This window comes from Aythya fuligula, chromosome 17, assembly GCF_009819795.1.
Source record: "Aythya fuligula isolate bAytFul2 chromosome 17, bAytFul2.pri, whole genome shotgun sequence".
Lineage (NCBI taxonomy): Eukaryota > Metazoa > Chordata > Aves > Anseriformes > Anatidae > Aythya > Aythya fuligula.
Genome location: NC_045575.1, coordinates 4,517,219 through 4,661,397, shown reverse-complemented (window position 1 = coordinate 4,661,397; position 144,179 = coordinate 4,517,219). Strand labels below are relative to the sequence as shown.

The following is a 144,179-nucleotide window of genomic DNA, read 5'->3' as shown; positions in this document are numbered from 1 at the left end:
TGGCAGCACCATGCAGAAACCTGTCTTCACACTGATGCACAGCTACCAGGATGCTGTTGGTGGAAATTGCAGTCTGAAGCCTGACCATAAAAGCTGTATCTAAACCTTTCCCCGGCAGAACTGCAAAACAAGGACGTGTTTTACGGTGCTCACTAAAGGATGCTGCTTTCACCCAAAATATCAATTGGTTGTGCACACAGGTCACAGAGCCGGAACACAAAGTCCTAACACTGGGGGGTCAAGGTGTGATACAGCCCCAGCTGGAGGTATCTGAGCATTTGCTGCTCTGCACAGCTTTTTGGCTTTGCTGGTTTTGGCTCAGAAGGGTAAAAAGTGCCCTTTTCCAGGGGACAAGGGACACCTTTGCAGAACAGTGCATAGGAACGCATGCACTGGTGGTCAGTGTCCTCCACTCCTGGGCTTTCAGAGTGGTGACTTTTGCTACCATATCAAGTTATTTACGGGGATAAGCTCCCCTTTCTGAGTTAAACCCCCACTGAGCCTTTGGCCAAATTTGATATCCTCAGCTTAATAAAAGAAATAGAGCTTTAAATGATGCCCTGGCAGTGTGAGAACCTCCACACAAATTCCAAAATGTCATTTTGTAAGTTAGTACTTCATCTTTTTTAGCTGTGAAGGGTAAAGATCCTCCTCAATGCAAATTAGTGCTGCAGCAAAGATGCCAAACCTTTCTTTCCTCCCCCAGTCATGGTAAGATTCAAGATTGCTGCATGATTAAGCCCTGGCAGGTTTCCCTTCCCTCCTTTTTCTAAAACAAACATTAAATTATGAAAATAAATGTAAAAAAATCCCTTATGCTACTGAAATCTGGATGTTATGGATCAAATGGACTGAAATCAGAATACAGAAAATCAAAAGGTTACAGAGAAATATCAGCTCTTCATCCTTCATTTCACAGACTATAAATCAGTATTAAATGGTTGCATTAAGAAGGCAGAATATTAGAGAGGAAATTGGCTGAAATTTTATAGGAATACTTTTATTCAGTGAAAATGTAAATGCATCAACAACAAAATGCTTTTCAAATCCACATTTGTTTTACAGCTTGTGCATTTATTAAAGACACTTGGGCAATGTTATATCCTTTGGTTTCCAATAAAAGTGTTGTGTTTTTATATATATATATATATATTTGGGTTAATTAAAAAAAATAAATAGGATGTTTCATTTTAAAATCAAAATGTTTGGATGTTTTGGGGTTGTCAAACAAATTTTGACTTTACCCAAAACAAATTTATATATGAGTTTCTGTTTTTCCAAAATTCCCAGTTTCAGTTCTCTGTAGCCTTGAAGAAAATTCTCTGATTCTGTGAAAAAATGGGTTTATACATAAGCTAGGAGAGAGTTAAAGTTTCTAATAGAACCACCCCCGTTGCATTTTCTAGTTCTTAAATTTACATCCTAAATCTGGGGAGCTTTTAACTTTTATTGCTACATTCTATTTTGGTAAATATTTAGTCAGCAAATTAATCAGAATTCATTTTTCTTCCTTCTCAGGTGTGAAGGGAATTTCCATTAGAAAATGGGAGAAATCACATGTCTGTAAGGATGAAGGCAAATTCCTTTAGTGTTGAAGGACATGGAAGGGGATGGACATACTGCTAGCCAAAAGTACGTGCAAACACCGTGCTGTGCATGGTGATGAAGAACTCTGCAGCCATTGAGTCCTGCAGGGAGATGTGAGTCCATTGTGAGGAGCAATGGCTATCATCACTGGCACTGCTCACAGCAACTCCTGCCTCTCCCCTGTGTCCCTCTCTCTTCTGGGGAAGAAGGCTGGAGAAGCATTTTAAAGCAAGGCTGAAATAGGTGAATATTACTACCTGAGAAAAAATCTGCAGCCTTTTCAAACAAGGATGCTGGAATTATGAGAAGATGCAGGTATAAAGCTATTGTGAGTGGAACATTGACACTGGAGCTGCAGAAGATGGTGTCTGTGGTCAGGAGTAGAGCACCCAGGCACATGTGTGTGTAGATCATACCCCTTGCACCTGCACCCAGGGGCAGGGCACCAACCAGTGCTGTTCCAGTCCTCTGCCCAGTGTCTCAGTGGTGTTTCAGTAAATTTACACAAAGAGTAAAGCTGGAAACTAGGGAAGGAGCAAGGGAAGGAGGGATTTATCAGCCCAAATTTATACTTTTGCAGTCTAGACTCATGCAGTCAAGCTAGAGAAAAAATACAGGTTTCAGCATGCAAGTCACTGCTTTTGCCTACTTAGATATCTCCCTGAAAGCAAGACTGATGGCTTTCTGGCAGACATGATTTCTCACTGTTGACCATAATGGGGCTCTAGGTGATTACTCAGATAGAGACATCTCTGCTCTGCGTCACTGCTCAGGCAGATGAAACCTGCTAGGGTCCCCATCACATTGACACCTGCTGCACACCAGAAAGGAGCTCTGCCTCACATGACTGATGGCTCGGCATACTAGTCGAGTTCATCAGTATGAGGTCCTGTCCATTCTGCCCCACAGCACAGTATAGGTTGTGTCTGTCCAGCCTGTAGCTCTCTCTAGAGCCACAGGTACACTGGGTTTACATCTCAGCTCCAATACAAGGAAGGTGAGCAGCTAAGGAGTAAAATTCTCCCCACATCCCACCCTCAAGTTAGATTAGAAACCACTCCCCTGAGATAAAACAATTCACCTCTTGTCAGAGGAAGTGTTTCATTTGGTATTTTAACCCAATATGTTCTGTTTCACTTCACCAAAAGTTCTGTAATGTGGTTTTGGGTCAAACTCAAAAAATTATTTTTTTTCTTGATCACTGGCCAAATCAAGAAAACAATTACTTGCATATCTCTGCTCATGACAATCAGACAAGGCAATCTTGCCCTCCATTTACAAAAACAGCAGAAGGAGGCAAAAGATCTGAGCCATCACTAACACATATGCAACATTGCCAGCTCCTGCCTTCCAGGGCCCAGAAAAACAAGTGATTTTACAGGAAGTGGTAAAGTTAATTATTTCTTCAGCTCCTTTCCCTGGAGCAGTGCGGGAGAGATGGAGCTGTGATTCAGAGAATGTACGTGGCTTGGAGATTCACAGAAGCATGCGCTCTGGTGCAGAAGTTAACAAAGAAAAACAAAATGCATCCCTAGCACAAGGCACTGTCGTCACTGATGTTTCCAGGAAAATGAATGCAAGTGTAACCCTTGGAGTAGGCATGAGCTGAATGAGTGTCCTGCACCTCTCTCAAGGGCTGTTCCCAATTAGTTTTGTTACAACATGATCTAATCAGGTCTGATTCTGGCCAGAAGCTGTTGATGATTGAATAGTTATCGTTTCTTAGAGATGTTCTGCTGCTTTTTTTCTTAGTGCATGCACTGGAGGACAGCTGTACTCTTGTTGCTGACATTTCTTTTAGTAAAAGTGCATGTAAATCAGAGAAATTCAGAAAACAGGAAGGAAATATGTTGCAGGTTCACCGTTGTAAATAAAATATTTCCAAACCTGTTAGCTGCAGGTTCAAATCTTCTTTCCTTCCAGCCCTTCATTTAAAGGGAAACACAACTTCAGACTGCACAGATGATGCACTGCATCTGTTCGACCCACCTATCACCTGCAAAGCAACGACCAAGGACATATAGGCCAGGCAAGATGCTAGGGAACTATATTTTCTTGTTGGCTGGCTGTTCTTGGGGTGATTTCTATTGTGGTTTCCATTATGTCCCGTTGGTGCAATTTCGTTCTCCAGGGACAGAGACAACCTGTGGAAGCAAATTACCTCTCAGAGGAGGCAAATTGCACAGCTGTCTGCAGTGGAGCTGCAAGGCTGAGACAACATTTCTGACTTCCTTTTGTCCTTGCTTTTATATCTGGGATCTGTAGCTAATTCCTCATGACCTGTGGAGTGATGATACTTCACAGCAGGCTGCACCCTGGGAGCAGGGAGTAATGGGATTTGGAGCAAGAGAAGCATATCCGCACAGGCCAGCCTGACCTCCCACACCACAAGGGCTCCCATCTTGCTATTTCTGCCTGAAATGTGAACTTTGGGCTTAGCATTTCCTCCTTCTTAGAACCAACTAAAGAATTAGGGTCCCCCAAGGTAACAACCAAGGAAACATGGGGGTTGGACATGCCTCTGGGTGTAATGCAGGTGCACACATCCTAAATTTCAGTCCTAGAATGCCATCGCAGGATGCTAACAACGCTGCTGTTTTGGACACCATGGAACCACCAAAGCCTTGGTCCACAGAGCTCTGGATTTCTATGCAATATCCAACACTTCTGATGTTTACACCACAAAGCACAGCTGCAATGTACCTGATTCTTTCATGGTTTTAACCACAAGTCCAGCACTTCTAAAATCTCTGATGTAATCATCAATTGCAGTTTGTACAGCATTTTCAGGATCATGCTTCCGTGCTTCAAGGCAGTGGGCAGAGGGTGGTGGGAAGCTCAGTCTGATGGGTGGGCAGCCTTGGTGGAACATTGCTACCTGACATGGATACAACCTCATCATCCATGAGCTATCTGGGACGTCACTACACTATGGGGGAAGCAAATGACTGCTTTAGCAGCTTCCTCATCAAGATGAGAGGAAGACTTTAAGTGATTCCTGTGTGCTTTGAGAAAGGAGCTTCTGGTTACTACATAATAGTGTTTTCCTCTGCTGCCCTTATGTTTTCTGTTCTCAGTGAAGTGTGGGTTTTGTCTGAGCTCTTGATTCTTCCCTTGTGAAGTCACAAAGAACCTGGCCAGTTTTCTTGCTGCTTCCCAGGCTTCTGGAAGACAACAGTGCCACAGTATTATTGACAGCTAAGAATTTACACCCAGCCTTTGGTGCTGCAATCTGGTGCCTGAGGTGCTCATAGGGCACTCCTTTCTTTCTATAATAAAGCCATCAGAGCCTCCATGTAGGCTTCCTCTGTTCTTCACCCAAACTAGGGTGGACAGGTCTGTTGTGTTTACCACCCTGCTGTGCAGGTGTGAGATTTGGATGCTGTACAGAAAACATCCACCAGCTGGAGAAAAATGCACCAAAGGAATTTCTAGTTTTGCTCTGAATGCAATAGCAAGACTGGCTGCCCAGCAACAACATTTTGTAGTTTGCTGAGTGCATCGCCACTGAGGAATGATTAATGAAGGCCCAGCCGCAATGGGACAGACACATGGCTTAGGTGGACAGAAAAACACCCCAGCAATTCCAAGAACTCTATAAAAAAGTGCATGTCAGCCAGGTCTTTTGAATTACCATCTGCAAAAAGGGAACAATACAGGAACTACCTGGCTTGTGCAAAAACACCAGTCCTGGGAAAGATACAAGCACCTACCTCAAAAGGTGCAGCAACAGGGCAGTACTGCTCTTTTCAGCTGCACGGGATCCACCTCAGCAACACCACTGCTAAATCAATCTCTTGGGGTTAGTACTGCACTTGAATAGTATTTTAAACAAAACTCAATCCCATCAAGAAAGAAATAGGCTTTTCAGAAGAATACTTCCTGCAGAGGGAAGCAGAGGCTAATTGGTTTGCAGAAGGCCCCATAGCCAAGGCCAAGCACGACTTGCCCCTGATAGGTGAACCACAGGTCAAGCAGCAGCTATATGAACAATCACAGAGGTTTATTATCCACCTTACGGGCTCCTCCTGCCTGGGGTTTGCCAGTGGAGACCATTGAATGAAGCAGTTGTACTTCCCAGTTACAAACTCATAACCAGAGGGGACTGTTGTGTTGATCGGTTCCTGTTCCCTGCTGATCGCAGAGCATTAGCCTTCTGGCCCTTGTTTTAAGGCTACAGAAGAACAGATACTCCAGTAAGATGTTAAATCTTCACCTAAATACTGCACCTGCACAGCATCCTCCAAGTTCAAAGGCTGTGAGATGAACTTTGTACTTTGTTAGGGAAGATGGGAAACATCCTCTTTATCCTGGGAAGCAGGCCTTACTGCCCAGAAAAGAGATGGCACGCTCTGCACGCGAAACGTTTACACTCTGGCCAGACCTCAGTTTCTAAATCTTCTCATTAAATGTGAACATAAAAGAAAGGCAGAAGGAAGGAAGAAAAATTAGAAGGTTCAGGGCATGAAACAAGATGTTTTTGTTGGAAAAAGAAAAGAAAAGAAAAGAAAAGAAAAGAAAAGAAAAGAAAAGAAAAGAAAAGAAAAGAAAAGAAAAGAAAAGAAAAGAAAAGAAAAGAAAAGAAAAGAAAAGAAAAGAAAAGAAAAGAAAAGAAAGAGCAACTAAGTATTAATTCCCACAGAAGTTGAGAGGACTAAGGAAAGATTCTGCTGCTCATCAGGGTGAGAAGCTGAGGATTTTGTTAGGTGTGAGTTTTCACTGGAAAGGACTGCCACTGTGGGGAGGCTGGTTTCCCTAGTAAATGCTTGGATTCCTGGTTGGATCATGGAAATAATAAGTTGGCAAACAGTCAGATAAGCTGGCTAATGTTCAGTTCCATTGATAGTGATGCATTTTAGCCTTCAAGATCCAAGTGAAATCATCTCACAATCAGCAATAGTTTTCTGTGATACTGAGGTGTGTAGGTGGAATATTGACAGAGAGGGGAATATTGAAGATAGCATTATAAAATATGAAATAAATATTAGATCCAGGCTACCAGAGCTGTCCATCTTAATTTTAATCCCTGGGGAAAAAAAGAAAAAAAAAACGGGCGGGGGGGGGAGGTGAATAAGCCAAGAAAATACCTGTAATCACATAGAAGATGATAGGTTGACGAGTAGTTAATAGTTCTTTTGAGAATGAATTGGGTGAAACCAAGGTATATACAACCCATTGTAAGTTAAAAGCAGTTCTGGCTGAGGAAGTAGCATGTGTTGTATTTTTGACATGGACAAGACCATTGTCATTGCCAAACACAACAATACCATGACTCAGTCAGGTAAACTACTCTGAGAGAGTAAAAAAAATACTGGAAAGCCATTCTTCCCTGCATGGTTGTGACTGTGACACTTTGAGGGCCCTTGCTGTGCCACCACAGAGAACCATGGAGGACAATCAAGTCCAGCATAGGGAGGCTCTACATTCTTGTTGTTTGTATGGCCAGGAGCAATTTGTGGTGTGCAGGGTGCACAGGATGATGATATTCGTGCTGGTATTTTCTCATGCCTCATGATTTCCAATCACTTTCTCAGAAAAAAAAAAAAAAAATGCATTTTGGTGGCTTCCTTCTACCCATCTCTCCAAACACAAATAATGTGAGTATCACAAGCACGTTTAATTCACATGAATAATTTATGCAAAATAATAAGTTCCTAATACCAATAAACAGAATAAATACAACTCCCAGAGACCACATTACAAACATGAATTCATTTTTACACAGATATAAAACTGTTATGATCAAGTAAAGGGAGGAATAATCTCTATCAATAACATTTCCATATTTCTTCATTGTTTTATTTGCACACTGCTAGATCTCTGTGTCGTGTACAATCCATCCAGCTGTCCTGGGGATGCCTACAAAGCTATTCCAGTAGGTATTATATTAATCATTTCTCATCACCAGACAGACATTGTTGGAGGCTTTTCTTGTTTCACTTACAACATTAGATCACTTTTAGCAACAAGCAGAACCATCTAAACATATTTTTCCCTAAGGATGCTGAGACACAGTCATATTTGTAAAATAAGTATTTCCACCCTTAATTTCATACTGGCATTCACTGCATAAAGCATAAAATGCCATTATAGGACACCAGTAGCGTTTCTGAATTCAGGAGTTAAAAATCGGGGAAAATACATTGTGTCATTGGGAGTTTGTTTTGATTTTTGCAGATATTCTTTTTCCATCCAGGTCCAGATATTCTTTTCCCATTATTTCCCAGCTTCCACCATTTCATCATTCACTAAAAGATTTGAGAGTTCAACAGAAGCATTTTAATGTACTATCTACTTAGTATTGTTACATCTATGGCTGTATTCTGTGGACAACCCTAATATCCCTACCTTTCAGCTAACATTCCTTACCTTAAAAAATCCTTTACTAGGTAACTACTGTCCTTCCCCATTGTTTACCTGATTTTCTGAACCACTTAGGAGCTCTGAAAAGTAGAGACAGTGCTCCAATCACCTAATATTCACACCTGACAGGAATTTGGGATGTCAGTAAGTAGGTAAACATGCTGACTTTTTAATGCTGTGCAACTTTTTAGACTTCTACCCAAATATAGCTAGCTAGATTACAACAAGGACAATATTCAGCTGCATTGATTTAGCAGCACAAATTAGCTCCCTCAGTGGGAATCTCTCTCATGTTCAGCATGGAAAACATCAGGTCCCTTTGGAGGGGAAACACCTACCTCTGCAACTCTTAATTGCAGCCGTTAATTGTCAGGCTGGAAGCGCTGGCTGGCTACAAATGAGAACTGTAAATGATGAAGAGAAGATGAAAGGAGAACAAAGCCAGTAGCCAAATGCAAAGCCAAGCGCTTTGAGGGACAAGACCTTGGGGATGGGCAGCCTGGGGACATAGGAGGTCCTGGCAGAAAGGCCAGTTGGAGGAGAATTGAGAAATGCATCAGATTGTATGTGGAAGAGCTGAGTATGGAGAGAAGAGAGAGTGTCAGCTTGGAGTGAGTACAGAGCATCCCTGAAGCCATGCTCCTTGGGCTTCTTGCACTTACATGATTTCTTCTCTTCTCACACCTTCAAACCACAACATGCATCCAATATTGGATTTGGTATACACAGGACGTTCTGGAAAGATGAGGAAGGAGAAGTTGGTGGTTCAGCCCAGCTGGCTCTGATGCTGGAGGACCCACGTGGTGAATGTATGGAGCTGCACATGGCTGGCTCTGCTGCACAGGGGGAGTGAAATGTATTTTCATGATGAAAGCTACTGTGCTACAGCAGGCTTGTACTAAAAAGAAAGAGTGCCATAGCAATTAGGGAACGTACAGATCTTTGCCATGTTGTACAGGTACGGGGAATAGATTTAACTTGGTTCGTCTTCATTACCCATCTGAGAAAATCTTCCAAAATACCTCAGCAAAATAATTACATTAAAACTGCTAAGAAAACTAAGTGATTGTTTTCTCAATTACTGGATTTTCAGGAAAAAATAAAAATAAAAATAAATCTCTTTAGAATTACTGTCATGGGAAGATTCTGGTTCTCCACACAGAGTTTGTGATTTTTCCTCTCATTACATCTTTCTCCAGCTCAGAAAGAGAAAGAAAACCTTGGGCAGGTAGAAGAGATCTTCTTATTTTAAAAAGGCAAAGATTTTGGTTTTGATTTTGTATTTGTTTCTTGTTCTTCTTGTTCTTGTTCTCCTTCTTCTTCTTTTCTTCATCTAATTCTTTGTGTTTTTGGAGAGAAAGCCATCTTGGAAAAAAATCAAATTTTTTCAACTACCATGAACTGGAAGCCAATATCCACTGGGGAGAAGCTAAGTTTTCTCCATTCTCACTGGCATTTCAGTGACTGAAGAGAGGAAAAATCCACACACTCAACCCAGTGCACGTCCAAAATCTTGTAAAGAATTTCTGCTTCTCAAATATTTTGCTTTATAAAAGTGGAAAATGAATAAATAATTGAAAATTAGTGCCAGTCCTTGAAGAGCAATGTCCTTGATAGCAAAACTCTTTCCTGATATACATATATATCAAAAGAAAAATAACAACAAAAATGTACATATATTTGGAAATTTTCATGCTATTCCAGTTATTACCATCTAAACAAACACTCTTGCTTCTGAGTATATGCCAAACCTAGTCAAATCCCCACATATTGTTCTTACCACATTGCTATGGCTCTGGATATAGATCTTTCCTGTCTTCTAACAAATCAAATGTCATTATTTAAACATTTCAATGGCAATTTTCTTGGGAGAAGCATATTTAATGACACACTTCAATGCAGAAAATACTTTCTTCTTAGGCATTTGCTGATCTCACTACTTTTCTTGACATGGTCAGTAGATATAGGTTTAACAGCTCCTGCCATGGATTTGTTCCACGCCAAACTGAGGACTTTATCTGGACAACGGTTTTGCTGTAGAGCCCTAGAAGCAAAATTGGAGGAAGCCTTGGTTCTTACAACACCAGATGGTATTTGCAGTTTGACCTTGAGTTCCTTTATGCTGACTTTGAGACACTGCCTGCAAGCAGTACTTTTATCTTGAAATAGGTACTAAGAAGGTCCATACACCATGTCCTCTGGAAGTTCCTGATTCTCTGGGTTCCTCTGCAGAGGCCAGTTCAGGTTTGTGTAGCTGCCTTTAACACTCAGATTGTCAGCAGGATAACTGTGAGGCAGCAGTGCTCCACTGCTCATGCACAGATATTTCAGCTGTGGAATGTGAGAGGGTATAGTTACTGTCTCTGGACAGGTAAATAATCTCCATTTTCTGAACAGACGTCTCTACACCAGTGTGAACACTGCATGCACTCCCTCCTGGGATTTGGTTTCTACCAGAATTCAAAGCTGCTTTTCTTGCTCCACAAAAGCAGGATCAAAGCTTCCTTTCCTCCCTCCTTGAGCTGACTCCAGCAATATTCCTCATCAAAAAGCAAGAGAAAAAAAAAAAAGCATATTTGCCTGTGGTCGTCTTCTAAATAAATCCCCCTATCTCAGGAGGCTTGGGGCTGCTGTCTCACCTCCAATCAGCTTCAATTCTGTTGTTAAGATTTGTTTCTCTTCATCACCTTCAGAAAAAAAAAAAATCCTGCTATTGTAGGCATTTGAGATGTTTACATCTGTTTATCTTTCTTCAGATCTCAGGAGCAATAAAACGTTTCATCTCCCTCTTTAGCTGTATCATTAGTTCTGCACAGATCACTGAGAAAAGCCTTCTTGCAAAGCTTTGCCTCTGAAACCATCCCAGTGCCAATACCCCAGTGAGAACATTTCCATCTTCTTCTCCTCTGGCCTCAGAATCCTTTTTTTTTTTTTTTTTTTTTTTTTTTTAAATCTCAGTAGCTTGCAAAAGATGTCACACACTCATTTTACTAAGCTACCTCCATTGCAGTGGTTGCAGCCAAGACCCCTTTCCTCCTGCACCTCCATACATGAGGGAGGTTATGTCCTCTGAGCCATGCATGCACAGATCCTGTAAAACACAAGATTTCTACTGAGGGTTCTCTTTCAGAGGAACCTGCACTATTTCCTTTCCATGTAGTCATCTGCCCTTGCCTGTACTGAAGACCTAAGTCTGTGGCACTAAATACAGTTTCTTTTGATTCATGTGCTAATCAGAGAGTGTGATAATCCAGCTCTAGCCTCACAGCTAAGCAAGTTGTGCCTGGTGGGACATAAAGTCCCTCATGGGACATTTATAACTCCCATGGAGCAGAAGCAGGTTAAAACACCCCCACAATATTGCAGGGAGGCCAGGTGCCCTGTTGCACACCTTTGGCCAGGAAGTTCTTGCTCAGGTGCAAAATCAAAAGACCTAAATGTAAGAGAGCTGAGACAAAACAGACAGCACGAAAGCCTTCAAGGCTAATTCTGTAACAGCCATGATGGGTGTCAGTGAGATGATGCTGAAGCACTGACTCCAAAGGATGTTACAGTCCTTGAGCCCACCCCAAACAAAGTAACAGCAAGCTTGGGTGTGTTGGGTACTGGCCTGCTCCCATGGAGTTGGGTCATTGTCCTGTTATTCCCAGTCATGGAAAAACGAACAAACAAACAAGAAAAACAAGCAAACAAACAAAAAAAACCTTTATGTTAGGGGTCTGGATACAAAGCCATACTTTTATTGGCAAAGCTACCCATCGCATAATTGTTCCCTTATGTACTTATAAGACCACAGACTCCTCCTTCTTAACTGACCTTGGCGCCTGCAAGACTTTTCTCACTCCTCTCTCTCTCCCAGCTGTTGTTTCCCAGCAGTTTTTTTTCCCTGTCTTAAATCTGCTCTCACAGAGGCACAAACAATACTGCTCATTGGCCTGGATCTGGCTGGCAGCAAGGCCCTTATCTAACATGGAGCAGCTTCTGGATTCTCCTCATAGAAACCACGCCTATGGCCGCCCTGCTACCAAAGCCACTACAAGCTTACCCAAATTTGCCACCATGGGAATGACAGCCAGCCTGCTTGCTTTCAACATGTCCCTTTCAGAGCTGGTGCCTTTGACAGCTCATGTCTGCCCTGCACCAAACCAGCAAACACTCATCTGCCTGTGTGAAAACACATTTTAATTGAGTGGTCCTGCTCACCCAGGAATTTAGCTAAGTCTGTAAAGCTGCTTGCTCTTGTCTCTATATGCAACTCTGCCAGTTGATGCCATCTGCAAATTTTAGATTTATTTTTAGATAATTGATAGAAATGTTGAAAAGCACCAAGGCTTCACTGCTTCCTTGAGATCCCAACAGAATGTTCCCATTCAGTGACAGATTTGTGTTTTGTAGCTTGTGGTCATTTCCCAACCCATTTAACATGGATTAGGTAATGCCCAATACTAATATTTAAAAACAGAATATGATGTCAGATCACTTGCAAAACCCTTCTTTGGGCTATATCTGTCAGCTGCATGCTGAGGGGGACTTCACTGCCATAAAGCCTGAGTATTTCGTCAGTGTGTCCTGTTTTAATCAGGCAGTATACAATGAACCTGGTGCCATATCAGCACAGAACGAAAATTCAGACTTCAAGGTTCCAGGAACGTCAGTCCAAAGAGGAATTAGCTCTGTCCTGAGGACTGGCCCTGCTGAAGCAGAGTTCCCATATTCCCTGTCGCTGCTCCTCTGAAGGAAGTCTCAGCAAACTCCAGCAATAACCCAACCTGCCTGCAAGATGCAGACCTAATTCGGCTGCTTTTCTCGGCACACCCCAGTGATGCTATGGGCACCCACCAGGAGATGGGAAAGCAGCTTTTCAGATCACCAGGCTTATTGTTGTCCTGCATCTTTATCATCCTGGCTCTGACCAGAGAGCAATGCAGCATCAAGTGAGGCTTGAGGTGATGCCTCCAGCCCTATAGTGCCCTGCCTGGTCCCCTCCCTCTGCACAGCTCCACTTGAGAGGGAGTCCACCAGCTCTTGCCATCCTTGCCCACCCACCAGGATGAAGGGGAGCAGCAGCTCTGCAGGTTGGTCTCATAATTAATTCTCCCTCCTGTCCACTGACTCTTTAAAGGTGTAAACACTGGGCTGTGCGAGTGCTTGGCAGCAGCCCAGGAGCAGCTCTGTTTGTCAGAATGCAATAGGCACTTGCAGCGGGGATTTTTGTTTACTTTTTTTTATTTATTTTATTTTATCATCAAGCTCAGCTACAAACAAACCTTTAATTAATTCCTCTACAAAGTTCTGCTGAGCTTGTGGCCTCCAATTCTTTTGGGAGGCTAATTAACCTGATCCTCTCCCTCCATGCTCCTTTCTCAAGACTGTCAGTTTTCACTTGTTGAATCTTAATGTCTTCTACTGGTGTAACAATCTGCTCTTCTTTACCAGATGCCTCTCGCCCCCGGTGCACAGGCTACATTTCTATTTTGCCTATATGAGCTCATGCTACAGCTGCTTGTAAAATAGCACAGCTCACACTTTTTTGCTGGAAAAAATCAACTCTTCACAAAATTTCCCCTTAGCACTGGAAAAGGAAACCACCCAGTAATTTCACTTTTCCACTAAAATTTACAGTTTTTAAAAACCGTTGGCTTGTGTGTGTCTGTGTGTCTGTGTGTCTGTGTGTGTGAAAGTTAGCATGCTATGGAACATGTTCCTGTTTCAATGTTTTCAGTGAAAACTTAAGGAAAAGGAAAGCAAACTGATATCTGCACAGATACAGACATACACAGGCATTTTGGGCAAAAAGCCATTTTTCGGGGGAGACTATTTGACTCAGCTCCATCTTGATCAAAAAGCCATTGATTTCAGGCATGAGGCACCCAGGCTGTTTTTGATATACATCTCCAGCCTTGAAAAATCCATACTCTTAAGCTGAAAAAATAGAAGCTTGTAAAAGTCATTGAGATGTTTTGGTAATCATTGAGTTTAGACTTCTTGTGACTCAATTCCTCAAGACTGATGTTGGAGTGCCAAGCTTTCCAATCTGCCCCAAGGGGTGACATTGCGGGGGAAAAAGTTTGCTCAGCTTCAAGGAACAGGCATGCATCAGAAAATGGTGGCTCTGAAAATGCTGAAGGTAGAGGTGTGGCGTCCAAGAGCAGAAGAATAAAACAGCACCTCAGAACCAGGGAGTCAGTGTGGCATATGGCATCACTATGGGATATGGGTGCCAGATCCATGCTTGCACCCTGTGGAAGGACTGCAGCCACCTACTCACTTATAAAAGGAATAGTGGGGCAAGGTGCTACAGCACTTCCAAGTCTCCCAGAGACCATCATCTGCAGCAAAATGTATCAGCACATTTTCATGGGGAAATATGTTTTGGTGCTGTAGCCTAGGGACAGCAAGATCCATCTGGGAGGGCTTTCAGCACAGCAAACAACAAAACAGCACAGCAGGAGAAGGAAAAATGGGCACTTAATGGTACCTTTCTTCCTCTTCCCTGGTTGGCCACTGGTGAGATTGCTCTACCGAGGGGCAATTGTACAAACCTCTATCAAGGAGGGAGTCAGACCTGCATTCCTCATCCTTGGCAGAGCTCCCAGGAGTGGGCTGATAGGAGGAGATAGCCACTGCCTGACTTGCTCAGGGACCAGTGCCTAAGTTCAGGTTGCTATTTTCCAAGCTTTTGCTTCCACTGTAGAAACCTGAAATAGAAAAATAGGATCAGTTTAACAGATTTTTTGTTGAACACACCACACAGTTTTATTCTTTTCAGTCTGACTGAAGTTTTCTTTGGTGGTGGTGGTGTTTTTTTTTTTTTTTTTTTTGATTATTATTATTATTATTTGTTTAAGGAAAAACACTGACATTTGTCTTGGGTCCAAAGTTTTCCTTCTTTTTACCTCTTAATCCCTCAATGATTTACATTTATTCCTTTCTCAGTAAAGGTGTATGGGCAATTCTGGGCAAGGAAAGCTAAACAGAAAGGAAAAGTAACATTTAAAGAAAATATTTTTAACCTGTGTGGCATCCTCGAAACAGACAAAACAAAGAAATTCTGTTTGTTAAAGGGGAGAAACTTTCTGGCAGCTTTTGGTTTTGATATGCCAAATCCCATGTGTGTTTTGACCTGATGAGAAGGAAATAGCACCACATTCTGCTCTCCAAATGCCTTGCTCTGCAAGTACCTGGAGAGCACTGCCTACGACAGTGTTAAAACAATTTCCCTATTTTACAAAGGTCCTAGAAATGTTTAGAACCAGTGGGGAAGCACTCAGGTACCATAGCAATAAGCACCAGGCCATTTATAGTGCTATATTCAGAGCAAGGTAAAACAGGCCACACATTAAACAATGCCTGTAGAAAAAAGACAGCAGTCACTGCACCCCAGGCTGAGCAAGGTGAAACCTCGTGAGAAAACCATGAGATCATTTAGTTCATCATCCAAAGGACTGCAGGGATCATGCTCACAATGATTTCATGGCAAGACTGCATGGAGATGCAGCCCTGGTGTTCCCAACTCCATAGCATCACTTTACTGCAAGGCCAGGCTAGTGAGCTACAGCTGCCCATACTGTGTATGGGGATAGGACCAATGCCAAAATTGACTCCGACCTGCCAAAGTCCACCGTTGCTGAAACGTGAGACTAAATGCAAAAGAGCAAACAATATATAAGTGAAAAACAGTTTTCAGACTTATTTAGGGATGATGCTGATTGTTGCTCAGGTAAGAATTTAAATTCTCTTCATATTTCTTCATTGAGCCCTGACAGTCCAAAACCCACTCCTACCATCACCTGTTAAGGCCACCTGGGACATTTTCCCCTCTCAGAGCTTCCATTTCTCCCATCAGTAATAATAGGCTGAGCCCTTCCTAGAGAAAGTGAGGCCTGTTGAAGAGAAGTACTTCATAGGAGCTCTACCATTCTTCATAATTCTTGTGACACAGGGGACTAGTGACTCTGCTGACCTCTATGCTTTGCTTATCTTTCCCATTGCAGGCCAGGGCAAAGGATGGGAAAGGTCCCTGAAGTCCTAACGTTACAGCCTGCCTGCACAGCAGCATGGTCCTGGGTCTCAGGATGCAAGCACTCTTCCTGGGACTGGCCCCTTCCCTGCTGAACCTTCTATAGCCAACAAAGCAGTAGGACTCTGCTTCTGCAGGTACTTGGTCCCAGGGCAGGAGCAGCCTGGTCTGCATTTCCCTGCAGCCCCCCCAGGCAGGAGCCATCACCTCCAAGTGTGGATCCCAAGTGGGCTAACACAAGGCAAAACAGACCTGGAGGAGGGAAGAGGGGGAGGACAGACTTAAAATAAGATTGTTGGGGAAAGCAAAAAAAAAAAGAAAGACACACACGCCCTCTCAAACTCACATGCTTTTGAAATGTGTGAGTTTCCCTGAGGCTGCAGAGATGACAAACAAGGAGTTCCAGGGAAAAAGGAGCTCTAGGAAGAGTGCTCAATTGAAAGGAGAAAGCCCCACAGAGCAGCACTGCTTTGAAAGGCCCTGCAGGGTGGGGAGGGATGCCAGTTATCGCATCACAGCATATTAGTGCATTTTGTTTCTATATTATTATTATTATTATCCTCCTGTTGCTACAGCCGTTAAAAACTGTCTCTAAATAGCTCAGCATGGTGATTTACTGATTGAGTTAACTTGGCTGCAGTGGCTCTGGTGCTGAAGGATGTGGTTTGTGATTAGATAAGACCATTGCCCCTTTCAAAATGAACAACACATTAAGAGGTTTTTCTAGGTCATCTAGACTGCTCAGCACAGCACTCTGCCAAGCAGTGCAAAGCCCAGAGCCTGTGGCCCTGACTCAAAACAGACAGTCATTACAGCTGACAAAGGGCTATGCTCTCCTTCCTATGGAGGAGGCACAGAGCTTGAGAAAACCCCAGGAGAATCTTCAGACTGGAATCAGTCCCTTCTGCCTTAAAGTCCAGTTAAGACTTTAAAGACCAGCTCAAGACACTTAGAATTTCCAGTTCCTGGTGCACAGGGGGTGACTGGAGGGTCCCCATGCTCCCCAGTGACACTTGTGCTCAGATCTTTGCATGAGCTGAGACCATACTTGTAGACCAGAGCACACAACACTGTGTCCTGATGGTCTTTCAGGGTGAAAATATACCTGGTTCCTCCCATGCCTTCATGCTATGTCTCCCCTCAATCCCAGGATGCTGAGAGCTGGCACACACCAACTCCAAGGTGGACCCAGGAGTTCCAGTCTGTCTCACTTGTTCAGAAGTACACACGCAGCTCCCAGGCTGCCCAAGGAAGACTTGGGCAGTTGATGGATCCTATTGCTCTGCCACACACATGCCTGTAGCACTGGGTGAGCTTGTTCTTCAGTTCACATGGGGGCCAGTCTCCCTGGTTGTCCATGCTAGCTAGCACTACTGAGCATTTAGTTCAGCTTTATTGAGTCTTCCCTTGGCAGGAAGACAAAGGGCTGCATGGGGCTCAGTCACAGCAATCAGCTGCCCAGCCTGGAAGCCAGCAGTGTGATGCTGAGAATTTACCAAATCTCAAGAGCCTTGTGTCCTGGAACTGGGGCTCACAAAGAGGCAAACGCCACGTTTCTACTTTGCAGAACTCCATAAAAATATATTCTTATTCCCTCCATAGTACTGAGGCTTACACCTGTGCTTCTGACACTGCCCCAGAGGAGTGACCAGGAGATGGGCATGGAGGAAAGCTAAAGCTGGGAAAGGGCTGTGGACAGACCATGAGGACAGGCTACTGCAGTAGGGGTCCAGGAGCTACCCTGCCTGTTCTGCACATTTTCTTGCCACTAAAGCAGAACAGATGCAGTCAAGAAAACCTCCCACTGGTGAGCAGCTCCTGTGTCACACCTGCCTACACCTGCATTGCTTCATGGTGGTGACACAGCTGCTGAAGCTGCCCAAGTCAAAGAACAAGGGGAACTGCACAGCATTGGAAGAGACAAAGCTGGTCTCCTCACAGCTCAGGCACTGGCCAGGCAGGGGGACTGGAACATGAAATAACACCCCATTTAACAAGAAGCCAGAAACTTTTTTAAAAGTGAAATTGTCTCGCATTGAGCCTAGTTCCCCTCTGTCAGCTGAGAGCTTCAATTGGCAGCCAGACGAGCACCTGTCAGGGCTGGGCTGAAGTCATTAGCAAGATCAGAGTCCTGGCAGAACAGCAGGAGGGTGGACTAGATGACCTAATTTGCGTCCCTTCTAGCTCAAAAAAGTCTGTGATGTATTTTTAATGAAGCACACACAATAAACTGCTAACATAATATTAGAGGCTCACTTCAAAGCTCGAATAGACAGGGAAATCAAGGTGAAAGTTTCTGAATTCATCATTATTATGTGTCACTCAGCTTTGCTATGACAACCCCTGCGTACAGCAGATGCTTTCTTTCCAGTTTTTGATACAAGGTTTGGGACCCACCTTTTTTTTTTCTTTTTTTTTTTCTTTTTTTTTTTTTTTCAAGCAAACCAGAAAGGGCCTGGAAAGTGTAAAGCTTGAATGGACACCCCTTATATATCTATGCATTGTTCCAGCCCCACAAAGGTTTTGCAAGCAAGAAAATGGAGTGACTCTGGAGGAGGCTGGGGTCATACCTTAAAAAAGCTTCAGGCCACCTGGGTTCCCTTTTGTCCTGCTGGTCCTTGTCACACAGGTTGGAGTCTGTAAAGTTTATGATTTGTTGAGATGTGTCAGAGAGCAGCAAGAGCAAGGCTGCTCCCTCAGTGAAGGCAAGACAGGGGCTGAGGGAGGTCCACTGGTTTTCAGGGAACCCACCAGCCACAGCCTGTACTAAGCGAGGAAGAAAAGACCATGTGATGGTGTCAGGTGTCCAGCCAAGAGTCCACATCATAAGGCAATTCCATAGCAATGAGACAACGCCAAGCTCAAGCCAGGAATTCATCCACTGATCAGGACCAGGATGAGGCAGGTCCATAATGATGAGGTAGATCTAAGGTCAAGCCAGGAAATCTGCCTGCTGTTGAGCTCCAGAGGAGCAGGGCTACATAGCCAGGCTGAGGCATTATGGCTGAGCTGGAGACCAGCCCTCCTCCAGCATATCTCAGGTAGGGACTGAAAGCACCAGGCTGAGCTGAAACAGAATTTCTGGGCCCATGGTTTGAGTGAAGACCCAGAGTAAGGCTGGTCAGGGCCATTTAGCCTATTAGCTGACTCAGGGCTCTAGCAAAACATACGAGCTGCACCAGTAATATAAAAGCACACAAAGAAAAATGGGATTGCCATGTGTAACAGTATTCTCCTTTCCAGAACTGTTAGACTATTCTGTTAGGGGAAAGCAATTGCTTTTTCCCACAAACCTCCATTCCTTCTGGGACATCCTCTGATTCATGTTGTGCTTTGGAAATGATCTATTCAGGTTGTTTAAAACCCACAGGTGTCATAGGAATAAGTAATAGACTCCAAGGGCAGAAGCAAATCAGAAGTCAAATGATCCTCTGACTACACATAAATATTCCTGACCCCTCCAGTTTACAAAAGTTGTTTACCAAAGAGCTCCCCAAGTCCAACCAAATTAATCCTGCCACAAGGACTTACCCACTGAGTCCAGAGGACCTTAGTACTTCAACCCCTACAGTGAGCTGTAGCTGTTGGAAACACTCCTAAAAACAACCTCAAAACATGCAAAGTAAAATTAACCACCCCAGTCTACCTTCCATCCCTATCTCCTAGAAATTATGCGATCGTTCTCAGATCTCCTTGGTGGGGTGATTTTAAGCAAACCAGAAGGGACCTGGAAAGTATAAATCTTGAATGGACACCCCTTATACATATATGCATTGTTCCAGCCCCTGAGGTGATTTCCCTTTGCTTTCCTTTCAACAACCCTCATCCCCAGCAGACCCATCCCAGTGAAGCCAACTGGACTGCAAGGGAGAGACAGTGAGGAACAAAACAGCATTTAGCAAAATGCAGTATTTAATAGCCTCACTTGGAAGCCTTGATAAAGTTTCAACTTTTTCTGCACAGAGTGAATTGAAACATTTAGTCCCGGCATCCTGAAGTCTGACACAGCCAGGTGATGAGCATGCCTGTTATCCATTGCTGTTGCATCTTATTTGAGCTTGGTCTCTAATTGTCATGCAGAAAGAGATTGAGCCTTGCAAGTAACCTGGTGTTAATTGCACTGCGGGATGGAGGGGAGGATAGTGACAACTAATGAACTAGCAAAAGTGATTGATTCCTGTCTCAGTGTCAGGACACTGCACGGCTGTTTGTCAAGAAACAAGAAAATGTCACTGGGATTTGTAAGCACTTGTAACTATTACATAAAGCACTTTGACTAAGAATCACATAAGATAACTTTCCAAGACTGCTGCTCTGAGAGTGTGTTAATACAACCACTGGCTCTTCTTGACATTTCTGCAAACAACTTATAAATATTCCATGGGAGCGGCTGCTCCTGCTGCCGCTGTTGTTGTGGTCTGAATGGAAATACCAGGGGAAGAAAAGAGCAGCTCTGCCCTTATTTAGGAAGCGTGCAGCTAAATAAGAGTCCTCAGTCAGCCCACTCTAGGGTTTGCTCCAAGCAAAAACAAAACACGGTTGAGCATTGTGTCCTTCTCTTGCTGATGGAGAAGCTCGGATGCAAGGGAACAGTCCCCTACCACCATCCCCTCTGCACCCAGACGGGCACTGGGCAGGGTGTTAAATGGCTTGCCCGAGGCCACATACTCACCGAATGACACTCAACCACTTGGCACATGTACCAGTGACACTTCTGAAGGAGCCGTCTCCACTGCTTTACCCCAAGGCTCAGATGCTAAACACAGGGCTCCTCAACCCGTGTAAGACAGTGATGGGGATGCTGATGTCAGAGAAGCTGGGGGGCAGCTCCGTTGTATCTGGGGACTGTCCATGGTGGGTGCTTCAAAAGAAAGACATCCTGTCACTCGTCCCAGACGTGGACACACCAGTGACTAGGGCATCTTGTGGCAGGCAGCAGGGAGGATCCTTGGCCTGTTGGGGTATTGGGAAGGATCACGCAGAAGACCTGGTGACAGATGTCACAGTACTGCTGGCAGCTGACCGTGGGGACAGGCAGGTCCATGTCAGTTGTGCACACTGTGGAGCTCATTATCTTTCTCTAGAGGTATTGCACCAGACAAGTTTGTGCAGAAAGCTGAGCAGATCTTACTGCTCGTGTTGCAGGAGACACACACGCAGTGAGCTGCGGGAGTGTCAGTTTAAATCCCACTGGCCATAACCAGCCAGTAGGTGCAGCTTCACTGTTTTAAAATGTTATCTGTCCTCGCACATGGCACACCCTTCCTGTAATAGATTTTGCAGTCTTTCCTTTTCTGTTTTAAACCCAAGCTATAATGCTCAAAACCAGCCACTGACCAACAAATGAGAGTGGGAGCCAGCCCCAACCACAGCACCACGAAGGAGCTGAGCCATGAGCAAACCACCGCCAACAGACCTGGCCCACAAATAAACCACTGCAGATGGACCCTGACACAAGTAAACCACTGCAGATGGAGCCACCCACAACTGAAATACTGCAAAGAAACCCAGCCCTGTGACTCATCTGAGCTAGCACGCCTGTGTCGGTGCCATGTAGAGAGCAGCAGCCTATCAAATCTATGATTTCATCCCCAAAGATGCGCTGTTTTTATCCTTGATGACAGCTGGGCCTTTTTGGTACCTGCTGACCTAGAACAAGTCTCCCAGGCTGTACTGAAGGTGGGTCATTTGCAGTGCCTCATTGTTTAGTGAGTGGGCAGTGCATACTTTATATTCTGTCATGCCTCTCCTTTGCCAAGTCCCAGTTTTCCCTATTTATAGATGCCCTGGGAAGCAAATCTGTTAAGTCTCACCTGCATCAGCATCTCGCCGTGAGGTGCTCTAGTTATGGATCAAATCAGAGATTCTCTAGTTAGTGTTTCTGTCCCTACCCAGACTCAAATTTTGGGCCTGGCTTTATAAGGAATGTCTCTGCATAATTTCATACTCCTTGTCCTTCCTGTGGCTATACCCAGAGTCTGTGCTCTCTCCCATCTGCAACCATGACACAGTGATCTGCTATCAGCCCTAAGAAACTTCCTCCTCTTTTGCCTGTCCTCCCTCTTCTCATGCCCACCCCTATCTTGCAATGACTCTGCTTTTTGTATTCTCTTCTGATTTGGAGTGGGAGGCAGAAGGTAATAGCCCTTCTTCCTCACAACCTAACGACAGGGAGCTAATCCAGAAACACAGATTGGACTTAGAAAACCTTCCACCCTTTATTATTTCTATGCACCAAGTTTGCATCTAGAAAAAATAATAAATTCAGAGCAGAGAGATGAGGAAACCCCAGCTGCTAAAGACAGTTAGCAGATTCTATGTAACAGTGGTGCCATCAGCCCTTCAGTCACAGACAATGGGGCAACTGGCCCCAAGATCTTCTGTGATCTACTGGAGAAGAACGGGGCAGAAATGCTCAGCATTTTCTGTATCTGCCTGCAACCCACGGCCAGGGTTACAAGCAGGTGCTTGCAGACTCTCAGTCCTTGCAGCCTGTTAGTAACCAGGGACTAGTACCAGGAGCAGTTTCCAGTCCCTGGCCCAACATTGCCAGCCCTCACAGCACTGTCGTGAGCATTGTGAGATTTTGTGTTTCCCTGATGATCACCAGAGACAAAGGAGTTGCATGGGAACTTCAGTATCAGCTGAGAAAAGCTTTGAAACATGATCTTTAAAACCTGTATATGGTAAAGCAGAACCCAGAGGCACTTCATTAAGAAGCCCTAGGAATTTATGCTGACTTCAGTCCGGGGACCTATGCAGTGCACTGCTGTCTGGAGGTCCAGCCTGAAAATGGGAGTCCTCTGGTTCAGTGGAAGGGCAGGAAAGGTGATTTTTTTGTCCTTGCACATCCAGTGATGTCCTGGGCAAGAGATGAGGGAAGTGACTGCCATGAACCCACCAGCTGTAGACTCATAAAATCTGAAGCCAGGAGTGACCAGCTCAGCCTGAGCCTGCCTACCTCAGGGCGCTGCTCGTACAGATCCCTGCATGCAGCAGAATGACCATTCCTGAAACACTGCTGGGAAAAGCAATCTGCTGTGTGCAGCAGGCAGAGAACAAACTATCCAAGATCCAGTGCCTGGCCATGGTCCCAGCCTCTCCTGGTTATTTGATGGTGTGTTTTCAGCAAGCTCACTGCAGCAGCTATAGCACTGAGGATCAGACCCAGCCCTAGGAGGGCGATTGCACAGCAAGATCATCTTTTGAGGGCTTGGAGGCACATTGGACTGGGAAAGTGAGGAATCCTCAGGATACCCCAGCTTACAGTAGAACCACTTGAATTCCATGGATCAGAGCATCTAAGCCCTTTCCAATCAACACCTAGTATTTTTTATGAACCAGACCATTGGTGGGTTTCTTTGACACCACTTTACACCTCTCTTCTCTATAGCTTTGATCAAAAAAGTCTTGCAGATGGAAATGATGTCAAAGCCACAGAAGCCCTGTGTAAAGTTTTGATCTTGGTGAATCACAGTTACCCAGAAATAAAAAGAAAAATGAAAGCTTTCCAAAACAGTTTGATGAAATCACTTTTACATGAAATGTGTCCATGTCAGATGCTGCAACTTGGCAGGATGGGAAAGAGAGATGGGGGCCTCTGGAGTGTGGCTCACCATACCTGCACTAGGATGGGACAAATTACCACCTAAAGACATGTTATTGGATGCCACTTCCCTATCCATAGGCAAAGGTACACTCTCATCTTCCCACCCTCCACATAAGGATGGGAGGGCAGGGGCAGAAAATAAAAGCACTTCTCTTGTTACCATGAGAAGGGGAAGAAGAAGCATGTCTCTGACTGGCTTGGAGCCCAGTGTTGCTTGCAGATGGACCTGAAAATGTGGAAAAGGGAGTTTTCTTCTAGTACTGCTTGTTGCAAGGAGAAATGTGGAGCAGGCAGCAAAGGATGAGTGTGGAGCTGGGTCGTCAAATGCTGTCAGAGAAGCGAGCATGAACACAATGTCTTTCCACCACTGTGTTTTTACAGTGGGATCTGCATTATCGAGGGTCTGTGCAATGGTAAGGCATAGAGGACACTGTGTGCAGAGCTGTGCGACTCTATGATGAGGAGCCCACTCTTTCCAGGACAGCCTAGACTTCATTCCTTACGCACTCAGAGCCTGCCTGGCTTCTCTCTGTTCAAATGTGACTTTGTCAATTAGATTTCACCCCTGGCATTCAAGGACTTGAGCAGAAAATTGACTGTGACTTGAACAGCAAGAAAGGAAGAGAGAGAAGGCATCGTGATATGGGGAACAGTCAACAAGTTCCCGAGCCCTGATGGGTAAATTCCACTTAAGTCAGTGACATCTAAGTATAAAATAGATCTAGGCACATCTGGAAGTCTTGTGCCAGCCCCAGCAAAGCACAAAAAAAGAAAAAAAAAAGGAGACTGCCCTCTTCACACACACCCCACCCTCACCTAAGTCAGAGCTCACCCTCTCACTCTTCAAACATCCTACAGGTATTCCTGCTGTCCACTGCACCCCCTTCTTCAATAAAATGTCTTTCAAATGGCCTTCTGGTGTCTGTAAACAGAGAAATTGGCATCTGGACAGTAGGAAATCTAGGAAATGAGCACAAGGGATTCTTCTGGGCTTATGGCCAATGTATAGTCCTATGAGCCACTGAAAGCATGGCAGAGTCAGGCTCTAGAAAGCAGGAAGAGTGTCACTGGGTTGGCTTAAAGGAACTCCCAGTCCATGCAGGGTAAGCAATAGTAATGTGCTTGTCTGCTTTGTGTTAACCACAGGGAGCATTAAAACTGAAGTACCCATTATACTGATTTGGGCACAGACAACCCCAAATCTCAGTTCTGTTCAGGGCCCATTTATTTGTCATGGGGAAACGCCACTACGTGCAGCCATTGTCCTTTCTAGCTCAGGTTCATTCTGGCTTTTGCCACTTCATCTGGTTTCGCCATGCCCATAGATCTGTAGGTATCCATCCAAGCATTTTGACCGCAAGACTCACCGTTTACAAACTATTTCAAAAAGAACTGTGGTGGAACCTGAGGCTGTGACCAAAATGGAAGTTTCTACAATAACCTGTCACAGCATCTGGCAGTTCTTCTGGCTTTTGGGCTTTGAAGTGCTGCTGATCCTGTGGCCAAGCCAGGCTGAGCTGCTCTCTGCTACTGTGCTTCCACTTCAGCTGTAAATTTGAACCCCTCAGTACTCTGAAAGATGCTTTGGATGTGTAGGAGAGGATAGAACCTGCTTTGGGCATGCAGGACCCCCAGAAAACATCCAGTACTGGTGTGAAGGGGAGAAATCCAACATAGTTTGGCAGAGTGAAATTGGTGATGTAATGATCACTCACCCATGTGTATGAACACTGGACAAGCATGCAAGCACAGGGATTGTCAAGGCCATATCTAGCTTGTCAAGGCACTTGGGGATCCCAGCACAGGGCACTGACTTCTTGCTTCATCCTTCGGGTTGAACAATGCATTTGAACAGAAAACCACCTGGCTTATCTGCAGAAATAAGGTCATGGAGCTGGTATGGCAGCAGATCTGCTGTGATCCCAGGGCCATGCTCCACAGCATCTCTTGCCCAGTGATACACCTAGTACTGGCAGATCAGTCCCCGTCTCAGTGCCAAGAATGAGCTGCTGACCAGCATGGGTCTCTGCCACATCTTTTTGGCAGGCCCGGTGATGGATTTGGAAGAGACAGATCACAACTGCAACTGTTTGGGCATTGATCTTCCTGTCACTCACAGGGGTGGAAACTGGCTGTGGCAGACAGTGAAGGTACCCAGCAAAACCCTGTGAAGTTGTTGCAGGTGGGTCTCAGACACTGTCACGCCAGCTTAACAGCATGCACCATGACAGCCACCCTTGCTCCTTCCCATGGTTGATCTCCCCTCTTTGTGACTACTCGTGACTAGAGCAGGGCTTGGACTAAGTGCTAGCTGTACTGTTGTCCTTCTCTCCTGGCTTGTGATGGTCCCTCCCTCTTCCATGTGCAGTTGTTCTAGGAAACTGAGCACCAGTCCCCGTGCTGCAAACCTCAGTGCAGCCCAGGCAGCTTGGAGACCCTCATCTTCACTTACACACAGAGTCCTCTAGCACATGTTTCTAGGACCTTGACGCAGCTCTTGCTCTTATCTGGTTAACATGTGAGAACGAAGTATTCTTGTTTAGCATAGCATGTGCATGACAGATTGGTCTTGCATGTATAGAGAACAATACCACAACACTCTTCCTGGAGAGAGGAGCACAGAACAAAAGCCACAGTTTAATAAGGAACGTGAACTCCTGGCACACTCTCTGCACAACCCTGCCATAAGCTTGCGTACCTACGGAGTGCACAGTGGGCTGTCTTCTGTGCATGGAACACACAGCTAGACCTAAACAGGTCCTTCATGGCCCAGGATGTGATATGGGGACACCCAGACATCAGATGATTTATTTTCATAACATGCTGAGGTCAAAGATGGGAGTCATATAGAAGATGAAGTCACTTGCACAGCGATCACATGAAGCACCACTGTGGGCACAGCCACAAATGAATGCAAGCTCTCTGGCACAGACAGCGTGGCCTGAGCTGCCAGGCTAGGAGCTGCATGTCTGGAGTCACACCTCATTTCATAAATCCATGCCCGAGCGCTGCTGTGCTCTGCAACCACCTTCTGATTCATTACTCACAGAGCTTAGTCTAGTCATCTGTGCAGGCAGAAGAAAAATGTTCCTGTCTGACTTCTTGGGACAGTTTACCTCCACCTGCAACCTGGAGTCCTCAGCTTCGAGGGGCTGGGCTAACATTTCCTGCTATTCTGAGCATCTTGAAATATAAATGGTGTTGGGGGAGCATGTTGGACAGTTCAAAGGGAAGCAGGAGCATCAGCAGAGCATGTTTTGTGCAAAGAAACCCTTTGTTGGCACCAATTAAAGCTTGCATAACTGTGCTGGGTATATCTTATTTATTACTGTCATGTTAAATGCTCAGCCTGCCTTCAGATCAGGGATTACTCAACACCCTTTTAATTTTTCAGCTTTTTAGTCAGTTAGCATACTTCATCCCTTGCAGAAGACAACCACTTAGGAAAAAGAAATCTTTATTTTATATTTTTTGTATACTTGTACACAAGTAAAATAAAATGCATATCTATATATACTGCAATCTTGTGAAGGAAAAGGTAGCATTCTTTAACAAATGCTGCCCGTAAACATGGTGTGATGGAATGAATACGGAAAAACTGCAATATTCATAAACATAGGATTAAAACAGCATCAAATTCATTACCTCTGCAAATGGGAACCTGCAATATTGTTCAGTGTGATGTCAAGTTACAAACAAATTTTAGACATTCTTTTCAGAGCATTTCTTACACATTTTTTTTCCTGTAAATAAACCATATTTCTTTATCATCTGCTGTAGCAAAAGCTGCTTTGTGGGCAAGTGCAGTTCCGAAGATCAAAGGTATAATTCACAGGTTTCAGGACAAATAAATTATGTACATCTCGGTGTCTGTCTTTTGTGGTTTTTTTTTGTCTTGTTTTTTGTTTGTTTGTTTGTTTTTTATAAAGGCATCCAGTTAACTTTTGTGTAACAAAGCTTTCTCAGGGTGGATGGTAGTTTGCTTTTGTTTGTAACATTTATGGAGGTCAGCAAAAGTCTTGTATTAAAGTGTCATCAACCCAGGAAAAGAGTTAATTTTAGCAGAATAACAGTAAGCTCCACACCAAGGGAGGGATCAAAAGGCTTAGGCTGAGCTGTAACGTGGAGCTGTTTCCTTGCTGGGTGAGGCGGCACTGGGCCTTTGATTTGTTCTTTTTAGAGCAGCCCTGCCTCTTTTTGGTTGGGACTGTGGAAGGTTCAATAGGCTCTAGAAACTCCGGTTTCAACTTGGTCATTGGAGGGTCTACAATGCTGGGGAAGGTCCCAAAAGGGGAATCATTTATCTGCTTGTTGCTGCTGTTTTTGGAACGGTCTGTCTCAATGTACTTGGTTTTGGACATATTCTCCTTATCCTTGAGAGGGTTGTTGGAGGATGGTCGGCTGCTGTGGGAAGGACCTGACTTGCCTTTAGCTTCATATATAAAAGATTTATCCATTTCTGGCTGGCAGCACTTCACAGAGCCATCATGAGAGCTGAGAGGGGGGTTCCCAGTGGGCAGTTTACCAGACCTGGTCTTAGTGCTAAAAACACTTGTTCGAATCTGGTTGAAAGAGTCGACGCATCCATCCAAATCAGAGCTCTGCAGCCTTTTGAGGTCTCTCCCTGCCAGATGGGGGGGAAGGTGGCACTCTAGCTCCGAGGACGATCCTTTAAACTGCCTAAACCAATTCCAGAGGGATCGAGCCTGGCAGTCGCAGATCCACTGGTTGCCATTTAAGCGCAGGTACTGGAGGGACACCAGAGGAGCCATGGTTTCCCCTGTGAGCACGGTCAGGTTGTTGTTAAATAGATATAAGGTCATCACTTTCCCAAGGTCATGGAAAGACCGGCGGTGAACCAGGCTGACTCTATTCTGGTGCAGAAGCAGACGGTCAAGGTTGATTAGCCCACGAAAGACGTTCTCTGACAAGCTCTTGATTTTGTTACCATGCAAAAACAGGTAGGTGAGGTTTGCGAGATCTATGAAAGTGTCATCCAGCAGGTTCTGTAGATTATTATCCTGAAGGTAGAGATATTGCAAGGAAAACAATCCCCGAAAAAGCCCTGTGGAGAGCTCCAGGAGCCCACATCGGTCCAGATGTAAGGTGTGGAGGTGAACAAGACCACGGAATGTGACAGGATTGATAGACTTCAGGTTTGTGTTGTCACTGAGATCTAACTCCTCCAGTTTGCTGAGTCCATAGAAAGCTCCAGGCTCAATGAGGCTGATGTTGTTGGAGTGGATCCAAAGAATCGTCATGTTGCGACAGGAGGTGAAGCTGGTGGACCTCACAAGGGTTATCTTGTTGTTGTGCAAGAAGATGCGCTGGCTCTGGATGGGTATCTCTGTGGGGATTGCTGTCAGTCCTTGCTGCTGACAACTTATTGTAATCTTCGGTTCGCTGTAGCATACACACGCCCCAGGGCAAGACTCCACTTCTGACTGGATGTTCAAGCAAAGCACCAAAATCAGCAGTTTGCTTCCTAAAGGACAACAAAAATAGTATGCAAATTAGCCAGGGTCACGGGAGAGCACTTTTCTCTGCAACTAATAGACGAGCATGAATATCAACCTTCTAAATGCATTGACATTAACCACAAACAACATATGCCAGGGGAGCCAAACAGTTAAAATGAAGAATTAAAAATGTTCTACCGCTTAGCACAATAGTTAAAAGCAATACACACTCAGAGAGAGAAATCCTGAGCACTTCCTTGGCCTTTTGCACTTGGGAGACCTCTGACTTTGGTCACAAAAGTAAGTGATAGTCATTATGTATTTGCATCATAGGTCTTGAATGCATGTCTAAAATAAGCCTGGTTCTAAGGAGCTTACCTCTGAGCAAAAGGGCTGTCTCCTCAGGGGCCATTTGTCTCTGTCACAGGCACCTTTAGCACAGTCCGGGCTGTGAGAAAGCACCTGCAGTGGCAGAGCTGTGCTAGGCAACTCTGTGTCCCATCCAGTGCGACCAGCTCCTTGCCTGCCTGCACTCAAAATGTAAGATAAGGCTTCTGTGACTTTCCATGAACAATTTCTGATTGATCCAGTCTTTCTGCAAGAAATAACTGCAAGGGATTCTCAGAATAACTTACAGGTCAGACCTGCCTGCAAAGGCCTTGGAGCCAAGAGCATCCTTCAGTAGTCAGACCTTTACACCACACATTTGGGCTTCCCTTCCTCTCTCCTCTTCTGCCCTCTGAATCTGTGCCACTGAGGAAGAGGAGAAAAGAGAGAGTTTTCCAGAGGGCAGTGCTGTTCTTGGAGGAAATCATGTACAAGCCTTAATTCAGAGATTCCTCAAAGCTTACAAGGCAGAAGCAGGTTTTGTGCATCCCAAGAGAACAGGCAACCCAGTGGGGTTAAAGAGCCCCCGAGAGGAACATTTTTTCATGGTGATAACCACCTGCTTTCCCAGGAGCTGGACTGCAAGGGACCATGGGGCCTCGAATCACAGTGAAGTATTTGGATTCCTCACATCTGAGGCATGTTTGGGAGGGGCCTGCAAGATGGGCAGAGGTAGGGCAGAGGCGTGCAGCCAACACCAGCTTCTGAAAGGGGACCTGGGAAAGAGTTGGTGTGAATGAAGCCAGTTTCAACAATGCTTTACCAGCAATTAGCAGCAAGTAATTAAATCTCTGCCTCTAAACCACATACTGAAGCTAAAACAAATGGGCAGCAGCCATAGCAGCGGGATGCTCCATTTGTGTAACACCATGTGTGACCAGGGATGTGTGTGTCTCCTTCCCAGCTCATTACAGCACCTCTGGCAAAGGGATACACTCCTCCCAGTCACTGGGGAGCCCCAGCCCAAGCACAAACAGCAGCTGTGGGAGGTTTTCTCTTCCTTGAAAGACTGAAAATGTTTGTTTAGGCATTTTGATGCCTCATTACACTTTAAGGTAGAATAGCAGAGTTCAGAAATCCAGGAAAAAGAAGAGAAGACAAGATAGTAAAGTCACTTTTCTGTCACGAAAGGCTGGGATCTAGGCCTGAGATTCCTTCTAGTAAAAATAATTCATCAAGCGCAGCTAATAAATCTGTGGAGATCCAACAGTCCAATATAGACAGGAGACTCCTATACATCATCGTTCACATGGGAGAAAAAATAACAGCTCAGCATGCTGAGATAATTTGAGCCTGATATTATTAGCTGCTGAGCATCCCTGGAAGGCAGTGTGTTGAGAGCAGTATTATGACACATTCTGGCTGTCATGTTTTGACATATCATGTCCCACTGTATGGAGTAAAGTAACACGAGACAACTGAAATCCCCCGCTGGAGACATGTCACACCAAGAGGAGCTTCATGGGAAATTAAAACAATGTCAGCATCCTCCTGACCAGCACAATTCCTCTCCAGCTGATAATGAAAAACTGCAGCCAGAGAAACACACCTTTCCGGAGCCTCTTCCATGATTCAGATGATGGGGACCCAGGTGGTACTGCAGCTATGTGACACGCTCCAGCAGGACCACTTTTGGCCTGTGGGCACCACTGCAGACTCCATGGCTCTTCCCAGCTGCTCCTGGTAATACCACAGGAGCTGCAGCCTACTCAGGGAATATCCAACCACAACCCAGATGCATCCACACACCTTAAACATGTGATATGTTCACAGCAGAATGGATGCAAAGCACCATTCCTATGGGAGAGGAATCACAGTGACAGTACTCCTGGTCTAGTTCCAGACAAGGGAGGCAAGTGCATAATAAATATATGTATACATGGGGAGAGAAAGAGAGAACATGAAGAAGCCAGCAGAGAACAAGGGATGCATGTGAATATCACCCTGGCCTGTGCTAGCCCTTCCAGACAACCACGCTCTCCTCTTCCTCCACCCTCTGCATCACTTGATGGTTGTACGCAGAGTGTGCCCCTTTCTTACAGGCAGAGCTTCCAGGGCTAAGTAGCCAAGTTTTGTCTCAGCTTTTGGGTGTTTGCAGAGCTCAAGACATGCTACAGCTTCTCCCCAGCACAAAGGAACAGAAGGAAAGGAGCAAATCCTTCTCCCTTTTTTTCTCCCATTGCTGCTGCTGCCTCTGCAGCTGTCGGGAGCTGTGAGTCAGTGGCACTGATAGCTGGCTGCCAGTGGAGCAGCACAGGGAAATTAATTACAGTCAGGGCTAGCCTGTGTGCTTTAATTAGGGACCTGGTGTTCATGAGCTGCTCGGATGAGCTCTTTCCACCAGAGACAGTTGCTGTCAATCACCCCCTAAAGCTTTTTTCCAGTTTCCCTCCTGCTGTGCAGCTCAGCTGTGTCCTGGCTGAGCCGCGCTGAAGTTCAGTGCCCAGCAGGCACCAGAGTGTCCAGCCAGTGCAAGGCTTGAAGCAAGCACAGGTGTGGGTGCAGACCACAAGCAGCTTTGGGAAGTGAAGGCGATGCTGCAGCCCCCTTATTCCCAGTCCTGTAGCAGAGACTGGAGAGACTGTGCCTTGGCCTGTCCCTGCTACTCCAAGGAGCTTCTCCATCACTGGCGTTTCAAGGTCCAAACGGGTAACTTCCTCATGCTAGGCGTGCCCCATCTGCGGAACCCACCAAGTGCTGTGAGGCATGAAGACTTTGCACCAGGATAGTTTCACCTGTCCCATTCCAAGCAAATATTACCTGGGTCTGACTGCCCAGTTGCTAAGTGAGTGACTACTTTAGGAATGGGATGAGCACAGGGCAGGGTCCTGGGACAAGAAGATTGCTAAGACTTGACATCAGGACATGTTAATTAAGCCACACAGATTTAGGATGGCTTGGAGCACAGCAGAGCTTTTTACTGTCTGCCTGGACTACACCCATGTATTTTCAGGTAATCTCTTGCTTTAGATCAAGTCCTGCAAGACTGAATTACGCCAACTGGCACTGCTGGGGCTGAAGTCTATCAGCCTGAAACATGCCCCTATTTTGGGGCACAATGTCATAATACAGATCACAGACCCAAGCCCCTTCCTGCTGAGAAATATTCCCCAAAGACACTCTGGAAGGGACACAGCCTGACAGTGCCCAGAGCCTGAACACTGTCCTGCATATCACACTGCATTTTTTCCCTTGGCAAAAAATGGAGGGGAAGGATGAGGCTCTTCAGAGGGTGGTCAAGCAAAGACCACATAGACTCAGCTTAAAACTTGCCAGGAGTAGAGTGAATGCCGTGGGCTCCTGCTCTTCCTGAGACAGACCAAGGATTTGTGATGCTGAGGGATTCCAGTGGGTGCTACTCTGAGTATGAAGGTCACCAGATAGGCAGAGCCCTGGCTGAGGGCATAAGAAAACAGGAATCCAGGGGGCTGTGGCAGGAAAACCCCCACTATGCCTCAGCCTGGCTGACATGGGCAAACACCATCATTCATTTTCCTGGAATGTTGGGTTAAGCTCTGCTTGCCCCTGAGGAAAAGAATCTTGGAATAACATGCCTCTTAGATGAAAAGCCATTCCTACCCATTCCAGATTATGATTAAAACTTAACTGGATAGTTCCAGTCAAAAGCAGAAGATGAAAGAAAATCCAGTACCTGGAACCTTCAGTCCCTCCAAGAGTTTGGCTTTGAGCTTAGCATTTGTTCCTCCAGAGCTTTCTTAAAAGCCAGAAACCTCCTTCAGTCAAACTGCTGTACTTCCCCTTTGCCATCTCAGAAGTGTTATGACTCATGGAACTGGGAAGCAATTAAAGTGGGTCCATTATCTGTCTTTCCGCTAGTCCCCTGTGCGATCGCATTGTCAAACATGGCAATTAGAAAGAAAAGGCTCCGGGGGCCTGTAATAGATGCTTTGCAAACTTTTTAAGAGGCCAAAGCAAAATGCAATTTTCTGCAGTTTGCAGAGCCGTGGCCTTTCTCTGCCGCTCTGCACTTGTCTCTATTGATTTGGAGATATTATAATGCGGCTTTCCTACAGTGGAGGGTCAATAATCATTTGAATTCTCTCCTGGTTGGGCATAAAGGGAGTGCTTTACAATACAAAGCCTTTTGCTGATGCACACAGCATTTTGCCTTTGTTTATAGTACAGAAACACCTTGGCTGCTTAATTCCCTGTTCTCAACTGGTATTGTTTGAAATTCAGCGCATGGCTTTGAAAGACACTCTCTAAAGCAGCTTCAGTGTCTTCCGCTCTGCCCTGTAGCCAAAGGTGGGTCTGCATGTGCGTGAGTGAGTGTGAGTGCATGTGCGCCAAAAGGAAGAGGGCAGCACTTTTATTCATTTCAAGTTGAAGTTGAGTTAAGAAGTGAAAGAAGTAGGAGAATTGATTTAGATGAGTCTCACCCCAGGCTGGATTTTCCCTCCCAGTTGCTGCCTCCTCACTCTGCTGCAGAGAGGATCACAAACTTTGTGATGGTGCAGCTGGAGTGGCTGCAAGGTGAGGAGGGGGGGAAAGGGGAAGGGCTGTGCCATCACTCCCACCTGGGAGAAGTAAGCAGTGTTACAGCTCTGGGGAACCAAGGACTTGAAGCAAGTACTGACAGAACAGGTCTCTGCTGGCAAGCGCCCGCGGACAGCCACCTGGCAGCAGGACATTGTGGGGTTGCTGCAGGTCCTGTGGCATCTGCAGCTCTGTGGGGATGTTGGGGTGTCAGGCACCCCTGTGGAGGGGAACAGTCCATGGGTCACCGAAGCTCTACGTCTAATCCAGTATGCTCAATTGCTCTCCAGGCTCAGGTGACTGAGTCAGTTTGATCTCCTTGGGATGATGCTGGAGCTCAATGTCCCTGCTCACACCACTACTGGCATAGGCTGCCCTGAAAAGCTGCGGATGCCCCATCCCTGGAATTGCTCAAAGCCAGGTTAAATGGGGTTTTCAGCAACCTGATCTGCTGGAAGGTCTCCCTGCCCATGGCAGGGCATTAGAACTAGGTGCTCTTTAAGGTCCCTTCCAACTCAAACCATTCTATGATTCTACGAAAATGCATACACCTTGTTCCAGTACTGAATCACAGCTGTCTAAAAATAGGTGGCTAATTCCCTCTTAGGCACACCTGAGGGTATGATATGCCAACAGGAGAGCTGGAAGATTGGGCACAGCTCCTCTGGGAGACCCATGCTCAGCAGCTGCAGCCAGCTGTGACATAAATGGCACCAAGCAGCAGTATTTAGGCACCAGAATCTTCTACAGGTACAGTCTCTGATCCCACACACTCTGGAATTGCGTCTTGATCCATGAACCTTTGGGACTGTGGTACTCTGTATTCTCTTTGTCAGTGTGACTTCAGTTCTGCTCATTGGTATATCCAGTCTCTACCCTGAATAAGACAGAATTTCAGTGGAAAAAAATACAATATGGTCAGGAATGAAAGGTCATTTCCGTAATGCATCCAGGCAATAGATGTGCCATTTCCTAACTTCTAGGTGTTCATCTTTTCCACCTAAATCATACTCCCTTAATGTGATTTTCAGACTTAATATTGCAGGGACATTTTTAAGGGGAAACGGTAAAAGCGAGCTATATCATGTGCAATTCTTAGATTCCCTCCTCACCAATCTCCAGAGGGGTTTGAATACTGATTCTTCAGCACTGCTTAGGGCTGAACTGCGAGACTTGTTACGTGAGCTGTGTGCAGCACAAATTCCAACCAGGGCAACTCCATCCATTCACAGGCAGGTGCCAAAGCAGCTCCTGGCTGCTGGTGCTCCCCATCCCTGCCAGGGGCTCTCCAGTGCTCCCAGCATTTTGGCAGCGGCATTGGCTCAAGCTGACATTTGGGCAGGGTTATTCTTTTGGTGGTTTGCCAGTGTTTCTCTCAGCAACATCAGAGAAGGAAGGAAAAGGTGATACTTAACAGTTTATATTTCAGCCAATATGAATATGAATTTCATGAGGAGGAAAAAGAAAAAAAAAAAAAAAAAAGTCTCCTATAGCCAGAGGGTTTTCCTCCTGCTGAATTTCAAAGATTTGCTGCAAGCCATGGAGGTGTGAGAGATTCACAAAGAAAAGGTCATGAGAATCCTTTATAGGGGAAAATATCAAGGGATTTAAATACAGGAGTCATTAGGTCCCAGTATAACAATAACACTTGTACCAATTATTATAGCCTAGTAATTCCCTGTGAGGCCAGGAAATGAGAAGGAGAAAAGCCCTGTTCATTATAACACAGTAACATGAGAAAAGCTGCACTGACTCAGACAAAGAGGCATTTGGGTTGGTCTGAGACAGCTGTCAGGAGTAGATGGAGATGGAAAGGCTCACAAAATGGTGTGAGCATTGCCTTGGCATCTTTTCATTGAAAAACAGTGGCCCAGGACCTGCTTGAGCCACTTTCACTTCTCTTTAGCAGACCTTGAAACCTTTCTATTCTTTCAGGTTTTCACTAAGCCATAGGTCATTGCATCAATGCTGCTCCAGACATTTTTGCTTCACTTCTCTGCATCTTTTCCAGGTTTTCTTCACTGTTGGGGTAGGAGGACAGGACTCAGGATGCAACTGCAGCATGGACTTACTACAGAGCTTTAGATGTCCTTTTCTGTCCCTCGCAGTTCCTGCACTCTGTTGTCTATTTAACTATCATTCAGCATTAGGCTGAAGTTTGCAGAGAGCCCTCCACAAAGTCCCCAAGATCACTTTGCTGAGTGGCAATAGCTCATTTAGAACCCATATTTGTGTTTGTTTAGGTAAGGATCTGGGCTGTTTGCCAGTGTACATTACTTTGTATTTATAAATGCTGAATTGCATCTGCCATCTAGTCTGTGGTTATGTATTTTACCATGTAACTCCCTGCTGCAACAAATCATGTACCCAAAATATCCACTTTCCTTCGAGCAGAAATATTATCATTGTTCACAGTTGTGCCCAAATCTTAAAATGCAAGTTGGTTGTAAGCAGTGACATCTTCCATCATCTTCCATGATCCAGAAGCCAATCTGCAGCACTGGTCCACATTTATAAGGAGCCAGTAACCCCTACCTATCAACACAGGCTAAAGATGTTTCTCAAAAATGGTTTACTTAAAAAGAATAAACTTTCCTCATACTTTTAATATGGGGTTTCTCTTTTAGGCATTAAAAAGCTGATCTAGTTACCACTTTTTTTTTTTTTTCCCTATGGATAGGCATAGGAACATCCTATAGATATTCTAGGCCATGATTCAGTGAGGACTCCTTACACCCCTATGCTCTGCCACCTCACCTCATGGGACTAAGTCTGCAGAAACAGAATTTTCATCTGTTCTCACATGGGATGTAATAAACCTGTGTTTTTTCCACCTGTCCTGTTTCCAGCTCTATTTTCCCCTTCTGTCCCATATCTAGAGGCAAAACCTCTACATAGTTGAAGTGAGCACATCTCACTTCAACAGTCTCCAAACACCATCAGTGCATGCAGGGATCAGTTTGGCCCAGAATTATATATTAAAAAAAAAAAAAAAAAAAAAAAAAAAGAGCCATATTCCACTCTCATGAAGACTTATCACAAAGCCTTGGCCTTGCCTTGCTCTTGGCCCTCTCTAGTGCCTCCACCAGTGTGAGACTGTAAAGGTCCCTGCATCACAGCTTCCCCTGGGGCCAGTCACAACACCAGCATCAGTACTCAGCAGAACACATATGATCTGTAGAGATCTGGCTCTGAGCAGGTGACATTGACTACCTGCTGGATGCCATGCTGGTTATTAGATTCTATGTTAATAGCTGGAGGAAAGGCAAAAACCTCCAGATATCCAGCGCAGGGGACAGTCTGTGACAAAGGAGAAGTCCAAGGCAAATACTTGATGTTGAAGACAGATGAGAGGCAAGAGGCCAGAAAAAAGCCCAGCTACAAGTGTCCAAAGGCAAGGTGAAAGCACATGGACTGCAAAGGGCATTTGGAGCAGACACGATGACTGTGGCACCCCCAGGAAAAAACAAGCATGCAGGAGGAAAGAGGAAGAGGATCAGAAGGAAGGCTCACTGAGCAACTGTAGGCAGATGCTCATGAAAATCTGTGGGAACAACCTGAACTCTCCAAATCCACCTGATCATATGTCATGGATGCTGAGTAACTGCTGTGGTCCTGAACCACCACACAAAACCACAATGGTGCATTTATTGCAAAGCTTGGCCAGACTGAGCACAGCAAGTAGGAGAGGAAGTGGGCTCCTTCCTCACGGCCTGGGAGAAATGTCATGTGTTTTTTGCTAAGTGTCTTATGACCAAATCCATACCCAGCCCAGTAAATCCTAGCAAACCCCAGGTTGGCTGAGGGCTTTAAAAATGGCCAAGACCCTCATTTCAGTCCTATATGGAAGGAATGCACTGAGCATACTTTATGACCAGGACTATCTATGACATCCCCACCATGCAATCCTCACACTGTGAGGAATTGAGAAAACAAGCGCCGTGAATCACAACAGGGCCTACAGCAGTTGGTGTTATCTGTGTCATATTTGTCAGAAATCAGGGACAAATGGGTGTCCAAAAGAAGTATACTCCTGTTCTTGAGATGACTTATATCTCTCAAGGAACTCAAAGTATATCAGAAATGCTTCAAAATATTGTTACTAAAGAAGCAGAATTTCCTGCACATCAACCCAGCACTAGTGGAAGCACTGTGTGTGAGTGACTCAGAACAGGAGAGGTAAAGCTGCAGATGGCATTTACACCTGCTCCCCCCAGCCATCTGGGACTGCTCCCCACCTGGCAGCTGGAACTCCCACCCCCACATCTTCAGCACTGGAAGTGCCCCATTGCACTAGGCAGTATTTTTCTCAGTTTTCTCCTAAAATAACAGCTATGTCAACTTTTGCTACAGACCCAGCATCTGCAGATAATGTGGAATGAAAGAAGGAAGTTTTGGAAAGACTGGAAGGAAATGTAGCTCCAGATAATCTAAAAATTGCCCATAACCAGTTTTATTGTCTGCAGGGACATAGACAACCTTTGCAGCTGAAGAAAGCGCTCAGGAGCAAATGTGGGATGGAGAGAACACTTTAATTTCAACTTTCAACACAAACACTTTTTTGAACAACAGCTAGAAATGAAAACATGTGAGCGGTAGTTGTGGGTGGCTGAGGATCATATTTCTATATCCTTTTCCTTTCCGAGCCTGGAAGACCAAACTTTTGCATCCCATCCCATGAGTCATCACCTCGAATGGTAGAGTATCAGAGCCATGCAATCAAATACGAGCTGTCTTAAAGAAGACTCTGTGATGCAAACACAGGACTTTTCTCAGCATTCCCTGGTCACCTGGACCCTCCACTGGTGCACAGGGAAACCAGCCCAGGCTAGCCATCGACCGCCTCCTTTATCTTGTCTCTCTTGGCATCCCTTCCTGCTGCTCTCCCCAGCTCCCTGGCACACATTCCCACATAGTAATATAGCTCATTCTTTCATTCGCAAATAAAAGCCAGGACTGATTTTTAATAAGTGTGCAAATTCAACTGCCGCTGTCTTTATCAGGAGTTGGCTTTGTTTCCTTTGCAGTTTCGGTATTAGACATGCTTGCCTGCCCTCATGCAGCTCTCTCATTCACTCTCGCCAGATAAGAAACACGACACCCACAACTCTATAAACATATTTCCCTGAGATGTGCAGAGTCTGTGAAGCCAAGCTAAACAAGAGTACAATAGGATGCTAATGATACACCTTCCTGTTTGCATGGAAATCAGGAAGCAAACAATGGGGAAACGATCCCAGCCTGCAGCCTTCAGTCTCATGAGAGGCAGCGGATCCTGCCACCAGCCCTTGGAGCTTGGCTGAGTTACCCACTTCTCCTACAACAGATATCCACACTGAGTTCAAAGACCTCATATATAACATTAGGAATTTGCACTAGATTTCCTTGCCAAAAGCCCTCAATTCAGCCATTAGGTTTCATTACAGCTACAGTAGATGACAACATCCTCCAGTTTTTTAATCAAGGTGGATAAAAACTCCCTGTTCTGTTTTCAGCTTCCCCTCTTCATCCAGCGATCATGTTCATCCATTTTGCCACTACAGGGCATTAAATGTTCATAATCACCTGTTATCCAATATAGCCCTTAAATCAATTTTAGAGTCACTGCTCTGGAGCAGGCAGTCTCCCAGCCTGACGGAGTGCCCTACATTCTGCTCTCAGAGATGGATGACCAAGCATTTAGCTGTATTAAAATTCATGTTGTTTCACTGTTGCCAGTCTACCAAGCAATTGCAATTGCTCTGCATTAGAGACTTGCCTTCATCATTATTTATCATGGCAAAATTTGAGTCAGCTACAAACTTTACGGGCAACTAATTTATATATATTTTCTAGATCATTCATAAAAATAGTGAAATACACTGGGGGGAAAGCAGAAGCCTGCAAAGATACTGTGCAAGCTGCCTGTTTGTCAATGATCCTCCTACAACAATTGCATTTTGAGAGCTTTTAGCTGCCTGCTTCTTAATCCATTTAATAACTGTCCATTGATTCAATAGAGTGTATTTTTGACCAAGTAAATCAAGTGCCTGACATAAGTCTAAATATATAATGAAAATACAGATAGATGAGCAAAGAATATTTTTCTTGTCCACATCTAAAACACCAGGACATTAGTCCATGCAATAGCAATATCCCTAGAAACAATCCCAGGAAATGAGAAAAAGGGAAAAAGAAAAAAAAAAAAAAAAAAAAAAGGAAAAAAAAAAAAAGAAAAAAAAAAAGAAAAGAAAAAAAAAAAAAAAAGCTCGGGTTTAAGAATATTTTCTGGGAAATCTGCAGGTTAAAACTGACGGCATTTCTATGCCTTTGATCTCTACCTATGTTAACATTTCCTTTTTCTCACACAGCACTGAGATCAACCTGCCCAGCCTTTCCTTTCCTCCTGGGTTTTCCAGCTTGCTGGCTTTTACCAGCAGTGTGGGACTGGCCTTTCCTGCCTTTGGGGCTTCCCTGGTTTTCTGATATTCATAAGAAATTAGAAATGGGGCCTTGTCAGCTAATTTTTACAGTGCTCTTACACTGTCCTTAGGAGGAGGCTTGCACATCAATCCATGGCTGGATTACTGTCACTCTCCACCAACCACTCCTAATGGATGATGGATGTCTCACCTCAGCTGGGCATCCCTCTCCAGAGGTGCTACTTCACAGCAATTTGCTTAATCATTTAGCATAATTTCAGAGAAAATAGAAGATTTCCTTACTGCTGACTCTGTAAGAGCCATTTTTTTCTCCAGGAATGGGTATTCCTGCCACTCTACCACCACTCTACCATCCCTCCGTCAAAGCAGTAAACTTTGCCTTCCACAGCGGGCAGGGAAGGCATTTCTCTCCCATGCCAGGCTAGGGAGACATTGCTTTCCCACTGCCAGGCTTGTCTTAGAAAGGGAGGTTGTAGAAGCACATTTTGCTTCAGGCCCTGAAGCATATTACTTAATTAAAAGAACCAAACCATGAAGCTTATTGAAGACAACCTTCATCCTATGGCTGGGACCTGGAAATCTCCATGGGGACACAAACTTTACACCCTGCAGTTCAGTCATAGCAGTTTTAGTGCAGCAGGACTAATTTCCCCTAATATTAAGTGGCTATTAATATTTCATGATACTAAGTGAACTTTTTTTTCTATTTTATTTGCCATCTTTATTTGTTTAATTCATTTCCTCAGCACTAGGATGGAGACCAAGGACCAAGTGCTATTTTAGGGGAAAAAGGAATCATAACATCAAAGGAATTAACTGAAGTGGAAACAAATGAAAAAAAAAAAAAAAAAAAGAGATGAAGTTGGTCAAATTAGGAATAGGCAAAATAGAAATTATATCAGAATTAAAAAAAAAAATGCACCTGGAAAAATAAAACCTACAGGATATATCTGATGTTAAAAGCAATAACATCAGGCACCAAAATGGCATCTGATGAGAAATATATACATTTACAAGCAAAATATCTCAAGTCTTACAACCTAGAGGAAAAAAAAAAAAAAAAAAAAAAAGAGGAGAAAAAAGAGTCAGAAAAGGTTCTGACACTGTTGCCTTCTTTGGGATTTCTTAAACCTGATGCAATTCAAGGCAGAAGAGTAAATCAGACAAGTGCCTGCTCTCTGGTACACCAGCAACAGCCATGATCCTGTCTTGGGAGCTGATGTAACTACATTTACACCCCCGGATTCGCAGATCAAGTTCATTTGGAGCTGGCTTGGCCATTGTTTGAAGGGATTCACTGATCAAAGAGACATATAGTAGGAGTTCTGACACTTTCAGAACCTTTCTTGGACTTGCAATTAAACAAAACAGACTAATGAGGTTTCATCCACCACTTTTCTGCACTAAAACCCATGTGCGTATGAACAGTCACAGTAGCAGAGGTTGAGATTCATATTTGGAGGATTTGAAGACAGAAAAAGATATCTTCTAATCTTTTCCTGCTCTCTTATCCCACGCCAAAGTGGAAGCAAGCTCTTCTTTCTTTGGAGAAACAGCTTGTGCAGCTTCTGACAGCAGTAAGGACAAGGAGAGCAAACCCTAACAGTTCCAGAGGGCACTATCCAGCCAACATGCTTCAAAAAGTGCTCTTTGCACCAGCCTCACCATATAAACCTTTCAAAGTACCACCATCTCCCAGTAGCAATGCTCCAAAAAAGCTGCTCAGCTCAGCAAATCCCTTGCAGCCTTGTGTGGGGAATCTGGGCACGGATCCCACACAGGGAAAACATGAATTCTTCTGAGAAAATGTAGGAATTTTAGAATTTCTGGCACCTCTGTCTTTGCCTTCTTTTCCCTAGGGACTTTGTCAGAGAGGTAAACTGATTCAGACACTGCTTGATTAGAGTCAGAAAGGCTTCTGCAGCTCCATGGAAGCCTCTTTCCACTCACAATTTGGATGCTGCCATTTCTCCTCAACACACTTGGCATCTGACTTACTGTTTTCCTTTTAAGTTATTATCTGGGGTGACACCTTCTCACCCCCACCTTTCACTGAGAAAACAGTCTAAGATGGTTTCCTGTGCTGGATAGCTTGGTCAAGAGGACCATGCAATAGCATGGCATAAAAAGCTGCAGCAACCTGACAAACAAAGCACCTGGGGAAAGCATACAGAACAGACTGAAAAGCCATGGCTCACTCGGGTTCAAAATAGAGTAAATTGTGGTCAAATTCTTAACTTATATCACCTCAAGCAAAGGTGTCTTCCCAGCTCTTCAAGAACCTTTCCAAAGGAGGGCAATCTCCTCTTGACTCTGTAACAGCCTTGTCCTCATCTCTGCTGTTGTCTATACGCAGCAAATGTCTCCTGCCTGCATCCCTCTCCTAGTCATCAACCTTTCTTCTTCACACTGACACAAATGTAAGTCTTCCTCTGCCTTGACAAAAGCCTTGCACTTCTCTTTGCTCACTGTTTGTTGTCTGCAGGGTCCATCTGTGAGGAAGGTCTGTGTCCTGCCCCAGAAAAGTCCATGGTCCCTGTGTCAGCTGCTGAGTGCACTGCTAGGTTCTGCTGGTGGCAGAACTGTACATGGCTTCTACATTAAAAAAAAATCTTCTGGATCACTATTCTTCCTAGGATGGATGGTGCCTGGGGTCCTGCTGGCTTCCTTTAGTGAAGCCATCATGTGTTCTCCACCCTCGAGATAATACTTTCCAAATCCCTAAATCCACTTCATTATCAAAATACTCCAGCTCCTTTCCCAGCAGTCTAGAGGTCAACTTAAGTTTTTTCCATTCCCAAATGTATGGCTTGACATTTGCTAATGTTAAAATCCAGTAGCTATTTCTTTCTTCTCTCCTCATATGTGTTTAAATCCTGCTGAAGGTGACACATGTCTCTTTACCCTCATGTTAGCTGCTGGTGCCCAGAGGCTATTATCAGGGAACAGGCTAATCCTAGATTTGGAAGGTCCTTCTGGGCTTTCCTGTGATGGGATTGGGGGTGGGGGAGCCTGATGATTCGGTTTGTTCAAAACCATGGCCTGAAGTGAAATCAAACATGTTCAGTGTCCTCCTCTTCACCTTCCCTAGGACTCTGTCCTGTTTCCACAGCGCAGCATCCCCTCCTCTCCAGCTGGACAGAGAGCAGTGATGTATGTGAAACAGCAGCAGTGGACGGTCTCTGAAACAAGGGTAGCTGGCATAGGAACAAACCTCCCCAAGAGCTGTCATCACCTAAAATGTAACGGCCACACCAGCTCTCAAAATTCCTCTCACCTGCCTGCAAAGCTGATGGCACATACATTTTCTTACCTCTTACCAGTGTGAGAGCACATGCATCTATCTGCAGGTGTTAATGGACTTCAGCAACCAGGGGATCTCCTGGCCAAATACACATGGAGAGGTTTGGAAGGGGGCCTGCTGGTGTACCCCTATTTCACCCACAAAGCCAGTGTGGTGAGGGAGCTGGTTGTCACAGTTCCACGATGACTGACCTGAGGCAGAGACCTGTACCTTCGTCCTCAGTTAGCTGGGCACAGCAGGCAGAGGGATGATGCATTACAGGATCAACTGACTCACTCCTTACATGTCACATGAAATAGGCATTTATACTAGATTGAAGGAATGACTACTACTGCCTGAATGATCCTAACTGAAGCTTAATGTTAACTGGTTGATGTATCCAGAGGAGGATGTGTGCTGTGCTAGGCAATCAGGGCCACCATTAGACCCAGACTCACTAGACACTTTCATGAATGATCTAGATGTGGGAGGGAGAAAATAGTGGGTTAATTAAATTTGCCCCTGCTAAGCTGGAGAGTCTTTCAGCTTTAGTGGGGTTAGAAAAATGATAGGACATTTGTGGAAGAAGTGGAATATTGATATAGGCTAAAAAAATGCAGCTACTTCTGGGGAAATGATCAGCCTTCCAACTAATCAGAGTGAAGGGGGAAAGGCCATATCTGAAGAATTGACAGAGTTGCAAGATGATGGCTGATAATGACTGAAGGGAAGATGGTTTACTTGGGACTGAATTTGTGCTCTGTGCTTGCATTGCCTAATGTTAGTTCTTGCCTGGGGCTCAAAGAGACTATCAGAAAGAATATGTTTGTTATTATTGATTGCAGTTACAACAGGTGTGATGTTTTTGCTTAACCAAAACAACATGAAAGTTATAGAAGTGGCAAAAGAAGGAGAATCCATATCCATAGGTGAACTTGGAGGACCAGTTATGTCCATAGGCTGAAATGTCTTAATTGTGTGTCCTTAGGGCTGCAGAATCCTGGAAAAACACAGGAAGAAGCAGTGTAGCATGATAAATTAATTGAGCAGAAGAAGCAGGACTGTCCCACCAGTCACTACAGCAAGGCTAACCAACAAGCAGACATGGGAAGACCACAGGGATAAATATATTGTTCCTCCTCTCTAGTTCAAATTTGAACCCCAAAAATGAGCTGTGCAATGGCAGGCTACCCAATGCAGTCAATCTGGTACCCACATCAAGACAGAGCTGAAATTAGGAAGTAAACCAAAACCCTAGATCAATCCTAGGCATGTTGTTTGCAAAGAGCTGGACAAAATAAAACCAGAAACTTTTGCACATAATACTCCCAGCTCAATTTCTGCCTCAAATTGGGACAGAGCATCTGGATTTGAAGCCATCACTCAGACCAGCACAGTACCAGAGGTGAATTTTCTTGTGCCTCCTTTTTGTCATCCTTATTCAAGGGAAGGGAAGGATGTGGTGTTCCACAAAAAGAGATTTTCCAGAGATCAAAGAAATGTTTGGAAAAAAGGGACATCAAAACATTACCTTTTAGAGGTAAAAATAATCTCATGCCATGACAGATTGTAATAAAGGTCCCCCCCAGCTTTGCTCCACACGAGTTAGAACTTCATTGAAATTTGCCAATGCAAACCAGCTGCAGTCCGAGAAGTCTGTGAAATAACAACAATGAAAGTCAGGTCCCATGACGCACTGAAAATTTCTCTCCAGAGGAGAAGCAAGTGTGAGACAAAACTCTGAGAAAGAGAGAGACTAAGTGCACTTAAAATCATTTCTAAACTGAGCACCTTCAAAAAACAGGGAGAAGATAATTCAAGGCAAATGTGGAAGCCTGACTACTTAAAACAGCAACTGAAAACAGACAAGGCAACATTGCAACCTCTGGAAAAAAAAAGAAAAAAGAAAAAAAAAAAAAGAAGCCAATGTTTGATAGCAGAATTATTGCACCAAAAAAAAAAAAAAAAAAAAAAAAAAGCAATTCTTCTAATGCTGGCAAAATAGTTTCTGCAATATCAGGAGGAACAGACCTACAGCTTTCAGAACCACACAAATCCCACATGCCTAGAAGGAAGTTCAGCCATTCCCAACAGTCACAAGGGAAGTCCATGGCTGAAAGACACTGGGGGGGGGGAAGAAGGGGAGGAATCTAAATGAGAAAGAAATCAAAAAACACTTGCAACTAAGCCTTCTGCTAAGATGTTCATAAGCTTTGGTGCATCTGAGATTTTCACAGCCTTGCAAGTTGTCCATAGAAATTAATAAATTAATACACGACACTGATTTAAGAATTAAACACATATATAAATAAATAGATGTCAGCTACCATAAGACATGAGACCACTCATTTAAATTTACATTCTACAGACATTGATCAGATCATATCTAGAAACAAACAACCTAGCAAAGGAAACAAATGACATACAATAGCTGCAAAATCAGCATTTTAACGTCTGAGTTACTATAAACTACCTAATCCAAGAGAAGAATCTCCCAGAGGATAAAACAAAAGGCTTTGATGGTTACAGAAGATTCTGAAAATGTGTGGTATTTTAAAGCACATACTGAATTGGCTTTGATGGAATGGAAGATTCCATGTCATCTTCCACACCTGTGACATATCCTCCTAAGGAATACATTGTCACCTCTGTCTCTTCTGTATCTGCTTCACCCACCCTTCTCTTGATCGGTCAGTGGGGCCCTGGTGTAAAACTACCATCCATCACCCTTTCTCTGTGGACTGTCTGAAATAATATGCAAAGTAAAGCAAAGGTATCACAGATTTGCCTAAGATCAGTATGAACATTTCAAATCATATTTGCATGAAATTTGAAATAATGAATGCACCATCATGGCACTGAGAAGGACCAACCTTTAAGAGAAATGGTCTGAGCTGAACACCTGATGAAGTCACTGACCCGTTATCCCCAAAAGAAAGTACAAATACTTTGACATTTTAGAACACGGCCTCTCCAGTGACTCTGACATTAGAAATAGAAAAAGCTTTAGACTACAAGAAGAGTTTACACCAGCTCCAAAAATCCAGGCTGACCAGAAACAACAAGTCAATGCTATCAGTGCCATGCTAGTCACAATCACAGCATTGGTATACCAGGAGGACTCTGGAAGAAATGAGTTAGAGAGGATGGTGAAACATGTCACTCTCCAAAAAAAGTAGATGCTGATGGATTGACTGCTATTGCAGAAATGAAGAAGTGAACTGAAGTATTCTTGTATTTAAGTAGTACAAAATATTTTTTGATACATTTAATACAAACTGTGGACAGAGCATGAGGGGGAGCCTAGGAAAAGAGAAAGACTATTTAAAAAGTAGAATGCAAAGCCTTTGCATAAAAAATGTGATCTCTCAACAGCCAAGAAGACCACTCTTTAGAATACCAGCTGAAGCTCTCATCATGGGATCACACAAAAATGCTTTTCACACAACCTGCCTACACTCAGCATGCTCTGAAAACTGGTGAGATCCCAGAGCAAAATGGTGGTCTCACACATCTGCCACAAGTGAGGAGCCATTCCTCAGGACTGGTCCAAGGCACATATATCTTGGGCAGAGCCATGAGATCCCATGTACAGGTTTAAAATCATCAAATTCTGGCAAAAAACACCACTGCTGTCATTTGATAATGATGATGTAGGAGCATCACAGTATGTCTCCTCATAGACCTGGCGCCCTGCATAACTCAAACATGTCTAACTGCACCTCACTGTCAAATTCACAAGCTTAAAGCTATACTTGTGTGTTGCTAAATGGTGTCTTCATGGTTTGGGGAAGACTCCAAAGAAACTGGGGCAGTTTCAGGCACCTGAACCCTCAAAATGAGAACTTCATCCAGGCAGAGTCAAGAAGAACTTGTGACCAGCAGGGATAGCTTGTCTACCCTATTTATCACATATCATACGGTTCTGAGCGTTGCAGGTGGGAGGACTTGGTGCTGCTGGAGTGACTGAGGCTGGAGAAATATCTTCAAAGTCCGCCACCAAATATGGCTGACTTCATGTTGCAGAAAAATTAATAAATGTTTTGTTGAAAATATGTCAGAGAGAGAGGTAGTTGAGGGCTGCGGAGGAAACTCCTGACATCCTTTTCTCCCAAGACATTGTTTTCCAAGCAGCTGTCATAACACTGTGTGCTACCACTGCTACTGCAGCCTCTCTCCCATACTAAACTCCAGCCTTTGCTCCACTTTTATTCACCCTAAAACTGCCCCAGTCTTGTTCAGAAACTAAGCTGCTCTCTCACTTGCAGGAAAAATATTTTGGGGAGGGATGACATTTTATCACGACTCTCTTGACATTAACATTGCATACAAAATAAGGGAGAACTCTGACATGCTTTTAAACTAGGGAAATTCAAATAAGGAAGTCAAAACATTACCTGTGGTTTCCTTGACAGAATATGACCCATAACAATGACTTTCTAAAGTGAGATTACAGAGCTGTCACTGCCACCACACAACATGGAAATGAGCAGATCAGGCTGATGATGAATGTGTTGCCTTCATGTTACACTTAGACTGCTCTGATCCTATCGCCCCCCTCACTTGTACAGCTCAGGGAAGGCAAATGGAGGGAGGGGAAGGGGAAGGTGCTCCCCCCCAAGCCTCTGCCTAGACATCAAGACAGGGAGGTCTCTGTGAACTCTTGCTGATTTTCAAGTTTTACCACTGATCTTAAGATCACAGAATCACAGAAACACAGAATGGGCAGGGTTGGAAGGAACCTCTGAAGACCATCTAGTCCGACCGCCCCACAGAGCACGATCAACCAGAGCACCTTGGGCAGGATGGCATCCAGGCGGGTTTTGAATATCTCTGGAAAAGGAGACTGCACATCCTCTCTGGGCTATCTGTTCCAGTGCTCTATCACCCTTACAGTAAAGAAGTGCCCCCTCACATTGAGCTGGAACCTCCTGTGCTTCATTTTGTGCCCCTTGCCTCTTGTCCTGTTGCTGGGCATAACTGAAAAGAGACCGATTCCATTCTCTTAACACCCTGCCCTCAGATATTTATATACATTAATGAGCTCTCCCCTCAGTCTCCTCCTTTCCAGGCTAAACAGACCCAGTTCCTTCAGCCTATCATTGTACGACGGGTGCTCCAGTCATTTAACAATCTTTGTAGCCCTCCTCTAAACTCACTCCAGTATGTCCCTGGTGTACTGGGGAGCCCAGAAGTACTGGAGGCAATAGTCCAGATATTTAGCTTTTTTTTTTTTTTTTTTTTTTTTTTTTTTAAGGTCAATTTCTGTGTTCAGGAGTTCAGTGGAGTTTTTTTTTCTGAAGGCTTTTTTTTTTCTTTTCTTTCCTTTTTTTTTTTTTTTTTTTTTTTTCTGGCAAAGAAGATGAAAACATTAACTCATTTATCTATCTCCCATAGCTTCACAGAGAAGGGGGCAAATGAAAAGGTCCCAAACAGTCTGTTTTCTGAGAATTTAGGTCCATCTCCAAGCTGAGATTTGTAGCTGTTGTTTGCAAGTGTAGTGGATGAGGAAAGGCCCAATGCCAGGCTACTGAACTGCAGCACCCCTGAAGCAAGCAGCACCACTTTGTCCAGCAACAGGGCACTATTTTTCAGACTTTCCTAGCTGTAGCTGGCCTCACTGTGGCTCCAAATGGGGCAAAGTGTAAAGCCCTTCAGAAGGTCTCTGTAAATGAGCCAAAGCCAGAGTAGCTTCAGACTAAAAATCAGCTAATAAAAGCACATTTGATAAATGGAAGAGGAACACACAGGAATCATATTGAAGAGGATAGTTTGAAAGGACAGAGGGGAAGAAGGAAAATGCTGACAACCCACTGAGGCAACCTCTGCTTAAGGAAGCACAGAAAGAGGCATTGCTTTGTCTGACCTACAAGTTTTGATTTAAAGGACTGTGCCTTCTGCAGTCCAGATGACCAATAAGTGCTCATTGCTTTTAAGAAAGCCCTTGTGCCTCACAATAATTCATTGCTGATTGCCTACATTTTCTTAAAAGAGCTCATTTAGGGTTGATTTAAGTACTCTTAGGGAGGCCAGGCAGGCAGGAGGGGGTGCTGTGATTTACAGACCTGGTGCCAGCTGCAGAAGCAGCAGAAGTTCTCCCATCTGCAGCAGCAATGCTGGGGGCTGGCTGGGGGTTACTATGGAGAGTGTGAAGGCCTGGGATCCCACAAATAGTCCTGGAGACAATCGGTAGTAGTTATAAATCTTAGGAGGTTCTGTTTCCCTTTCTTTATAGCCCAGTTGTGATCTGGACATGGTTTTGCTGTGCACCACAGATCCTAGAGATTAGATGATGTTTGCAGCTGCATTTCATTATTTCTAATTTGGGGGAGGGGAGCCGATCAGTTTGGGTAACAGACTCTGGGACACAATTTAGTTGAGCAGGTGCAAGAATTTAGAAGGAGAAACATCACTCTGGGGAGTAAAGATGACTTGATTAGACATAGATACCCATGTTTGGTCAAATATATGTCACTGGAGCACCAGCTTAGATGTACACATCCATGCTCATCTGATCCATCTTTTTTGAAGTGACACCTCCTTCAGTAAGAACTTGTGTGGGCCTTGTCCCATAAGACACTGTGCTGCTTTGCAGCCCTTCCTCTCTGATGTCTCCTGACCCTGCAGACAGCTGCTTTGGCTATGGGCAGCCTCAAAAGCAGAGGCAGAGTTGAGTCATTTGTGCAGGTAGCTGATGGCATACTCTGCTCCTTCTTAATGCACAGCATCTGTGCTGAGCATCATGCCTATGAAAGAGATGTCTGAGAACATGAGGCAAATGCCCTCCAGGACTTTCCTGCTCTTCGTTTGCACCCATATCCAGCTGCGGAGAACAGTCATCCCCAGGAATCTGCTGGCAGGTCCCTGCAAAATGCTATTGCCTGACAAGAAGTAGAAAAGCAGGAATAAACCAAGAGAGCTCCTCCTCCAGAGCAGGTGGGAGCAGAGAAGAGACCACAGCTATGAGTTTCTCTATGGCATCAGTTCCTGCAGCACAGCTGCTCAAGCAGGCTAAGCCAGATCTGGAAGCCTCAGAAGATGCTTGGGATGTGGCCCTGGCTTGTAGGTACTTGTGCCCAGTGAAGACTTGTCTGACTAAGGGCATCCTGCTGTTTACAGATTGAGCATAAACTTCAGAATAAAGCACTGAGGGAGCATCTTGATGGCTGGGTTAGAGGCACAGAATCCAAGCATACGAGTCTGCGTCAGCACAGAAATTGCCTTTGAGAGGTTTTGCAAGGGGCGTGGTGCAGAAGAAGCTGGAGGTTGAGGTCATGGTCCCTCTTTTCCAGATGCAGCTGGTAAAAACTTAAGAAGAAATCAGCTAGCAGCCATGGGCTGTGTTTTCTAGCATCACAGTGTGGATGGAGCCCTTCCTGGACCACAGGGTTCCTGTTCCATGGCACTGCCAACTATGAGGTCCTTGGACACAGAGCACCAAGGGAGATGGTTCTTACCCATCTGGGCACATCAGAAAGTTCTGCTGCTCCCAGTTTCCCCTCCCGACACCTATCACATGCTTGCCCACGTGGCCCATGCAAGACTCGGTGCTTAAGCCCGTACCTAGCTAATTTCTGCCTGGAAGTCTTTTCAACCAAAACTTGGCACCCCCAGCAGCTGGGAGAAGGAGAGAATTAAACCCACATATGCTGACACCAAACTGGTTAGTAGTCCAATGAGCTAAATGCAACCAATGCATGTTATCATCTCCTCACCACATTGCACAAGAGATGTCCTGCCCACCAGATACATTTTGGTTGGCTTCTGTTTTGTCCTTTTGGTGGTTTAACACCAATGAGCTGGTCAGCACTACCACATAGCTCTGTCACTCTCTCTCCTCAACAGAACAGGTGGAGAAAGTACAATGAAAAAGAAAAAAAAGCTTGTCAGCAGAGAAAAGGACAGGGAGATCACTCACCAATTACCATCATGGACAAAACAGACGTAGAGTAAGGGAGATTAATGTAATTCATTGCTTATTGGTAACAGACTAGAGCAATGAGAAATAAAAGCAAACTAAAAACTCCTTCCCGACCATCCATCTTCTTTTACCTCCTCCACAACAAGCAGCCAAGGGGTATAGGGAAGAGGTGCTGAGGTCAGTCCCTAATGTTTCATCTCTGCTGCTCCTTCTCGGTCACTCTCTGCCCCTGCTCCCCGTGGGGTCCCTCCCATGGGATGCCGTTCTTCCCGAACTGATCCCTCATGGGCTGCCCACAGCTCTTCAACAACTACTCCCACAAGGCTCCGTCCCACGGGGTACATCCCACAGGAAAAAACTGCTCCAGCACGGGTCCCCCATGGGCAGCAGCTCCCCCCAGATCCCCTGCTCCTGCGTGGGCTCCTCTCCACCGGCTGCAGCTCCGGCCTGGGGCCTGCTCCTGCGGGGGCTCTCCATGGGCTGCAGCCTCCTCCAGGCAACATCACCTGTTCTTCTGGGGGCTCCTCCACTCCAGCAATTGCTGGGAAATCCTAGCACAATTCACCTGGCAAGACCACAGTTTGCTGCACTTTTCCCTGTCTACCAAGACTTTGCTGAGCCAAGCCTTCCCATCCCATTCTCCTTTACTTCAGAGTCTTCACACGGCATCAAGCCGTGAATATGGGGCTATATCTGCAGTAGCTGATGGAAATCATCTTGATTGGAGTTCCACAGCTCATTTCACACAGGCTGGGGAGCAACTGTCAGAGAAGTGAGCCACTGCTCACCATGGTGTTATTTGCAAGGCTTTGGGGACAGGGAAGAACTGGAAGGTGGTGGGAGCATCACCGTCTGCACAGGGACCATGCTCCCAAGGGCACACAGTACTTGATCTTGTACTGGATGGATCCTTGGCATGCACTACTGAAGAGCTTTTCTAAGCACTGCTATTTCGGACTTGGATTTGCTGACAAAACTATCTACTGGAAGTATTGTGGCAAAGCAGATGCATTGAAGTCTGTCTGCTAGCAGGGCTTAAACAATCTCTGCAAGCCCCTTCCCCAGCGTGCATCCAGCTGTGGCCTTACATGCCAATGCCACCTGTGACCAGCACCCCAGGCACAGAGTCATCACCTGTCCAGCTCTTACCCAGAGCAGGGAGGGTAGTCACCCTTAGTGGCAGTCCTGTCCTCAGGGTCCTTTGGCAGGACTTGTTCAAGTGCTGCACAGAATGATGCAGCCCTGTCCTCCAGAATGAGTTATCATGTCTATGCAGAGCAGACAGTGCAGGCGTTTATTTCTCCTCCAGATGGAGAGATCTGCATTTGCAGTGGACATTAAATTCAGAGCAAGAAAAAAAAAAAAAAAAAAGAGAGAGATAAAAAAAAAAAAAAAAAGAAAAGAAAAACTGTGCTGCGGCCATCAACCTCCTTCCCTCAGCAGTGTGCTTTTGGGGTGGTTGAAGGGATGCTGTCCAGCCTATAAGAAGGGACAAAGGGCTTGTCCTCTGAGAGGTCTCACCTTTCTCATAATAACACTGAAGGGAGCACAACCATTTAGCATCTTTCTGTGCCTTACAGCTTGTGCAGAAAAAGCACCAAAGAATTTGTAAATGTGTTGGCAAACATTGCCTCAGCCCCTGTTGCTTTTTCCTGGCTAAAAATTGAATTTCTTCAGCAAGAGACCAGTGCTGAGCATTTTGCAGGTAGAAGGGAACACGCTGTCTCCCAGCTTGGTGCCAGCATCTCATGGTGAAGCCCCATGTCCAGCTGTGTTTTGGGATGGTCTATTTGCTTCTTTTCTCTATTCTGGGACACAACTTGTGCTGTGGGAGATAAGAACAGCCAGTCCTGCAGTTCTCCGACCAAGCCCTCTTCCATGGTCAGGATCACCCCCCCAACACACACACACAAGTCCTGGTGGAGGAATAGACTTCCAAACCCATTTAAAGGTGCAAGTTGGTTAAGAGAAGGCTGTGAAGGAGGGAAGATGCTCTTTTATGTATTAATTACATGTCAACTCATTTGCTCTAGAATAACACTGGGAGCACAGGAAGAATTACAGAATTAATTAGAGAGTAAACGACCCCTAACTCATAACAGTGGTCTTCCAGCATTGGCATTTGTTAATGGTAATGAAAAGCACCAGATTTCATTTCAGAGTGCAACAAAGAGAGACCACACGTTCAGGGCTTCAGTATTCCCCCTCCAGAGCATGAGAAAGTTATTAGTCCCATTGAAATCTGCAAGAGCGTCTTTATATAAAGCTCCTAGGGAGGGAACTCACACGTTTGATTTTGGGACAGAGATCTTTTTTCCTCCAGCTGAAATGTCTGCAGCATGCCGGCGATGCAGCACATCAGAGCAATGACCAGGGGCAGCTTTCACTCCTTTGTGGCTCTTCCCAAGCCAGAGACCCAGCAGCCTGTGCATTCTTAATTGACAGAATTAGGAAGCTTATTTGAAGAATACTTGAGTCCTCAGAGTCTAATTTCCTGCCGTATAAATAATACATCAGCAACAGCAGTCTCCAGGAAAAAAGAAATAAATAAATAAAAATAAAAACTGAGAAGCCCAGATGAATACTTTTAGCTTCCATCACACTGTGAAAATCCTTTGCAGAGTTTTCTTCACAATAGCCCCCAACTGCATTGTACCATTTCTCACCTCGTCTAATTTAACAAAGGGGATAGGAGCTGAAAATTACACATGTGGGCCTCAGCACTGCAGGTGTGATTGCACCTTCTGATGAGTGCGGTGAGAGCTGGGGCTGTGGGAACTAAATGCTCTAGGTTCCCAGTGCAAAGCCCTCCACTGTACATCCAGCCAAGCCCACCATTGACACTGCCAGGAGCCCCCATGGTCCTGCTCCGTGGGCCGTGAAAGGTCACGTCGTTGTCCATGCATATTCATGGATGGGGAGAGAAGGAGTGCTGCACAGGCATCTGCAATTTTGGCAACTTGCAACCTTCTGGAGCTGAATTCGCAACTGCAAACTCCCTCACCAGGTCCTGGTCCAGGACCAAAGGTCAGCATGGTAAATTGGACAGGGATGAGCATCCCTTGTTTTGCTGAACCACTCCTTGCCCCAAACATTCCCGTGCTCAATTTTCAGCTTTTTGCACCACTATTAGCAAAGCTGCATGCAGCCTCTGGCACCTGGACTCACTCTGATTAACTGAGCACTGGGACCACTGCACTTTTATTTCATGCTGGCCTCCTAACCTGGCTGCCACATCCCCACTCTGCTCTGAAGACGCATGGAAGATGCAGGGAAAGCAGCGGGGACTTAGCTGGGCTCCCGGTGCTGCAGCTGTCATGGCCATAGGGCTCAAAACCAAACAGACCTCTGAAAGGCTACGGTGAATTGAGAAGGCGAGCTCCAGGACTTCATCAGAAGGGTTTCTGCAGCACAAATATTTGTATTCTTCTGATGTGGGATTTACAAGCACACACTCAACTCTGTCAGGGAATGCCTGCAAATATGAGCGAGGTCTCTGTGTACCTCCCGCTTGCTGCTGCCCTCCTCTGTCTCTCTGTCTCTCTCTTATGTTACCTATTATATTCTGTGTGTCCAAACATGAGACAGGTGGCTGGCAGGTGAGCCTGTTCACTAGAGGCAAAGCAATTCTGCTTTGAGAGGAACAGGGTGCCCTTTGTGGTACCCCAGCAGCATCCTGCAGGGAGAGCACCCTGCACAAGGAGCAGGGGTGCCCTGAGCTCCTGGGTCCCAGCTCTGTGCTGAGGAAAGCACAGGCTGTGCTGGCCGCATCATTCCAAGGGAGTTCCCTGGCTTTCGCCTGATGGACAGAGTAAAAGCAAGGGCTGTGGCAAATGGAGTTGTTCCTTTCCCCACACTCTGCCTCAGAGGACCGCAGCATCGTCTCTGCTTGGGGGAAATGAAATCTGGAGCAAACACAGCAGACAAAGGGGCCCATTTGAAACAGCACTGCCAATAAATAATTCATGGGAGTGAAGTGGTGAGTCTCAGGGGAGCCGGCGCAGGGATCTGTGAATCTGGATGAGTTTGCAGTGCTTTAATTATGCAAATTGACAAATGTCTCTACACTGAGAAATTCTGCTAGTCGTGCAAAAGAGCAAGAGCTGGAAAATGGCAAGAATTTCTCAAGGCCGTGTGCCTAGCCAGCTGCCAGCCACAGCTGGCAGGGGGAATCTCACCAGGGTCTCTCCAGAGCCAGCTCTGCTCTTTTCAAGGGCAGCCAGAAGGATCCCCCATAACACGCCTTGAGAGTTTCAGCCAAGCTACAAACCCCTGGCCTCAGCCCCAGCCCTGCTGTTGCACCAGCACCCTTTGTTCCCAGTGTCAGCTGATTCAGGGAGGGGAGTACTGGGACTGCTGTAGCTGCAAGTGGGCTGACTGTGGTAGTGGTGGTCAGAAACATCAGACAACTTCAGCAAGGACAGCTGGGGAGCCCCAGGTAACACATCGCTCTGATTAGCTCAGTTTGACAAAGGCAGAGTTGTGTGGGGAGAAGCGGTCCCCAAACCCCCAAAACACATGGGGTACTTTCTTCTGCATCTCTCTGCTTGCTCCTGTGTTGTGTTTCTGTGGCCACAGCCCAGAGGACAGAGGACCTGCAGTCACTTGTTGAAAGATGTTCACTTGTGCCAGGAGAAACGTGGCTTGATGAAACAAAGCCTTTGCCTTTGGGAGAGACCTTTGTCACTTGGAGCTTTTGGAAAGCCACGATTTTCTTGGCCTGTCAGTGAACCAGGCAGAAATAGGGCAGAAAGAAGCTGAGTCTGGGGCATTAGGAGATGTCGTCTTCGCATCAGAAGCCAGCCCACCACATGGAAATCAGCTCCACTGCAGAGCAGGCATCCTCCAGGACCTCAGGCACTGCTTCCTTCTTCTTATGCCCAACATGCTGTTTGCCACTGGGGTGGATTAATTTTGTGTCCTGTCTGGTCTCATTTGGACCCAAAGCAGGACTACTTAGAGAATGAGGACCGTCACAGTGAATCCCACTGAGAAGAAGGGTATAAGTACGGCCTTAAGTAAGAGGAGGGAGGAAGGCCGCTAGCACTGTTGTCTTCACCCCACCCATGGCTCTGCAATGTCAGGGCCGTAGAGCTGAGGGACCAGGTGGGGACACAGTGTCCTCCTCTGCAGACATCTGAGCTCTGCCCACAGCACTGGCTCCTCTCCTCGTGGTCCTCAGAGTGAGCAGTTTGTGGGGTGGGAAAGAAAAGCAACAGGACCGGGGAAACTGGGAGAGGTGGGCGTGAAGGAAGGGGGTGGGTAGGAAGGATGAGTCAAAGAACTCAGTGGGGAAAAGGTCTGGGGCTGCAGGCTGGCTGGCTTGATGAGTTTGGGCTACTGGCCTTGGGGATTGATGACCAAGCACTCTAATGTCCCCATGGGGCCAGCAAGGGCCCCAGAAGGAGCTTAGCCTTCCAGATGAGCTGTGCTGCAGACCAGCCATGTAGAGACCACATGTACTCTCCTACAAAGTATTTACCAGATAGCTGTCATTTCTACATTAAGAGTCGTTGGTTTTATTTCTGAAAACTGACTTTTCTTTACTTTTGATATTTGATTTCCTCTAAAAATATGCAGCCCTCTGTTACCCAAACCCAGACACTTTCACTGAAAAATTAACACTGCCTCTGAATTATTTTTGTGCTTGTATCTTTGGAAGAGGGTGGGAGAAGAAAGGAAGGGAACTGTATCATGGAAAAAAAAAATGGGAAAATGTCAGCCCAAACAATATTTTATGCAGAAATGCCTGGTTTGATCAAAAATCCATTTTCTCACAAAATAAATTTTTCATGAAAACTGTGTCAGAGCCAAATCCAACAACCTGGAGCAAAGACAAGCCACCTTGTTCCACTGATGCTGATTTATGCCAGGCTGCCTGGGAGCAGGAGCTGGTGGCAGCTGTCTTGAGCTGTCAGGCTCTGGAAAAATTTGTTGAACCTTCTAGTCCCTCCCTTCACTTACAGGCCGCCTGATGGTGGGGAAGGATGAAGGCAGTAGGTTGAGGAGAAGAAAGATCTTTTCAGGGTGATGTGGTCTGCTACAACCCAAGCTGAAACAGGTAAGACAGTGGGGCACAGCCCAGCAGCATGAGGTCTCCAGGAGCCCATGGTTCCTCAGGTTCTCCATGCCCAGAAGAGATTGGGGAGGTTGCACCCCAGAACTGTTTTCTTCTGCTCTAAGGCTTCAGAACAACTTGTATGAGGTTTGTCCCTGTCCCAGAGCACCCATCCACTCTGTGGATGGAAAAATCTGCTGGTGACTGTCAGCCCTCGGGGCAGAAGCAGCATGTGACACAAGGCAGTCTGCCAAAGCTTGCAGAGATGTTCAATCTGAGCAGGACGGGCAAATGGCCCTTCAGGGCACTCGGGATATTCTACCACCAGCTTTGTGCTGGAGGCAGGATCCTGGCAGCTGGATGGAGTGGCCAGAGCCCTCCCTTTCTCACACAGCATTGCATTAAGGGGTTGCTAATTGCTACTGGGTGTTCACGGCAGTCCCTGGGTCAGAAGCTGCTGTCTTGGAAGTGCAGGGTCCCAGAGCCACAGCATGGGAGACTCTGTGCCAGGAATAGAGCTGTGCAGGATCATGCATCTCTCCCAGAATCCCAGGCACATGGGGCTTCTGGTCACATGGAGAATAAGGAAAGAAGTACAAGACATATATATGAGAAATGTGTTTGGGCCACAAAGCCCTTCCTAGAAAATAGCTCCCCTATACTGTGGGTTATCACCTGAACCTCCAAGCTGGAAAAAATCTCTGCAGCAATCCCAAGCACAAATACAGGCTAGGAAGAGAATGGATTGAGAGCAGCTCAGAGGAGAAGGACCTTGGGGTGTTGGTGGATGAGAAGCTCCACATGAGCCAGCAATGTGTGCTTGCAGACCAGAAAGCGAACTGTATCCTGGGCTGCACCAAAAGCAGCATGGCAGCAGGGTGAGGGAGGGGATTGTCCCCCTCTGCCCGTGCTTTTAATACATGCAGCACCGAGGTCCATGCTGGTGGGACCACTGAACCCTTTGCAGGGTAGCACTGCAACATCTGACTCATAGCTGATGAGTCCATTCCTGTCTTCTTGGAGGAGAGACTTCAAAGATCTGTGCCATAGTCTTATTTTGCAGCTCTCTTTTTGGGCATCTTGGCCAAGTGGCAAGAGAAAGCTCTGACCTTGAATGAGGAACAGAGGTTGGTGTAAGCTCAAGGTATTCAGCACAGCCCAACAAGGCGACAGCCCCATTATTTTTTGCCTCAGAACTGAAGACAGACAGCAGCATCTTAAAACAGGAATCTCTCATCAATCATTTATTGGATTTATGCAGCTTCACTTAGGAACCTGATTTATATTTCCTCTCAATTTACTGCATTTGAATTGTTTGCAAATAGGCACGTGAATCATCGGTTGGAGCAGAATAAAAGCTATTTTCAAGCTTCATTTAGGCCATTCGAAGCATTAATTTTTAGTTGCAAAGGCTATTTTTTGCTAAATTAGTTTTTAGATCTTGTCTTCCTTGTGCTGAGTTATAAATTTAGTGCTGCTTGAACAGAAATGATCAGAACTAGATTTTTCATCCTTCTGAGGCAGGTGCAAGGGCCCCATTCTATGCTGGGTTACACTGCAGCACAAGAGAAGATAATTTGGCTCCTGTTGCTGCAATAGAAGTACTGCCCTCCCTACCCCCTCCCCCAGCACAATTCAGTTCAAGCTCTTGAGGACTGAAGCCATGTGCACACACTCTCCAGTCTCTCTTTGGCATCAGTTTTGCACTTTTCCTTCAAGCACATTCTGAGTCCTTAAGCTACCTTCCAAGGCCATCTTGAAAAATCACCTTTGAATCCGGCACAGAAGAAGCTTTCAACTCAGCTGTTTTAAAGGTGAACTCGTTTCAGGGCCACCGCATCCCAGCAGCATGTGTGGGTGGTTGGTGGATGATGTTTTATTTAAACACAAAGGCATGAGATTCCAGCTCATTTCAAACAAATCCTTCAGTGGGAAAATATGCACATATTTTTAACACAAATCTGTCCGTAGCTCCACTAATTCTCTGCCAAAGTGCTTTACCTGTTGGAGCAGATGATAATTCAGCAATGTAAACAGAGCCTTTTAATTTCATTTTGGGATCACGAATGGAAACAAACTGATTAACAAAAGCAGGGTAAACAATGGTTCTGCCTTCTGCTAGTATTAATATTCTCCTAGTATTGATGCTGTTCTCCCAGGAGCCTGTGTCAACACGGTAAGCTGGGTGCAGCGATGCCAGCGTGTTGAGCTGAGCCATTCATACCCAAGGACAAGGTTCAGTGCCAGGAGAGGCTGCTCCACAAGGAAATACACCAGCAGAGAGGGGAATGCTTCCCCTTGGCTTCTACTGCCTTCCAGGGAGCTCCTGTTGCCCCACTATGCCCAGGATCCACACCCCTGCAAGCCCAGTGCTAACCGCAAGGGAAGGTTTCTGAGGTGGGACATGGAGCTGCCTGGCAGGTGAGCCTTCAGGCACTCCAAGAGAGTTTTGCTCAAGGGATAAAGTGGTGACATCACAGATTCCCTGAAAGCAGCCCGAGGTGGCAACCCCGACCTACTTGCTGATGTGTGTGCTTCGTTATGCTCCGTCAAGGCAGAAAGCAAGCTGTGTTTGGGAGGTGACATAGCACGTATAAATGTGTCGGTAATCTATAAATGATTTAAGTGCAAGCATGGGGGAGTGCAAAAATGTCATCCCAGCTTGACTGAGAGCAGAGGGAGACATTCAGAGCTCTTGGCTGGGACACCTCCACCCACGTTGTAACCCTGGGAGAGCACCTTTCATCCAGAGAAGCACGGTGCGACTGGGGACAGGGTGACGTTGCCGGTGCTCTCTTTCCACACTGCCTGATGGAACAAATGCGTGTTCAGCCATTACAAACATAATCAGGACATGGCTGCTGCCTGGGCAGCCATTCCACCACATGCAGCTACCTGGAATTTAGCCCATACTGAGATGCACACAGAGGTGACAAATGGCTTGGGGTAAATGTGTCACTGGCTTCTGGGGCCTGCCTGGAGAAGGGGAAGAGCTGCAGGATGAGTTACAGAGACCATGCCTAATCTTTGTGCTAAGTTAAATCTTGATGTTGTGCTTTGTTGTGTATCATTCTGGGTGGAAGAGAATAGAAACCTGGAAGAAGTAGCAAAGCTTTGGTGGTACAAACATGTCTTTTGCTTTTGTGCTAAGCCTAACAGCTCATGTTTTGCCTTTTCTTTTTGGAGAATGTTGGGCTAGACTTATTCCAGGAACTAGCACATGTAAACCACTCTTCCTGCAGGGAGACTAGAAATGAATCTGTTAACACACCTCTCAACTGAGCATGAGGCTTGAGCGTCATGATGAAAGAGCTGGTTTGGGGAATGCAAACGCTGACATGATAGGATTCCACCTCCATTGCTAAGTGGTCCTTCAGAAAGCCTTAAAGGAAATGCTCATGTCTAATCTGGTGTGTTTAGGGTTGGGAAGGAGAACAGAAGGAGAAACCCATAGACATTGCTGCAAGATGACAGCTGCTAACAAGTCAACAGGGAAGGACAGATGAGAGGAGGGCATGACATCGACATCAGACTTTGCTGGGCCTGGGGTTTAAGAAGGTGGTATTTAGAGCAAGAACTCATTGAGATTGCTAATACAGATACCCATACACCCATCCCAAGTAAGGCCCATGGTACTTTGAATTCAAATATCAAATTTCACTGGCTGTTGTAGACCAGTTACTTAATCCTGAGGAACTCCAAGATGTTAGAGATGTCAAGCTACTTGCTGACCTAGGTCAGAAACCTGAGAAAGATCAGCATGTCATCCTTCTACTCAAAGTATCAAGTCCAGGTCAGGAGGACAACTTGTACTGCTGCTGGAGGGACTAGGGAAAGGGGTGCAAGTAAAGCCAGGGTGAGTGCTGAAGCACTAAGCTGTTAGGCAACATCAGAGCTTTGCAACAAGGGGACCATAGAGCTATGAAAATAAGGGTTCCAGAAAGGTAATTTAGAAATTGTGTAATAGCACAGTAACCACCCTTGTGCTAGTTTGACACAAGTTAATTTGAATTCCAGGGTTGTCATAAACATTGAATAAACAATGATTTCTGAAATACTCTTATTGCAGGTTCCTTGTGGAGCCGTGAAAAGGTTCCTATTCCAAGGCGTGCTGGTAAGGAGAGGGAAAACCCAGTTCAAACTACAAGAGGACACCAAGGACCTCCTATAGCATGTAATTTGCAAACTGTTACAATATGTTCTTATGACTATGGTTCAATTACCTCTTGCACAAAGAGGTAAATGGGTAGAAAATCAGCACTTGAGGGTTCCTTTTTGTTCATCAAAGAGATTTCTTCTCAAATCAGTTTAAGAGCATTCCATTAACAGACTAGCAGATGCTCAAAGGCTAGCCACGAGACCATGATATAAGCACGCTCCAACAGCAGTAGAATAAAAAGATCCTTGAGATGAAGGATCTTCAGAAGTCCCCTCCAAGATCAGCTATTCTGTGATTTTGTGATTTTCAAGAGGACTCCAGAGCCCTCAGGACATCTTTTGCAACCTCCTTCTGAACTCTGTTTGCCCCACCAAGGACACATCCAAGCAGTTAGCCAGGCCCCAAACAGGTACCCGCTCTCTCCAGTCTCCTCTTGCCCAGCAGAGAAAGGCTAGGAGGGTTGGTGGGGGCTGAGCAGAAGCCAGAGGGAACAATCCAGATTGAGAGCTGAGAGTGGAGCTAGGCTTGCTGGTTGGCTTTACCCATGTGTTAATTTACTGTAACCTGTTTACACAGGCTGTCACTAGGAGGATGACTTTGACTTTAGTGAAATCAGCCAAATTTACTTTTTCTTTTACCTCAGTCAAGAGGTAGATGTGGTCTACAGGCCAATTTGAAACACATGCAGGACAGCAGTCCCATGGTGGCCACATCTTGCTAAAGGTGCCCAGTGGTCCAGCCAGGGTGACTACCCCACCAGCAGGCACCATGAGAGCCTGAGAATCTGGGAGAACCACTTGTCACCAAAGGTTATCTGTGAATTGGTAACATCAAATGTCCTGACTATGAACAGAAACATCCACTCCAGCTTGGAGACATTTTGGGAACGTGAGTTAACATTCCCATTGCTCTCACTGCAAAGCTTCAATCTAATTAGATCAGACACCAACAAGATAGAAAAGCCAAAACAATTATTATTTGGGAGCTTTTGCTTAAAAATAATTCATACTGTTTCAGAACATCTCCAATGTTTTACGCTACTTATGTTCACTGTGTGATTTAGATAGCTTTTACCAAGCATTTGCATGGTCTGTCTTTGAAAACTAAGCAGTTAGCACCAATGTACTGTGGGTTTTCACACAGACACACACATGCACACACACAGAATGAATCGACCAAAAAAAACATATCTGTGGGATGCTTTCCCATAATTTTAGAAAACTGATAAAAAGGGACAGATATAGAGAAAGAAATCTCAATCTTCTAGAAGTTAAATCCATGTTTCTGCAACACTTAAGCAGCTCTAAATCAGAGTCTTAGCTGTCTTAGCTGTTCCTGCAAACCCTTTTATTATTATTTTTTTTATTTATTTTTTATTTTAAATACAAGAACCCGCGTAACCATAACAAAGATCATCAGAGCATTTCATCTTTCATCTTTGGAGGCCTTTGCCATTAGCTGTGATGTTGCTTCTTCCCTAAGCATGAAAACCTCCTTGTGGGTCCTTCCCTGTCCAAGACCTATTTCATATCTCTGATCATTCTGACTGCCCATCTCACAAGTTTTTCCATTACTACAGCATCCTTTCTGAGGCAGGACAATAAGAAAGATATGGATTATTTGAAACGTGGACACACCATGGACTTATTATATACATATAAAAAAATCTTCTCTCCTAGTGGCATAAAATCTTTGCACATTCAAAACACATTGATTCCTTGTTAACATTAAAAAGGGATTTCAGTTTTCAATGCACGAACAAAGTTGCTATAAAATTGTTGTACACACGAGTTGACATTTCCAAACAAGCTAGTCTAAAATTAGACTCATACTCCCATCTGCAGGGAATTAGGAGGGTTTTTCTAAAGCATTTGACTTGAGATGCGAAAGTCCCCTTAAATTCAACTGGCAAACTGTGATGGTGGGATATGGTCAAACCAAAACCCCTTGGCTTCCTTAATGGAAAACTCAGCGCATCAGAAAGTAGAATTTTTTGCTCAGCAAATATCTGTACCTCTCCTACAGTAAAGGTTTTCCTTGGGCTTTAGCACCATTTATTTTTCAGTACAGATGAGCATTTTAAGAACTAACCTTAAGAAACAGCCTTCTTTAGAAGTAAAAGTCTCTATGGAAAAACTGGGAAACTGCTAAGAAACTAATTAAAGAAACAAGCACAAAACAGCCATTTTAGCAACCCAAGCCTGTAAGTCGAAAAGAAAATGCAGACCCACAACATGAAAAGAAAAAAAGCTGATTTGAATTTTAAAAAGATTTTTTTTTCTTATTGCTTTGTGCCTACCCTGATTTCCCTGCACATAACAGCCCATGGCCACAGCTCAGCTATCACCATTTCACACATACATTGCCTGCAAAGCTGGGTTTGAAGCAGACCTGTGCTCATCCAGATCTCCAGGTTCTTCTCCAGCCCGGTCAGGAGCAGTACTCACGTATGGCCCACAGTCACTTGCTGGTAAGCCCTAGGAGACAACCATGCTTTCTGTCCTCCTGCATTGCAGAGGCACTAAGGCTGCCTGGATTCAACTCTGCTTCAAACTCTGAGCTGATCTAGGGGGAAATGTAAAATCTGTGACCTGAACCTGCCAGTGACACCAAACCTGCTACCCACCTGGGCACAGCTCCTGTTCCTGGTAAAGTACATGTGCTTTATCTCCAGCTCCTGACACCAACCCTCATCTATCCTTTGCCTGCTAGTCTGGAGAGCCCTTTTCACTCAGATCTCTCCTGAACAGGGCCTTAGCAGCTGGGCGCCTCTCCAGCAGGCAGCCAGCTCAAGCAGATGTATCTGAACTGGGGTTGGTGCAGCCACACTAGGCGTGCGACCCACAGCTCTGTGCAAGAGCCTGCTGACTGCTCCTCTTGCCTCCTGTGAAGGAAGCCTGCCCCATACAGGTCCTACCTCTGGTGCGGTGCTGGTGTCACCTTCTTGTCCAGCATGGAGGCTCACAGGTCTCCCAGATCTGCTCTTGTGCAGAGCTTGGGTGCCTTCAGCCTCCCCCAGCTCATGCTGCTGGCCCTTCGGGTGCCACTTAGCTCAACTAGCTCCAGACAGAGGAGCTTATAGACCCAACACTTAAAACAGCAGCATGCTCCAGTTGGCACCGCCACGCTGTGTCCGAGAGCAGGAGCGGTGCAGGCACAGCAAACATGGCAGGAACCACGTGCTGAGGCTGTGACCTGACAGCACTCCCAGGGGCACGGCACTTTTCACTAACACCATCCGTGCAAAGGCTGGCCCTGCTCTTCACGAGCTTCAGTCTCTGCCAGGATCAGACTGTGTGGGGCTGCTGCCACTTCACAGCCTGAGCCACACACTCAGAAATTGCAACAAGATGGGAAAGGTCAAGAACTGAGAGTCCTTATGCGATTTATTGCAAAGCCACTCTGCAACCTGAAAACACTCATCTTGCTATTTAAAGAGGGTATTTTCCCAGGAGACGAGCTTGACACAGACAGTAGGAAAGGAAGAAGTTATTAGCCTTGCTATTACATTGTCTAGGAAAGCTTTGCTGCTAGCATAGCCCTGGCCTGACTTCACCTGAAACCCATGGAAATGCCTGGAATGGGTGTTGCAGAAAACACGAAGCAGGGAACTCCTGCAGGAAGCACAGCTGAGCATGGAAAAGGAGGAGAATAGGCAAGGGCTACAGAGCTAGCTTAGAAGCATAGTGCAGAGCCAAGTACAGCTCCCTGGCTGTCAGCTGGAGCAGGACCAAGCTCCTAATGGAGTTATGGACCTGAGTTTCCAGAGCTGAGCTGGGGCTCATGCTGCTTCCTGCTCCAGCTGTGATGTTGCTGGTGCCTCTGGCCACGGCTTCTCATGGGGACAACAGGGAGAACTCAGTACAAAACCAGCCCTGCAGGGACAGGGACAATGTGACAAGTGAAGCTGAGGGTCACCATATACCTTAGGAAGGAGACAGACACCAAGAAGATCAGTGTAGGAGGCCAGCAGGACCTGTGGCTGGACCATGGCTGTATGGGTGTCATTCAACCCAGGAGGGAGGCTTTGTAGGATCTGAGCCCGTTCTGCCTAAAATGAAGGACATCTGCCCAGCTCCCCGAGTTTTGTCTCTCCTCAGACACCTGCAAAGTTATCGTTTCCACACCCTTGTGCCTCTGCTCACCCTCTGCAGCCTCTCTGGGGACCAGCGAGGAGGACAGCAGCAGGCAAAGGGATTGGCAGGGCCTGGATGTCCTGGGAGCCCAAGGCAAAGCCATCCAATTGCTGAAGACATTCACTATGAACATATATATATATATATATATATGTATATGGGAAGCACCCATATATATACATATATATATATGTATATGGGAAGCACCTGCAATCTAAGGAAAAGGTCCTGATATGAAGAAGAGGTGCCAACCTCTGTTAGCAAGGATCCTGGGCCACCCTAAGCCCTATTCATGTTTCTCCCCTTCTGAGTGCTGAGAAAATTATGATTTTTCACTCTGCGCATTTTTTTTTTATTTTTATTTTTTGCAGTGAAAAGGAATATTTCTGCAAAACACACAGAGCTCAATGTGAACAAAGGAGGAGGAAGTGGGGGAGTTTCCACCAGACAGAGTTGCAGGATAGGGAAAGAAGAGGGGAGAAACCTCTGTGCTCCTGTACACCTGCCTTTTCTGCATGCCACAAGTGCCTGTTGGGTACATGCACCTGCATCTCCGTATGTCCCTCCAACTTAGACACCATCTATTTTTTCTTCAAACCTCAAATTGTCAATTTAAACTGTCACTGACCTGAGGGCAGGACCACTGAAGGACTCCACTGGTTCTAGCTCAGCATCCCAGGTGAACCATATCCAGCAGGCTGCTGGCATCTTCTCCTGGACCCACCACAGCTCCCAGTGCTGGAACAAAACAGGGGGATCTGCTAGCCCATGGGTCTGGTCTTGGCTATGGTCCAAATCATAGAATCACAGAATCATTAAGGTTGGAAAAGACCTCCAAGACCATCTGGTCCAACCATCACCCTGGAATGGGCAAAGCCATCTTGCCTCCATTTTAAACTGGGCCCAGGCATTCACCACAGCTTGAAACCTGCAGTGAGAGAGTGGATGCTAGCCCTGAACAGCAGGTAAATGCAGAGGAAGGAGGGAGAGAGGTGGCTGCTTTCCGAGGAGAGGGAAAGGTTGGCATGAGGCCAGCCAGCTTCACACAGAGAGGAATAAAATAAAATGAAACATCATTGCCCATGTCCAAATGCACCACATCCAACCCTGCCTTTTCCCCAGATCTGTGAATCTGCCAGGGCATGTCTGAAAGCAATAACTGCTCATCACAAATGCAGCAACCAGCCGGTGTCATAGCTAAAGTCACAGTGCTCGGATTGAACGCCTGCAGTAAATGTAGCACACAGCAGTGGTCTTCTGCAAGTCCAAAAGGGAACTGGCCCATGCTGCAGCACAGGGAAAGCAGGGTGAGAGTATTGCCCCAGTCTAAGACCATCCCAAGTGAGTGGGGAGAAAAGTACAAGACCGCTCACAGCCAGGGGGAGCCCTGGTGTTCCCCTCCCCACTGATGACCAGAAGCAGCTGCAAAGAACCTAAAATGATAGCAACGGCTAGGAAAAAAGGTGTGAGATGGAAGGCACGTGATCTGTCTCTCCCCTAAAGAGAAACTAAAATAGGTGACCTGATAAACGCATCTAAGCATTTTCAGGGAAGAAAACTAGAGGGTAGTCAGAGCCTCTTTAATCCAGGAGAGGATGGCAAAGTAAGACCCAGCAGTTTAAGGTCACAGACAGAGAAATAAAATCAGAAATGAGTCACAGTGATTAGCCACAATGACGAGCAATAGAGGGAAATAGCAGCTCCTCTGTCTTCTGATGCCTTCAAAGCCAGACTGTCCAAATGCAAGCTGCATTCCCACTCTTAATCTTGCAGGTCCAGCAGGGCCAAAGAGCTGTACCAGCCCACAGTGCATGTCTCGCATCCCTGCTGTAAAATGTTACCGATGGGAAATAAAAGATGTTGCCCTCTTAGAGAGCCCTTGCTATGGCACACTGCCTGCACAGAAGCAGGCAAGGCCCTGGACCTTTGCAAGTGTAATACTTTGCAAGGATTTCCTGTTCTCTCAAAGCATGACAAGGGCAGTCCGCTGCTGGTCCCTTGCACCATCCCTCCTCCAATGACACTCCACAAGAAAAAGCCTGGAAGGAGTGATCTGAGAGATGCAGCAGCCAGTCCCTGCAGTGTGGCAGCCTCAGGCTGTACTTAGCACTCTGACATCTTTGTCCTGGGCCATTTGCTCGTGAGCTGAGCATCACCTTCTTGTGGCAGATTTTCAAGCCTCTCCCCACTGCTTGGCATCAGACACAGAGCTGCTGCTTGCAGCACCTCCTGGTTTAACACCATCTGCAACATCCATTCCCATGCTGCCTCTGCCTGCCTCCAGCTCACTAATGAAGCTGTTAAATAAGAAACGCCAATTGCAGTGCATGTCCCTTCTACCCCACGCACAGCCGTAGCACCCCATTCCTGCCTTCTGCCATTACCCATCCCTTCCCTCCGTTTACAGCCCTCCAGGCAATCTTTGCTCTTTATGACAGTGCTTACAATCCAGGCTGTTAAAACTCAGCCTGAGACAAAGATTTCACGCAAATCTGTACCAAGAATGTTAGTAAATATCAGTTTTGCACAGTCTCTTCGTTTTGTAATTCCAGTCTAAAGGATAGAGCCAGCTGAGGTGTTTTCTTTTTTGGTTTTTGGTGTTTTTTTTTTTTGTTTTTTTTTTTTGGAGCATTTAGAAAATGCAGTGCTTTTAAAGGACCACCCTGAGGTATCACAACTATTCTGACAGAGCTCCACAGCTCAAACACCCCAACACAATTTGCTTTAATTTCCTTGTTTTCTGAACCCTCAAACCTCTATTCTAAAATGGATCCTGTAGTTTCATTTTTATTGGTGGAAAAAAATAATACTTGTAATGCCTGAGAATTGCAGAAAGTAAGATGCTTCCATGTTTGCAAAGCAGCTGGGATTGCATTTCCTATCCATAAGAAAATGGGGGGGGGAGGGTGTTTTCCATAGGAAATATGAAAGGGAGATGAGGGGGCTAATGCTGAAATTTTCCACAGAATACAAATGCAGTTTTCTCAGCATTTCTCCTGAATGATCATCCTGTCTTTTTAGCAGGACTAATTCCTTATAATCCCAGGGTGCAGCTTGCCCTTGTGTCAGCTCTTTTTTCAGCCACAGATCCTGAGCTTTGCAGTGTCAGAGTAGTGTTGCCAGGAGTTGTGCCAGAGCAGTCAGCCAAGAGGCCTTTTTCTCCAGTTGCCCCTTGTCTACTTGTGTTGGCTTTATATACTGGAAAGACCCTACCTGACTGTCAGGAGATGCATGCTAAGCACCTGCACGTATTTGCTGAGGTCCAGGTGCTGCGTGCCAGTCCCACTAACCTATGGACACCGTGTTTCCCTCTTTCATATTCAGGGAGGCTTAAGCCATGGAGCTGAACCTGCTGACCACTTCCATAGGAGTGCATATCCAGTAGGGCTCAGGGATGAAGCAGCCCTGCCTGTGTCACCAGGCCAGGTTCCCTGCCTTTGCTGCAGGCTCTCACTCTGTGTCTCAGATGCTGCGTGGAAGGCAGAGGTAATCCTACAGCCTTCCCCATGGCAAGGCAAGTACTGGCCCTGCAGCGTTACAGGTACAAAGGTTGTCCCAGACTGGCCACAGCCAGCTTGGACTCCCGGTGTGGAAGAGCTGCAAGACACAACCAGAGAGGATCCTTTGGTCTGGAGAGGGAAGGTGAATTCACGGCTCAGCAGAACACAACAAACGTCCAGCTGGCTGGAGCACATCTTCTGTTAGTGAAAATAAAATGTAGACCCTTAATTATTAATCAGTTCATATGCAAAATAGGTATCATAGCAGGATGGGGGAGGGGGAACACATTGTTCCTTAAGAATAAATATTTAACATGATACAGAACAGCATGAATTTTTAAAGAGAAGTTTTTGTAACTGCTGAGGCTCTTGAACTGCTAAAGAAGCAGAACATCTTCTAGCAGCAATGCCAGCTTCTGGAGCAGGGAACAGCCATTTCCACACAGCAGACTGCAGAGGAGAAGGAAGGATGCAAGAACCTGGGTCCCAGGAACAGCAGCTTTTCAACTATCACCCTCCCATGCCCACAGTGGAGTCAGATGAACTGCAAAGGGGAACGGGAGAGCAAAGGCCCAGGGGCTGAGGTGCTCTGGGTGTTTATGCTTTTTGGGAGGTGTGAGAAGGCTCATGCTTGCTATCCTGTGTGCTGCTGCTGCTGCTGATGGATGCAGCAACTGAACCCAGAGCATTTCTAGCCTCTCTGCTGCTCAGGGCTTGCCCAGTGGCTCCTGTTGGGATACCACTGCTGTGATCTCCAGACCCCAAATTAACGTCCAGCTGTGAATATCTGGTGTGGGCCTCAGGACCCTGCAACCCCTCTGGGTAAAGCAGACGGAGCTGGAGCAATTCCACACACCAAAATTTAAACCTGAAACTAAGCAGATCAGCTTCCCAATCAGTGAGAATCAGTGAGGCCTCTTGCTCTTCATGCTAGGTTGGATGAGCTTCAGGAAACCTTCTTGAGGTGCCTATTCACTGCCAGAAGCTGATGGGCTTTGGATATCTCCTCCAGTTCTTTTCTGACATTTATTCATGGTCTGTTGCAAGCAGTGCTTGGAGCAGACTGCAACACCAGTGCGAGGCAGTGGCAGGGTTGCCTCCTCCCTGCTCCTGAAGTGAAAGAGTTAAGGCAGCTACCTTTGTGAATGAGCCAGCACCTGCTGTCCCTGCTCCCTGTCTTCAGGATGGTCCCCCCCTCTGCCGATGGGCTACATGAAAGCTATTACACTCTTTCTTGATATACACCTCCCATAAATCCAGGGACTATAAATTAGGGTAACCTTCTGCTTTAAGGGCTGTCTGAGCTCTGCAAAGACATCCCAAAGTCAGGCAGATCCTCGCTGAAGACACCAGTACTTTGTCCCCATTTCTCTGGGGGACGGTGGCCCTGGGGCAAGAAGCAAACACACCCAGCCCATGGGGCACAGCAAAACCATGCCAACTGCTGTATTTCTGCAGGGACTGACGGGTCATCCCACTCCTCCTGCCATTAGGATCTGTCACCCCTCCTTGCTCTCTCCTCCCAGGAGACACAGCTGCTCCCTACCACTGTCCCCTGACTCTGGTTTGGGTGAGCGACTGTCTCGCTCTCCTACACCGAATGCATGGGAATGAGTCTTCAGCATCGCCTCTCAGAGGTCAAAGAAAAGGACTGTAAAACAGATGCAACGCTTCCCTGCTCATCTCTGAAAGCACGCTACCCTGTGATGAGTCTGCACTGCAACTTGGCAGGAGCTGAGACAGCTCCAGACCAGCACAGAGCCTGTTCCTTCCCACCTCCCCTACACATAAGTGGGTCACTGTAGCCTTACACCGTGTGTCTGTGCTCAGGATCTGGCCCCACCACTGCCTCTCCAAGACTCCCCAAGCTCACTCTGCCTTGTCTAGACCTGCCCCACTGCCCACACATGCTCCAGGATGTTTTGGGAGCTCCAGGAATGAAACTGGAATCTACCTCCCTGGGTCCAGCCTCTGGCTGCTGGTAGCACAAATCAGGACCAATGCAGCCCCAGGAGAACAGGACACGCCAATACCCCTGGGGCAGCAGAATTCCCTCAAGGTGTTATCTTCCTTCTACAGGAGGCGTTCACCTACCTCCTGTTCACTTTGCTCCTTGCTTCTCCTTGTATCTCTCCTGCCTGCAAGATGCCGAATGAAGCCACAGAGGACACAAGAGTTGGAAGGTGACAAGCAAAAGCACAAAGATATTGCCAAGGGTCTCTTTCACGCGGGACAGCACTTGCCAGACATTACCCAGCTTTGTGCCTTGATAAGATCTTGTTTTCACAGCACCAGCATGTGCATACATGATTTAAAAACACACAGGACCACATGCAGGGCACTACTGAGAGGATTTCCACTGCCATATTGCCATGGGCTGTCACAAACTGAGAGGGTTCAACACAAACTTGCCCAGATCCACTTGGGATTGACACCTGGTGAGAGTCTCATTCCCAAGCTAAATCTAAACCTGAAACTAAGCAGATCAGCTTCCCAACAGAAAACACCCCCAAGAACCCAGCCTGCTCATCTGCTTCTGGATGAGAAATCTAATAAAGTCATTGAGGTGAGTTAGGGCTGGGCACCATTATTCTCCCCCAATTTGTGCTGTCAGCCCCTTGTAAAACATGACATATGACTCTGAAAATTCATCTTGGGCCCCAAACAGAATTTATTCTGCTGTAAAAAAGAAATGTGCTGAAAGAGACAGTGAACAGCAGCCCAGGGACCTCCATGCCACTGAAAACACACACGCACTGATCTCAGCAAACAATTGATTTTATTCCCCACTGTCGCCATCCGTCTCTGCTCTATCCATTGCCAGATCTGGCTGGCAGGAGAATATGAGTTTTAAAGGTCACCACTTAATGATGTTAAGGAGCTGTCCTCCTTCCCAGATAAAATACTGATCAATCTGTAATATTTCTGACTGGACTCTGCTCATGGAGAAGATACAGGGGGATTCTGTTCCCCTTTGTGTTCCAAATATACTTAAAGCCCTTTCTGAAATGGAGCTGATAACTCAGACTGGGGACTGATGCTGGTTGGACCTGACACCTCATGCATCCAGCTTGCAGGCAGGAAGCCAGCAGAAGGGGTGATGAAGCGCAGTTTGGATTGCTCTACAACATAAAGTGCTATTATATTCTTACAAAACTTAATGTATAAATGTTCAGCTATTGCCTCTCCCATCACCTGTGGAGAATTAAAGCAGTTAGAGCGGCCCTGGACCGACTTTTCTCCCTGCATTTCATGCTCCTGGGCTCAGCAGAGGGCTCACATGATGGCTCAGAGGTGGAGGTGCTGGAGCTCTGCTGGCACGCAGCAAACTCTCACAGCTGGAGGATCACCTTCCCATACAGCTCTGGGAGGTCTGGGACCCTGAGCAAGCAGAGGGACAGCATCACCCTACCATCCTCAGCATACACCTCCATTCCTGAGAGTATCTCATCCTGGGGACTTTGTGTCACTTTTGGAGAGAGTGTCAGGCTGAGAAACATTCTTCTGGTGATGCTGCTTGCGAACCACTCTGCCAAGACCTGCACAATTCTTTGCTGAGCCACTTCCAGCCTCTTCTCAAAGCACAGTGGCCCAGAAGAGTTTGTTTAATGGGTCTCATAAAACCAGAGGAGAAATCCTGATTCCTTATAGCTAAATCCCTGTCCACAAGGCCCAGCACCATTCCTGCTTGCAAGGCAAATCCTGGGAAGCCCTCCCACAGCCCACACGTGGGACAACCCGGCCTGGGCTTTGCTTGCTTGGAAAGGCAGCATGATTTAAACATTTGCTTCCTGAGGCCCCTGCAAGCATACCCAGCAGGAACAGGAGCAGCAGGGACCATCTCCCACCTCACCACCTTCCAGCCCACTGCACACTCAGGCTCTCAACCAGAGGCAGCTCCCTCCCATGTAGCTGGAGAAAAAACAGAAATAATTTGAATATCCAATCTTCAAAATGAACCAAACAGCTCCACTCAAATTTACACCAAAGCACTTAATTTACTATTGGATGTGCAGCCTGAAACAAACACTCTACCAGAGGAAACCTATTTATAATTTATTCAGCAGCCAGCACATTTTGCAGTCTTTCAGAAGTCCTCACAAAGAATGCCAGAGACAAGGGGCAAGAGTATTTTATTTATTTATTTATTTTTTAAAACAAAGTGAGTGGGGTCAACTCTGAATTTCTAAAGCATCTCAGAGGTACTCAGACTTTTAAAGCTCTCCAGAGATGGCATTCACATCTTTTCTTCCATTCTTGCTCATTTTGCTCTGCAAATTAGATTCCTCCAACTTTGTCTCACAAACAAAACCACACAAACCTTCCTTGCCATGCCCACAAAGTAACCAGGCTCCAAAACTCTTTGCTTCTTTCAGCAACGACAAAGACCAAATTAGAAACATCCTAGATCTGTATTTCTGAACAATTCCATGTGAAAATAATCTATATTTTACTAATCTAGGCCACGAGTTTAAAGCAGCCATGAAGCCTGGTTTGTACATATAGGCAAACAAAAACAGGTCAATATATTTCTTTTTCCCTCCAGGTGGATTTCATATGAGCTCCCAGAGGTGGCTGCAGTTTCAGCTGAGGCTGAATGAAGCTGCATTGCAGCTGGGAAGACCTTCAGCTCACTGAGGCTTCTGGGTGCTTTCCCAGAAACGGGTAGAAGGGTCATTGAATGATCATTTCAACCCATGCCCTATTTTTGATGGAGCTGAGCAGGGTCAGAACAACCTTAGTCATCAACAGGAGCTCCATGTTTAAGTATCACCAGTACTTTGCAAGCAGAGAGAGTCCCAGGCCAAAGTCAGGCCCCCGTCATGTTCAGTGCTCCATCTGACACAATCCCTGTCAAAAAGAGCTGGATTTATCCCAGGAAGAGGGGGTGGAGGCAGCCCCAAGGCTCACAGGAGCTGCACTGCAGTGCTGCAATAGCAAAAACTCTGAGGGCAGCTGCTGTGCTGGGTGGCATAGGGGTGAGATGGCCAGCTTGTCCAGCTCTCAGAGGCATGGGAGGAGCAAGGGATGAGATTTAGCAATAAATATGACCTTTTGTGCTTATTTTACCCTCTTCTGACAAAGTTTCCAGTGTTATAACCAAGACCTCAGCCCTTGGCTTGGCTAGAACAGCCTGCTGCTTTCATCTGTAGTGCATAAAGTGAAGTCAAAGGTGATTTACTGAATGGAGTGCCCGATGATTTCCTGCAAGCAATGCGCAAAACTTCACCATCTGCTGTCTCAGACAGATCCGGGCATCTGCAACCCCGAGCAAGACTGAAAGTGTCCATCTGGAGAGCTGGGATGCTCTTGTGGTGGCTAAAGGGAAAAATCCCCCCTGTTACACACTGACCCAGCAAGCAGTGGGGAGAAAACCTGCAGCAGCCCAAATAAATCCAGGCTGTCCCAAGGGCATCAGCCTGCCAGAGCAGTCTCCTCACCTGACACGCAGCCTGCTGAGCCTGCAGAGCTGCAGGATTCATACATCTGGGCCTTTTACAGCTGCTTGTTGACAAGGAGGTTGTAACTCAGGGCAGGAAAGGTCCCTGTGAAGGTGAGCCACAGCCACAGCCCCTACGTGCACCGCGGGAAGCAGAAATCATCCAGATGTTCCCCCAGCTTCCCCCTGGGCTCAAAGGCCCCATCCCACTGGCTGCGTCTCAGGCTTTAAATAACCAAGAATAACCAACAGCTCAGATTTCTGCAATCAGCTCACGCTCACAGACATAGAGCATCCTCCTGCTCAGGAAGAGAAATATCACTGCCATCCATCTGACCTGGAAAAGCAGCTTAGGGGTAAGCATGCAGATGAGAGTAGCAGGGAAGGAGACAGCATGCCAGAATTAGCTGCCCGATGGAAAGGGGATTACATGCTTTGGCATGTCCTGGGGACAGGCCAGCAGCCAGGTCTGGCAGGCAAGAGCTACTGGGGATGGGAGGAATAAAGAAGTCGGGGAGGTGGAGGCTGGGGATGATGGGGCCCTGTGGCATCATCCCAGCTCAGATGCTGCTGGCAGGCGGCAGCCGCTACGCAGGGATCAGTGCAAAGGCCCAGAGCACAGCCCAGGTAGAAGTCTGCAATCACAAGGGGACGCAAACACCTTTGCTTACAACACCCAGATGTTAGCAGGGTGTTGAGGGAGCTCGGAAAGTCACAGGAGGGGTATACGACCTGGAGATGCACACTGATGACATTCTGTCAGGCAGTGGGGCAGCAGAGGTGGCAGGATGTGACCAGATAGGTTTCCCCAGAGATTTCTGTGATATGGGCTCTCCAGCAACTTACCCATCCTCACTTCATCACCCACCCAGCGGGTGTTCCCCACAAGCACCCCACCAGCATGTGTGGTGCTGCCATGAGGCTGCATCTCCTTTCCCAGTGAGGTCTGCGCTGTCTCTGTGCTCCCATCCCAAAGCACTTAGCCCAGATACACAGCAGAACTGCAATCCAGCAAGGTAGAGGCAGAGATAGGAGGTGTGTTCAGAGGTGATGCTAGGCTCTTCTCTAGAAAATCACCACGCTGAGCACAGGGTCTGAAGACAAGAAGATGCTCGTGTCCACAGCTTATGGGAGGAGAGTACAACAGAACAGGAGGGGCTAGAGGCTGACATGGGAGAAGTGCTTTACCAGCAGTATCCTGACTACGAAGCAGTGTGGATAGGAAAAAAATAGAAGCAAGAAACATGACAGATTAATGGGCTAGGGCTGAAATACGAGATTAGATATTTTAGAATATGCCTGCATATTCCAGGTGCTCTTTAAATTTGTACAGTCTAGTTACTCTATTATGTAAAATTTAATTGCCTAAGAAATCCATACAGCTTCATGCTCTCAGCAGCCAGAGTAGGGTTTCTTTTTTTTCCTATTTTTTTTTTTTTTTCCCAGTCTTTATTCAGGTTGGTTTTAAAGATTGAAATATGAGCTCTCCTGGGTAAGGGAGTTTACTAAATGAAGCTCCACTACTGGGCTGGGAGCACAGGAGGACACACAGCAGTGGGTACCAGCAGGGTCTGCATGGCCAGGTGCCTCTCTTTGCTCCCAGAGCATCCATCACCCTGCGTGGCTCTGGGAGGGATGTGGAGGGTGCAGGGTGCCAAAAGGGCTGCTTCTGCTCTGCTTTACCCTGTGCTGAGCAAGCGCTTTAGGAGCAGAGGAGCAGAGCCACCAACCTGCAGACCACCAAGGATGGCCATCAGCCCCCTCTTCCCTTCCTTACTCTCCCGAGAAGCCTGCACAGAGGGATGGAGAGGGAAGGGCTCAGAGGCAATATGATTAGAAGAGACCCGCTGACACTCACTTTGAGCTCTGGCAGCAGTTTCTGAGAAAAGTCCATCTCTTTTGCCTGATCTGCAAGGACGAGAGGATCAGGCTTGATCCCATACTGGGCAAAGAGCCCATCTGGCTGGGAGAAAGCTCCTCATCAGGGGCCAAATGCAGAAGGCTGTGAGCCACATCAGTGGACAGCACTTATCCGCTCTGCATCTCACTCAGAATGTCCCTTCTGCCCTGGACTTACCCCATCCTGGTGGTAGTCCTCTTGGACAAGACGGGAATGCAGCCCCGAACCTGCCAGATCCAAGGGCAAGCAACAAGCTTCTGCGACATCCCAGTGGCTGAAGTGAGAGTAATGAGGCACCGACAGTGGTTTGGGAACCATTGGACCCCAGCACCACCTCTCCAGGCAGAGGTGCAGAGGAGATGCTCGGCCACCTCACCCCACTCCCACTGAGCATTCCTGTGGCTGAAGAGTCGTCAGTCACTGAAAGCCAAAGCACCAACCTGACTGTGCTGCTCAGGAAATGCTGCCTTCAAAGCCATTCATGGCCCTCTTAGAGCTGTCGGGCAGAACTGGGCATGCTGTAGTGATAGAAGCGAGTAATCCCTGCAAGAGACACTCAGCCTCGAAGAGGGAAAGCAACCAACAAAGGGATATTTAAGGTTGCTACTGAGCACTTAATATAGTTTATATTTACAGCTTAATGGCTTTTCAGCATCACTAACTTCCATTCCAACAAAAAGACTTCTACTGTATTGCCTCAGCTTAAGTGCTAACTACATCTTCACATTAATAAATATTTTAAAACAGTGGAACTCTAAACTCCTCTGGCACAAAGCCGGCATCTGCTCAGCTGGAGCAAGCTTTTGCACATGAGAGAGAACAGATGGAAAAACACCTTCCGGATCCCCAGGACCACATCAGCAAGGAAACTCTCCAGCCCCACGCTGGAGCTTCTCTGCCAGGGGGGAGAAATTCCCCCTCCTCCACCTCACAAAGCAGTGGCCTCGGAAGCCATCCTGCTGCACCCATTCATCCCACACCCTTTTACACCTGAGCCCTGGGTGCTAGATGCCTGATCATCTGTGTAGGACCCTCGTACCCCAAACCCTCACATTCACCCCAAAGCCTCAGATCATGGAGCAGCTGCACGGGTACAGCAAGGAAATCACAAGCTTAGAGAATCAGACAGACAGAATTAGCTCCAGAAAATAGGTTTAGCTCTGTCTTTGCTCAAGCCTGAGGGGGTCACAAAATGAGCAGGAGACAGAGACATCATGACAGTCTGTGGAACAGACCTTCACTGAGTTAAGGACCATCTCAGGCCTACCAGCTTGTGACCAGTTTTTAGTGCAAGCCTTGAAAACGCTTTCATGAGCACAAACTCACAGCACGCAAGAAGAAATCCACAGCACAGAGAGCCATGCTCACATGAACCATCCAGAGAGGGACAGACAAAATGGATGAACAGGCTCTAGAAAGACCTGCATGTCCTCTAGCACAGACCAAGCTGAACAGTGCACCTGAGCCACAGTCTTTTACAGAGTGTGCATCTCATGAGCTGCTGCCCAGGACCATGGTCCAGCTGTAACACAGAGACATTACTCCACAAGGGCTGGATTTTCTCATGGAAATGTCTCCAGAGTGCAGTTAGCGCTAGCTCAGCAGGTGGGCTGCGCTGGCTGCATTGGCCCAGCTTGGCACACCTCAGGCTGCATGGGCACAGGGGAATGGCTTGGGCCAGGGGAACAGCAGGGCATTAGCAATGACTTGCCACTGTTTAAAGAGAAGGATAAGCAAGACCTGCTAAACCATACCAGACATCAGCCAGAGGACTTCAGAGATGCCCCCCAAGGAAGCTAGGTGCAGGTGACTTCTTTCTTTCTGTTTGCTTTTTGTCTACACACAATCCAGTCTAGGCAGAAAATATGCTGCCAGCCTGGGACCTTCTCCTTGTCCAGCCCAGCTTCACTGTGACCATGCCCAGGAGCTCAGCAGCTTCCAGCACAGCCCTTAAACCACTCCAGGCGGTGGTTCTCCCACAGTGACAAAGCTGCCAAGGAACAGCACCAGTGGGGACAAGCAGGCACTAGGATGGGCTCCTGACACACGTTAATAGTTTCTGCTGCTCCACAGGCATCCTCTCATTCATGGGTTTGAGAAGCTCTGTTCCTCCAGAGATCCTGCATCACGCAAACAAAGACATTTCTAGCAGACCAAGATCCTGCGGACCACGGAGCAAGGTTGCTGAGTTGTCCACCCTCTCCCTGCTGTTAAACACAAATTCCTGCACAGCCTCCTCAGCTAGGAACAATGCTGCCCGTGCTAACTATGTCTGCCTTTTCAGATGTAAAGCTCTTGCTGCAAACTTGTCCTTTGGCTCGCGGTGGGGGATCCCTGCTGGCAACAGGAGCAGGCAGCGGCACCACTCTGGTGTGCAGCAGTAGGATGTGGTTTTGTGTCCCCTCTCAGGGACCTAATGGCACAGTTGTCACACATGCACGCAGAAATGCTCCTCTGTGTATCCAGCAAGCAAAGCCATAGCTGAGAACAGCAAGTACACATCAAACAAGGAGTGGGTCATCTCTGCTTTTAATTGTCTGCATGGTTTGCTACAGGAGGGAAGGGTAAAAAAAAAAAAAATCACTTTTCTCTCAAGGATTCAGCTCTGTAAATGGCATTATGCCTCTACTTGTATAGGAAATTTTACAAAGCTCTGTTGAAGGAAAACCTTGACTCGTATGGTGCAAGATAAAAATCCTTAGCGTTCACAAATGAATGTACCCATCTGCTGTGCAACGTATTCTCTCTCTCTCTCTCAAAAAATAGAAAGGATAAAAAAAGAAAAAAGTGAATTGAACTTTGGATGCTTTTCATTTCCCTACAATGTGCAGCAAACTGTGATTCCTATTCATTAAGAGAGAAGATTGACATTCATTATAGTGTGCATTAAATTCCTCATTCTTCTGCTACCCTCAAAATTAGTCTACAGAGGGTAGTAACCAGTAATTTCTATATTGAATTTCTAGTAACTACAGTGGGCTTTTTCTTCCAAATAAGCAAGGCAATTATAATAAGACACTCTTCTTCCTGAAATGGTAAAACAGGCAGTGCCATTTGAAATCTCTGCTGCTTTCCTTTACAGTTGCAGTTAGACATGTGTACAAGCAGCTCACATGTTAGCTCCTGAAGGCATTTGGGAATAAACCCCCCTAACCCAGAGCACAGGCAGCTCTGCTGTAGTTGCCACTCTCTCCCAAAATGTCTTCCAGCTCTGGCTGTGTGCAGCCTTGATGCACAGATATTGTCAAATATGGGAGATGCATCAGTCCTGCCGTGCACACATGGGCCATGGCAAGGAAGCCATAAACGTGTCTGTATCCATGCCTCAGGATGCAATGTGTGCTAGAACTTCACAGCTGAGGTCTCCACAGAAGCGCCTCTATGTAGACAAGCCAGGAGCTGGCTCCCCCATCATGCCTCCCTCCTCTCCAGGTGAGTGGCAGGAGGATTAGCCCATCCATTCCAGCTAGCCAAGCTCAGCAGCTCACAAGCACGGCAGCAGGCACAGCACACTGTGACCCAGCCCCAGGGCAGGACATCTGGACTCCCAGTCCCACCCAGCCCCAGCCCACATCTCCTCAGCTGCACAGGGGTTAACTCACTCTCCCCTGGGACCAGATTTTCTCACCTGTAGGTTAGTCCCCACTGAGATCCCTTATCTCTGGAGATGTTGGTGGGGATTCAGATGAATGTGATCTCAGCAGTGCAATAAGGAAAAGTAATTAGCTTTTGTGGTTTTAACCAAGCAGCCCCATCTCTCCTCAGACAGCAGGGGACCTGCAGACACTGCACACAGATAAGATATCACAGGGCAGACTGTCTCCAGAGCCAAGCAAAGCAGTGTGAGGAAAACAGTAAAGCGGACAGACCCCTTTGTCCCTGCAACCCATAGCTTTTGAGGCAAGATGCATTTAAGGGAAACCATCTCGGTTTGTACAGGCTGTAGCTGGTGGCAGGACCAACCACTGAGGGCACACAGAGGTCCATCCACCTCCTAGGGAGACTTTGTGGCCCCTCTGGAGAGCAGAGTATACAGTCTCTTCAGTCAACCATGAGCACTGGTACGGAGGACCTTTGGCCCTGCACAGGACCTGCATCACCTCCCCATGCTCTGGAGGACAACCAGCCCCCACCAGCCTGAGGCACGTCCAGGAGGCAAAGCTCCCCAGTAGGGCCCCACGTTCTCTGTTCCAGCCCATGCATCCTCCTCTGCCCCAGAGGTGACCATGCAGTTGTTGCCCCAGTGCTGGTCAAAGAGCTCCTGAGTTGAGCTGGAGCAGGAGCTGTTCCTACGTGCCAGGCTGGCCATAGCCTGCTCAAATATCATCTTAGACAGCAGAGAAGACAGTGTAGAAGTGTTACAGAGTGCCAGGACACAAGTGCTGGGGTGCTTTAACCTGGTCAACCATGAAAAACCCATCAGGATGTGCATCCTCTATGCAAAGTCTGTTGCCACACCTCCCTAGACCTTCAGTGCTGCCATGGGTACACCAAAGCCACAGCACAGCTCTCCAGCACAGCAGGGACTCCCTGGGCACCAAGCAATATGAGGAGTGGGACTCCAGGGGTGTCCCAGGGCCAAGATATGCAGGAGGAACGCAAAGCCTGAAAGACAGAATGGTGCCCTGCCCCACCAGCTCCAACAGGCCCTATTGGGCACCTTCAGAGTCCTCTAGATGTAGGGCAGTTCCTGAAGGTTTGAACTGCTTGCACTGCTCTCCAGGCTCCCAAGAGGCATGCCCCAAGCAAAGCAGGCATCAAGCAAGAGGTGTGAGCCAAGCTCTGCTGCCTAACCAGGAACAGATGACCACTGACGGTGCCAGAGGTATGGCCTGGTGACAGGCCTGAACCACAGTAACCAGACTTGTCACCCTCCGTGGAAAGGGAGTTACAGTTCAGCAGTGCCTGGAAACCTTTATCCTGAATTCTCAAGGAGATGGGCTGGGGTGACCCCCAAGGGTCCCCTTGCTGGGGACAGAGGACACGGCCACTTCACATGTTGCAGAGCTGCCTCAGACACACCTAGAGTGGTCCTTGTGGGTGCCATCACCACACAAAGTTCCTCTGCTCCTTCCCAAACCACCTGCTCTCTGTCCAGACAGGGCAGCCTGAAAACAAGACTTTATCACAGAGAGGCAGCAGTTGTACTGCTATTCTGAGGCCAGGCTCCAAGGTCCCAACCTCCAGTGTCCCAGAGGGGCAATCTCATGGCTGTCTGGAGCTGCCCTGCAAGGCGCTGCAGGGCCAGGAGACCAGGGAGGTCCTCCTCACCCAGGGGGTGAATAACCAGGAGAGGATGCAGGTACCACAAATGGACATTGTGGGTTTAGGAGGGGCTGAACAGTCTGCCAGTGGATGACAGATCAGCATTTCAGCCCCAGGGCAGGTGAGGAATAGAGTCTATTATAGACAGCAGCTGTCTGGAGCCTGTCAGGGCTTGGAGATGCTATATGAGGAATATGTAGATGCTGCATCATTGCATGGTGAGCTCTCCTTTAGCCATGCTGATTTGTGAGTTCAGCACCCAGACAGTTGTCACACACATCACCTCATCAACCCTCAGCTGACACAGATTGGGAGTACTGCTGGGAGTAAAAGGCACTTAGGGAAGGCACACTTCACAGTGGGCTCAAACATCATGTTATCAAGGTGGGCCGAGCAATAAACCTTGTGAGGGACATTCAGACTTCTGAACCAACAAAGCAGGGAACACAGCTGCTTTCTTGCTCCTGAAGAAACTGCACCATCATTGCCAAAGTGCAAATTGAGATAGCTTTAATAAAAAAAGGTGACCTCCTCTCACTGGCTTGTTTCCCATGTCAGCTATTGCCCTTGGTCAGAGAGACCAGGAAAGCCCAGCCTGTCTGGTAAAAAGCAAGACGGAGAAGACAGGCAGAGGTGCAGGTCTCTCAATTTGATGCTTCCCCCCAAAGTACCCATGTGGTAACGTGAATTGAAATGTCACATTCCCTGGGGCATGCTGGTGGGCAACACCTGCACAGCCATCCAGATCCAGCAGAGGAAATACTCGGTGAAATTGAAATATTCTTCATATTCTTCAGGAGTCAGGGACAGAAGAAACAAAACTGCCCCATCACCCAGAAAGCCTTTGGACCTTCCTGCTGTCTCCTGGAAGACAAGCGGATGATAAAGCCCCTGTTTTCTGAACCCAAGTTCCTTTACAGGACAACTCATGGGATTTCCCTGAACTGTTCCATCTGGAAGTAGGGCATTTCTGTTCATAGTTTTTCAGGGACATAAACTCACCATAGCTCTGGATGTGAGCTCTCCATCCAGGAATCCACCTCCTTCTTGCATCTGTGTATTAACCATACCTGCAGCTCTAACTCCAGCATCCTTTCTCTTCAGGCAAGTGAGTATTCCCTTTCTGAGAGGCATTTTTCATCAGAAAACATGAATATGGTGGAAACTCGATCTATTAGGACTGGTTTCAAGAAAACTTGGTCAGGATTAGGCTGTCTGTAGGCCAGGACGCTACTCCTGGTCAAGGAGCACACAAAGTCCAGAGATGCCCTAGTGGTCACAGCAGTTCCCCAGGCAATAGATCCCAGTTTGCCACTGGGTTCAAAGCATGCTGTAAGCAAACCATTGCTGCGAGGGGATAACAACCTAATCTCCATCTCTTTGGATCTATTCTTCTTTGTGTACATAATTTGGCATCTTTCGGTCCAGAATGCTTGCAAAGCTTCGAGGCAGGCTGACTCTTGTGGTTAATCTGGTACAGGGCCCTCTTCTGCCACAGGGGTTTAAACCAGTGTCCCTTGGGTGACACAACTATTGGCCACACACTCTCACATTGCACAGGACAGGGAAACCTGCACTGCTCTGATCTTTCCAACCATACCGGGGAGACGAAGACCATGATGCCTTTTCGGTCCCCGAGCAGCCACTGTGAAACGTCTGGCCAAACCAAGTTATTCTGTAGTAGCTCAAGTGCTTAATTACCAGATCTGAGACCAGCAGCTTTCCTGTGCAGAAAAGCTTTGCTGTGCTGCCTTGGTACTGGGGAATAAAGACTGCATGGGCAGCATCCTCCCCACCTCACCTCATTGCTCTGCAACTTGGTGTCCATCCCTGTCCCATGGTCCCTTTCAGTGTTCACAGTCGTTCTCCAGAAGACTGTTATGTTTATAGTTTATTAATTAAGGTGATTTTAATACACCTGTGATGGATTTGTAATGGCTTTTATCAGAATTTACAGGGAGTTATAGAATACATATCAGAGTTTCGACATTCTCTTAATTAGCACCCAAGCAAATAAGAGTATGCTAGATCTGGAGATCTTCAGGGCCTCAAGCTTGCTGTCTCAGAGCCACTGGAGATGTGAGTGTAATTTAAAACAGTTAAGGCTGCTTGGAAGGGCACCTCCAAGGTATTTGTCATCACTTTCAAAACCCTTATTTACTCCCTGCTGTTTCCAAAAAACCCTCTGGGAGCTGGGAAATGAATCTATTTTCCTACCAAAGCCCATCACATGGACATCCTGTCTTGCTATTTTTAGGGATGCTTGTGAAGGTAGGCTGCACCCTGCTCTGTTATTTCAGGGTCTTGCTAGCCTGGAACTGCCCATGCTGACTGTTACTGGGGGGTCCTGGAGGAGAGCCCAGACGCATGCCTTGTTTCATTCTTTGAGAGCTCCTGCACTGCTGACCCCAAAACATTTGTCTTACACAGAGGCAGATGCACACTGAGAACTGTAATAACTGCAAAAAGCTGCGGGGGACACCCTGCACTGGGGCCACACAACTAGAGCCATTGACAGTGCTCCCCAGGTGTGTTCTGCCTTCCCAAAGCCACCCGTGAAGCTGCCAAGCTCTGCAGGTGGCTCAGCCATCACAGGTGTGGTGGGAACACTGCAGAGAGAGGCACAGCCACACAGGCTGCAGCTCGTGACAGTAACAGATCTGACATGATGGGGAAGGCTGCAGCACGGATGGGCCAGCAACCACAGCAGGGCCCTCCTGGGATGTGGATATGGTCCTTGGTTATTCAGCCATGCTGAAATCCATCTTCTTTGCACTGTCACTCCTGCCCACACTGTAATCACACCTTTATTTTGCTCCGTAGACACCTCCCAGGGGCAGCCTGTAAACTCAGCCCTTCATCTTAGTCTCTAGCCCGAGCTAGGATGGTCCCATCAGTCACTGACAGCCTCAGCACACGGGATTCCCTTCAGCTCCTCATCTGCTGCACATGCAGCTGGGCAGGGAGCTCTCTCCTGCATCCAGATCAGGCCTTGCCAAGCTACTTTCCCCGAGGTACAGGACTGTGCCTGTCCCCAGCACTGTGAGCAGCTCTTGCCACCAAGATGTGTCCCTGCTGACAGGGGCAGATTTGGGGCACGGGGCAGCTTGTGCTGACAGCGAGGCTGAGCACAAGAGCTGCTGCCTGCAGGGAGCATCTCAAGACTCCTTGGAGGATCCAACTCCTCATCTGTGTTCCCAGAGATGGAGCATACACCACTGATGCCCACTCCCCTCCCAGAGGTCCCAGCTTGATGCCCAGAGTGACATTTCCCAGGAAGAGAACAGCATGGTAAATTCAAAGGTTAAATTTGCATATTTCCTGGTGCTGCTCAAAAGAGCCAGGCAGCTGTTGGAGATGGACTGCTGCCAGACTGCTGCACAGGGAGCGCCAGCACCCTGTGCCCACCAGGGCTGAGGGATCCTTTCAAGTGGCACTGTGCAGCCTCTGCAGGGGCCTCTGGTTCTGAGGGGCACAAAAACAAAGGACCACAAGCAGTGGAGAGGATGAAGTTTTGCCCATGCATCTGTAGAGCATCCCAGGCCATGGAGGAGGATACCTCCTGGGAACAACCAGGACTGGATGTGTCCTAGGAAGAAGCAATGAAGGCAATTCTGTATTAACAAGCACGACATCTGCTTTCAACAGTGTGCCTGGGACTGCATCTCTCCAATAATGCACCCAGGGAGGCCACAAAGAGTCTCTGCAAAAAGCTCCAAGGGCTACAGGCTCAGCAAAATGCTTCACATTAAATACCCTTTACAGTGCATGCAGGAGGACCATTGAAAATTCAAATGAACAAGCCGGGAGTGAATCACACAACAGGGGAGGGTTGGCTTCAGCTGAGAAGGAGCAAAGCAGCAGCCAGGGAGGGCTCTCAGTGGGATAGGGCTCAGGCTCAGCCACAGGCTTCTGAAACATAGCGAGAAACTCCTGCAGCACACATGGTGGGAGAAGTAGAGGGCCTCCCCCAGAGCGTGGGCACAGGACCACCCGGGCACAGGACCACCACAGGGCGCAGCACCAGTTTCCCGGCTCAGCAATGCTGAGTGGCTCAGCATCAGCCTTTTGGTAATGCTGAGCAATGCGCATCCACCACTGATAAACGTGCATTCAATATTCAGCTTTACCTTCTACCTTTTCTTCCCAAGATCTGTTTATGCTCCTCTGGACCTTTGTGTCAAGCTTAGAAGAATAACAACTCACTCTCTCATCTGCTTAGCAAGTTCCTCTAAAGCAAGAAACCAAAGTGGAGATGCTGAAGAGGGAGAAGGTCTCAAGGATGCACCTGCACCCACAGCTCTGGGCTGAGGAGAAAGATGGACAGTGCTGAGGCTGGTGGCACCCACTGCTTGTTTCCTGAAGGAGCCACCCGGCTGGCTCTGGTGATGTCCCCTCCTTGCAGGAAGCAGGCAGCAGGGCTGTCTCACAGCCTCAGCTCTCCGCCACCTTGGCCAGCAGCAGGAGAGCCTGCAGGCTGGCATTGCTGGATGTTTTCTTGAAAATATAAATACTTGGCCCCTGCTGGGACCTTCAGTGGCCTTTCAGCAGGACCTCGAGGGAGGCAGCTCCATAGGACTCTCCTGCTAGTGAAACACTCTCCTCCTACGCTTCTCAGCGTGTTGCCATCTGGCTGTTGCACTACAGAGAACAGCCAAGCTACCGTCCCCATGCCGCTTGTCACTGTGCTATCACCTGTGTACAGGAGCCTCCAAAACCACCAGGTCCAAACCACCAGGTCAGGCAGGGCTTTGCCAGCTTGCCCCAACACACACCCTGCCCCTGCAGCAGGCAGCAGTGCAGACCAGGCGCCCAACAGAGCCTGTCATCAGCCTGTATTCAGCACAGCCATTTGTTTAACTATTTCTGTTCTGCATCTCTGATTTTTCTGTCTCTTTGGGGTGCCAAGCAAGCTGTGGACCCTTCCCCTGCACGTGATGAACGGTGGGCTCATCATTTTCACCCCTGTCCCATGACAGAAATGAAGGCAGCCTTCCCTGCATCTCTTGCCAGGACCTGCTCACTTCTCCAAACACGTGTGCTCTGCTCACACAGCTCAGTATGTGTGTGCGTACGCATCCGGGCACACACACACTCTCTAATGGACATCTTGGTCTTACAACTACATGTATGCATCCAGCCTCATGATCCAGAAGGGCCTGGAGGGCCACTGCAAGGCAGCACAAGGCTGCGCTTGGCGCAAACACCCCATCTTGCCCATCACCTCTCCCTTCCCAAGCATGAGAGGTGCGGGGGAATGCAGCAGAGGGAGCTGTGGATCACGCGAACTGCTCAGGCAGGCTGAGCCAAAGCTTGGCCAAGGCCCTCTCACAGGAGCTGTCGGGGTGCACTTGCAAACACTGCTCATCTCCTTTGCCTCCGTGTCAGTTTTGACACTCACAACAAGGCGCAATTTTCCTTACCGTGTCATTTAGCTTCCATCATGTTGAGAGATTCCTGTGCCTTCATCGTCTCCAATTATCACTTCCCACCTCTGCTGGTGCCAAGTGTCAGGCTCCTTCCTTTAATTCACAGGATTCTCAGTTTTACAGAGAGCAGTAAATGCCTGAGCTGCTCCAGCCTGGCACACAGGGAGAGCTCATATGTCTTCTTTAGCAGTCCAGCACTGCGTTCCCCAAGCTCAGGGCAACAGGACTGTCAGAATGTCCTATCTCCTCCCCTGGGGACATTCACCATGCACCTGGTCTCTTCTGAACCCTGGGGATGTGGGGACAAGCAGAGGTGACTACTGTCCCCCTCCTCTCCAGATAGCAGGACAGCAACATGCTGATGCGGGTGTATCAGGAGGGGCTTGTGCTGCAGCCACACACCGAGGCAGCGGGGGGCCACTGGCCCATGGCCTCTGCATGTCATGGGCTAAATGATCCGTCTGACAGCAGGTCGCCAGCAGAGCTGGACCTTGCGCCCCGGCCCCTCACTCTGCTCACTGGCCTGTGCCTTGCCTGCATTGCAGCAGACAGCAGCAGGTGCCCAAGCGCATCTACGCCTGTCTCCCACCAGCACAACGAGCAGAAAAAAACAACACCCTCACCACTATATTTTGTTTTAGGAGTTTTGGCATCAGTGCTTTCCCCTCATTGAACCTAGGGCTTTAAAAGCAGGAATCGGGGCACAAAGGTCTGTGGCGAGGGTGTCATACTCAGATGAACAGCAGCAAAGCCTTCATTTTAGGAATACAGGAACAAGATAAAAAGGCTCAGAAATCAAAGCTGACATAGCACAGACATGTCCATCTCAGCTGCAGCAAGAGGAGGGAAGAAGGTCTGCACAGGGAAATGAGCCCACAACATGCAGAGAGCTGCCTTAGTGGGCACCTGCTCTGTGTTTGCCAGAGAACATGTGCAGAAGGCAGGCACCAAATACATCAGGGGATTGGGATGCCCCTACAGCACTGAAGACAGCGAGCAGCAGCACAGGGAGCGCTGGGGAGCCCCAGCTCCTCCCAGGGTTTGCCAGCCCTGCAGCCCACCACACGACCCCACAGCCAACATTTCACATCGGTGGCCAGGCTGGAGCTGGCAATATATGCTCTGCGGGATGCTCACGACAATAAAAACATGCCAGGTGCACCTGGGTGAGAGAGGTGAGCCCAGCCCTAATACCCATGCAAACACACCTACTTGCCACCAACTCACACGTGCTGTGACAGCAGCACACCCTGCCTTCCTGCAGCCCAGCCCAGCTCTCACCTCCTTACAGAAAGAACAAATCCCCCATGCATGTGATATGAGCGTGCCAAGCAACTTGTTCACCCCCTTCCCACAAAGGCTGGAGGTACAGGTTCCTCTTCTCCATCAGTCCAAGGTGGGCATGGGTCAGGAACTCCTGGACTCCCCGTATTTATGGGAGGTCCTCAGGAAAATTTATCCAAAGTCCTCAGGAAATGACCAAGCGAACTGCTTTGAGGAAGACTGTGTTCCCCGCAGCCCAGCTGGCCACCCAGAAGCTTAGGATTAATTGTAAGCCTAGCAAAACACTAGGAAAGCCAAAAATAAATACAGAGAAAGAAAAGCATTTCACACTGGAAAGCCATGGCCAAGTAAAGTCAGTCTCTTCTGGGCTGATTCCCAGGAGGCAGCTCAGATCCATTTATTCTGCCACTCATATAAATGTCTCTCTTTGGCTGAGCTGCTCCCTTGGTGCTTTCTTCCAACCTAGGAGAACAAGGGTCCGTTATTCAGACCCAGAGCCGCTTGTCGAGGAGGAAAGCAGAGCCCCAGCAGCACCCCCAACCCCAGCCTCTTCCTGTTTGCACACCGGAGAGGATGCAGCCTCAGTAAAGCCAGAATAGTGACTGCTGACCTGGGGCTGCCGTTTAAATAGCCACTGCCTAATTTCCAGGCACTGCATTTCAGTCAGAGCGCAGTGAGCTCTAGGCAACAAACAGCATGCCACATGAGGAAAGGTTAGTGTTATAATGACCAGAAGAGATGGTTCATCCTGTGGGTAACACTGCACCCAAAGATATTACCCCTTCCAGTGTTAGGTGCAAGCCACAGGGCTTTGGCCAGGCATTAAGGCTCACTTCATTGCACAATGTCAGAAACTGAGGCTTGAAAACGACACCTCAAAGCCTGTGAGAGCTGGCACCACCCCGACAGGCTTGACTGACAGAATCCCTTTGCTCTCTACTAACGCTGTTTCACCCAGTGGCCCTAAAATTCATTTAAATGGAACTAGCCAAGCAAGGGATTCAGCAGCTGCTGGTCTCCATGGGTGGGGAAGAGTGGTGTGGCCCCAGTGCCTTGCCAGAGCTCTGGGTGCTTGGGCAGGGAACGTCGCACACCATGGGCAGGCTGCCTTCCCCACAGCAAAACGGGCAACTTTGCAGACCTTTATGTGCCCCAGGGCCAGGTCTGCAGGGCGGTGTTAGCCAAAGGAGCAAAGCCAAAGCCAAGAGGCAAGGCAGAAGTGCAACATCAGAAGTCAGGCGATTCCCTCCTGCAGCAGGCGACCAGGCCAGGAGCAGAGACAGCAAAGCAATGCCTGCCTGCAGCAGCTGACACACAGACAGCCAACGGGTGTCAAAATCCTGCATGCCCAGCCCAGGAGCAGCCCTGTCCCAGGCTGAGGTGATGGCAGATCTCAGCCTGCTCCCGATCCACCTTCTGGCACCCCCCTGCCGTGGGGTGGTGGTGGTGGAGAGCAGGTCCCAGCAGGCAGCACCCAGCTCCCCCATGGCACAGCGCTCTGCCACCATCCATCGCCAGCACTCAGGACCGTGAGCTGCTGTAATTACCATTATTAATTCTCCCCTCCCTTCAGGATGTATTAACTGCAAATTGAGAAACAGGGGAGGGAGGAAGGGAGGGAGCGACAGGAGTCCCTGGACTTGATAAATCAGCTGCTGGTGGAGAAGCAATGCCTGCACCTCAGTGCGTGCATGGCGCAGCCCCAGCCCACAGCCCAGTGCCTCCCCCCAGCTGGCTCCCAGCCCACCCAGGGCCCCAGCTCCAGCCCTGCTCGCTGAAGCAGACCCTCGTTAGCCAGGGCCGAGGGATTTGGCTGCTCTCAATTAACACCACATTTGCCCCGAGCGAGCTGAACGTTGCGTGCAGAGGCATGCAGGAACAGAAACAAAGGTGTCGAAGGCAGTTGGTACAATGCGCTCAGAAGGCACTGAGGGGCCTGTGTTTGTGTCACACCACTCTGTGGAAAAGTCCTGAATTCAAACCGGATCTGTTAAGCTATTCCAAACCTCATGTGGTTTCACCTTCGTCCAAATTAAAGCCAGGTTGGATGAAGGTGACTGGGAACAGAATTAAACAAATTAATGATACGGGTGCCTGCACGGACCTGAAGCAATTGCCCTTGGTGGTGGCCAAGGTCTAGTGGTTCCACAGAGGTCCCAGCCCCACTGCCAGCAGTCAGAGGAAGCTGTCCCACCTGAGGTTATGGAAAGAAGGCTGCCAAACGTCTCTCAGACTGAGGGGCCCTGAAGACCCTTGCCAGCCCCCAGGACAGCCATTTCCAAAGCATCTCAAACCTGGTGCACCCCACAACTTGCAGAGTGCATCTGGTGACGTCCAGGGCTTCACCCCCTCACAAGCACAAGGCAGCCGTAGGATATGACTGGAAGAGCAGAGTGAGCCCCTGTGCTAACATTTGGAGACCTCACTGCTTGAGAGCAGAAATGGCCTGAAAGAACAAAGGGGAAAGTCCCCACCTGTTTGAAGTCTGCTGGTTCTGCAGCGAGGCTGCTGACCTGTGGCTGCACTCGCTCGGTGGAGGAGGCGAGAGTGCCTTGCAATATAACCAGAGAGGTTTCATGTCACTCCAGACAAACAGCTCCACAGCACGCTCCAGACCAGGACTTGGATGTTCTTATGCAGCACAAAGGGAGGCGGGGAGCAGTAAGTAAAAGCCCGCTTCACATTACCCTCCTGACAAAACAGGCCGCTGTCAAATTGTTTGGAGACTGTGAACGACAAGAGCATTCACAGCGCACAGACTAATGCCTTTCCTCTGAAGGGAAAGGGACAGACAGCCCTCTAGTGTAAAGCCAATGCTAACCATGTTTGTACAAGCATGGGAACCGTCAAGCATCAATCATGGCCAGCCCTGTGCCGGACACGCACACTTGGGAAGGAATCTGTGCCAGGGAGGGGGCTTTGCTCCCCATCACTGCTTCTTCCATCACCCCTAAAAGCAGGATGCTGCCATGGAGATGTGCTGCTGGCTTTCAAGCGATCATTTTGCTCTGCAGACAATGTTAACAAACTATGCATTTGTTATTATGATTTCAAAAGACACCTTCTGACAGAGGAGCCTTCATAGCCTGACACCAGCACTTGCAAAAGGCTTCTGAAATCCTGGCTTGCGTGGCAGCCGATGGCATGTCTCTGACAAAGCCCCCTGTGGTGCCTGGAAGCAAAGAAAACTGGATCTTGGGCCTCCAAAAATTTTTCCTTTCCTCCCCCTCCTCCCATCTATTTGAGAGTCAGGCTGGGTTCGCATCTTTACTGTGCACATTGCTGTTATGCGCGTGGTGTATTGGACGTGGCTCTGATCATCACTCACGGCCTTAAGAAAGACGCACAATTAAAATCAATATTTAAAGTCATCAAACAAGCACACACAAATTTTAACAGCCACACAATTCACTCTGACATAACGATGCAGGGTGCAGAGTCGAGAGCTGTGCTGGAGTGCCGAGAGCACAGTTCTGCCCACAGTCTTCAAAATTTAATGAAAACACACCATTTTTAAGCACTTTCCCAAATCCAGCTCACAAAATCTGTCACTTTGATGTGAATGGTCCCAGTCTTAGACTAATCAGTCACTTTTACTTTCTCTTTAGTAGCTAAAGACGCAAATGAACTCCCAGCAAACTGCACAGCTTCAGGAGAAGAATTTAGCAGCCAGATGGTTCCTGCAAAAGATTTGTTCTTAACAACACAAAAAAAAAAGTTAACTAGTTTCCCCAATGAGCAGCACACAGGAGAGGATCTGACACATCAGTAAGCAATTCTGAGCTGCTATCTCAGAGCATCACTTCTACTGTATTAGTGCCCTGTCTTCCTAGACCATCATGTAAATTATAATTATTACTAATAACTGATCAGTTAGTACACATCCATGCTAGGCACTATAATTATCCTGTGCACTCAGGAAAGGAAAGACAGCATCAAATTTGAATGCAAACATTCCTTAGTTTCCAAAGGAAGGTGTAACACAAAGAGATGAAAGAAACCACAATTGTTAAAAAGGCATCAAGATTCAAAGAGCCATCCGAGGGAAGGTTGAATTCTCCCGAGATGGAGCAAAGCTGTGACTGGCTGGAAACTTCCATGCAGGCGGTGAACCTCACTACACTGGTGTGATGTGTTTGCTTTCTCTTTTTTTTTTATCTCCATGTGGAATGATAGCTGTAGATGGGTATCAAAACATAGCTAACAATAAAGATACTCCAGACTTTCATGGAGACCTCTGTAGATAACGTACAGAAACATGCAGTGCAAGTAAGTTTTTCTGCAAGGAAGCAAACAGCAAAACAAGGATCATTTAGCAAAAGGACTTTGACCATCTAAGGATGGTGGTGGGGGAAGGAAGAAGGGATGCCATGTCAAGGGTTGGTTTCTTAGCTGTCTATGCTGGAATTTGGGCAGAAACAAGGGGAACCAACCAGCAGAGGGGAGGCCTGGGGGCTGTGGTGCTTCCCAAGATGAATATGAGCAAATGGTGGTTCTAACTGTGAATACAGCAACTACATCCCGGGCTGTGTCAATGGGTGTGTGGACAGCAGAGTGAGGGCAGTTATTGTCCCACTCTGTTCAGGACTGGGGAGCTGCAGCTTGAACCCTGTGTCCAGCTGTGGGCTGCGGAGCCTAAAACAGACATGGAGAAACCAAAGTGATCTAGTGGAGGCTTACTTAGGTGGTCAGGAGCCTATAGCACACATCCTGCAAGGTCAGGTAGAGGGAGTCAAGGTGGCTGAGTCAGGCAAAGAGGATGTGAAGGGATAATCATATAGCGGCCTACAACTACTGAGGAAGCAGTAATGTTGGAGCTGAACACTCCCTTGTGAGGCCAGATGACACAGCAAGGAGCCGTGGCCAAGAACTGCAGTTTGGGAGATTCAGTTTGGACATCAGGAAAAGTTTCTTAATCCACTCCTGCACTGGGAAAGGCCAGAAAGCCTCTGTCATTGGAGATTTCAAAGACTCAGGTAGGGAAAGACCCTGCTGACTGAAGCTGCCACTGGCGACAGCCGTGCTCAGAAGGGGAGGCTGTGCTACAAGCGCCAGAGAGCCCTTCCCACCAGCACCTCCAGGAATGTGAGGTTTGTCCTCAGAGAGGTTACTGCCACTGCACAACATCCAGGAAAGGTTTCCAGCAAACACTGGGTCTGAGGTCTATAGGGAGGACTGGCAGCAGACATGGTGCTATCTAGTCCACATTGCTAGACAAGATCAACAACGTGTGCCTACACGAGGTGAGAAAATACCATTTTTGCTTTATACCAGAAAACAGTGCAGCAGCCTGGAGTACTTGAGTGCTGCCCAGTCTGAGAGGGAGGTACTGCCAGCTCCAGAAAATGGGAAATTGCACTATTTTTTTTCTTTTGTTCTCTACTGCATAAAACCGGATGGAGTAACAGAGGGTATTGTTGCATTTTTGAGGCTTTTAGCAAATGAAATCTGAGAAATTGCTTTAACTAACATCGGTGTGGGAGACCATGCTGGGAGAGCTGTAACTAGTTCATAAAAAATACCTCCAAGTGCTCCACCTCCAAAATGCAGCCAGAAAAGTGGACACATCTGAGACCAAAATGTCAGGAAATGCCTTCTGTCTTGCCCAGACTGCGACCCCACTCTCAGCTCCTTCTTAGTATCAATTTAGAGGACTTATAAAAAAGATGGAGAGCAACTCTTTGCTCAATCAGATAACAACAGGACAAGGGTAATGGTTTTAAACTCAAAACAGAAAGATTTAGATTAGAGTTTAGGAGGAAGTTCTTCCCTCAGAGGGTGGTGAGGCACTGGAACAGGTTGCCCAGAAAGATTGTGGATGCTCCATCCCTGCAGGTGTTCAAGACCAGGTTAGATGAGGCCCTGGGTAACCTGATCTAGTGGGTGTCATCCCTGCCTATGGCAAGGGGTTGGAACTGGGTGATCTTTGTGGTTCCTTCTAACCTGAGCCATTCTGTTATTCTGTGATCAAGCTCCATGCCTTCTCCTGACACCACAAGGACAATCACTCACTCCCATCAAGCATGGTCCCAAGCACTACATGCACCATCACTCCTGCTCTGACAGCTCCACCACTGCTGTATCCAGTGACAGTCAAAGAAATACCTTGACCATGCCAAAGGGACATGGGACATAGTCCTGATGCAGGCCGGGTGGAGAAGGGTTTGAGCAGCCTTAGCCCAGAAGTTGAACAAGTCTGAGCTATGGGTGAGAAGAGGACAGCTCCATCCTTGGTGGTACTCAGAAGTTGACAGGACAAGCCCTTGAGCAACCTGATCAAGCTTTGACATTAGCTGTTGTAGGAGTAGGCTAATTAGAGACCTTCAGACACCTCTTTCAAAGTGTTCTACAAATTTTTTGAAAGCATATCTCCTGTAACCCCCACCCTGCCTGACCCATGTAGAAAAGACCCTATCACTGCTGGGGGGAAAGGCTGCAGCCTGCTGCTTGCCAGTTTTCAGGCTGATGTCAGCCCCATACTGTTGAGCTCCCAAGAAACTATACTAAAAATCACAGTATGCAAGTATTTTCTTGCTTTCAAAATTCTGAGTGTTTTGCACATGCTTGTGTAATGATTTGGCTTTTCTTGACAAGCAGGAAGGCTGCAAAATAAAACTGAAGTACTTTTCTAATCCCTTGATTCCAGGAGCAGAGACCTAAGAGAGAGAGTAAATACCATAAAATCTGCTGGCGCTATTGTTCAGCTCCAAGCTGCAATGCAAAGGTTGTGGGGAAGGCAGCCCAGACCAGAGAGACAAACCTGCTGTTGATGCAGCAACACCCCTAAGGAGAACATCATCAGTCTTGTTGCCTGCCACTGTGTCACTGCTGAAGAAGCGACTGGCAACAGTACAGACCTGCACGTTTTAGCTCTGGGCTGACCTTTACGCACATTCTGGGTCCACTGGGAGATAACTCAGCATCACTCTCCCAGTGTTAGAGCTGGAAAAACAGAAACTAAATTACAGAAAATCTGGCTGACCTGCTCAAGGATACAGGGAAGTCAAAAGCAGACGCCAGAAGCCCGGATTTCCAGGAGCTTTCTAAAGGCAAAGTGAATAGGGACAAAACCCATGCACACCACATGACAACGCTTTGTGCCTTAAACCCAGGTGGGACGTTTCTATGCATGCTGTGCACACACCAAATGAAATATCTGTCACTTTGATGCCACCCTGCTCTGAGTCCATGTATCATCCCTGTACACCACCATCATGGATAATCAGCCACACAAAACTCATGCTGCTGCATGTCCCTGTCACCATAAGAAGACACCAGCGCAAGCTGAGGTGAATTTGCACATTTTAGCAAAGTCAGTATGAGTTGGCTGGGCATCTCTATGCAAACATGGGAGGATCCACCCTTTGCTTCTTTTTGCTGACTGTGACTTTTCAGCACAATTGCCTCTCTTTTCCTTCAGTCTCTGGAAACCTCCAGGAGTTGCAACCATAAGCATGAAAGGGAAGGAGAGGCCGGGCTCTGCACATCACAAGCTCCCTCCTCCCTCCCACACTTGTGTGTGTCTGTAACGTGTTTGCCCTGAAGCCCAGTTACTCACAAATCCCAGACAGATCCAAGTGGCTCCAGGACACAGCACGGAGCTTTCATGTGGACAGGAAGGAGAAGCCCTAGTGCAATTCCCAGCCCTTGCAGGCACCATACTGTGATGCTGCCTCTTACGGCTCCTCTTTGCAGTGGCACAGGATACTCCTGCTCCACTGTACACATGTCTCTTGTATAAATAAACCCCTTTACAAACATCAAAAGAAGCACTTGGCACTCAGAGATATGTCTTAATGAAGGTGACAGCAGCAGAAAGCATTGCAAATCCAAGGAGAAGAGAACGCACACCTAATTAGAGCATCTCCTTTCTTCTCCCTTCAGTTCCGCCTCCGGCTGGTTGTGCAGGGTGAATCCTGCACTCGGGCTGCAGCTTCAGCCTTTCCTCCAGGATGCACCATACGGCACGGCAGGGCTGAGGTACACAAGCAATGGGCACAGCAGCCACAGGAAGGCTCAGCATGGAGATTAGAGCTCAGCTCTTTGCAATCTTCCTTGTCCTGCTTTGTGCTCAGGCTCTGGCTCAACTGATTTTCCCTTTCCCTCCTCCTCTCCTTCAAGGCTCAGGGTGGAAAGGGGAGGAGGACGCTGTGCTGTTCAGGGCTCCCACAGCAGTATTACCATGCCTGCAGGGTGTGTGGCAGCGAGCCTGAGAGCCGGGCTTTGGAACATCCTTCCCCTTCCCTGCCCCTATTTTATTTTCCTGTGCTGCTTCTGAGCCAGAAAAGGCGGAAAATTCACAGAGGTGCTGCTGGATTCGCAGATTTTGCTTATTGTTTTCAAAGGCTAAATGGCTGAAATTATCATTGGTGTCAGTAGATGCTTACAGAGGAATGAGACCATCGTCGCTAGTGCACTGAAGTGTTACGGGAGACGTTTGTGGGGATGTGAATTGTGGACCCACACAGACCTCCAACCAGCTTCCAACTCAATGGTGAGCCACCAGGCTGAGCATCTGGACACACAACCATTCCCACTGCCCCTTCTGAGCACCTGCTTCTGAGCAGGGCAGGTAGCAGACCAAAACAGAGGGAGGCACCTCGGTGGTGCAGCAAATTGCTCCCTTCTTCCCCATGCTCCTTCCCACTGCCGTCACCTTTGCACTTTATAAACAGTCTCCTGCACAGGTTCCCAGCAGGATTTCGCTCTGGTTATGCTCAAAGAATCTGAGCACAGGATGCAGGTCATTAATGAAGGACGTGGCTTGTAAGGACAGAACTGCCCTATTCCCTACGCTGGTGGTCAGCAGCTTGGGCACCTGCTGCCCACAAGTCACAGCAGTGAAGGGGGCAGCCTAATTTACTTATTTTCTGGATCAGCTTTCTCTGGTGCTCTTAGAGGTCACAAAAAAAATATCTTAGACATCACAAAAACAGCAGGGACACAACCACATCTGCACTGATACAACCCTACCGCATGGAGCAACACAATGGCACCTCAGCCTTTTTGCCCCAATACTTCTCTTTAAAAAGCCTCTCCAAACATATCCTCGGATGGTCCCACAGAATATAGGACTAAGGTATTGTTCTGTCCAGTGGGGAATGGGGGACAAAGCTCCCGAAATAATGAGTATCCTTGATATGAATGAATATTGTACAGAAAGGAAGCCTGAAATAATACCCTGATGAATGGTGTCTTCTCTCAATAAAAAGAAAGCTGTTCTCACATCAGTGAATAGATATTCTCTGAGTTTGGTGTAGGTTCTCATATTATAGGCTTTTATTTTTATAAGAAATTGTATAAAGAATAAGCATGGAAAAACCTCTTTCAATATAAATAAATTGCGTTAATAAAGCAGTAAGTGCTGAGAACACCAGGTGAAAGCTCTGCCTCTAACTGCCCCTGGTGGCTATTTCTGGCTTACAGTGCACTTGAAGCATCCAGGCAGCCCACGGTGGGAAATGTAGTCCAGATGCCATAGTGGTCATTCACCTAAACATAATCTTCCAAGGTTCACAAGGACTTTACAGTCACAACTCTCAGCAATCCAGGCAACCCAAGCAACTCAAAAACAACAGAGGGAAAAAAAACTCAAACTCAAACCCAAACCCTCAAAGCCTTGTTCTATAAATAAAACCATTGTAACACAGTTTCTGTATTTCATTATCTTCAGTGGTTTTTTCACATTATGCTGGTAGCAGCCGGAAGCACAGGGAAAGTCACAGCGCAGAGGAAGGGCTGTGCTGCAGCAGGATCACAAACGGTGTGAGGCAGAAGGCTGTCCTGGGCACCCGTACCACACCCATCACCTGGGTACCACTCTGCATGGCTGACAGCCTCCCTACAGCATCACGGCAGGCAATCAGCCCACACCCCCAGCTTGGTACTTCGTGCACACTCACAAAACCACTGCGTGCAAATCTAACGGGTAACCCATACACCTATGGCACAGCGCATAGCAAATGGATGCTGAAATACCAGTATCCGCTAAGGGCCCACAGGAGAAGCCATCACTGCAGCCTGTCCCCAGGGTGTTTTCCAAACAGAAATAAATTGACAGTTTCAGAACTAAAAATGATTGCAATTATCCGAAAGAGATAGGGTGCCATTTGGATCAGCGCTTGGGGATATCCCTTGATCATCACAAATATATTAGCCAGAAAGCCCTCAAAAAAAAAAAAATCTATTTGTGTCAGTGATGGAAAAAGGAAGCAAGCTGAAGATGGCACACACGGGAAGAGACTCCACACAGCAAGAGGCTCTGCATGTCAAACACGCCCTTGTCCAGCAGCTTGGACAGCAGTGGAGCTCCTATGTGAGGCTGATCGCTCTAGTTAAAAAATTGCAACCCCTGGAGGACTGGCTTTCCAAAAGCACGCCTGGCTGGCACACGCTTCTCCAAGCGGCCCGAACCTGCAGAGTGAGAGCGTGTGTTCCTCCAGACATAGGTCTTTATTTCGGGTTCTGCCCGGAGAGACTGCGAATGGGCAAAGCCACGAGTGCACAGCGGGGCACCCCCAAGAGCAGCCGCAGCCCCCGGCTGCTGCTGCCGGCAGAGCCCCAGCCCCATCCGTCCACACCAGGAGATGGAACGGAAAAGCTGTCTCCAGGGCTGCCCGAGCAGATGAAAAAGGGCGATTTTCTGCGGGAGGAGGAGGTTCTGCCAGGCCTCCCCCCCACCCCCCCGACGTGGGGTCCCCCGCTGCACCCCGAGCTCCTCTCGCTAGTGGGCACCGAGCTGAGACGGAGCAGGGCGGGGGGGCCCTGAGGGAGGGGCCCTGCGCGCATCCCTGCCGAGCCCCGGTAATCGCTGTCCTCCGCCGCGCTGCCGGTGCCGGGGCTCCCGGAGCCTCCGCGAACTTCCCCGGCCGGAGGCACCCGCAGGAGGCCGGGGCCGGCGCTCAGCCTCCGCTGGAGGTTCGGGAGCGGAGCCCCGCTCCTCGTCGGCCGGGAGGGGAGCGGAGGGAAAGCCGGGCTGCCCCCGCCCTCCTCGCAGGCGCCGCGGTTCCGGCCACCTCCCCCAGCACGGGCTGTGCCCCTCTGGGAGGCAGCCTTGAGAGCGCAGGTCGCCGCTTCCCCCGGCCCGGCCTCCTTAACACTTTGCCTACCCCAACCTCGGGGGGAGCCTGGCCACCCCAGGGCCGGGCCGAGGAGGGGGAAGAGGGGGGAGTCCGCGGCAGGAGGGACCTCAGCCCGTAGCCCCGTTCCGGGGATGGAGCCAGCCGTGTCCCCCATCCAGCCCCGGTCTCTCCTCCGCTCCCCCCGCCGCCTCTCCCCGGCCGGGCTCGGGCAGCGCTGCTAGGGGTAGAAGCGTCGCCGGGCCCCCGGGGTCCGGCCCCTCTCCCCCGCGGCGGGACCTGAACGCTCCGCCGAAGAAAGTTGCAAGGAGGGAAGTTCCCGGTGCGGTGCGAAGTTGGGGACGCGCCCGCCTCGCCCTGCACTGCCCTGCCACCCCCCCGGGGAACGGGGGAGCCCCGGCGGCGGGAGGGGAAGGGGAGGGTGGGGGGAGGGAGGGATACGAGGGGACGCACCTACCTTCAGCTATCGCCCTCTTCATCTTAGGGGTCGGGGAAGGCACGTCTGGAGGCGCAAAGTCGAGCGGCAGCCGGTACAATCCTTGCGAGAGCGGGGCAGATCCTCGTGCAAAAACTTCAGCCCGAGCGCGGAGCGGCGGCGCGCGGGGAGGGGGCTCTCCCTGTGCCGCTGCCCTCGCTCATCGGGGGAATGAGCAGCCCCCGAGCTGGAGTCAGCATCCAGGCGAGGCTCCCCCTCCCTCCCTCCCTGCCTGCCTGCCTGCCTGCCTCCTCCCTCCGTCCTCCCTCCCGCCCGCCGCACGCACGGGGCCGGGGCTGCGGCGGATCCCGCGGAGGCAGAGCCGGCGGCGGCGGCGGCGGGGAGCGCGGAGCCTGCTGCACTGTATCCCGGGAGCGAGCGAGCGAGCGGGGCGCGGGGCTGGAGAGGCGATGAATGTTTTATGGGATCATGTGGTTTGACGTGAGAGGAATCAGCCTAGATCGGATTTACTGGCTGGAGGAGTGAGAGGGAGGACGGGGGAGACGGGCACGGGATGGAGGGAGGGGCCGCGCCGGGGGCAGCCGGAGCGCGCAGGGCCCGCTCCGACGGCGGCGGCGGCGGCGGCTCCGCCATGGGTGCCCGCGGTGCGCGGCCGCGGGCCGGGCAGGGCGGCCGGTGGCTCATTCCTGGAGGAGAGGTGCCCCCTAAAGGAGGCCGCGGATAGGGCCGGTCGGGAGGATGCCGGCATCGGGCCGGCCCGCTGCCCCCCTTCCCGGAGCTTCCCCCCCTCGCCGCCCGCAGGCAGCCTCCGGAGCGGCGCTGGGAGCCGCCCGCAGCCGGCTCGGCTCGGCTCGGCTCGGCTCGGCTCGGCTCGCACTGAAGGCTCGTGGCAGGCGGAGCCCCGGCTGCTAGAAGCCCCGGCGGGGGCTTTTTCTGCAGCCGGGCTCCGCTCTGGGGAGGCTCCAAGAGACGGCGGAAACCGCAGCGCCCGCACCCGCTGCGCTGCAGGGCCCCGTGGCCGGGCGTTGCTGCTGCTGGTGCGGGGCCGCTGCGTTCCCCGGAGAGGCCCGGTAGAGGCAGAGCCCGTGGGCACAGATCCCGTCCGAAAGGGAGAGCTCTTCCCCTCTCATCCCGTCCCACCCCCGTGTTTGTGGGACCGTTCTCCCATGTGCAGCCGGGACAGCAGCTTACCTCAGTTTACCTACAAAGCATGATGTTTACACTGGTTGTAGACAAGGCAGGGTGAAGCTGGCTTTTCCATCCTCATCCCTCCTCCTAGCTTCCCTGTCCTGGAACATACAAACGCTTACTGCATGGGCAGCTCCCATCTGCAGTAGTCCAGGGTAGCAGAAAGACACGTCTCATGAAGTTGAACTCATTTGCTCAGTGGGCAAAGGAAGAGAGAAGGATGGTGCCAGAAAAAGCAAGACATTTTGAGCATGACGATACAGTGGCTCTGGCCCTGCTAGTGAGAGGTTTCAAACTACCAGATATGTATATACATATGTGTGCATGTACATATAGGTATATATGCTATTGAGTATTCACTGCTCTCTTACGATTTCTCACCCTTATCTTGACCACCTCCAGAGCTGCTTGCATGCAGTGTTTGTGTTGTGACCATAGCACCCATAGCCCTACAGTATCTGCATAGAGATGGCCCCAAAATGAGCCAGGAAGCTGGTTCTCCTTTGTACAATGCCTCATCTCATCACAACCAAAGACCTGTGGGTACTTCAATGTGCACAGTCATCTTAAAAAAAAAAAAAAAAAAAAAAAAAAAGGAGAAAAAAATGCAACCAAAGGAAGGCCCAGCTGTGCACTTGAGCCAGATGGAGGTAGTTTATCAAGTGTGGGCTTTAACTATGCAAACAACCTAATCTGTCCAAAGATTCCTGGGAGGTATGTCTTCTGGATGGCCTCCAGATCCCCTTTGCTGATGTTTTACCCATCATCCACAACCAAAGTGTAAATACAGAGCTGGGGAATGGCTTTCTTTGGGATATACGGGAGGATCATCAGAAGCGGGACCAGACCAGGAGGGCTGCAGCTGGCAGAGCTCTGGAAGGGGCCCTCAGGTGGGATCAGGAACTGCTGAGCACAGCAGCAGTGTCTTGGCTGACCTGGCTGAATGTAGCTTTTTGTCCCATGGTGTTTGGGGCTTTTTTGCACTGTGTCATCACAGGACTTTCAGTGGCACCAGAATAGAGATGAACTTGGCTTTTCTCAGGACAGAGCAAAGCCTGCCACGTGTAAATGCAGCCACGTTCTCATGCAGTAACACTCATTGTTGGAGACCTATGTTTTGGGGACTTTCTGGGAACATCTGGAAGCAGGATGTGTTTTAAGGGATGTGTTGCCCTTGTGAAATCTCTGCACAAGCAGTTGTGTCAGGACTGGGTGTGGGGGGAGACTGGGGACATCTACCTCCAGAGCCTGGCTCAGAGGCAGGGCACTGTGGTACCAGGAGCCAGGCTGGGGAAGAAGCATGAAGGGTGAGACAGGAGGACTGTGAGGTGTTGTCTTCTATTCAGTTAAGATACGTGGGTTCAGATAACTAAGAAAGGTGCAAATAACCCTGTCCAATATGTCTCACAGACATAGCTACCTTGCCTTACAAACCTTATTAACATTTTCTCATCTGTCAGTCAGAGAACCTTCCCCTACATCAGTCTCCTGAGCCACCAGCTCCTTCTTTCCCAGCTGCAATTTTCACTTCCAGTTCACCTTTGAAAACCCACCAAAAGATGAGCCAGGAGAACTGTAACCACCCAGACACCCGCTAGCATGGTCCAAATGTGAAGGTATAGCCCAGTGCCTTGAGACCCCATTCTCTCTTCCCTGGAGATGGGAGATGACAGCTGGGGAAGGTAGGGGATGCCTGTTGCTCTGAGCATTGTCTTTTCATTGTCTGGATCCTTGAAAGCATCCAGAGGAGGGCAACGAAGCTGGCAGAAGGGCTGAAGGCACGTCCTGTGAGGGGAGGCTGAGGACACCTGGATTGTCCAAGCTGGAGAAGAGGAGGCCCAGAGGCAGCCTCACTGCTCCCTGCAGCTCCCTGGGGAGGGGAAGTACAAAGCGAGGCACCAACCTCTGCTCCCTGGGGACCGATGGCAGGGCACACTTGGCTTTGTATTCTCAGTTCCCTCTACTCATTCTGTGCAAGGGCAACCTCCAGCCGTACCTCTGCCCATCCTTTATTTCAACCTGCACCCCATCCAGTGGGTGCTGTCCTACCCTACCCTTCACATACTGCGTGCAGCTTGGCACCATACAGCCCCTCTCTTCTCTGCTGGTCCTGCACACACTGCCCAAAACATTAAATGAAGGAGAGAACTGCCAAGGGAGAACTATGCCCTCACAAGGTCAAGCTCTCCTGGCTGGATGGGACCATGGTTTCAATGCTATTTGCTGTCTCCTTTGGGTGCTCAGGCCAGTCTGTGACAGGTTACAGCTCTGCTCTGAAAAAGCAGGAGAGATGTCTGGGAGTTTAACGTGTGAAGGAAAGGTGAGGTCTGGGGATAGACAAGGAGTGTTCCTGTACAATCTGCTGGTAGCACGCTTTGTTGGTTTTTGGACATCTTCTGGGGAAGGGAGGGAGGATGATCCTATCCTGCCCTGCTCTGTCTGCAGTGACAGCCTAGCTACTGCACGTTACGAATGTGCCACTCCTCACTTTTGAACATACCTTCAAGCACTGATGTTTGAGTAGCGCTCTCTGACATTGCCATCCCAAGTGGTGCATTAGGAAAGAGAGGTCACCTACATGCAGAGCATGAAGAGCACTGTAGATAAAAGGACCTTGGAGCTGGAATCATCTGGGAGAGGATGGGAAGGTGAATAAGAGCACTGAAGGAGTTAACTGAAGCTGTAGTCACAAGGCCAAAAATTACAGGTTCTACCACAGAGGCAGCAGCCTGTGTGCTGTTTGGCTGACATTTCTGAAAGGTTAATCTCGAAATGGAGAGAGCACATCCGCAGAGGGCTGGGCCTGACTTTTCTTGCAGATTCCTGCACCACTTTGGGCAGGTTTGAGACCCAGCGTTTTGCAGCACAGAGGTCGCTGTGAAGTAACAAGGTGGCTGTGACCCTGGCATGCAAAGCAGTGCACCACAGTATGGTGGTGTCTGTGCTGGTCCCAACCCTAATGCGAGCTGGCTCTCCAAGCTCATGTTAGAAGAGACTGGTTCTCCCCCGTGCCTGTATGTGGGACATTTGCACTGTCCATTTCCCAGCATGGCTAACTAAGCATTGTCTGGCAAGGAGAAAGATTCTCCCAAGCAGGCGATCTCCTGGGAGACCTGAGGTGGCTTGCAATTACAGCATGAGTAGTTCTGTGCAGCTCATTTGCAGCTTGGAGAGGAGCCAACATTCACTGAGATCAAGAGACACCTTGCTTTGACTGGATAATTACATGATCGTCTCTACCTAAGTCTTAATCACACTTAGATCAATTCTCTTCCTTTAGATTGTGGCTCTTGTTTGCAAGGCTTCAACTGCTCATTTGCTTTCTTTGTCCTTTTTTGTGAGCAGAGTGGCTCTGACACGTTTGGGGCACATTTCTGGGTCTAAGAATGCTAAGGAGAAGGCAGAGGGGAGACAGAAAGGGAGAATCACAGCTTCACACATGCACTAGGGGAGTGTGGGACCTACACAGTACACGCATGTTGCCACCAGTGCAGTGAAGTCGTCTACACCCCAAGAGGTCCCTAGCACTGGGCCCTGCACTCATGTGCAACAGGGAACCATTCAGGCAGGCAGCTCTCTGGTCGGCTGTGTGTCCTCTGTGAGGGAACAATACAGGCAGCAGCAGGTGAGTTTTGCCTTTGCAGTGAGCACTGATTGCCACATTTGCTTGTGTGGGAGCAGGACCAGTGGCTCAGGTGGAGCAACCATGCTCTGACCTCCCAACAGGAGAAGAACTGTGAAGTTCCACGTCCTGCTCATCCCTTTTGGGATGGGTAGAAACTCATCCTATTGTTCTTTCTTCTGACCCCCTCTGCCATTCCTCAGGCACCCAGAAATGGCTTAAGACCAGCTTCCTGGGTCCTGGGCCCTGGCGTGAGCTTCACTTGGCTCAGACCAACCTCCTACTGCAGGCAGGAGACTGTCTGTGTCATCTATCTCAGCCCAGCAGTGTATCATGTTAGTTCAGAAAAAAGCACTGAATATCTGTATTGTTCTTATGTGCTGTTTTTTTGTTTTTGTTTTTGTTTTTGTTTTTGTTTTTTTCCTATTGCCATGAGAAAATGCACTAGAGCCTTGGAGTGCCTGGATGGGCAAAGCAGAGTGAGAAAACCTTCCCTTCTCTCAGTGCATCCAACCCCTGCATAGCCAGTGATTCCCCACAGATGCTGCCTCTCCCAGGAAGGTGAATTATTAGCCTCATAGCTTCTGCTTCGTGATTTCTCTCAGATTTCAGGCCTCTTCTGCGTGAGCAATAGGGTCAGGTTGGACGAGTCACTCCTGTAAATCATCTCAGCACTCGCTTCAGCCTGACACTTCAATCCCTTCTTGTCATGCAGCAAACAGTTCCTACCTGGTCCTGGCAGCACTGCAAAGACTGGAACCCTTCAGAGCATCTTTAGGACAATGAAGGGAGATTCATCCAGGCATCTCTCATAGAAAGCTGCTTGGTTTAAGGTGTTAGGGGGACTTTAGCCGAGAGTTTGCACATGGCTTGGAGCTGCCCTAAGCTTGCTATGTCCTGACTGTGAAACAAGAGAGAACAGTGGAAGACTTTGGAGAAGGGGAAACACAAAGCCCTAAGAGGTGTCATCCAGTGACTTTCTGGCCAGACTCTTGATTTCGAGCAGGGCCTCCATCTGGGTACTTGTGTGCTCTGCTGAGTAAGGCTCCACATCCCGTGCTGATGGCCTTATCAGTTACTTGAGGGGTAGATCGCTCCCCTGGATTTCTGGGCAGGGTGTAGTTTCTTTTCCTTCAAAATACTGGACTGGATACAATTCATGACTGCAGGGACCAAAAAAAGGGAGGAGACGCTCATCATCGTGTACAAAGTGAGCCAAGGGGAGCAGAGAGAAGAGCAACCAAATTCCAAACATGGATGAAGGATAAGTGGAGCTGAGCCAAGGCAGTCCTGTGCACTCCATGCATCTTGACTGCAGAGTGAAGGAGGGCTGAGTTTTACTGGTGTGGCTCTTTTTCCCACAGGCCCACACGGTGTCCTCATCCATGGGAGCCCGGCAGAGCATTAGCTTCCCCATTTCTGCACTGTTGCTCTGTGGAGATTCTTACCCACAGCCATATGAATGCCAAATCTCCAGAGGACAAAGCTTCCAAAACAAGCAAGTTGTGGTGCATGGAAACCTATCTCCATGCCTCTTCAATCAGGCCTGGTAACCAGATCCTGTACATACTCCATGGCCATACCTGAACCACCAGGACCTGTGCTGGACACAGTGCCAGGGTGTAGGAGCATTCCTGAGAGCAGTAATTGAAATATAGCAGCTCCATCACAGCCACTCCAGTATGATTCAGCTGGGGTCAGCCCCCAGGTCCTGTAACTGCTCGCAAGTCAGAATTTCAGGAGCTCTGCTGTTCCCAACTCCACCATGTTGACAGTGTGGGCTGTAGCTCATATGTTCAGTAAGTGGGTCAGCCTTTTGTTTTTCCTTCAAGCTTGCTGCATATTGTTTCTCTGCTTTGAGATAGTGAGATATGCTTTCTCCCAGTGTTTTTGTTGTTGTTGTTGTTTGGTTGTTTGTTTTGTTTCCAGTTTACTTTTTTTTTTTTTTTTTACTTTTCTTTTTTTTTTTTGAGACTGACTCCTACTCCCTTGATATTGATGGATGTCCTGGCAGAGGCAGTTGTAGGGACATGCAGAAGGGCCACCAGAGAGCATTGGCAGAAAATGAACACCTAATTCGTGATTAGGAGCATCTGCCCTTAAAGCCTGATTCTAAACGTCACATATATTTCATGGAGGAATGAGAGCATAGCAGTACCACATGACCATTCAAAACAGCTCTGATTTCAGATCTGCAGTACTCCCAACAGAGTTAGCAAATGAGTTGCAGACCGGGAACTATCTGCAAATAGTTTCCAATAATGAATTGAGGTGCGAAAGCTGCAATCTGCTCCTAGACAATCTGTAAACAGAGGGAAGCAAAATTCACCAAAATAAATTATTCATTTTAGATTACTCTCTTAGCTCATGTCTTAACTTGAAACCCTCCAGGGCCTGCAGATATTTCCAGGGATGCTCCTATATCTTATGCAGTGCAGTTGGGGGGGAGGGGGTTCAGACGCGATAGCTGTCTTGTCACTCCTTGGCCAAGACTTATCCCTCCCAAATGACGTTGATTTGCTACCAAGCATGAACCAACTCCAAGGATTGTCCATAGATGGTGAAGGTAAAGCTACTGAAAGCCAAAAACTGGGGACTCTTCCCCTCTCTCTGCTGCCATCATTAGCGGGAGATGGATGAAAGGGAACCACCCTGGAGCAGGAACTGAAACAGGTGAGATGAGGAAAGGGGAGGGAAGGAGAGCACACAGCTCAGGGGCAGAGGAGCAGGACGGATGGAAGAAAGTTGTAAGGCACGATGGCATGGCAGTACGAGATGCTCTAGCCCACCAGTGTGATGAACCAGGAACTGCACCCAGCCATCCTTTGGAAACTTTCTAAGCAGCCTTAGGAGAAGAAATTGGCCCCTAAGAAAAGCGAGGTCCTTAAGAGTAACTTGAGGCTTCCTGAAGGCACATTTGACCTGACAAATGCTACTGCCCTTGGGATGACTGTCCAGGAGATGAGGACTATGATCAGGCTGTGTTTGAATGATGTGAGTGATTCAGTCACTCCAATGTAATCTTTCTGACGAGTTTAGGACTTGGCATGGCTTGATATGTGAGAAACTGGCTAAAGAGCAGAGAAACTATACATGGTAAAAAGAAACATATGGAGCCGGAGGAAGGTGCAAAATAGGAAGCCAGTATTTTGCAGTGACTATTTGTTCAGTCATCTGAAAAGACTGCTCCCTCTCAAGTGTCTTAAGCAGTTTATGGTTCCCCCTGTGCAGTACCTCCAGCTGGGACAGACCGGGTTTGAGTAGCTTGACCACTTTGACTGTCGATGTCCCACAGCTCTCCAAATTTCACAGTATGGCTCTTTGTTTTTTAGAAACTGAACTGCGCTCAAAGTCTTAACAACAACCTTTTGCAAAACAGCAGACTGGACTGGAGCATGTTAAGATTTTTTCACAGAAAGCTGGGAACTATTGTCTTCCCTCCATTTGAACTAAACAAGATTCTTGTGCATGTTTTCCTGAAAGCATAACATGGGAGACATTGAGCTGAACTATGGAAATGTCAGGTTTGGAGCAGAGTTTTCCATCCTTTATCATGCCAAACCAGGCATAAGGTTTGAGGAACAAGGTATTGGTCACAATATAAGAAGGTTTTACCATGACTCCAGCCATCACCTGGAGAAAGTTTTTGGATAGTTGGACTTTTTCAAACCTTATTTTCTGTCCTAGAGGTTGCTCTTTATTCAGGGGAGTAAAGTAATACTCAAACAGTGAGCTCAGATCTTTTGGATTTGTTCTTATCTATTTTGACAATTATTGTCCCAAGCTCCTGTGATCTCCCCAAATGCCAATGTTTGGCCTTTTGGAGCTGACCATCTCACAGCCACCAACACTAATCACCAGGCTACATGTTGCATTATTGCCACTCTGGACCACAATGTTTTTTTCAGGAAGATGTGTACTGAAAATATTGAGGCTCCCAAACAACATTTTACCTTTAAGAAGTAACACCAAGAAAATACTGTCCAAGTTGTTCAATCAGCTCTTAACAAAGACTTTACAAGTATTGCATTCAAGACAATTTCTTTGCTTTGTTGACAAAAGGCAGGTGAACGTTTGGACACCTGATTCACAGATGTAAACTGGCAAATGGCAAGTAGAACTCATAGAACTGAGTGTTTGAGCAAAAAATGCTGCCACATTTGGTGAGAGAGAGATGGTAGTCTTAGCAATGGCCTGACCTTAGCAGACCTCATGTGGTTAGGCCACCTCATAAATCACACCAGTTCATAAGTGACAACTCGGTCATCGGTCTTTTTATGTTACAGTTAAGAGGCTGAAGAGATGACTAAAAGCCTGTTCTTGCTTAGTGCATCCCCAGGAAAAATTAAAGTGCCCACGTAGTTTCCTAAAGAAAGTGGTTTTCAGGAAAAGACAGAAGGCTGGAGGTAAACATAATGCTTCTCTGTGGGAAGACTCAGCATCCCATGGAAATTAGTTCTTTTCATTGAAAATTTGACTATCTGAAAACCAGCTGCTCGATTTAGAGACCTAGCAGCAGCAGTAAGAAGAGTAAGCCCAGTATCTTATCTCTTGTTCCCATATCCTTTAAAATCAGGACTCCTTGAGGTCATGCTGACCAGTTACAGAGCAGGCGAAGACACACCAGGATGCTCACACCTTGCTAGCCACTCATCAAGGGCAAGTGCCACAGTGTGTCATCAGAGGTGCAGTCTGACCATAAACACTGGAGGAAACCATGAGAATGAAAAACACCAATCTCTTCACCAGCAAAATACTGCAGCAGTATTTCCAAACTAAAGGGTCTCCATGGTTGTCTCCATGATTTTCCCCTTATCCATCCATCCTCTTGGGTGCTGATGTTTGTGCCCAGCATCTACCTAAGTATGTTGTAATGGGTTACTCAAGGATCTTGGGATCTTGATTTGCTTTTCTTTCTTTCCTTTTTTTTTTTTTTTCTTTTTTTTTTTCTTTTTTTCTTTTTTTCTTTTCTTCTCTCTATTTATTTATTTTTCCCCAGAGATCTCAAACCACTAGAGAGAGCCTCAGTTTCCCTTGCTGTAGTTTCCAGAGAAATTCTGGGAACCTAGATGCTAGATGTGCCTTAATGTGAGCTTGTGGCTTGTTACATCTCCCTGGGTCAAGTCACCCTGCTCTGGCTTTGCTAGTGCTCTCCTTGGAGTGGGAATGTCTGTGCCCTGCTGCTGCCTTGCTGAGGAAAGCATTCTGTTAGATAGATAGCCCTTAAGCAAATGGAAGAGCGCTAGCACAGGGACTACGTTCAGGTGGCCAAACCAGGCTCTGTTCAAACCAGAGTGCCATATGGTGCAGAGACAGTGCTGTCCATTACTTCGCAATGAAATAATATTTTGTTTTACAATTGTTTGCAATTAGCCTCCTGCAGCAGATGAATAATCTGTTCTTGTTGATTTGACAGAGAGATTGTTTGGAAGGGGGACAAATAGCATGTGCTGCCTCACCCAGCAATCACAGGCATTAAAGGAGATAAATATGGACACACTGATAATTCCTAGCGACAACTCCCCAAAATTTAGCTTCTCTGGCATAAAGCAAGCAATAAATGAAAGAAACAGCAATTGGAGGATCCACAAAACCTGCTGCCACAAGGCAGCTCAGACACTTGCCACATAGGCAGGGCTGGAGAGAGGGGTCATTGAAGGGGGCAGGGGGCAGAGCCCTGCCCCAGGCTGCTCCGCTCTGAAGTGTGACAACCAACAGCACTTCAACCCCGTGGGAGAGAGGCTTTCTCGCACACAGAAAATACAAGCCATTTTCAGAAGGCGAACAGATTTTGGTTGGGAGGTGAGGGAAGCGGAGGGCCAAGAATAGAAGGGAACAGTGGGCGTAATTCTGACTCCCTGCTGCATTCAAAGTAAAGTACAGGACAAGTTTCAAGGAAACAGCAGGGCAGACCTTGGGGAGCTGGCAGAGAAAATCGATCCTGGCAGGGTGTTGGTGATCCAACCATGCTGCCCCAGAGAAAGAGAGCATCAGTATGGGCATGACTTTTGGGCAGCACAAAGGCGAGGTGCATCACTGCACTCATCTCAAGCAGGGGATGGAGGTACAAATGATAGTCCCTTTATTAGGGGCTGTAAATGAAAGACATGAAGCAGCAGAACAAGATCCTGAGTGACAGCAGTGAAGTAGATCTTAAACACTGCACAGCTGATCAAGAGGCAGAGAGAAATCGTTCAAGTCACCACCAGACGTTCCCTATTAAAACTTAACATTTTCAAATATGTGTATATATATTTATATCCAGCCTCACAAACCCATGCACACATGGGTGTGCTGCGAAGTGCACAGATACACAGCAAACAGCAGAGTAAAGCTTAGGGCCATCTATGTGGTGAAAACAGGAATTGCATGAGGTCTTCCAGAGCTGCAGAAAAGGCAGGAGAACATTGCTTTCTTCACTCTTTGCCTCTGTTCCCTCAAAGTGCAGCATTGCACTGTGAAAAGCCTCAGCATTTCAAAGCAGGAGAAAGCTCCTGCCCTGATCACTGTGGAGAGGGCCTGACTCTGCTTCCACACATCACTGCTGGTGAGAGGAACTGTCCTGGGAGAATTTCTTGTTCTGGATACATGAGGGACCACAGAGGTGGACTTCTGTCCTGTGCTACTGCCCAGTGCTCCAGACTCAGTGCTGACTTCTCAGTCCTTCTCCTCAGGGCTGTCCAAAGACTGCACCCACTTTAACAGCAGTCCCACCATTCCCAGTCCCGTCTCTTCTTTCTTTGGTGGCATTTGGATCCATTTTCCAGCTCCACAACAGTCCCATAGCTGTGTGTAGCTGTGAAGGAGTCCATACAGGAATGCACCCCACTGACTTTTAACTCCTCTTGTGAATTAATCACTTCAAAGCTAGAAGAGGAAAAATCCATGGGACTAACCAGGTTCCCCAGCAGTTGGGCTACTTGTCTGTTGGTTGTCTTGCCTACCCTAATCCCAGCTGAGTTCCCACTAAAGCAGCATGGGAAGGCCTCAGGGAAACACCCCTCATTCTTCCACTGCTGTTGTCATGGCAAACTTCTTGATCTGGTCCAACAGATGCTTTCTAGATAAAAGCTGCCAGGCACATGCACTGGGTAACTGCTGGCTGGGGAGCTCTTGCATCATTGCTTGGATGTGGAAGGACCTTCAGTGCCTGGAGGACCTTGGTGCTGCTCTCTTCTTCAGGCCACAGAGGGTATGGGAATCACACAGACAACCTAATGTCATGTTAGAGCAACAGAGAAACAATCTCTGGCCTTGCGTGATAATGTGCTCTGAAATATATGTAATAGCTTCAGATTGAGGAACTTCACCAGTAGGTTTAACAAAATTTACTTGAAAGCCTATATCAGAGCATTACAAATGTAGCTTGCAAACAGCTGTGAGTATTTGCTTTTTTTTCTTAGAGGAATGAGTGGTCGGTGCCTTTCTCCAGTGCTCCCAGGGAGCTGCTGTAGATATCAGAGCTTTGCAAACCACACTTCTGAAGTATCCCTGAAATGACAGCCCTGCAGCCTGCATGCCTCTAGAGAGGGAAGATGAGCTCCAGGAGGAAGGAAATTTTTTTTAAAGCCAGACTGTGTATCATCCCACCAGCCCTCCAACTCATAGTGACAACAGCATTTTTTCCTTGTTGGATTGCGTTGAGTATCTGTTGAGCTGCTGCAGAGCTTGTGGCTGGGTTGCCTCTCAGTGCAGGGACAGTGACTCCTTGGGAAAACATCAAACCAAGAGAAGGGCCCTCTCAGCAGCCACTGTCAGGACCTCGTGTCAGCCTCCTGGGCTGGCTCCTGCTCGTCAGGGGGGTAGAAAGGACCAGGTGGGTTTCCCTGCTGCTCCGTGATGATCCCTTCTGACACCAAGCTCAGGCAGAGCTGAGATCTTGTGTAAAGTTAGAGTCAGGCAGGGGCAGGTCCATGAAACTGCTGACAGCTCATGGTGAGCACCACCCAGGTGTGAAGTATCATCCAGTGGGTTCTCCCAGTGGATGTCTAGACAGCAGGCAGGTGACATGAAGGCAGGTGGGCTGCGATTGTCTGGACAATTGGAGATCCCTGAGGGACATCTGCAGCCATCTCCCAGCCAGTTATTGTCTGTTCTGTGCACGGCATTGATGTTGAGCAGCTTTTCTGGCTCACAGCTGCCCTCGCTCCTGTCAAACAGAGCTCCCCATTTAGTTTTAATAACAATGAGCAGAGCAGGACTGATGAATTTTATTTTCTTTTCCCTTTCCTTTTTCAGGAAACCTGGCAAGATGTCAAAATGCTGCATTGCCACTCTCTGTAGAGTGCGGTGCCCAGCTCTTCGTGCTCCCTTGCCAGGCCTGGAGCGATTGCAGTGCTTATTTTCAGCAGTGGAACTGGCAGGATAAGCAGGAGGAGAAGGCTTGGCTATCAGTCATCAAGAGATACTAATCACTCCCACAGAGGTGCTTACCGGAGGGGTGTATATGTGTGCGTTTGTATGTGTGAAGGGAGATGAACTGCCATTAGAATTGCAGATCGTGCACTTGTTAGCAAAGTGCCTAGACCCTGCTTTGCAATTTGCTAATAATAAAGCATTTGTTCCCAGGAAACAAATGCCCAGATTTATGTCTTGTTCACAAAAGGCTCCAATAGATATATTGATACCTTGTGAATCTGCAGCAGAAAGAGATATTGAAAAGCGGCTGTTTACCTGACTCCATCAAGCTCCTCTATTGATATCTGGGAGGCATTTATTTCACTATGGATAGACCACTTAGAATTGCTAACTCTCTGTTGCCAATACGTCCCATATTTAGGGTTATTATATCACCATAAAATAGCTTTATGGAGCAATGAATATAGGCACACATCAATATCCACAACTGCAGCCACTTCTGTCTCATTTGCCTGACAGTTCTGGGAGAACCCAGGCAACGCTGAGCCCCATAGGAAGACCAGAGGACAGGGAAGAGAGATTTCAGAGGATAAATACACAAAGAAAGAGATCCTGGTTCCTTTTACCTAGCTGGGTGTAGAATCCAGCAACGTCTCCTCACTACAGTGCAGACATTCTTACTTGGCACAGGTGACTCAGTTTACTAGCACATCGAGACACTGATGGCCACCTCAACATTGTACTTGGGCTAGCTGGGAAGCTGCCAAGTGCCATAAACACCATGCAGAGGGGCTCTAGTCTTCATTTAGACCCTGACATGGCTGCACAGCCCCTGCCAGGTGAAATGGGTGGGGATGGAGGCTGTTCAGTGGTGCTTCCAGATGAGCATGGCTGAGGCATGTCAGAGCACTGCTATCTGTTCTGTTTGGTAGGTAGTACTTTGCTCTGGGATGATTTTCCAGCAGATCTCATAGGTGACCTCATAGGAGACCTCCTAAAAGAAGTGCAGCATGCACAGGAGGACCTTAAACATCACCAGGAAGAGTTTCTTCTGCAGGCAGTGTGGGATGCAGGAAGGACAGACAACGCTGCTGGGATTCCACTGTGCGTTTCATTACCATCTATAGCCAACAACTTACCCAGCCTAAATACATATGTAGACTTGGGCTCTCTCTTCCCAGCCCATCCACGTGTTCAAAACCTCTAACTGCATGCTCAGGCATGCCCTTATTTCTTGGTGATTCAGTAAATCTGGAGAAAGCTTTCCACGTGGCAGGTCTGCATACACAGTGCTGTAACTGCTGCCAGAACAGGCCTCTCTCAGGCTGTATAAGGCATTGCAGCTTACATCCTCTATTACAATTTAGCTGCTAAATAATGCACTAATGGAAAAGGAAACTTTATCCAGGGTATCTGGATTAAGATACAAAGATACCACAGCTTTTAGCTTTCATTTCCTGACTCCCAGCAATGTATTTCTTAGCTTTGTTTCTACGAGTAGATGCAATTTATTTTTTTTTATATTTTTTTTATTTTTTTGCACAGTTTCCAAGAAGAGAGGAAACAGATTTTTAAGATCACACTTGAATTCTTGCTATTAACATTCTCCCTCACAATTAATTTTTGCTTCACAAGAAAGGTTTTGGATCTAAGAAACCAAATGCAGACAGCACCCAAAGCACAGAAGGATGGAGAGGTGCCATCAACCTTTTCAGAAAACTCTGTTAAGATATAGCTCTTTGATGATATGTTAACTCTGTCAGCCTATCTTTCTGCTTACTGCTGTAGTTGCCCATGAGGGGGAGTGGCCTTTATGACCCTGAGAGATTTTCATTCTATTAATAAGTGCATCTTCATTTACCTGGGATCTCCAATGCTCAGACAATATTGATTTGTCAAAGATGGTACAGTGAAAAGATGGAGCCTTTTTCATTGAAGTTTTGGGCAGAGTGTCAACATGGCTTTTCAGCTATTAAAAGATACATTTCCTGTGCATCAGTCCACAAAAAGGATAAAAATAAATAAATAAAAAGCAGACTGGGATAACAGAATCAAGGAGGCGGTTTGGCCCTGTGCTGGCCTGCCAGAAGCCTTCCTGGTTTTTGGTGGTAGCACTCCCAGGCTCCCAATGGCATCCTGTTCCCAGCATGGAACCATCATCCATGTTTCTGTTTCTCTTTTGATCCCCAAAGACAGCCCATGTTAGAAGCTGTGAGGCAGAAAACAGCTTTCCTGCAAGGCTGTGCTGCCTAAGAGGGACTCCAGGCTCAGGACACTTCACATGTTTGGGCAAGAAATAAGCAAGATCACCTATTTAGTTTAACAAGAGCTCATCATTCCTCTGGAGTGTTCTTAGTTGCTTCAGAAAAGGGAAACAAGTACAGGAATTAGGCTAGGGAAAGTAGTCTTATTTATTTTTTCTCTATCATAATTACTCTTGGCTTCTTCCATCTGATTTTTAAACCAGAACACAACTCCCCACCACCACCCCATCCAAAAGCTGGCAGGTGTAATCCCAAGCATGCAATAACTGTTTCATTTGAAACAACGCTTTATGAACTAACAGAGCATCACTAAGAAATCATGGCTAACTTAACTGAAGAGATGACAATCACCAATGTGAGACTAGAGTTTATCCAGCTCAATGTGAGCATCTGCACCCAGCACAGGATGTCTCCTTCCAACTCCTCTCAGTCATGTTGCAGAATGCACCCCAGAGAGAATGTGCCAAGAACACACCTGGAGTTCATCCCATGGGATTGTACTAAGGGCATGGAAACAGAGAAGGCTCAGGGGGCAGCTCTGCTCATTTCGCTGGAGGTGAACTGCAGCAAAGAGGATGCTCTGAGCTGCTGTGATGAGAGCACGAAGGCTTGAACAGAGAAAATGAACAGCCACTGATAAACTGACTGGCAGAAACAGCACATCAGTAAAACAGCTGTGCAGAGGATAAGCAGACTTAGCAAAGCTTTTGCCCACAGCTGTCCAGCACAAGGGAAAACATATGGAAAAAAGAAAAAAAAAGTCTTTACAAATAATCTTAATCTAATCTGTAGCTACGAGCTCACTACATTTAACCACAACCACGCCACAAGCAGTGATGCATGGTGTGTCCAGGGCCATGTGCTGTTTTTGTGCAGGCGTGTGCCACACCATGTGCTCTCTGGATCTAAGCAACTGGGCCAGGTGCTGTGGTGGTGGGGCAGCAGCAAAGCAGTGAGCATGACTTGTGGGCAGCATCACCCCTGTACGAGGGGCATGTCCACATGTGCATCATGGTTTGCAGAGCAGCGTCTTACTCCTTCTCCACCTTCTCTCCTGCTGAAAATAGTTTCACCCTATTCCTGGGCACTGAGCACCTCCTGTGCAGCTGGAAATCTGATGCTTAGGCCCAAGTGATCCCATCCAGCTCACTCACCTCTTCCCCATGTTCCGCCTTCTGTCTGTCCCTCTTTGCATCCTAAACTGTTTATAAGATCAGCTCCCCCCCTTCCCAGTCCTTCACCTACCAGGTCTCTAGTGGTTCAGGACTGCCATGGACCCCCTTTGATATGAGGGAGGAAAAGGGAGGCATCTGAGGCAGTATTTATTAGTCTGCAGGTAGTGCTGGAGCAGCAACAGACTGACGGCACCAGAAAGCACAGGCAGTAGAAACACTGGAGACATCTCTGTTTCCAGGGACAAGAAGAAGGTCCCAGCCACCTGCCTTCTGGCCCCATCCACATGTCCACGCAGCTGGTGTCTCTCCAGATATCTCCAACACAGAAAGCTGTTGTGGTGAAGACCGCCTGGATTCTCTCAGGCACAGTGCATGGGCACACAGCAGTAGCATCGCCTCTGGCACCAGAAACAATCTGTCACACACCACTAATGGGGTCAGACAGTTCCGCCCTGAGGAGCCAAGACATGGCAGAAAGCAGCTGGTCTGCAGCAAACACCCCACTGTCACCAGTGGGTCACTGGCTGAACACGAAGAACTTTCTGCTGAGTAGGTCTCAGGGAGAGGGAGATACGTTGTCCCCTTGCTTTGTAAGCAAAGCTCCTGTCAAGCTCCCCTTATTCTTCCATCCTGCATGGCTCTCTCCTTTCACCTTGGCCACTGCTTTATTGTGGTCATATCTGTTCTTGCAAGCTGAAATTTTGCTCCTCTGACCAAAAATGTTTTATGAATTTCCTGTGATCCTGCAAGAAAATTAACCCCAACTCCTTCAGGAACAGGCTGCATTTTGTGATCTGCAAAGCAGCAGAGAGCTGGACAGGGCAATCCTTGCACCTGAGGGATGTGCCTTCTTCCTTGTAGATCTCCACATGGGTTTGCATGTCCAGGAACCACCTCCGATCACATGAAAGATCTCAGATATTGCCAAATAGATATTGCCTTTGGTGAATTGGAAAGAGGTCAGAAACAGCTCTGGGTTCTCTAGGCCTGTCTTTTTTGAACCTACAGCAACCACAGACTTGTCTTTTCCCGTGGTGCGCTCACACTCCATTGACACTCTTTGCTTTGTTGTGATGTCCATCAGCAGTGGATTTGATGACTGCATTTTCCCTTCTGCATCCCACGGAAGCCATGTGAGACTGGATTCCTAGGTGCGAGAGCATCCCCCTTTTCTCTTCTTGGCTCCCCCTCTTTGCCAGGCAGCAGCCCTGCACTGGCAATCAATTCTGCATTGCCAATCCAACCAGCTGCAACATTCTGAGTGGCAGAAAAGGAAGGAGCAGACTGGCACTGAGAGTAAACAACCCAGCCAACCTGAAACCTGCTGAGATCACCCAACACCTCTAGCATCATCAAGAGCACAGAACCGGAACAGCAGTTGGACAGCAGTTACAGCAGCTGGAGATAAAGGATGTCAGCTATCTCACCACTTTTTTTAAGCTTCTACAGTTTTGGTCTGTAGCACAGGGATTAAAACCCTGAAGACCCAACTGCCAGATGTCCTAATGGCAGGAGGCAAAGGCAGAGACCCAAGTGAGTGGAAACAAGCATTGCCTTCACCTGAGCACATGATTTTGAGGCCCTATGGACTGCTGGCATCTGATGGGCTGGTGCTAGGAGCAGAGACCTGCAAGAAGAGTCAAAGCCAAGAAAAGCTGGAGGTGTTGCTACCATCATTTGTCAGACATGGACATGTGTGTCCCTCTGGCTCAGAAGACCATGTGGCCAAAAGAGGGGAGCACCTGGCTGGGTTTAGACAGCAGCTGAGAGCCAAGAAGTCAGCAGTGGGGACATGTCCTCCTCACTGGGGTGTCCCACTCCTCTGGGTGAACCCCAGGCTCCTATGAAATAGCTCCACTCAGTAGCTGGCACCCCTGCTGCCAACAGGCATCATCTGCCTGCTGTCACCTGAACAAATGCCCAAGCCTACCAGAGCAAGCTTTGGTAGGATTTTCCCTTGTACCACTGTCAACTCTGACTACCATGGCCTTTTTACTGTGCAATTCAGGAGACAGAAGAACTGACTACATTGCCCCAGATGTCTTCCAGTAGTTAGAGAGTTGTGAGCAAATTATACCATTGGAAGCATCTCTGAAAATTCAGATAAGGACAGAAAATAAACAAACAAACAACAACAATAACATAACAACTTTGTGTTTAAAGCTAATTGAACCAGTATTAATTGAAATTAATGTGTGAATATAAGCTCCAGCTCTTAGGGGACATCTTGATTTGAGAAGAAGCAACAAGTAGTCTGGCAAGAGAGGAGATGAGTAGCATCCAGGATGGTCTCCAAATAGGCAGCTTTTACTTACTGGCCTCATTTTCCCAGATGGACTTAGGACCTCTACAGGCTTACACAGAAGCTAGTCCCCAGCTGGTGCGTGGTGCAGACACACTGCTCATTTTCTGTTTCAGGGCCCTGGATACTGCCATCAGGAGGGTCAACACAAGGCCTACGAATAGTCCAAACAGCCTGGAGTTAAATTTACAAATGTTTGTGGCTACTGGGATGTTGCTTTATCTTCTATCTAGCAGAGCTCTATCACAGGAAAAGAAGGATGAAAAGTGGGCAGAAGAGATAAAATATATCTGTAAAGATCACGGAGAGTTGGCACAGTCTCTGAAAAATACCTAAGAATTTTTAAGTCATTTTCCTCATTCCTGAAGGCCAATTTATAATTTTTGAACTCTCAGGTTGTTTCACAGAGGAAACAGAAAAATATTTTGTATGTAACAAAGAAAAATGGGATTTATCTCTCAAAATCTATGCTTCTTCCATATCTTTGCAAGCACACAATGGTGGATTCCACAGCTAGCATCAAAGTGATTCTACAAATGCTAGCCTAAATAAGAACAAAGTCTTTAGTATCATTTTCAGTTTGACAGAAAACAGTTCTGTAAGTACTAGAGGACCATTTTATTTTTACAAGCATACAACAAGATGGGGAAACATTGGGGACTGAATTTGGAGAGCAATGTGGTTTAGGGCAAACCATCATGGTGGAGTGTGTTTTAAAGAGCTTGAAGCAAGGATGACATGGACATGGTACTGGGCAACCTGCTGTAGGTGGCCCTGCTTGTGCAGGGAGGTTGGAGCACATCACCTCCAGAGGCCCCTGCTAACCTCAACTGGTCTGTGATGAGGGTGGCCCAGGCTTTCACAGGAGGGTGGTGTAGGGTGGGAGTAGTTGATGGTCAGTCATCTCTTGCTTCATGAGGACTTGGGGTGACTTCTTGGGTTGGAAATTTTAATGCACCCACCTGACAGAGAGCCTTGGGAGCCCTGCAGGCTGGAAAGTAGTTTAGAGTTTGCACATACTGGGGCTGAGGTGGTCACTGTGTGGATATGTTTTAGGGTGACACCTCTGTATAACAGCAATGGGGACTCTGTGGCCTCAGCAGAGATATGGGCTGATTCCACCACCAACCACCTTCTTAAAATAAATTAGGCATCAGGAATCCAAACCATTCATCATCACAACATGGGGAGCAATTGTCTGTGAGTTTGGAGAGGAGGTCCAGTGTGTGATCCACCAAGACAGCAGTCCAGGGTGTGTCCCTGTGGGGAGGGGACTGACTGAACCCTGGTGAGCAGGGTGGTAGGGTGGCCAAGGAGGAATGTCCCAGCTGAGAGCTCCCTGTCAGCCAGCTGTATAAACTGGGTGATATCTACATCCATTTACAGAAAAGAGGAGAGCCCTAGGGACATTGTGGGCAGAACAATAGTGCACTGCTGGGAGTTAAGCTCTTGTGCCAATGACCGCCAGAATATTTGAGAAAAGACGTGGGTCTGGAGGCCATACATTGTACAGCCTGTGTTGAGTGTCAGTAACAGGTGAAGAAAGAGCTGGATGGAGCTGGAGGCTCTCTCTCGGCCATTTACATTATGAAGTTGTGCAATACCATACTTAAATATTGCCAGAAAAATGGCTTTTAAAACAAAGAAAGTTTTCACAATTAAATGCCTTATGTGTCTCTCATATTAACTTTTCTCTCTTATATAGGCTCCACATATTGGATGCCCACAGAAATTTTATAATGCTGAGCTTGAGGATATCCAAGCACCTGAAGCACTTGCCAGAGTTTGGGGCTGAGCTTTTCTTAGCCAAGCTCTGCCTTGGGCTGCATGCATTACCTACCAGTGTCTCTGCAGAGCAGCTCAGAGCCACAGCACTTTACCAGCTGCCTACATGTAAAACAGAAATCTTTGTCCCATTCAGGCTGATTCTTGGAGGGTTTCTCTGGAATGTCTGATCCTGGGAAGAAAAGCTTTGGAAATACACCCATTTGGAGCAGCTGAGAGCTACTGTCAGCAAAGGGAAATGAAGTAGTTAAGGACATTCAGAACAAAAGTCAAGAATTTGCAAGGAGAGTCACCTGCTCATTATTTTTGTAGGTTTTTGCTGAAAGATTGCTTCTTTAGGTAGCAAAAGATAGTTCCATGAGAAGCATGAATGTCTTTTTTTTTTTTTTTTTTTTTAAATTCACACTAGGTAGAGGCATCTGCCTGTTACAAGTTTTCGATAATGAAGGGCATGTAATAGTGACCTCATATAGCATAAGCGAGCCCTGTTTAACATTCTCATGCTTCCCTAGGTATTCATTAAAAAGCTGACTGGGTCTGATGCAAACTCATCCATCCCATTATTGCTCTGCTTTTTATTTGGGGATCACTTGAACAAGTTGAGAGCTTTAGTCCTTGAGGGAATGTGCTTACACTTGAAGCACTTCTGCATTTATTTTAAGTGGTGTTCGGGGCAGGAGGGTTGTGGCTTCAATCAATATGTTGCAGATGGACTTATGACATGACATGCAGCCAGTTCTCTCACCTTCCTGAAAATAGGGCATTTGTAAAGATGTGGCACTTCTTTGCTCCAAGTGTTACAGGAAGGGGAACGGTGTATGTTCATCACTGGGGTAATGAGGCCTCTCCCAGCTTTGAGGACAAGGCACACAGGCTGAGGGGCAGCTGGGGGCAGTTTGTTTGTTTGTTTCTCATATGCTTCTCTAATCTGCCCCATTATTAGCCCCTCTCGAGAGTGTTAGGGCAAGTACCACAATGTCCTGGCTCCTGACAAGAAAGAGGCTGATTTTCCTTGATGCTGGTAGTGGAGCCCCAGTGCCATCCGTTTTAGGTGGGGTTCTGGTTTTCAAGGAGTGACATCCATGGACAGGGAGAATAAAGCTGCCTCTGTCCTCCAGAAAGCTTGTACACGGACACGCTTCTGTGCCTGTTCTGGGGTGCTTTGGTCCCAAGGAGGTGGGGAAGGGAAAGGACAGGCAGCATTTGCCCATGGCAGATTTCTCCAGGGAAGAGACCCAATGCCTAGTTGCCACTTCTGATCAGAAAGTGTCTCTGATGACAGCAGGGTAGAAGCCAACAGGTGACTTCCCGCTAATCCAGCTCTGCATGGGGCTGCTTTTCTTGGAGCAACGGAGGCTCAAGGGAGCAATGTGTCATTGCCTACATTTCTGCAGTATAGCCTGTAGGTGGGAAAACATGTTCTCTAGGTAGGAAAACTCCCACAATGTCTTTTATTCAGCAGAAAACATCAACAAATCCACCTCCTGACATAGGCAGGCAGGTGCTTTCTTGGTTTTGGACCTCTTTCAGATTTGATAGCTGGGGAGATTCTCTGGCAGTTGCCAGCTGCGTCCACAAAGACATCTTTTAGGCCATGACCCTGAGCAGGCAGAGCCATCACAGCTGAAAAAAGATGAGGCACGCAGTCAGTGCACACATGCCCTGACAGATCAGCTCAAGAGAAATTCAGACTTACTCTTCAGCAACCCAGAGCCTGATGCCACCAGGACACTGCATTGCACACAGTTATTGCAACCACAGCAATCAGCAGACGTTTCTGGAATGTGCTCACAGGAGTTGAAATTGGGCCAGCAGCCAGCAGGAATGGACAGCAGGGGGAAGACAGCATGAACCAGCCCAAGCCCCGTTTCTGCCCCATGGAGGATGGTGGGGTTGTGTCCCTCTCCATTTGCCAGGCTTGTAAGGTTAGAGCATGAGAAAGCAAAACCTATAACCTCCCCCAGTGTGTGCTCCCTTTTTAATCAGCCCCCTTGGGCATCACTGTGGGGCTCCATGCAGAGGGAGCACCACAAAGGATGGGAGCACTGGGGAACCCATGCTGTCCATCACCACTGCGGCTCAGCAGAGGAACCCCTGCATGGCCATGCTGCTGCTTCGATTCCTCTCACCAGCACTGATTTAATGAGCTGATGAAATAGAATAAAACTCCCCCCTGTGAACACACATGTCCTTTCCTGTCCCCCTAATTCCCTCTCTGTGGATGGTTTGGAGGAGGCTGCTCCCACATTGTCCCTGTCCCTGTGCTGCCTGGGACACCCCTGGCCATGTGGGTCAGCATCATTCCTGGACCCACACGTCCACACAGGCAAAGGCACAACCCAACACACAGAGACATGCCGAGTTATCCACACAGGCACAACTGAAAATTTAATCAAATCATTGGCATCCTGTGCCTGGCCGGAGCCTTCCTGATAGCACTCGAGGAGATGGAAATGTAACATTTGAATGAATGGTCCTTTAATTACGCTTTATCTGCCCTGCTCTTTCACTTCCCGCTGCAGAAAGCCAAGTGAATGTTAATGGGAAGTCGCTCCGTAGGGCGGCTCACAACCTCACACCTGCTTGCTTTCATGCTGCTGGATGCCTGTGCAGAGTATTAATTAAGCAATTAAGGCAAAGGAGGTGTCCTCTGGTCTGCAGCCCTAGTGAAACGCTCCCTTCAAGGACTTTGGGCTCTCTAACTGCACCTGCTGTTAGTGGCGAACCACTGTAAGCTCCTGGGACCAGTGTAAAAAGCAGGCAGGAGAGGCTGTGTCTTAGTCAAGCAAATGCAGCATTTGAGCTGCACAAAGAAACAGGCTCTTTCAGGGATTTCATCCGCGCAGAGGCTTGGCCTGACCTTTCGTTTCTTTTCCTTCCTTTTTTTTTCCTTTTTTTTTTTTTTTTTTTTTTTTGGAGGGGGGGAAAACTTGCTCTGCTCTATGAAAAGTACCATTCGAGCAGAATACAAAAGCTTTAGAAAAACTCCTGTAGCAAAACCTTCCCAAGATTCCTTTGTAATCTCTAGTTCAGAAACAAGGGCCGGTGTTCTCTGGCCTGGCTGAGCTGTCTTTAAAAGCCTTAGCAAGGGACATGTTGCCCAAGCTTCCCTTGGACCAGGCCTGGTGATGGAGCAGTGCTACATCTCTTCTACTGCTGGTGAATACGGCAGATATTGGGATTTAGCCCCCCACTACTAAATGGGGAAAGGAAATAGAGATAAGCTATCAGCCAAGACTTGAGTTGGAACTGTGAAGAACTCACTGCCATTTGTCCATTTAGCCAAATGCAAGAGAGAAAGTGAAAAACAACAAAACTATTCAATTGGGGTTTGTTAATTTATGGGGCAGGAGGTCTTCAGTGGTTACCTGGAGCCTATCTGTAGGGTGGGAAGGAGGGATGGATTCCTGAAAGGATCAAGGATATTAGCCTTTTGAGAGCACATCAGAGGATTTACCCCATGTATCTGCCCTCTGCATTGGGGGTCAATGACATCACTCTGACTTCAGCTCATAGATCCCATAGACTCAGGCATTACTGTCCAAACCTGCCACTAAAAAAACTGATTATCTAATGTGGATTACTTTCATGACAGCTGACCAGAAGCTTATCTGCTTTTTCCCCTTGGCAAATATTAACAATCAGATAGTGGAAGGGAGAGCACTGGGAGGGGCAGGTCTGGCTGCCCACCCAGATCTGCTATGCCTGAGGCACTGAGCACAGCTCTCACCCATCACCTCCTACCACTCAGGCCATCTCCAGGGCTTCTCTCACGTTCCATAGCCCAAAGTCAAATACAGATGGTTGAATCTATGTTTATCTAACCTACCTGCTGAGGGCACGTTGCAGAGGGCCCATCTCACAGGGTCCTGTGTCCAAAAGAGCTTTCCAGGAGGCTTCTGCCACCCTGGCTGTAGCCTGCGGGTCCTGCCCATTGAGAAACCCTCTATCCTCCTACATGGTCCATGTGGACAATCCTAGATGCTGAGGGGGGAAAGAAGAAAAAGAAATGAAGAAAAGAAAAGAAAAGAAAAGAAAAGAAAAGAAAAGAAAAGAAAAGAAAAGAAAAGAAAAGAAAAGAAAAGAAAAGAAAAGAAAAGAAAAGAAAAGAAAAGAAAAGAAAAGAAAAGAAAAGAAAAGAAAAGAAAAGAAAAGAAAAGAAAAGAAAAGAAAAGAAAAAAAAGAAAAGAAAAGAAAAGAAAAGAAAAGAAAAGAAAAGAAAAGAAAATAAAAGAAAAGAAAAGAAAAGAAAAGAAAAGAAAAGAAAAGAAAAGAAAAGAAAAGAAAAGAAGAAAGAAAGAAAGAAAGAAAGAAAGAAAGAAAGAAAGAAAGAAAGAAAGAAAGAAAGAAAGAAAGAAAGAAAGAAAGAAAGAAAGAAACTTGAACAATACCTGGCCATTACTGATAATGTCTTTGCTTATCCCCAGGGAGAAGCAGGACTGTGGAGATAATTTTTTTCTATCCAGCCATGTACAGCCTGAGAATAGGAATCTAGGACTACAGCTGGGCATCTCCAAAAAGCTTCATGATATTTGTCGTGCAAACAGGTAAAAGAGCTTCAAATACTCATTAGTGTGAAAGTGAGGAATCAGTGCCCTAGAAAATATCTCCTACTGGGTTAACAAATTCATTTACAGTGACCCATTGCCTTTTAAATGAAGGGTGCCATTAGGTATATTGTATAAGGTTGATTAAAGAGCAATGATCAGGGTCATTACCATTGGAGGGCAAAGTAAAACCTGCAGCAAATTTGCTTGGGCTGAAAGATTGCCCTTTCTAAGGTGCACTGGTGTTTCCTCTCTTATCTTCTCTGAAGTGTCTTTGGCTTTTACGTATTTCATCTCTTTCTCCCCTGAGCTTCTCGTAATTTAAGTCATTACTTTGGCTCAGAATGGCTGATATTGGCAAATGATGAGCTAAGCCATTGTCACAGACATGGATAAGAACATAGAAAGACACAAATCACAATCACAGAAAGATTTAGAAAGACTCACAGACTCATTGAACAGGGCCTCTGGAAGTCTCTGCTTGCCCATTCTGCTCCAAGCAGGACTAACTCCAAGCTTGGACCAGCTTTCTCAGTGCCTCACACAGATGCGTTTTGAAAATTTTCAGAGATGGAGGACCTCACTGGTCCTAAAGTTGAATAATATTTTCAATAAGTTCAGTGGGAATTTTTGCAGTTGCAGCTCATGCTCATTGTCCTCGTTATGCACCTCTGGGAATAGTTTGGCTCCATCCTCTCCCTTTAAAGTTAACTGAAGACTGGAAAAACAAACAAACAAACCAAGCAAGAATAAAACAAAAAACACCACAGAGATCTCATCCACATGAGGAACAATGGCATGCAGAGGAACCCCAGTAACCTAATCAGTGAAAATGGAGCTAGTCCCTAGGAGCGCCCAGGGAAAGTACTGAGAAACCCACTGAAACAACTCATAAAGGATGCTCCCAAAAACATCTTTCAAGCTAAAAGGAAAAATTGTTTAAAAATATTGATCTGTTTGGCTTTGTGTGTGACTGTGTGTGCAGGGTATGGGTGCCTGTGTGCTCAGCCTCTTTTCCAGCTGGACATGACAACTGCAGCTGCCACCTTCAACTGTTGGACTGGGATAGCAGGAACTAGAGTTCTTAGATACCAGAAAAGTTAGCCCTGGCAGGCCAGGGAGAAGGAGACATCTAGGACCCTCAATCCACTAGATTCATGTACCTCTTCCCAGGACGTTGCACTTGGTGAACTTCACCATCCTGTTTTCAGACCATTTCTGCATTTTTATCAAGGCCAGCATAGTTTTGATTCTGTAGGTTGTTCTAGCTGGGCATTATTTACAGAGGTGGAAGCATCCTCTCAATTCTGTCCTATAAATCAGGAATCAAAACTCAAATAAGGTCAGCCTTGTCAAAGACCTATCTGAATACCCCTCCTGTTTTGACACTGAGGAGCTCTCTGATAATTGTCCTTCACCTACTCGCACCCCTGTCTTCTTAGGAAATCTAGAGCTTATTTCCCTAGTTTACTCAGAGAACATCCTGCTGCACTGTGTTAAAAGCCTTGAAGTCAATATATTTCTCATCTATTGCTTCTCCTTATCCACTAGGCCAGTTACTGTCAAAAAAATTGGTCTGATTTGAAATGATTTGTTTCTGACAAATCCCAGATGGTTCTTTTTCATCACCTACAGATATCATATGTACTTAAAATTGAAGGCTTTGTACTTTGTTCTTTCTTCTTTCTGACATCAAAGCTAGGCTGAGCCAATGATGTCATTCACCCCATCTCATTGCTGTCTCCACACTGCCCTCTTCAGTTCTCCCCCACCTCTTTGAGTTCTGAAAGATATGGATTGACTCAGAGATGAAAGCTTGTGCAAAACTCACCATGCCCTACCACTGTGTATGTGTCCTGTTTCACTCTTCCCAGGGAATAAAGTGAGTCTGACCAGCCTACAGTTCCCAGGTCCTCCTTCTTGCTCTCTTATGAAACTGGGTGTGACACTAGGTTTTCTGCAGTTATTGGGGACCTCATTTGACTTTTATGATCTTTTAAAAAAGGTAGAGAGTAGTCTGACATTGCCATTACCATCTCTCTGAGCACCCTGGATATATTCTGCTTTGTCCCATAGACTCAGGTATGTTGAGATTTCTCAAGAGATCCCTGACTTGATCCTCCTCTGCTACTGCTAGTTGTTCTCTTCAAACATCTTCCCTAAACACAAAGGCCTGGGAGTCCTAGTCAATGGAGACAAATGCAAAGAAGATATTGATTTCCATCATATCTGACACTAAATTATCCACCCCATTCAACAGCTTACCCACACTCTCCATGCTTATTCTTTTCCTTTTAATGGTAACAATTGACATCCCTTGTTCCTTTCAATTCAAGAAGAGCTTTGGCTTTTCTGGTGCACTACTTGCATGCTGGATCAATGTTTCTGTATTCCTCCTTCACCTTTGTAACTTCTCCACCACTTCCACCTCCTCTGTGTGTCCTTCTTACATTGGTACTCATTGTTCTCATGCTTAGGGGAAACTGTCCTTAAATATCTGCCTGTTTTCCTGAGTTCCTCTATCCTTCAGAGCTGCCACCAGTGGGATCCCACTTACCAGTTCCCTATACAGAAGTCTGTTCTCCCTATAGCAACCCTGTCTCATGGTCACCACAGGCAACATCAATGTAAATTATCATATCTCCAATCAACTGTTCCTTGTCTGAGTAGGAGGTCCAGGAGGGCATTATCTCTGGCTTCTCCATCCAAGCAGCTGTGTTAAGAATTGTCCCATAAATCTGGAGTGCTTGTGCCCTGCTCCATTGCCTTTCTGATAGACTAAAATCTCTAAGAATGAGCATACACAGTCTGGAGATCTGTTGAAGTTGTTTGAAGGAGACCTTCAAAGCACTTCCCCCTCCTTTTCTCTTACTCTCTTTCCTTAATTGTCCATACCTGTCCTCCACAGCAAGCTTTCTCACAACATACCAGTTATTTCAGTAATATCACAGTTCGGTGTCCACACATGAATCTATGGCTTTTTTCTTCCCAGGGTTCATGTGCTTGTGTAACAAAGACCTCCTTTGTCACACAATATAGGTCTCCTCTGGCCCTACTTCTGAAGGGCTTCAAGGGCTTTCACATACCCATCAATCTATCTCAGGTATTAACTACCTCAACCTCCATTCCTTTACTCAACTTTCCTCACCAGCTTGGTAAGCCTGTTGGTAAAGATGCTCCTGTTCAGTTTGTCATCCCATCCTTCCCTAGCAATCCTTGCTCAGAAGAGATGGGCATGTAACAGCAGCCAAAGTGTTGTCTATGTCACCAGCTATGCAACCAAGCATTAACTCACAGGGTCAGTCTTCTGTGCCCAAGTCACTCTTGTTTCCTTTGCAGAATTGAAGAGAACAATATCTGGACACCTGGATCCTTCTCTCTCCTCTCTGCAGCTCTACAGTCATTCTTGATTTGTTACAGGTTTCCCTTGGCAGCAGCATTGTGCACATGTCGATTAAAAATAAGGCATAACAGTCTGAAGGCCAAAAAATCCTCAGCAGCATCCCCACAACATCCAAGATCCAGGTGACTATCAATTTACAAACTTGCTGTGACATAGCTCAGGTCAGAAGATGTATGCCTCCATCCTCCAGAGGAGACAACCTGTGATGGCCAGCACCAGCTTGTGTTAGTGCCATCTTCAGGCCTGTCTAAAACCTCCATTCATAGGGTTTATACCCCTTTTTTTCAGGCTCTCTGCAGGATTCCTGCAAAGACCCTGTGGCTCCTATGTTCATCCACCCTTTAAGTTCACTGTCTGCTCCTTGACTCTCAGTCATTCAAGTCATTCATCCAAAGCATCTATATAAACATATAGACATATGTTTATGACATCTAAGACTGCGACTTGAACAATGACAGAACTTGCATTTTTTTTCTCATTCAGCATTAATCTTAAAAAAAATGTTTACTTGTTCCTGCACTGCATGCTGCAGAGTAGTCACCCACCTGTATCCTGCCCTGCAACGTACTGATACCCAGAGATGCAACCACTGAACATTCAGCTGCTTTTAAATGAGTGCTTCCTATGCAAATGCATTCTTCTGCGAGGTTCCCATGAGCACCCGAGAGGCTCATCCACCACAGCTGGCCCCAGCACACAGCAGCAAGATTTAGGAAGTTATTAACTCTCACTTTTCCAGTACTGCTTGTCGGAAGACCCCAGACTGAGCACTTCAGCTCTGGAAAGCTGCCTTTCTTGTGATGGGTTGGCAGGCATCTTAGAAGTCAGACAGTCTTTCTGATGTTGGGGTTTGCTTCTCTGAAAGGAACAGGCTGCCATATGGGAATCTACATTACCTGGAAATTATTCTCACCAGGTAAAAGATGAATAAAGTGCTTTAATATATCAAAGTATGGATCAAGCCTAGTTTGTCAAACAGGGATATGAAGCAGGAAACAAATGTGTGCCAGAAAGTTCACACTTACTGAAGATCATTTTCTTTAAGGTCTCTCCTCTAGTAACTGCAGACAGATCATGGAGCTGATCCACACCAGAGAGTCAGACCTGCTCTGGGGAATGTGCATGTCTGCAGTGGTCCTCTCACTGGACAGGAGCCCTGAGGCTTCACTGAACTGCTTTGTTTATCCCTTAGAGGAATACTGCTCTCAGTGAAGGAAGCAGACTCTCTCATCCATCCAAGCCTGTTTGTTTCTTGATTACAAGCAAAGTACAATGGGCACTGGGAAGTGTCAGCATGCACCACTTTATCACTGAAGAATGTAGAGCCCTTGATCTCACTTTCAAAAATCTTCAGGAAAAAACTATCAATTATCTTATTGAGCTCTTCAGCAAACCTGCCTTACATGGGGCTGAAAGAGAAATGCTTGACTGAATAATGTCATTTGGGCTGGTGTGCACTCTAGAGCACAGTGGACCTGGGACACAACACATGGCATAAGGGCAACCAGGACAGCTATGGACCCAGTCCTGCCCTACTTCTTTGGAAAAACACAGGGCTTTCAGAGTAGTATTATTGGCAGGATAAGAAAATGAATTATCATTAGACAAAGTGCAAAGGACAAGCAACAAAGATGAATTTGATGTGATTCACTGGGCAGATGGGGTATCTTTTGGGTATCTGTTGTTTTGGTTGTTTCCAAGCACCTACCCAACCCAAGCTGTGTCATGGCAAATAACCCAAAGCACATTCCCTCTCTGGCAACAGCAGGTTGGTACAATCAGACAGGTCTCCCTGACACCCCTGTGAGAGCTTCAAATTATTCTCAACAAGTCAGGATGGTGCCCATGTTCTGATCAACTCCCAGCACGGGGAGGTATGCCTTGGGATTTTGCAGAGGGGCAGAACAAGACCCCTATATCAGGAAAGGTCATAAATCCCACAGGTGAAGCATTTGCAGGTAAAGTAACACATTAGTTTCCAACACAAATTCAGCAGCACTCTTAAGAGCATCCCCATCCCTTCTTCACCAACCTGAAAAGGTTCACCAGGGTTGGCGGCTATGATGATTCAGTCCTCAGAGAGCTGTTATTTTTCTTACAGCCCCAGCTGCAAGAGTCAGGGGATTACATGAGATGCTCGGTCTTGAATGGAAATCATATCAGAGCCAAACTTGTGACTGCAGAGAAAAGCTGGAAACATGATCCCTAACAGCTCAAAAAAAAAAAAAAAAAAAAAAAAAAAAAAAAAAAAAAAAGGCAAATAAACAGAGCTGGAGTGTATTAATTTTTAAAATCTCATTATTTTTGGACAGCATAATATTTTCGGAGACCTGAGTCAAGTGTTTTGAATGCCAGAGTTGGTGAGGGAGATGAGGAGTGTCTCAGTGCTCTGCTGCCCACATTCATTGTAATCAGATAATGAGCTATAGACAGGCTTGTCTCAAAGCCACCATCCACAGTGCCTGTTCCCTGACAGTGTTTCTGGTATGTTGCCTGTGCATATTATTTTATCTTAGTGTGATTTTTTGCTTGATCTCCAAAAAAGGGGTTGTGGAAGGAGTTGAATCAAGAAGTGTGGCACCTCGACATTCCAGAAGCTGAAATTAAGTCTGGGGAAATAAATGTGTTGGCTCTCAGCCAAGCTCACTGAGTGGCCATCGTGCAGTGCCCCACCTGCCCCTCCACATCACGGGGGAACATGTCAGGACAGGAGCTGGCAGAGCTGGAGAAGAGCTGCTGAGTCATGAGCTGGTGTGCTCCCCACCTGCAGCTAGTTCACAAAGAGATGCAGTAGGCTTCCACCTCCCGCCCCAGATCTGTCCCGACGCTGTCTTCTAGGATGTGTGGTGGACAAACTGAACATCTGGAGTAGACCATGAGAATCTCAAAGGAGCAGTTGTGCAGATGAGGCACTGCATCCTGTTCATAGAAAAGGAAGTGCAGCCCTTCTCTTACCTCAGTTTTTCACAACTATACAGTTCCCACAAGATTTTCTCTGGCTTGAAAGCTTGAACAAAAGCCAAGTCATTCTATTGACTGTAACAGGCTTAAAATAAGATTTCATATATTCAAAAAATGTATTTTATATAATAATCCAGCTCAACATAATTCCTGGATTACAGGCAATGCATATATTTATATAGACATCATAAGATACCTGTAAGTCTTCACCTCATTTATTAGCATAGTCACATCTGTTAACCACTCAGTTCTGACATTACTTCTAATAGAAATGCCTCAGATATATCTGATATTGCTTCTCCCACCTCCTGCATGGCTGAACATCATGTGGACTTTCAAAGTCCTGTTAACTGGAATTTATAATATTCAGAAATGCAGATGTGAAACTGTGTAGAAACAACTGAAAATTTTTCCAATGCCATTGAAAATATGAAACTACATCCAGAGTATCCCTGGTAGCTCTGGAGCTAGTAGGTCTTCATGTAAATGTCCTCAGATGACAGAAATTAGTGGGAGTTCTCCTGTGCCATGCTGGATCCCAGAGCTCACATCAAACAATCTTTCTAATGTGTCAAAAGGACAGGAGAATGGTCTTCAGTGACGTGTGAAAATGAACTGGAGGTTATCACATGAGAGATGTGGAACATTGTACAGTTCCAAAAAGGTTTTGAAGTGAGCATATCTTAGTTATGATTGGTGAAAAGTTTTCTCACCTTTGTTTAAAAGTGTAGGCTCTGAGAAATGAATTCTCTGAAGAGCACATGCTCAGTGACGGGTGGTCACATCTTAGAGGAAAGAAGCTTTTGGGATGGAGGTGTGTTTTGGTATTATAATGATATTATAATGAGCAGAAGTTCACCTGAGTACAGCATTTTGTCAAAAACATGACAGGTCGTTGGCTCAGGGTAGCAAATGTGCAGCTTATATGTCTCAGTGTGCACAAGAACAATTGAGTCCCCACCTGGTCACAGAGCCTAGCCATGGTGGACATCCTGTTAGAGCGTCCTGTTTTCCCCTACTCTTTAGGCCTAAGAGTAGCCTAGAGAAGATGCAGAGTATAAGCCCTGGGGTAATCTGAGGGTTTCTCCCCCTAGGTCTGTTCTCCAGCCCCCAGCACTCAGACACACAGCTCCTGAGCTGTGCTGGTACAGGTGCGTGTCTGCATGTCCTGGGTGCTGTCTCTCCAGCTACACACTTTGAATAATTCAGCCCTGTGTTTTTTGACATACTCATTAATGCTGTATTGGCAACTCACAGCCCCCAATGCTTGTCAGCTGTTGACTAAGATAATATTGCAGAGCTGCCAGGAACAACCCCAACCCGACCAGCTCGCCTGCTCCTGCTTAGGCAGCAGCTATGAACACCATCTGCTGAATGAGCCTGGCAGCTTGCAGATGGTCTTCAGGATTAGTCCCAACCAGTTTTGGGATTTAGCTCCTCTGGGTCATCCCATACTCCCACATTTGAAAGTGACCCGGTCCAGATTGGACAGGAGAATCTTGTGTGTTCAGTCCCCGAGCACCCAGCTGTGTGTGTGAATGTATCAGCCAAGACAAGCATGACCCAGGGCTCTCATATCTTCCAGGAACTCCCATGTCTCAACCTGGACTTGGCAGCTTCATGCTTTGGTGGCAAGGACTTTTTCCACCACCTCTACTCAACAGTCTGCCAGTGTGCTTGGGAAATCTCCCTCGGCACACCCCTTACCCCTTTCCCACTCAGCCCACAGCATGAGCTGGCAACAGGCTCAGCTCAGGCATTTTGCAGCTCTCCATGCTCCAGCCTAACTCCTGCTGTGCCTTTCTGCCATTTCTAGAGTAACTTGGCTTGGAGTGACTGAGCTGGGTCCTGTGCCCAGGGCTGGCAGCAGAGCCCACGCTGCAGCTGGTGGAAAGGGAAAGCTTTTGGCTGAACAAAACAATGCTTGTGTTGAAACATCCTGGGGTTGCTGCTTGTGGAGCAAGGAAACACTGGTGTCTGTGGGACAGGCCTAGAGTTGGTTGTGTGCATGAACTCCATGAGTTTCCCACAGTAAAATCTTGCAGTCACTTCAGCAGGAAGCATGGCTCTGCTGAAAAGCTGTAAGGATCAGTAAATGTAAGAACCAAAAATGGTTCAATAACCATGCTTCTATCATGTCCCCGATACAAGTGTGGCCACAGATTATGGTCATTTGACTGTAGGCAGGAGTTCTGTTACTTTGAAGGGCACATTGGAAAGGACACGTGGTCTTACGGGTCTGGAGTTGTTAGAAACTTGCAGATTGGCAGAATGGGAACATGAAAAGTTTGCCTCAGCACAGAAGATAGAAGATGAAATTGATAGGAGACATTGTGATGGATTGATTGGTGTTATTGGAACAAACGCAGAGTATGATGCCTTACACAGCAGTGGCCCTCTGGTACTACAGCTGGAAGATGGCCCTGGTACAAATAGTCCAGACAGTCTGACAGACATGGAAATGTAGATGATGTCTAAGTCATTGTGACAACCAAGGTCGGCAAGGGGGAATGAGAAGTGTTAATAAACTCTTCGAGGACTGATGGTCTGCTCAGGGCAGACTTGTGTGCTCTGCAGCCCACAGAAAGGCGCATGTTTTCCAGAACATCACGCCAGAAGAGGGGTATTTCAGGGTTAGTCTGCCCTGTCAGAGGAAATTTCCTCCCTGCTTCTCTCGAGCTTCCCCCATCACTTGACCTTGAACATGTGAGCTCTTCTTGCATGGCAGTTTTCTCAACACCACATCACCACCCTTCCCAATGAGCGCAGAGCTTGGTCTTAATAAAACACATTTTTGCTTAATAGGGTACAAACAATAAGGAGTTCCCATCAGCCTGTACTGATCCTGTCATGACCTATTGCTTGGCCAGATTTTGTCATCAACTTACCTGGAAGTGATTTTTATTTGCCGACAGTCCTGAGGAAAAATACTTATTAAGCTGATCCATATACTGATCTGCAGAAAACCTGATTTTCCAGGACCTCTTTTCTTGACATCTGTTAGCCAGTGCTTAATCCATTTGTCAAGTGCATAACTGATGCAGTTCAGTGTTAATTTTAGCCACGTTTCCTAAGGAAGCAGGAATTATGTGCTATTACTTGCCTGTCAGTCCTGCTGTTACCACCTTCATTCAAGTTTTGCTGAAAGGTAGAGTGCTCAGAGATACTGTGTTCTTACAAATATCATGAAAGTATATAACCAGGCTAGAGGAAACAGCCCCAAATTAGTGCTCTGCTGAGAAAGGCTTCCTTCTGAGATCAACCAAATTGCTAGACACATGAGGAAACGCACAGGAGGCAGCCACAGGAAACCAAGCATTATCATTTCTGCTGCCTGTGGAGCTGTTTTTTAAAAGAGAATACTCTGTGACAGTAAATCAAACACCCAAGAAAATATTAAAGCTTTTCACTTTGAGAAGCAGATTAAGCTCATGTAAGTGCATCATCCTGCTCACACCAGCCCTCCCCCCCCCACCCCCCAAAAAAAAAAAAAAAAAAAAGGCAGTTCCCTGGGCTGGGGAATTGAACTATTGAACAGGCTTAACACAAACTCCCAGGTGAACTTCACACAGGATCAGCTCACTGACCTAGTTTGTTTCAAACCCTGGTGCCAACAGAGAAAGGAAGGCACAAGGCTACAAGGCTGAAACCCAGAAGCTGGTGCAGGGTAGCCAGGACCACCTCTTTTAGCAGAAATGTTGGTTCATGCCATCTTCAAGTGAAGCCCTACTTAGGAAATGAGCTCGTATCTTCACCAAGGTGTGAATATTGTTTTATCCATATTCCTTTAGCTATGTGGTTATTTCCATTGCTTCCACTGGAAGTGAAGTCACCAGCCTAGAGCCTGCCTTGTCACTTTGCTTAGTTCTCATAACTGTCCAGCATTAACACTCACCACATCTCCAGGATGCTCTCCTTTGCTAGAGCCAGAGATGAGATCTCGCAAAACAGCTGGTGTGGGGAGAGGCATCCTCCTTGCTGAGCTCTGCTTTGCCATTTTACCTGCTACAGGTTGAATGGCTCCTTATAGGAAGGAGACTACTTTTACTTGTTTATTCCTGTTTCCAAACTACTTCAAAAGCTCCTTATGCTTCTCTGACTTGTCACCCATGGTCTTTTTTATTATCTTCATTTTTCCTTATCAATATCCTGCTTCTTCTTGCTTCTAGCACTAACTGTGGCTTCTTTTCCTTTCTCCATTCCTTCTATGTTGTGTTTTTATTTTTATCAGACATCATTTTGCCACTGAATCAGTGTGGCCTTTGAGCCAAAATTGTCTTTTTTCTTTAAGGTGAAATTATGACCTAATAAGTTCTCATTAAAGAACTTTCCATCTTCATTCACATTTTTCTGATTACAATTTCCCTCCAAATTAAATCCACTCATACTTTTCCTCAGCTTTGGGACATAAGTCTTTTTAAAGCACCAAATGTACGTGTGTGTGTCTATAGATACAGGGAATTAGTTGGGACTGATCTCTCTTTTCCTATATTAAAGATAATCGGGTCATGATCATGGGTCCCTAGGCAACCACTAACTTCCAACATGGTGATTAATTCATCTTTATCCATCATAGTGAGATCCAAAATAAATTACCTCATGTTGGGTGCAATACCTTTTCTGGTAGACAATGACTGTCTCTAATGTGCAGTAATGCTAACAATGTTTGACTCCTGACTGTGCCAGGTCTCTGGTGTATGCATGCACAGTGCTCTGATTTTTTTTCTCCGCCTTGTGGAGTGATAGAGATGTAGCTGCTCATCCTCCTGCCTGAAAAGCCTGTAGGAAATCCCAACCATTCCTCTGCTATAGAGGATGTTAAGGCCAAAGAAGACAAAAAAGGCAAAGGCCTTTCCCAGGCATGGTCCCATGAAGGGTTCCTTGGGCATTTCAGAGCAGTCCCATGTGCCTTTAGCATGTGAGCATGCCAAAGTGAGATACAAAATCCATCTGTCTCTTCCCAGGGCTTTTTTCAGGGCTCTGTATTTTCCTGCCACTAATGGACACAAGAGAGATGATTTCCAGTCTGGAGAGTGCCTGATGGTGGAATTGCTGAGGAAGGAGGCAGGAGACCTGCTGAAGGAAAGGAAACAACTGAGCTGTACCAAAGACCTCCAAGGCTAGGCACCAATCCAGTGTGAGAAATGTGTGATAGCATCACTTCCTAGGGAAAAATGGGCAACCCCTCAGAAAGAAAGCAAGCTGAAGGTTTCTTCTGTCTGTGTATCTGGCCACACACCGCTGAGACTTGTGTGCTGTCTGTGGAGAACTGAAGATCCAACCCCTGTAGTGGCAGAGTCAAAGGTACAAGCAGAAGGCAGTAGTGGCAGTGTGTGAGAGCATGGGCACGTTGCAATAACAGGCTGCTCTTCTGTGGTCTGTGATCATCACATTCGTCCCAAGACAGAAGGCATGAACCATTCAATTCATAGTTATGTATTTGTGGGGATGAAAGGAAAGCCAAGATGTTTATCAGAAGGCTCTGCCCTCTCTTTGGGCTCCTTCTTTCCCGTAGTCCCCACTAAACAGGGGGATTGGTCCTGGCCTTGCTGGATGAGACAGGAGGTGCCTGAGGGAAAGAGCTGCAGCAGAACCAGAGGATGTAGAAAAGGCAGCGCAATCCTCTCCCTGGTACAGCACAGCCACTTCTATCAATTTCACTCCTGCTGGTGACAGATCAATCTGAAGCCCTTATCCGTTGCTCGTTTAATAAATCCCCGTCCTCTGGCTTTTCATCTTTCGAGGAGATTCACACACAAAAGACACCAGCGCTGCACTCGGTCTGTGAGATTACCAATGTGAATGCAGTAACTGATCTCTGGCAGGGCTGCTCATACATTACAATTTCTAGAGGATATGTTTGCAGGACTCAATAAGCACCCAGTATGAGAGAAATCAAACAGTCCTGCTAGCCCAGGCTAGGGTGAAGAAGACAGAAGCCAGTGCTAGGAGTGAGCTTTGTTGTCTGTTCAAGGGCTGCTCTATACAAAAATGGAAAGGCTTGGTGCAGAAGGCAGCTGGAGCTCAGTGGTGGGAAGCCCAATGAGCCCCGGTCCCTTAACTTCATCCAGTGATCTTCCATGCAATGTTTTGTATGGGTCTTGTCCCTTTCTCAGCTGATCTGATGGTTTGGCTTTGGTTGGGGCTCTCTGAACCAAAATTCTTAGTATACTCATTTTTAGGGCAATGAGCTCACTCACGAGACTGTAAACTTTAGGTAGGAATTTGGGGGGGGGGGGGAGGGGAACAGGAGAGGATTTAAATCATTTGTAGTGTAAGACTTGCATTTTAACAGCATCCCTTACTCACTTTTCTTTAGCAATAGGAAAACCTTAATAGAGAAAGGTCTCTTGTCTGAGAGCCTCTTTGACGTTACTAAGGAAAGTAATAACTGTGCTTTCTGGGGTGCAGGAATAAATCAATTGAATGATGCTAGGTTAAGGTGCTGTCATTGCTGGAAGTTAATACTGCTTTCTGTAGGGAAAAACAAGGCTCAAAATACATTAACATGGCCAAAAAGAACAGCAAAAGGGAAAATATGTCTCTGGTGAGAGATCATATTGCAAGTCAGTGCTGGAGGAACACAACTTCAGTACCTAAAACAACCCATTCTTCAGAGACCTGGCAGTCTTACATCACCCATGAAGTTTCTTAACCCTTTCAGCTGCCTTGTCAGTTGAGTGCTTCCAGCAGTCCTGCAAAGGATGCAATTACAAGGTAAGACAGCCTCTTGCTACACAGAAGGAAATAAGGAAAAGATAATAGTGTGAGGAATCAGAGCAGCGAAAGAAAAACACAGAGAAGAGAAAGGGGAGAAGACGGGCACAAGGGTGCACCCTCCCAGGGTCGTAAGGGTACACAGGGGAAGACTGAACTTATTATTTCTGGCAAGGTTTCTCAGGAGCTGTTTGATGGAAGGATGGATTCCTTCACCCCAGCAGTGGAAGGCCAAACTGGTAACACCTGTGTCAATTATCTTGGCACCAGGATCTTTCATTATGTCTCTTTTAAAAGAACCCTTCAAACATCCAACAAACATCCATGTTTTGTTCAACAATTCACCTTGTGGCATGCCTTCCTTATGACACGTCAGTCTGTGCATTGGTTTCCGTTGACAATTTTCTTACTTTGCCCTCTGTGATCTCAGAGCAGAGATCACAACTTTTGGCAGCTCAGATCTTCACACAGCCTGCCTTTCCCAGGAAAACCCTTGTCTTGTCTTGACTGCTTACCATGCATCTGCAGAGGAGTTAAAGTCAGCCAAACTTATATGGAGCCATGGAATTCTCCATATAGGACATCACAGAGGGTGTTATTCACACCACAGAGTGAAAACCTCAGATACTAAGGAATACGATAATTCAGCATGTCCTGAGCCCTTTCCTCATCTCACCTGTGTATATGCATGAGGATGTAGCCTTGAGATCTCTTCCAAAGCAGAACATAAAAGATCTGCATGCTTAAAGCCAGAGGTGGCCTGGACAAAGGTTTTTATTACCAAATCTGCCCCAGTGCTGACAGTACTGCAAAAGATACTCTGTACATTCAAATTAAAGCTGTTTGCTTCACAGGACATGTTCACAGCAGGTACTTTAATGGTTTGCAGTGTAAGGAAACAGGCCCAGAGCCCTCTGAACAGCAAAGGTATTGCTTCCACAAGATGAGGTATTGGTATGTTTTTGTCTGTGCAGCAATTTGAACCAGGTTTATAAATAAAAGAAATCATGGAGGAGGAGACAGGGTCTGCTCTGAATGGAGAGGAAAGGTGAAGGGGCTGAGCTGCTCAGGGAAGCCAAATCCCTGCCCCCCTGGTTCACTGTGGATCCCACTCTGGACATATTGCTCAGAAGGATGAAGGTCATGCGGGGTGCTGCCCAGCCCTCGTGCCTGGTACATACCTCAGGGACCCCGAGTGAGCAATCTCAGAGGAGACAGAGAAGTTTTGCTGTCAGGCCTAGTCTAGGACTGCTTCACATTTTCCTATGGCTTCATAACTTGCACTTTGCAATTGCAAACTTGACATGATGCCCAGAGCAAACACCAGACTATCCTCTTTCCTGTCTCCTCAGAGCAACTTGTTTGGACTCCAGTTGTCAGCAGGGAGAGATGGTGCTCCTGGGAGCAGCCCGGCTGCATTACTTCAGACACCTCTCATAGTAGGAGATTCCCTGTTCCCTAGACGTGCCAATTTGTCTTCAACAAATGCAAAAGCATCCAATACAACAAGCTCTGGGGAGCAAGAGAAGATAGGATGCGTCTACTTTGCACACAGCTATGTTTGGACAGGTGAAACCTAGCCAACTATTTACATTTTTAAACATGATAAGCTGCAGAGTCAAAGCCAACGAGAGTTATTGGATCTTCTTGGAAATGATGGCTTAAAAATGAACAATTTGTGCAGGCATACTTCAGGCTTATGTACCAAGAGGACAAGAAGTAAGAGAATAATATATCCTTCTCCAGAGAGATGCCTCACCACTTCAGCCAAACCTCAGCAGCAGTCAGATGTGCACTGCACACACTGTCTTTGTGCAGGTTTTGGACTGGTAAGTGCACAGGATCATAGAATCATAGAAATGTTTAGGGTGGAAGGAACCTTAAAGGTCACCCAGTTCCAACCCCCTGCCATGGGCAGGGACACCTCCCACCAGATGAAGTTGCTCAAAGCCCCATCTAACCTGGCCTTGGGCACTGCCAGGGATGGGGCACCCACTGCTTCCAACCTGCTCCAATGCCTCACCACCCACTAAGTAAAGATTTTCTTCCTTATGTCTAATGTAAATCTACCCTGTTAGTTTAAAACCATTCCGTCTTATCCTATCACTACAGACCCTGGTAAAAATCTCTCTCCATCTTTCTTTTAATTCCCCTTTTCCCATTCTACCTCTAACATTTGGAGTTAGATTCAGAAGAGGTTTCTTGCCCAGGTAAATCACTGTAGGAAGATACAGAGTCTGTGCATATTGCAAGGGGAGGCCAGACATGTGGGGACAAGTGTCATTCCTGGAGCAATTCTGAGTTTCAGGACCTCCTTCAGGGATCTGCCTGCACAGAGAGCTGCTGGCTGCAACAGGCAGGGGTGGAGAGCAGCCCTTCCCGAAGAGTTAAGCTGAGCTGTTCAGAAGATGAGTTAAGTTACTTCACATCATCTAAGCCCCTCTAATGAAACCTCCTCTTCCCCTTTGGAGGTAATCTTCCTTTGATCAAACCCTCTTCTCTCCTGATGAGAACACAGTGCAGTAATCAAGAAGCTAATCTGAGCCAGCGCAGCCTCGCAGACCCCTCATAACCCTGAGTATCACACTCCCGGCAGCTGCTTCCTTACCCTCTCTCTCCTCAATCTGTGCCTGGCAGGTACATCTGCACATTGCTTCCACCCCACACTCCTGCTCCAGCCTTCCCTTCTCAAGGGAGCCTTGCAGGAACCTGAAACGTGGCCGCATTGGAACAGTGTTGTGCTCCCCTGCTTCTGCAGAGCACATGGACTCAAATTGGAGCCATGAGCCAGCTGGAGCAAGGAATTAAATCTGCCCACATCTTTTCCTTCCAGGGAACTCTCTTCAAAGACAGAGAGGGCTTTTAAACTTCAAATCCAGGTTTTATTAGAATATAAACTTGAATAATGCATTTCTAAAAGAGGAGAAACTCGGAGTTGCTAGGCCAGATGGAATAGAAATAAAAAATCATATAAACAATTCTTTCCCTTCCCAGCGTGTCCCCATGGGTGGGTCTTTACTTCTGGCTTGGTTATACTTAACTTGGTGGCTTTCTGAGTTGCAACATACTTTTACTGTGTCCTTTCTGGTCCCCAAAACATTTCCTTTCTGTCGCATCATCAAAACACTTGTGCCAGCTGAGAAAATGCCCACCCACTGCATGGAATATCTCATTGTGCAGGATGAGGACAGTGACTTGAAAAGAACAAGACCTACCATGTTGCTCTGAGGGTGATATAGCTTACAGTTGACATGCAGGGGGAAGGGGCTCTTCCTTGCTTTTCTTCCCTCTCTCAAACAGAGGATATAATTGATTTCGTGGAAATACACCTGGGAACTCACCAGGAAGCCCTTTTCCTGACTTGCTTGTTGTGCTTGCTAGGACTGCTGGATAACCTCCAGCGATGATGCATAAGCCACAGGGATTTATCCACATTCTCCCCAAGCAGTAGGATTTTCTCTTGGCAGGTCAGAGCATCTCACAAATACTAAGCAGCACTTAAGATGATGAACATGCTGCCTTTCTCCCAGCATGAAATGTGCACAGTTGTTATCCCACATGCTTTCATCCACGGGCATGCACTTACCACATAAGAGGCAGAGGTGTGGAACTTAAGTGCTTGAAAATGCAAATTCAAGTCTGAACATCCACGAAGAAGCATAGAAGCAATACTCACATAGCTGAGCCCATGTAATGTTTCTTGCACCAAGAAAGAGAAAGGTACCTGGGCACTGGCTCTGGTCAGCATAGTGCTCTGGTCACCAAGAAGATGCACATCTGCGGAGTAGCAAGTGCTGATGAGCTCTAGACAGGAACATTATCACTCATTTCCAAAGGTGAAAGAAGTCAGGAGGACCACTGGATGTCCCAGGACTGCATGTCCCCAGGTAAAGCAGCTTAAATTTGCAGGGTCAGGTTGAAAGAGGATTGACACAGCCCATCTGCTGGTGCCTGGCACAAGGTGTTGCTCATTCTCCTGAAGAAGTTGGCAGCCCATGGCCTGGAGAGGTATACTCTGCTGGGTTAAAAATGGACTGGACATCTGGGCCCAGAAAGTGATGGTGAACAAAGTAAAGCTGCACTGGGAACCCAGCAAGTATGACAAAAGGCTCACAGCCCTCACAATGGGCTGGGGCACCACGCTCAGTGAGGAGGGCAGTGCGGTTGCATACCCGGCCACCAATTCTTTAATTGCTGTTTCAAAGTATGTTGAGCTCAGAAGAAGCCACCTGCTAATTCGATTAAGTCTTTTAACTGAGAAGCTCTGAGAGAAGTAAAAAAAAGGAGATTTCCTGTTTTAAATCAAAAGGAAAAGTCGGAACAAGATCTGATGGCTGTAGCATGGAGCTTGAAAGAACAAGTTGAACACAAGGAGAAAATTTATAACAATGAGGAAAGTGGACGATTTGGGACTGGTTGCCAATGGTCACATTAAAATTCCCATTAATTGGCGTTCATAAATTAAGTTTGCACATCTCAGAAAAGTCTGCACTTTCTCGTCAGCTTGGGTAAGACCCAGTTGCAGCAACGTGGGCTGGGCTCCTCTGGCCTGTATTCAGCAAGAGGTTGGGCTAGTGGTTGTAGTGGTCCCTCCTGAAGTCTGAATTGTCAGTAACAAGCAGCACAGAAAGTCCTTCACATGCACCGAGGTGTGTCATCTCTCTTGATGCTGTGTCCTGCAGGGCTGCCCTCCTAAGGCTTTTCAAGACTCAGACATTCATTATCACTTTGTTAAATGTAATGGCTTTGTGACTTCCAAGGAAAAACACCACCTGGTGACCCCTATAGAGGGAGTCAGCATTGAGTGGAATTGGAGTGGACTGTGCTTCCTGACATCCCTCCTGGGCCTGTCTGGGACCCTGGCACAGGAGAGAGCACTGGTTCACCCTGACGATGGGATAAAGCCTTCTGTGCCTGCAGTAGCAGGACCAGGGTCTGACCTGGGCTGAGCAGGCCTGTTAATCTTCTTGCAAAGGGCAGTTGGTCCTTCCTAGGAATGGATCCACGTGCACTTTAAGCCAGTGTAGGCATGCACTTCTGGATGCCTGCCATTCTCCTATGTGGGCAGATCCTACTTTCACCTTCCCTGTGGCACATATACTCATTTGTTTGTGGCAGGAACCTGAGCAGGGAATGGATCTGGCAAAAAACTAACCCAGCAGAGATGAGCCTTCTGTCCCAAAAGGGATGTGACCCTGCTCATCTGTGCTGTGACTGAAGATGTTTCCAAAGAAAAAACAGTGATGGCTGTAGGACTCCCTGGAACTCCCTGGGACACTCTTAAATTAAATAAATAAATAAATAAATAAATAAATAAATAAAGTGCAAAAGTTTTGTGGCTCTATTTAGCAGACATCCCCCACCCAGCTGGTCAGATGAAGTGCTGACTGAATCCTGTGCTTGGTTTGCCCAGCCCCTACCTGGTTTCACCCTGGGGATAAATGGGGGCACTTCCCTGTGGAGATCCCATTTTCCACAGGAGAAGATGGTGGCAAGCAAGTAATGTGTCAGTCAAGCCTCCCACAGGGAGATGGATTTGCACTCAGCAGGGAGCACGGGGTCTCCATCCACCTCAGGAAACCTGAGCATTGTTGAGTAGGGGGATAGCTGCTGCACAAGGCGGC

General features: G+C 47.1%; 1 protein-coding gene across 1 annotated transcript; it reads right to left on the bottom strand.

Moving 5' to 3' along the window:
- Positions 1-27,313: 27,313 nt before the first annotated feature.
- RTN4R (reticulon 4 receptor) lies at positions 27,314-100,486 on the bottom strand. The gene is made up of 2 exons (XM_032199273.1): positions 100,255-100,486; positions 27,314-29,064 (listed from the first exon to the last, which is right to left on the bottom strand). Exons 1-2 carry the CDS (start codon positions 100,274-100,276, stop codon positions 27,638-27,640), a joined length of 1,449 nt encoding a protein of 482 aa, XP_032055164.1. The 5' UTR covers positions 100,277-100,486; the 3' UTR covers positions 27,314-27,637.
- Positions 100,487-144,179: the final 43,693 nt, after the last annotated feature.

Excerpts from the sequence above, each read along its gene's own strand:
- RTN4R (XM_032199273.1), bottom strand. The coding sequence starts at position 100,276 with ATGAAGAGGGCGATAGCTGAAG. Across the intron at positions 29,065-100,254 it reads GAAGAGGGCGATAGCTGAAG|GAAGCAAACTGCTGATTTTG; the intron begins GTAGGTGCGTCC and ends GTTGTCCTTTAG.